This window comes from Humulus lupulus, chromosome 1 (genome assembly GCF_963169125.1).
Source record: "Humulus lupulus chromosome 1, drHumLupu1.1, whole genome shotgun sequence".
Taxonomy (NCBI): Eukaryota; Viridiplantae; Streptophyta; class Magnoliopsida; order Rosales; family Cannabaceae; genus Humulus; species Humulus lupulus.
This window is the reverse complement of record NC_084793.1, coordinates 88,123,930-88,268,108: the sequence shown is the minus strand read 5'-3', so window position 1 is coordinate 88,268,108 and position 144,179 is coordinate 88,123,930. Positions and strand designations below refer to the sequence as shown.

At 37.3% G+C, this 144,179-nt stretch overlaps 2 protein-coding genes, 4 long non-coding RNA genes and 1 pseudogene across 6 annotated transcripts; 1 reads left to right on the top strand and 6 right to left on the bottom strand.

The window, feature by feature from the left end:
• Positions 1-5,042: 5,042 nt before the first annotated feature.
• On the bottom strand, positions 5,043-6,325 carry LOC133814073 (uncharacterized). The gene is made up of 3 exons (XR_009884770.1): positions 6,173-6,325; positions 5,725-6,063; positions 5,043-5,119 (listed from the first exon to the last, which is right to left on the bottom strand). It is a non-coding gene; the product is annotated as an uncharacterized LOC133814073 (long non-coding RNA).
• A 182-nt stretch (positions 6,326-6,507) lies between these two features.
• On the bottom strand, positions 6,508-7,348 carry LOC133814070 (uncharacterized). The gene is made up of 3 exons (XR_009884769.1): positions 7,217-7,348; positions 7,030-7,113; positions 6,508-6,826 (listed from the first exon to the last, which is right to left on the bottom strand). It is a non-coding gene; the product is annotated as an uncharacterized LOC133814070 (long non-coding RNA).
• On the bottom strand, positions 7,343-8,149 carry LOC133814065 (uncharacterized). The gene is made up of 3 exons (XR_009884768.1): positions 8,116-8,149; positions 7,574-7,659; positions 7,343-7,498 (listed from the first exon to the last, which is right to left on the bottom strand). It is a non-coding gene; the product is annotated as an uncharacterized LOC133814065 (long non-coding RNA).
• Positions 8,150-72,409: 64,260 nt separating this feature from the next.
• LOC133817931 (uncharacterized) lies at positions 72,410-73,168 on the bottom strand. Its single transcript, XM_062250586.1, has one exon. It carries the CDS (start codon positions 73,166-73,168, stop codon positions 72,410-72,412), a length of 759 nt encoding a protein of 252 aa, XP_062106570.1.
• A 15,964-nt stretch (positions 73,169-89,132) lies between these two features.
• Positions 89,133-93,436, bottom strand: LOC133814046 (uncharacterized). The gene is made up of 4 exons (XR_009884767.1): positions 93,367-93,436; positions 92,674-92,789; positions 92,301-92,400; positions 89,133-89,360 (listed from the first exon to the last, which is right to left on the bottom strand). It is a non-coding gene; the product is annotated as an uncharacterized LOC133814046 (long non-coding RNA).
• A 955-nt stretch (positions 93,437-94,391) lies between these two features.
• On the top strand, positions 94,392-121,996 carry LOC133817923 (uncharacterized; annotated as a pseudogene).
• Positions 121,997-125,315: 3,319 nt separating this feature from the next.
• Positions 125,316-127,050, bottom strand: LOC133817916 (exopolygalacturonase-like). Its single transcript, XM_062250562.1, has 5 exons — positions 126,835-127,050; positions 126,387-126,701; positions 126,004-126,293; positions 125,677-125,893; positions 125,316-125,561 (listed from the first exon to the last, which is right to left on the bottom strand). The coding sequence occupies exons 1-5, from the start codon at positions 127,048-127,050 to the stop codon at positions 125,316-125,318; spliced, it is 1,284 nt and encodes a 427-aa protein (XP_062106546.1).
• Positions 127,051-144,179: the final 17,129 nt, after the last annotated feature.

Genomic DNA, 144,179 nt, shown 5'->3' with positions numbered 1-144,179 from the left:
GAGGCCAGCTAAGTTTTGTGTCCTAAATGATGTATTTTAGGCAAAAAGGCCAGAGTTAGTAGATCACTTGTTTCTGCATTATAATTTTTCTATATTGCTGTGGTTTAAGTTATAAAGAGAGTTTAAAATAGCAGTGAGCTAAGCCACAACATTGCTCCGATCTCTTGGGATATGTTGTTTCGGGTGACAAGAGGTTAAAGATTTATATTGTTGTAACAATGGCTATCTACTGAGCTATATGGCTGGAACACGGTAGAAGAATCTTTGCAGATGTTGAGGAAGGTTTATAGATATTTTGCATTGCCATTCAGTTATATGATGCATAAGAGTTCAATGATATTTCGTTTTAAGACTTGGTATGGTAGTGGAGTTTTATTTTACATTTGTAATGTTATTGTATGCACACTAATATCACACTCCCCTTGTATTATTTCATCAAAAATTCAAGTATAGTTTCTTTTCAAAAAATAAATAATATATAGTGAAATGGATAGACATTAAAGGTAGAAGCCATGCCTAGTGTGATTGCATAACCAATAGGAAACAATCGCAATTAAATAAATAAAAAATCACCTAATTTTTTATTAAACAAATCAGTATCATTATAACAAACCTTCAAGCCATTCCTTCCACACAGCACTCTTCAATTGGGAAATAGTATCTACTTGTACAAGAGAACCCAATTTGCTTTCAATCTCTTCAAGACCCATTTCAGATGGCTGCAAATATTCAGAAAAACAGTGAGACAAAAAGATGTAGAATTTGAAGTAAAAATTAGACAGCTCATATATCAATAAGTGTGTACCACTCTCTCAACATCTTCGGGTGTTTCAACAGATTTAGAGGATTTTGTCTGTGCAGGTGCATCACTCTTCTTACTCACACCCCCTTTAGCAGAAGCCCCTTTTTTGTTGGTAGGCTGATAGAAAATATCATCAATCACAAGATATCAAGATCAAAATAACTTCAACAACATATGAACAAAAATAATTAACAGTGTCAAGAACTCACAGCTACTTGAACAAGCCTCTTCCCACTAAGCATGCTTGCTGCTGACTTTTTAACAAATGAAGCATCTGATGCCTGCATACATTAAAGATGTAAATAATTATCCTTTCTCGTTGGAGGTCTCAAGGATCATTCTTAACAAACAAAAAAATACACGCTAGTAGGTGGCAAAATCATGTTAATTGACCAAATAACTTTGTAATCCAGAAGAATATTAACTAAAAGCGTGTAACATAGCAGCATTACATGCAACCTCTCAACATAGCATTGTTCTTTAACTTCCATAAATCCATTATATAAGAAATAACTCACCTCATGAGAGGATGCGGTTGCACAAGAAGCTTGGACTGCTGCTCACACAATAATAAGTATGCACACAAGGTTATAAAAACTCACAAGAATGTTGAACAAATTAGTGATATAAGAACTGATGCTATAAAGATATTACAAACCTGAGCTTGTATTGGTGGATGTGCCACCTTCAGAACTTGAAATCATTTCAGAAAGCTTCTTTCTTCTAACATCATCAGGTTTTTCAAGTGACCGCTCCAAGGGTCTCATACCAACCAACTAAATAAAATGGGCAAAGAAGAAATAAATCCATACCATCAATAATCAAAATTCAGAATTAAGTAGCAAAAGCACAAAATTGATAAATAAATAAAATGATACCTTAGCTATCGCTGCCAAAGCTGAAAAGGCTGCATCCCTCACATCTGGAGTCCCATCATTGAGGCACTGTGAAAAAGTAAGAAACCATGAATTAGTGCTCTAAACTCATCAAAACCAGTACTGAAGCTGTCTTCTAAAATAAATGGGAATAAGCAATGTTTAGCACATTTTACTCAACTGATTGTTCAAAAATATGAAATATATTACAACTACAAACATAAATGCACTTGCCTCCATAAGGATAGGCACATAGTCCTTGTGCACCTTTAAAATAACAGCCTTGTTACTTGTTTCAATACAGAATGTTACCCAGTTAAGAGTTGATGACTGTACAAGAGGAACTTTTTATTTTTTACAGCTGTCTTAATATCTGCAATAGACAACATCCATTACAGTTTGGGCAAAATCAAAATTACCACCTATCAAAGCAATTACAAACACTCAAATGCAAAGAATTTATGTCATCTAATCTCTAATAAAAAAAAAACTTAAACCAAAAACATAGTAAGGAATCCTATGACAATACTATATTCTGAATTAAAGAACTACAACGTAGGATAAAGATATACTTGCCTTCCACAATGTCAGCTAGACTTAAGTACTCAGCTGTATGCATTGCCTGAAGACTTTGATTTAGTGCCTCAGTAGAGGCAGGTTTTTTCTCTTTCAATTTTTCCTTTATAAAAAAAAAATAAGAGAGAGAGAGAGAGATAAATCAAAGGAGTTAGATAAATGCAATAAACCAATATCCCTTCTTCAATCTTTATTAAATTATTTCTAAGAAAAATCTGAGATAAACCAGATCAAAATATATATGAAAAGTAAAATTGAATAAAAAAATCACTTTATATACAAATCAAAGCTACGATCAACATCATTTGAACTTCTAAAAAAGAATCTACTCGTATGACTAAGTGCACTTTTATTAATAAGAAAAATGAATGTACAAGTCAAAATCCAAAAAAAAAAAATACCACCATGCTCAGTTGTAAGTAACTGGCAAAAAGTAAATGAACACTTGAACAGCTTGGTTACATTCAAACAGTCTGTTTGCATTTTAAGTTGATATAATATTATTTTTTTAGCTAGCAAAAAATGAACATACCAGCAAAACTGGCAATAGGAAGCGTGAACTTGCAGAGAAATTAGTTCTTAAACCCCGAACAAGATTGCCAATAGCTTGAATTGCCTCGACTGCTACAACGATATTAACATCTGTTATGAGCTGTACAGAAAAAGAATTAAATGATTTTTATTCATCAACTCAAAAAGCAAGTATAAACTTATAACAGAAGTAAGAATATAAAGCATGAAGTTAAAACTTAATGGAGCAGATTGAACACTAAACTATGCAATATTAAAAAGATCCTTGGCAATAGATAGAGGTATAAATGATGCAGACGAAATACCCAAACATAAAAAGACAATGTACCCTTTTTAGTGTCCGACAGATTTATGAGAAATCACCGGGTGCTATTCTTTTTGTTGAAGCAAGCTTGGTTAGCTCTGCAACAACCTCTTTCCGTTCTAATGCAATATGGATTAGCGCTAGACTTGAACGCTGAAAATGGAGACAGCTAACCTCATTTTGGCATGTTGAAGTTAATATGTTAGATACTGATACAAGGCAGTACTTATAAACTGGAGCAACTGGATCCAAGGCTTTTTTACTTGCCTGAGAAACAAAAACAGGGCAGTGCTCATATATTTCAGTTGAGGAAACAAAACTAAGTAGACTAGCAAAACCAGAGGACAAATACAATTTTAAATTAGCAGGGCTTATAGAAAAAGTTTTATTGTTATATTAGCACTGCCTTTAAGACTTCCATTGAATGAGATGTTACTTACACTGCCATTTATCATAACATGAAGTTTCTACCCTGTCCTAGAAGTTGTAAATTGTCCTAGTTCCAACCCAGTTCATATATCTATTCATACAACAGAAGAATCCTTTAGAAATTATCATGTCTAAATCAAACTATGACACAATTAGTAAAGCAAAATTCTAGTTATGTTGCTCACAATCAAGAGATGTGACGAAACTTTTAGGTAAAATTACCCATTCAATGATCTCACTACCCAATATTACAACCTTTCCAATAATAGTTTTACACAGATGGATAAGAGAGGAAGAAACATTGCTGCTTTTTATATTTTTATAAAGCAAACCTTTTTTTTTACTTGGCAAACTTGGAAATATCTTAAGAGTAATTAATTTAAAAGACAAAATGGACCTTGCAACACTGTCACAGATCAATGGGACACAGTTTTGGGCACAAAAGAAGCATAGCACTAAGGAATGCAACAGCTACATTACAGGGTTATTTTCTGTTCTTATAAGAAAGGAGAGGACCAAAATACTAGTTACAAAGACCCGTTACCAATTAGAAATAATATGAGCATCCTATGCAAACATAAGTGCTAAAGTCCAAAGATAAGAAAATCAAGAACCTCATTTCTGAAAGCCTGGCCAATTTGAGCAGCAGCAAAAGGAAGCTTGTTCCCATTGTAATAGTACAAGTCTTTGAAGTTAACAAATACGCCCTGTGCAGTTTCTGGCCGCATGAACCTACAGCAGAGGAGATTTAATTACATATCATTACTGACCAAACAGGAGTCTTAATAAAAAAGAATCGCTAAGAAAGAAACAGTACCTCACTTGCCGCTGCCTTGAAACGAACATATATAACAGATGCCTCTACATCCTCAGCAAGAGATGCCTTGCTGCTACTATTGCTCCGGATTGCTGAATGAACCTGATGAAGAAACAATAACCATATAGAACTAGAACATTTTCTTTTTTAGGTAACAAACAGAGCACTTGATTTAAGACCAAAAGGAGACAGAAACAAAGGTCTACCAACCCAACAAAACAGCACAAAACAATGGAGCGCATTAATTCAACCACTACATTATTTTACCTGAGAAGACACACTTTTGAGTACAGAAAGTACATGAGAGCGAATCATACCCAATGCTCGAGACTGTCATAACAAAAAAATTACTCAATTATTGGAAATGGAAACAAATTTTAGTGGAAGAATGTGCAAAAATGTAACGTTATCTAATCAGCTATCTGCATAAATTTGTTTCTACCTGCAGTTGTCGAAATTTGAGTAAGTAAACGCCGGGTTCAGCATATTGTGGATTGTTTTCTACATACCTAATATAAAGTAGATAATGTTTAAGGTCATCAAGTTGATTGAGAAAATAAATGTCTCAACAAAATATGCTAGTAATTCCCTAAATCAACATATAAATTAATGGTACGGCACAAGTAATATTTAATGAATGCAACTAAAGCAGCAAAAATAGATAGATAAATATATATGATGTAAATAGCATCCCCTTACGCTATGCAGTCATCAAGGCGTTTGAGCAGAGGGAGGAAGTTCTCATTGACAACATTCATATTTGGAGAATAAAAATTTGTAGAGATCTACACAAGGATAGACAACAGCAAATCATTTTGTAATGATAAGAACCGAATAGTTTAGTATAATACACTGTCCAAGTTTTGAATCCAACAAATTGCAGTTCAGTTTATATTTCAATAATCAGCTCTCCAATTAAACTTAAAAGACTGGACACTAAGACTAATCTGACAAATTCAACTTTTACACTAAAAAAATTCAAGCAAAGAAAATGTTAGATAGTTCAAATGCATTAGATAGTTGACGCACTGGCATGAGAAACTGAGGTTCAATTCAAGAAAAAAACAAAGATGGGGCACAATGATGTGGCCTACTCATCAAGATACCACATAGATGGGTCACTGATGTGATCTATACCAAGCTTAACACTTTCAAGGTCCTATTTTAATCGTACCAGGTAAGCCTATACCATTTGAAATATAGAATCATTGTGTCTAAAAGAGTGATTGCTTAATCTAACAATGATAAGATACGGTTCAGTATACACAACTATCAACAACACTTAAAACATTTGTCCAAATACCAAATAGCCCAAAAAGAATATAGTGAGATATAAATTGTCCATTCATATAGTAATTACTGACTAAGATGGCCATAAACGACAAGATACCTCTGAATGGACTGCCAAACAATAAGGAATATTAGTCCTCTGAGTAAATCTTCATATTCTAAGATGATCCAACTTTGTACTTGATAAGAAAGGAGAGATTATCTTGTGTCAATAAATTAATTGTAGTTAAGAAGCTTTGGATGTCACCTTATATTGTCAAAGTATATAACAAGAAATCGACCATTTATAGATTTTCCAAGAATGGCTGCTTCTTCATGAATAACATGGCTGCGATCAACTTCTCCAGTTTGTTTATACCTTTCTAGAAGAACAACAGTTTCGAAAGATCTAACGACAACAGCAAGCATTTGATCTGCACCCAAGTATTCTGACAGTATCCTAAATGTAGACAAACCTACAAGTTAGAACCGAATAAAGAAAAAATAAAATAAAAGGACGACAAGATAGTGTTTTGGTTGGGAAAATGCAAACACATGAGATGTTTGACCTGCTCAGCTGGCTGCAATGAGGTCGAACTCTTCCAAGTAGAGCAACCACTCCTATTGTGTCTTTCATTAAATGATTTTCTGGCTCTTGGAATGGAATTCCCCTAGAAATAATGCAAAGAACCACAGCAGCAGAGTTACCCATCTTTTCTATATTCTCCATCACTTCCTCTTTTGAGGACAACTGATTTTCGAGACTAAATGGATATAGTTCTGTAGAATCTAGAAATTTTACAACAAATATAAGATCCCGTTAAGTACTTCAATCAACAAAGTTCTAATATAGCAAATATGTCCTAAAACTAGAAAAACAAGGCCCGGGACACACAATAGAAAAAAGGGTGTCGTCTCATCACTACAATAATTTTTAAAAGCCGAGTGAGTGCGCCCAGGTATACTATCTAGCATGGAAGGACATGTCAGTGTCACAAAATTAAATGGTCGATTTGGTCAAGTAGATTCTTTAGATATGTCAAAACATTTTTACAATGATTCCAGCAGATAAAAAAGAATAGCTATAGATGTGCTAGCCAGTCAAAACCATGCAATTTTTTCATAGTTTGCTCAATTTTTTCCTTCTCTTCATTTAGCTTGACATATTTTTCTTCCAATATTCGGACTACAGAGCCAATTTTTAACAGGTCCTCTTCAAAGACCTGCAGTGAAATAAAGAAACTCAAGAAATCATAAATCTAGCATGAAATGTGTACAAGAAAGGAAGATCTATCTTCCTAAAGCCTGTGAAACTCTATAAATGAATAAAAATAATTATTACAATGGTTAGTCCATGCCAAGATAAAAACTGCATATTCTTTGAAAAGTAATGTAAAAGTGACAATTAGTAGTTGTATGCTTGTACCTTTTTATTATTTTCAATGACCGTGGAGAAGTTTTTTCCATCATGCTCCACTTTTGGATTTGGTATAGTAGGTTTGACATGAACCTGCATATGGAGTATATCAATGGTCCAATAAGTAATGGTTTGTAAACTACTTCAACCAACAAAACAAAAACATCACATATAGCTTTTACATAGTTGTTCCCACCTCAACATTCAGACTAAGGTTTGAATGGCGAGAATGGATAGCTAAGAAGCTATAGTTTCCTGCAATTTGAGATAAAGGAATAGCAGGAACAATGCAGTGCCCATGCTTGAAAGTATATCGGACAGACTCTCCCAAATTAAGCTAATCAGCCTTTATTGTTAGCATATGTGACAGACCAGTTTTCTCTTCATCGTGGATAGTATCATCCACAATACCCTCACAGTTGACAATTTCAAAAATGATATTTTCTAGTTTGGAACCAGCAGTAAGAATCTCGGGTACCTAGTCACAATATTTTTAGATAAGAAAAGGTGGGAAAAAGAAAATTAGCAACATATGAAGCAGAGAATCACTGACCTTCGATGCGATTCTCAGTTCTCTTTTCTCAATATGAAATTCTTGTTTAAAAAAGACTTTATTGCCTGATGATACAGAGAGCGATGCTGCACAGGGTCGGGCACAGATATGGAATTTACGGGGCGAATGAAGTATAAAAGATTGCAAGTCAATAATACATATTTATTTTGACTACATAATTAATTGATCACATAAGGAATACTCAAGCTTTTGCTTAACAGATTCAAAATCTGAGATTTTACTTCCATATCAAGACAGTAAAATAAATATACACACCAAGAGTTGTATAAGTAGTATTGTAATTTTTTACACACAAAGACACAAAAAGTTTGTGGTAATGAAATTATTGAACTGAAGCATATAACATTCAATTCAACACATGTTTGTATTACAAAATTAGCACAAGGCCTTATATTATTCTAAGTTATACTGGTACAAAAACAAGAATGAAACTATATTACCAATTTTTTTAGCGTGTCTCATAACTAGATTTCTACAAGTTCAACACATCAGAGATAAAGCTCTCCAGTAAATACACTTACCATTCTCTCCATAACCAGCTGTTACTTTCAAGATTGAGCCACCCACTCCCTCCATGAGACCGAGCCACTCACCCCCTCCGTAAGACCGAGCCACCCACCCCCTCCGCGAGACCGAGCCACCCACCCCCTCCATGAGACCAAGCCACCCACGACCCTGAGCCAGTCATTTTCACAAGACCCACGAGCCCCTGTCATTTGCGTCGTTTGCCGATGCTAGGGAAGGTTGGGCTCCATAAAGACAGGTGAGAGAGAAAGAGGGAAGGAGAGAGGTCTGGTGGGAGAAAGAGATCCGAGAGAGAGGAGATGTGCCTCTTCTAAGGATTTGTCTTTCGTGAAGGGGAGTGAGAGACCGAGAGAGATAGGTCTACGGGAAATGGGTCAAAGGGAAATTGGCGCTTTTTATTTTATTTTCCGCCTGAAATTTTGATAATATACCATAACTCTTTTTTAATAGTATTATAATAATGTGTTATGGTAATGGGTGTTTGGTGTAGTGCTTTGAGGTAAACAATAGTCTCTGGTCCTTGAATAACCTCGGCGCGTCTGCCCATGGAGTTACGTCTTCATATCCTTAGTAACTCGGGTTACGTCTTCTTATCCTTAGCAACCCATTTTGATGTGTCGCGTTCATCACGCTAACATCCATTCATATCATACAACACTCATACAAGCCATCATATCATCACATTATGGCATTCATAATTCATATCATTTAATTCACAGAACAACCTTACCATTCATAATATAACAATCATAAATTCTATCTAACTTCCTTACCTCAGGTCCAAGCTAAGTAAAACCACAACTTCTCAACGAGCCTATACCATAATCAAAACGACATTTCTTAGCTTCATACAATTACTACTTTGCCCTCTCATATAACTCATGTGTGCATGGGCCATGGACACATGGTAGGAGTTACACACAACATACACATATGCTTAAATACACATAAGATCATACAAAGAATAATGCTCATTCTACCTATATTGCATGCATGATCTTTCTATAAAAACTACATGGTTGCATAATAGACATTATATTGGATGTAAAAGTGAATTTGCATGTAACATGCATACGTGGGAATGTTGCGTAAATGTGGCGTTAAAAATGATAATTCCATGCGTCTACTTCTATCGTTTTAAAATAATAGACTTGTAGCATGTTTTGTTTACCATTGTTTATCCTCTTAAAATTACTAGGTTGATTAAATCTCCCAAGACATTCTTTTTATTTCATAAAAACAATTTTATTTAGCAATTAAGAATATATAAAAGACCCATTTATTATTTTTAATTACAAAGAAAAGCAAAGGCATTGGAAATTATTTGAAAAAGAAAATACCTATGACTATCATGTCTCCTTAGAAAATAACAATTTAATTTAAGTTAATAGAATTTCATATTTTGATGTGAGAAAAATAATAATTTTAAGTGTGGGAAAAAATATATTTTGTTTGAATTATTTTAAGTACTTAATTTTATGTGACACAAATTCATATGTGAAAATTAAATAACTATCTAAAACTTTTTAAACTAAACTTTCCGCCATTATTTAGAAAATCACAAGTGAATTAAATCCAACTTTTTTCTTAATCTAATTAAAGAAAATCATAACTTGTAAAATAACCACTCATATTATATTAAAAATATCACTTTTCAGTTTTACCATTGTTTAGGTTATTTATTTATTTCAAAATACCAATCAAATTCCTTTTATTGAAACACATTTTACATTTTTTAAACAAAAATTCCAGCAATCAAATTTTTTCATTAAAATCACCATCTTTATTTTTAAAAACTCATATTTTCTCAAAAAAAAAAAAAAAAAATCTCTATGTATTTATTTACACAAAATATCATTTCAAGGCATAATTAAATTTCCCATTAAATTTATTAAAACATCAAAACACTTGCAAAGTTTATTTAAGCACTCAAAACATTATTCTCATCATTAACAACATTATTTTTGGCACAAAAATCAGCAAGCACATTAAATCATAAAATTTATTCTTTTCATTATATTCACAAAATTCATGCTTATTTATGTACAATATTCCAACACAAACCCTAGCATGCTTCTAACCTCTTTAACCATTTTAATCACATCATGAGCATACAATAATTCATTAATCACCTTGAAACTTATTCACAAGTCATGAACAAATAACCACCCTTGATCTTGTGTTAAGTATACTCTCAATATATTATTACCATGCAATTATTCCAAAGAACAAAACCATCATAAATTCATACAAGATCACAACCTATCATGATTTCTATGATTAAATTGACATTAAACACAAAAAAAATAACCATCATACTTGAGCATTACCCTAGGCCGAAACACATTTAATCAAAAATTAACCCATTCTTTTCATGTATTTTAAATATTCATCAGCACTTTTCATAGATCACAAATTTAAACCCTTGTACAATTTCACATAATTTCTTTAAGCCAAAACATACCTATCATTTAACCATATAGAAGCTTTCAACAACATATCACAATCACCATATTTCAACAATCATCTCACTACACATATTTTAATACACAACCATAAAAATCAAACCCAAACAACATCAACCCATGCCCACGCCTAGGTCTATCTTCCCTTGCATCAAAATATAAGAAAAATATACATCAATCCATGAACATCATAACATTAGGGTCAGAGATTTGATACCTCTCTTGATTGTAAAATCAAGAACACAAATTGATCAACACCCAAACTTTACCACCCCTTGTAGTCTACGGTTTTTCTATGAAATCCACCATGAGAAGAAGAAGAGATCCAACAACACACATTAAAGAAACCATAGTCAATATTACTAGAAAGAGAAGAGAAAATAACAAGCATAACACAAAGAAGGCATACCCTAGACTAGGTCTTCCCTTCTCCATCTTCTTCCTTTCTTCCTTCTTCTCCTTCTCTCTCTAACTCATGTCCCACTCTCTCTTTCTCTCTTTAATTTCGGCAGCCACAAGAGTAAATGGCTCTTCTCCTCTTTCCTTTCCCCTTTATCCTTATTCTCTCATAATGGCTTAATAAAAAGAAAAGGTAAGTTTCCTATTCTCTCCATATTTTCTCTTAATTTTTGTATAATTGTTTTTATCTTTAAATGGCATGGAATAAAAAGATGATCACATCCTTGCTTAAAATAACCATGGTCTTCTAATTTTTAATTTATTTGAATTAAGAAAATAAATGGAATAAACCATTCCTTTCCCACTACACTTACATGTCCACCACATGGTTTCCCATTCCCCTTTTTTTTTTTAAATAAATCAATTAAATCTAATATATGGCAACTATATAATGTGTAGGAAATTCTACCCATGTCCATCATGCTACCATGCACTAGCACACACTATATCACTAGGGTACATCACTATCTACCATGCACCTTCGTGCATTTAACCAAATCTCACATAATCACATTTTTAAAAATAAAAAAGAAATAAATATCATTTAACAAATAATTTCCCAAAAAAAATCTACAAAAAATTCTAACAATTAAATAAAATAACAAACAATTGAATAAAACAAACAACAACTAAATAAAATAAACAACATTTAAATAAAACAATTCACCACACTTAACACTTAAATAAAATAAAACACCAAAATATTTAATAACTAAAAAAAAAATTTGGTGCACCATAATATACCCTCCTCCAACTCCCATGTTGCTTCTCGTTCCGTACTTTTCTTCCACAGGACCTTAACTAGTGGAATCCTTTTGGATCTTAATTCCTTGATTCCCTTTTCTATAATGCACTCATGCTGCTCATCATAACTCAGGTCCTGCTTCAGCTGTAACGGCTCGTATCTCAAAACTTGAGAGGGGTCTGACACATACTTACGCAACATCGAGATATGAAAGATGTTATGCGTTTCAGCTAATACTGGGGGAAGTGCCAAACGGTACGCAACTTGCCCTACTCTATCCAAAATCTCAAATGGACCAATATATCTAGGGCTTTACTTCCCTTTCTTTCCAAAATGCATCACACCTTTCATCGGCGAGACTTTCAAGAAAACAAACTCACCCACTAAAAACTTGATGTCCCTTCTCTTGAGGTCAGCGTAGCTCTTTTGCCTACTCTGCGCAGTAAGCATCCTTTGGTGAATCTTCTCAATCGCCTCACTAGCTTCCCTAACTGCTTCAGGGCCTAAAATCTGTTTCTCCCCAACTTCATCCTAGTGTACAGGAGATCTACACTTACGCCCATATAACATCTCATAGGGAGCCATCTCGATAGTAGATTGGTAATTGTTATTATACGAGAAATCCATTAGGGGTAGATATCGGTTACAATACTCTCAAAAAGTCCAAAGCACAGCACCTCAACATGTCTTCTAAAATCTGAATGGTCCTCTTAGACTGGCCATCGGTTTGAGGATGAAATGCAGTGCTAAATTTTAGTCCTTTCCAAAATTTCGATGTGAAAACTGACCCACGATCAGAAATTATCTACTTTGGCGCCCCATGAAGTCTCACTATCTCACTAATATACAAGTCAACATATTGATCCGTCGAGTATGTGGTCTTAACTGGCAGAAAATGGGCAGACTTAGTGGGTCTATCTACTATCACTCACACTGAGTCATGCTCCTTGGTGGTTCTAGGAAACCCTACCACAAAATCCATTGTGATATCCTCCCATTTCCATTCAGGAATGTAGAGCGGTTGTAGCAACCCTGCTGGCCTCTAGTGTTCCGCTTTGACTTGCTGGCATGTCAAACATGTAGCAACAAACTCAGCAATGTCCCTCTTCATTCCATGCCACCAATACAGTGCCTTAAGGTCTTGGTACATTTTCATGGACCCTGGGTGCAAGGAATAAGACATTGTGTGCGCTTCTTTCATAATACTTTCCTTAATTTCAGCATTGTCAGGCACGCAAATCCTATCTTTGTATCTCAGCAATCCACCATTAGACATTGTGAAATCGCTGCTGCCACCTTCTTGTACCAAAGCCTCTTGTTTCACTAAGGCTTCATCCAATTTTTGTCCTTCTCGAATTTGTTCCAATAGGAAGGATTGCAATGTGAGGTTCGCCAAACTTCCCATCACAATTTTGATGCCGGCATTTATGATCTCTTTCTGTAGAGGCATCTCTATTGTATGTAGTGCTGAGACACTCCCATGTCCCCACCTGCTCAAAGCATCTGCAACCATGTTGGCCTTGCCTGGGTGATATAGAATCTCACAGTCATAATCCTTTACTAGTTCTAACCACCTTCGCTTCCTCATGTTCAGTTCCTTTTGTGTGAAAAAGTATTTCAGACTTTTGTGGTCGGTGTATATCTCACACTTATCTCCGTACAGGTGATGTCTCCATATCTTTAGTGCGAACACTACTGCTACCAATTCAAGGTCATGAATGGGATACCGTTGCTCATATTCCTTGAGTTGTCTGGAAGCATAAGCTACCACCTCCCCTTCTTGCATCAACACGCATCCCAAGCCGTTCTTTGATGCATCACAGTACACCACAAATTTCCCGCCCTCAATGGGAACACAAAAGATAGGCGCGGAAATCTGCTTTTCCTTCATGGTCTGAAAACTCTCTTCACATTTTTCTGTCCATGAAAACTTTTGATGTTTCCAGGTTAAGTTGGTCGACGGGGTGGCGATCTTCGAGAAACCCTCGACAAACTTCCTATAATAACCCGCCAACCCTAAGAAACTCCAAACTTCTGAGGCATTCTTTGGCTGAGGCCAGTCTCTAATGTCCTTGATCTTCAATGGGTCTACTGCTATCCCATTCTTAGAAACTATGTGCCCTAAGAAAGTTACTTGTTCCAGCCAAAACTCGTATTTAGAGAACTTGGCGTACAACTGATGTTCTCGTAATCTATTTAGAGTCAATCTCAAATGCTCCTCCTTGGTCTTCGAGTAAATGAGGATATCATCAATGAACACTACTACAAACTTGTCCAAGAAATCCTTAAATACCCTATTCATCATGTCCATAAAGGTTGTTGGGGCGTTGGTGAGTCCAAAAGACATCACTAAGAATTCATAGTGCCCATAGCGAGTTCTGAAGGCCGTTTTTGGAATGTCTCCCTCTTTCACTTTCAACTTATGGTACACGGATCGAAGATCATTCTTCGAGAATACTGAAGCCCCTTGCAGTTGATCAAAAAGGTCGTCTATCCTAGGCAAAGGATATTTATTCTTAATGGTGAACTTATTGAGTTCTCGGTAATCAATGCACATTCTCATACTCCCGTCCTTCTTCTTCACAAATAGGACTGGTGCTCCCCATGGCGAATGGCTAGGTCTTATGAACCCTTTATCCAACAACTCATGTAGCTGGTTCTTAAGTTCGTTTAACTCTGCCGGCGCCATTTGATAGGGTGCTTTAGATATCGGTGCAGTTTCAGGCGCAAGTTTGATTACAAACTCGATTTCTCTGTCCGGGGGTAGTCCTGGTAATTCCTCGGGAAACACCTCCAAGAACCCACAAACAATATGTACATTTTCTGGCCTTAGTTCTGACTCCTTGGACTTATCCACCACACTGGCAAAGAACGTAGAACATCCATGTTGCATCATATTCCGTGCTTCCAGTGCAGATATTATGGGTGTTCGAAAGCCTGCTACTTCGCCTTTAAAGGAAAAGACCTCTCCTTCCTTTGGCCTGAACTCTACGGTCTTCTTTCGACAGTCTATCGTAGCCCCATGTTTGGATAACCAATCCATGCTAAGTATGACATCATAATCCGGTATGATCAGTTCTATGAGATCTGCTGGGCACTCCCTGCCCTCTACCGTTATAGGTATTGATGGTAACCACTTATTTGACAACATCATATCTCCCGATGGCAACAATGTACTAAAGTTATGTTCAAACATCTTATAAGGCATCTTCAGTCTATCAATCACATTCGTGGAAACATAAGAATGAGTCGCTCCAGAATCAATTAAGACTCTACACATTGTACCAGATATAAGGAGTTGACTTGTAACCACGGTGTTGCTATTGGCCGCTTCATTCTGGGTTAAGGCGAAAACTCTTGCTGGCACCAGATTGTTATTGTTATTCTATCCTGCCTTCCATTGTGGGCAATTCTTTCTCAAGTGTCCTGCCTGGCCGCACTTGAAGCATTTGATGGTACCCGCTTGGCACTCTCCTGGGTGTCTCTTCGAGCACTTAGGACAGATAGGATGCTCGACTCGGTTTCCTTGTTGGTTCCCACAGTTCCGGTCATTGAAGCGGTTGCTATGGTTCTGAGAGTTATGGATGTTGCTATTCGTAGCCGGAGGTCTAGGTCTTTTATCAACCCCACTATTCTGCCCTTCATTAGCCTTTCTCTTGTTGCTTTCATGGAAGCTCTTATTGCGGTTGTTCTCTCTTCTAGCGGTATTATCCTTCCATATCCGTTCTTCCAAATATTCAGCTTCAAGAGCTCTATCCAGTTCCTGTGCATAACTGACCACTCCCGCACTGGTCATTCTAATGTCCCTTGCGATCATTGGTTTGAGTCCCCTTACAAACCTCTGGACTCGTAATGCATCAGTTGGCACCACTTCAGGGGCAAATTTGGCCAATCGATCGAACTTCTGTGCATAGTCAGTGACCAAAAGATTCCCTTGTACCAGAGTTTTAAATTCGTCAACCTTAGTTGCTAGCACAGTTGGACTATAATACTTCTTACTGAATGCCTGGAAAAACTCTGCCCAAGTCATGGTATTTGGATCACGGGTCTGTTTGGTCACATCCCACCAAATCCGTGCATCCATCTTAAGTAGATAAACTGCGCAAGAAACCCTTTGGCGGTCATCTAACTCCATATGATCGAAAATAGCCTTAACCGACCTTAACCAATCTTCTGCCACCATTGGATCAGCTTTCCCTTCAAAAGTTGGTGGGGCTTGTTTCCTAAAGCATTCATATACTGGTTCGAACCCATAGGTTACTGGTAGTGGTGCAGGTGGTGGTACTAGCGGCTGAGGTTGCACCACTGGTACTTGAGGTATCTGGTGTGTTTGGGATGTTTGTGGTGCTTGTCTAGCTTATGCTAGTTCCTCATCTCTTAGTCTCAACTATTCTCTTAACTTTGCTACCTCTGCGGCCAGGTCCACAGATGGTGTTGCTGGAGCTGTAGGTTGAACAGATGGCATTTCAACGTCAGGGGTGGCCGTAGTTTCAGACCTTGTGGAGGCACCCTTTCCTCTGTCTCTTCCTCTTCCCTTTCCTCCTCTTCCTTTGGTCGACATGATGATGTTCTAAGGCAATCAAAGGAAAATTATAAGGGAGGAACATTGCATATTGGTTTGATAGATATTTGCAAAATCATACATTCAAACTACATCATTCAGAGTTTGCAACAAAATATCCATAGCATTCAAAATGTTTAAATTATTCCAAAATTAAACAATCCCAAAAGTGTTTACTTAATCAAAACATAAATCCCTTAAGGTCTTAGAAAATTATTATTATTCCATCTTACTACCAGCACCCCATGCGACGATTTCGAACTGGACCCTAGTCCTCAATGGTGGACTCGTCCCCTGAACTATAATAAAAAATGTTCTCCGGAATGTGGAAATAGCCGGGAGCACTTGCCATAATCTCCATCCTCGCGGTCAGATGCAGTATAGCTCATAATACTTCCTCAACTGCCAATTCTACTTCCACGTCATGCACCGTCTCCACACGCTCTTCTATTCCGCCATCATCTGTCTTTACTAACACCAGCTCTCGCGAATCACAAACTCCATGGTGCTAACCTCCAGGTCTTCTGGCACAACATCATTCCATGATCGATTCAACTGTTGAAGAGCCTCTGATTACATCGACAATGCTTCACTCATCACCTAGAATTGCTCTATGGGCCAAAGCAAGGCTCCCCTTTTATTCATCATCCCTTGGATGCGATCACAGACCTCCTTTGTCGTTTTCAAGAATGCTATACGCCAATCGCAAGGGTCCTCATCAAGCTGGACTTTAGGAATCGCGCGGATCTCCTTAAGAAATTGTTTCTTAGTTGTTTTCAATACAGGAGGCATCTTACTACTGTAGTAACGAACTACAAAAAATTAAATAAAACGAAAACAAGTAATAGCACATAAACAAATACTTACGACGCGGTGAGGTGAGATTTTCATGTCTTTAGCTTGTATGGGGGGGTCCTTGGAAACATGGACGACCGTCTCTGATACCATTTGTAAAACGCCCTAGACTAGTACTTAATAAAACATTCACATTTTCATTGGTCTATAAAAGAAAGCCACTTATTATAAAGGTTTTAGTGAGGTCTTGCTTAAAAACATGCAAGTTGGGCCCAAGAAAATATCAGTTTTTATGCAAAGTACTAAAACAACCAACAATTCAAGTCCCACTGATAAATTTTTAAAGAAAATCTCATAAAACAAAACATTATTAAAAATGGCGTTTTTCATTGATCATTTTTCGTCCATAGGATGCCCCCACGCCATACACACCAGGACGACAGAACTTCCCACATCACTACGCGTGCCACAGAGAAAACCTATTTGCTACCTGGAAGGGAAAGTAAGGGGTGAGCTAAAAGCCCAGTACAAACAACAAGCAAGTAAGATACAGGAAATTACAAACACTATCATTCATCTTTGTACATCATAACATCATCATAAAATTTTGCATCAATATCATTAACATAAACATATCCATGTCAACATAATGCCACCATCATATCATAAACATCATAACAAAATCATAAGCATCACCAAACATCATAACATAATCATAAACAATTCCTTGTGAACATGGCCCGCTAACTTGTCCATGCCACCCTTTGAGGTAAACAAGAGTCTCTGGTCCTTGAATAACCTCGGCGCGTCCGCCCATGGAGTTACGTCTTCATATCCTTAGTAACTCGGGTTACGTCTTCTTATCCTTAGCAACCCATTTTGATGTGTCGCGTTCACCACGCTAACATCCATTCATATCATACAACATTCATACAAGCCATCATATCATCACATTATGACATTCATAAATCATAACATTTCATTCACAGAACAGTCTTACCATTCATAATATAATAATCATAAATTCTATCTAACTTCCTTACCTCAGGTCCAAGCGAAGTAAAACCACAACTTCTCAACGAGCCTATACCATAATCAAAACGACATTTCTTAGCTTCATACAATTACTATTTTGGCCTCTCATATAACTCATGTGTGCATGGGCCATGCACACATGGTAGGAGTTACACACAACATACACATATGCTTAATTACACATAAGGTCATAAAAAGAATAATGCTCATTCTACCTATATTGCATGCATGATCTTTCTATAAAAACTACATGGTTGCATAATAGACATTATATTGGACGTAAAAGTGAATTTGCATGTAACATGCATACGTGAGAATGTTGCGTAAATGTGGCGTTTAAAACGATAATTACATGTGTCTACTTCTATCGTTTTCAAATAATAGACTTGTAGCATGTTTTGATTACCATTGTTTATCCTCTTAAAATTACTAGGTTGATTAAATCTCCCAAGACATTCTTTTTATTTCATAAAAACAATTTTATTTAGCAATTAAGAATATATAAAAGACCAATTTATTATTTTTAATTACAAAGAAAAGCAAAGGCATTGGAAATTATTTTAAAAAGAAAATACCTATGATTATCATGTCTCCTTAGAAAATAACAATTTAATTTAAGTTAATAGAATTTCATATTTTGATGTGAGAAAAATAATAATTTTAAGTGTGGGAAAAAATATATTTTGTTTGAATTATTTTAAATACTTAATTTTATGTAATACAAATTCATATGTGAAAATTAAATAACTATCTAAATCCAACATTTTTCTTAATCCAATTAAAGAAAATCATAACTCGTAAAATAACCACTCATATTATATTAAAAATATCACTTTTAAGTTTTACCATTGTTTAGGTTATTTATTTATTTCAAAATACCAATCAAATTCCTTTTATTAAAACACATTTTACATTTTTAAACAAAAATTCCAGCAATCAAATTTTATCATTAAAATCACAATCCCTATTTTTAAAAACTCATATTTTCTCAACAAAAAAAAAAAATCTGTAGGTATTTATTTACACAAAATATCATTTCAATGCATAATTAAATTTCCCATTAAATTTCTTAAAACGTCAAAACACTTGCAAAGTTTATTTAAGCACTCAAAACATTATTCTCATCATAAACAACATTAGTTTTGCACAAAAATCAGCAAACACATTAAATCATAAAATTCATTCTTTTCATTATATTCACAAAATTCATGCTTATTTATGTACAATATTCCAACACAAACCCTAGCATGCTTCTAACCTTTTTAACCATTTTAATCACATCATGAGCATACAATAATTCATCAATCACATTGAAACTTATTCACAAGTCATGAACAAATAACCACCCTTGATCTTGTGTTAAATATACTCTCAATATAATATTACCCTGCAATTATTCCAAAGAACAAAACCATCATAACTTCATACAAGATCACAACCTATCATGATTTCTATGATTAAATTGACATTAAACACAAAAAAAATAATCATCATACTTGAGCATTACCCTAGGCCGAAACACATTTAATCAAAAATTAACCCATTTTTTTCATGTATTTTAAATATTCATCATCACTTTTCATAGATCACAAATTTAAACCCTTGTACAATTTCACATAATTTCTTTAAGCTAAAACATACCTATCATTTAACCATATAGAAGCTTTGAACAACATATCACAATCACCATATTTCAACAATCATCTCACTACACATATTTTAATACACAACCATAAAAATCAAACCCAAACAACATCAACCCATGCCCACGCCTAGGTCTATCTTCCCTTGCATGAAAATATAAGAAAAATATACATCAATCCATGAACATCATAACATTAGGGTCAAAGATTTGATACCTCTCTTGATTGTAAAATCAAGAACACAAATTGAGCAACACCCAAACTTTACCACCCCTTGTTCAAGCCTACGGTTTTTTTATGAAATCCACCATGAGAAGAAGAAGAGATCCAACAACACACAATAAAGAAACCATAGTCAATATTACTAGAAAAAGAAGAGAAAATAACAAGCATAACACAAAGAAGGCATACCCTAGACTAGGTCTTCCCTTCTCCTTCTTCTTCCTTTCTTCCTTCTTCTCCTTCTCTCTCTAACTCACGTCCCACTCTCTCTTTCTCTCTTTAATTTCGGCAGCCACAAGAGTAAATGTCTCTTCTCCTCTTTCCTTTCCCCTTTATCCTTATTCTCTCATAATGGCTTAATAAAAAGAAAAGGTAAGTTTCCTATTCTCTCCATATTTTCTCTTAATTTTTGTATAATTGTTTTTATCTTTAAATGGCATGGAATAAAAAGATGATCACATCCTTACTTAAAATAACCATGGTCTTCTAATTTTTAATTTATTTGAATCAATAAAATAAATGGAATAAACCATTCCTTTCCCACTACACATACACGTCCACCACATGGTTTCCCATTCCCTTTTTATTAATTTATTTTTTAAATAAATCAATGAAATCTAATGTATGGCAACTATATAATGTGTAGGAAATTCTACCCATGTGCATCATGTTGCCATGCACTAGCACACACTAAATCACTAGGGTACATCACTATCTACCATGCACCTTAGTGCATTCAACCAAATCTCACATAATCACATTTTTAAAAATAAAAAAAGAATTAAATATCATTTAACAAATAATTTCGCAAAAAATATTCTACAAACAATTCTAACAATTAAATAAAATAACAAACAATTAAATAAAACAAACAACAACTAAATAAAATAAATAACATTTAAATAAAACAATTCACCACACTTAACAATTAAATAAAATAAAACTCCAGAAATTTTAATAACTAAAAAAATATTTTGGAGCACTACAATCCCTGGTGCCAGTTCTATCACAAATTCAATCTCTCTGTGTGGTGGCAACCCTGGTAAATCTTCTGGAAACACTTTCAGAATTTCACAGACTAGTCTGGTCTCTTATGGTCTCACTGGCATGACCTGAGTGGTGTCAATTACACTGGCTAAGAATCCTATGCAACCTCCTTGCAATAGATCTCTAGCCCTCAAAACAGAAATCATGGATATGTGAGGTCCATGCACAGTGCCAAAAAACACAAAAGGATCCTCACCTTCAAGCTCAAAGGTTACCATTTTCCTTCTGCAATCTATGGTTGCCCCATACTTCACTAACCAATCCATACCCAAAATCACGTCAAAGTCATTCATAACTAACTCTATCAAATCCACTGACAACTCTCTACCCTCCACTGTCACTGGCAAAGATTTGACCCATCTCCTGGATACTACTAACCCCCCAGTGGGTAATAAGGTCCTGAACCCCACAACATAGCAATAACATGGTCTACACAACCTATCACTAATTCTACTAGCAACAAAAGAATGTGTAGCACCAGAATCAATCAAAACAGTATAAGGGGTTTTAACACAAAAAAGCTGACCTGTAACTACTGAGGGTGAAGCCTCATCTTCTGCTTGGGTCAATGCGAACACTCGAGCTGGGGCCGAGCTGTCCACCTTTCTAGGTTCTTCCCTTTCTTGAAATGTCCCACTGCCCTACATAAAAAGCAGGCCTTTGCCCTACACTCCCCCAAATGGTGTCTCTTGCACCTAGGACACTTAGGATAAGTTCTTCAGGCCTCACTGCTACCCTAACGATCCATTGCAATACCACGTGGTCGCCTATTAGGACCTGGAGCTGGGAAGGAATCAGGAACCTTCCTCTTCTGATCACTGGGGCCTGTACCCCTACCAGAACCCACAAATGGAGGACCTGTCCTCCTCAACTCTCTTCTGGCTGCATTGTCTCGCCAGATCTTGTTTTCTGCGCTCTCAGCTGGGAGCGCCTTCTCCACCACCTATGCATAAGTAGTAACTCTAGCCACAGTCGTGATATGAACATCCCGGGCTAATCTAGGTTGTAGCCCCCAGAAGAAACCGCTCCCTTTGGGCCCATCAGTGGGCACCAGCTCCATGGATTTTTTTTCCAATCTATCAAACTTCAAAGCATATTCACTCACTGATAGACTTCCCTAAAGTAATCTAATAAACTCTTCAGCCTTTGCAGCCCTAATGGCATCATTGTGGGCCTAAATTCAAAACCTTTTATTTATTTTTTTAATTAATTAATTAAATCCTTATTCAAATTAACTAAATATAATTTGAAACTTGATTTAATATTATTTATTTATATTGACACCAATTTATCAATATCAATAAATTTACCCAAAGATTCTCTTTTATTCTCTAAATCTCATATCTGTATAAATTTTCCAAAATTGACTTAGTCAACTTTAAAACTCCTAATTGATAATGAGATCAATTAATTTAGACATTCTAGACCATGGATCCATGAAATCAAGCTCCAATAAGTTATTGTGAATTTATTTACGAATAATTTCACTACCTTATTAATTCCTCGTGACTCCATTATAGACTCGGAATTGAACTCTTGAATTCATAGAACATATTTTCCAAACAATAAATACGTTATCCAATGTTATAACCATTACAGTTAATCAATAGTCAGTCATCCTCTATCAATGACTTACTAAGGAGCTAGGTGCAAATTATCATTTTACCCCTCATCGGTATTTTATCCTTAACTCCCACTAAGTTCCTTATAAATGATATTTCCATGACCTTAATCACATAAATGAGTTCTCAATGGTTTAACCTTTTGAACAAAGAAATTAAGGAAATCATATTTTCACTTCTCATGAAGAAGTTATTGGTTTCTTATCTATGAATAATACTCTTACTCAATTACACTACTAAATCTCCAAGATATAAGTATGGGCTAGACCGTAGGGTAAGCTGGTAACGAATAAGTCAAAAGATTTAAATAATATAATTAGAAAAATCTTGTCACTCATAATTAAGATCGACTTAACCTATGGTAAACGTTGTGACATTGATTAGATTCGATAACGATGATACTTATTTATGAATAAATAATCAATAATGGTCCTAGTCTGATGTAACCAAATACATCCGATCTTATCTACCATGTCAATGTCTTGGACAAGAAATCACACCCCGAATGTGTAACAAGAACATATCGTAGATTGCCTAATTAGTGAAAATCCAATACACTGGTATAATCTTAGGACTCATTCTTTAGAACATATAATTACAACTATAATCCACTACGACCTAGTCACTGTAATTGTAACTATCCATATGTTCGGGATTTATAAATGTTTGTATTATTTCAATAATCATGTAACAAAACAAGCAAGCAACACGGTTGTCAAACTATATGATTTCTACTACTTTTATTGACAATATGAAATCGTGTACATGTCCGACATGGTTTTATAAGGGAATAAAACCAAACAAACTCCTACTTGCCCTTTTAAAACAAATGGGATATCTTTCTCAAAACCATGCACTCTACATGCTTCACAATTACACCCTCTACTTATATCTTGGTAAAGGGATATGAAAGATTGCCTTCCAATGCTATCTTCATCACCTTCACATCACATCTTTGCAACACATCCTCGATAATGTGTTTCTTTCTCTCTATATGCTTATCTCTTTGTCGCCTTGAGTTTCTTTCAAATTTTCTATTGCCTCATTACTGTCACTAGACAAAATGAGTGGTTTATCCATTTCTGGAATAACACCGAGATCCGTATACAACTTCCTCAGCTAGACTATTTCCTTAGCCGCCATATTCGCAACTATGTACTCAGCCTCAAAGGTGGATTCTGAAATGGGAGATAGCCTAACATTTCTCCAAATCACAGCTACTAAGATGGCATACAACCTATCACTTCTCCAAATCAAAGCTCCATCCCCAAGAGTAAACACCTTTTTCAGAAGTACCCTTTATGTTATCAACATTAGTCAAAAATTTGAATCTGTGTAGCCTAACATGTTCAAAAGATCCACCTAAAAAGAGTAACATATAGTCTCTAGTCCATCAAAGATACCGACCTCCATCTATTGTTCATTTCTAAAGTCTTACTGGAATTTGCTCACTACTCCCACTACATCGCAGATCTCCAGTCACAACACACAACATAGCATGCATTCGACTTCCAATTGCAAATGCATAAGGAATTCGTTACATCTTTTCTTTCTCTTAAGGAGTCTATGGAGACTGCTGCTTCGAAAAATAAATTCCATGTCAATACACTAAACATCCTTTCTCAAAATTTGTATAGAGTAACGACCAAGCACCTCACCTAAGCAGGTTGCTTGAGATAGATCCAAAATTCAGTTATTTCTATCCTTGATGATCTGGATATCTAGAACTCGAATTGCTACAACAAAATATGGAATTTCGTTTATAATCAGTTCTTTATGTATGATAATTTCTTGACATTGTTTCCAATGAGTAAGATATCATCTACATAAATGATTAAGAACACCACAATTTCTTTTTCCCTAAGTTGTTAAATACAAGGGTCAACTACACTTTGTTCAAAACCATAGGTCTTAATGTTTCAATTTAACCTTAAGTTCCAGGAGCACGAAGCTTTTTTATGTCAATAGATTGGCCTACTCAGCTTGCCGACTTTCTTGTCCAACTACTTGAAATCCTTCTAATTGATCCATGTTAATGGTCTCATCAAGATAGCCATTAAAAAAGATTCTCTGATGTCCATTTTCCTTATCTCTTAATCAAGAGTTGTGACTATGGATAAGAGTATAGTAAATAAATTTTAACATGGCTACCGGAGAAATTGTTTTCTCTAAGTCAACTTTCTCTCTCTGCCACAAGTCGAGCCTTAAATGTCTCGACCTTTCCATCATCTCCCCTCTTCTTCTTACAGATCAACTTGCACCCCATAGGCCTAAAGTCCAATGGCACATCTACAAGATCTCAGAAAATTGAAAGTACTTAGACTCTATTTCCTGGTACTTGGATTCAATCAAGGATCCTTTTCACACTTATCCATTGCCTGTTTAAAGGCTAATGGATCATTGTTACTTGTGTTCCCAACTAGCTTGTGGGTTTCACTATCCATTTGATTGGTATCAGCATCCGAGAAACCCTCCCACTATGACGAGGCATCGTAACTTTCTAACTTAAATTAGTGGTTTCTAAATCTACCTTGTTTTCATTGACTTGCGTCGGTGAGGATGAAACAATAGTTTATCGTTTTTCCATCTAATACTATTTTGCTACGAGACTTGAAATTCATTATGTAGTTGTTATCCAAAAAAGTAGCATTTGTAGAGCCAAACACTTTCTTGTCTACTAGACTATAAAACAAACCACCATGGGTACCTTTAGAATAGCCAACAAACAAGCAAACCTCGGTTCATTGTTCTAGCTTTCCTACCTTTTTCCTCAGGACATAAAAAGGACACCCTCAAATTCCATAATGACGTAAACCAGGTTAAAACCATTCCATAATTCTATTGGTATATCTTGGAGACAGCTTTGAGATGACACAACATTTAAAAAATTCCACATGCAGTCTAGGTAGTATGTCTCCAAAAAAGAGCTGGGTAAGAAGTCGGTAGAGTTGAATAGCTTATCATAGAACACATATTTTCAAAAATGCTTGATTCATGCCGCTGAGCAACACTGTCCTGATGCGGAGTCCTTGGGGCAATTACTTTACAAAATTCTCCAAGTTCAATTTAATGATCTTGGTTCTGATTATCCAAATATCCTCCACCCCTACCAGATCGCAAGATCTTTAACGTTTTACCTAATTTTGTTTTAAAGCCATAGCAATGAATTCTTTGAACTTCTTAAAAAATTCTCATAATTCCTATGCTTTATGTACTTACATAAGTCTCTAGAGCAATCGTCGATGAAGGTGATGAAATACTCATAACCACCCCTCGCTTGAACATTCATTTTTCCCCAGACGCGAAGATGCCAAAGGTACGTCAATTCTAACGTTATTGACATTTTTCTCGTTTAACGGTCCTAGATTTAGCTATCTTAAACAACTCATTAAAACACATGGTTCATTTATGTTAACGTTAACATTATTTAGAGCATAGGGTTTGTTTAGTTGCAATAGGTATAGCTCGTTTTTCACACATCTACCCCACAATTCACATCCATTGAAAGAAATAGGATTTTATTACTTGTGAAAGTAACTACAAAATGCTGTTGATGTAATAAGAAAAAGTGAAATTAAAATTTCCATTGAAAATTAGAATAAAATAATCATTTTCTTAAAACAATATATTTATTTCCAAAAGTTATTCAAGCTAATCCTTTTGCCTTGTTTGATACGAACAACCCTTGATGGATTCCAAGCTTTGGATTTATATCCTTCATGGCTTTCCCAATGCTAAAAATGTGTAAAAAAAAAATACATGCATGTTTAGTAGATCTTGATTCACCGATCCAAAACTGAAGTATCATCCTCTAAAATCACATGCATCCAAAATAAATTTCATTATCTTGGGTTCCATATGCATTGAGTACCGAACAATCTTGTGCCAATTCCTAGTCTCCTTGCAGTTGGAAACACTCCCCTTTAGTGTACTTATAAGCAGGCCTTGCTCCAAGATGCTTTGCAGCATTTGGTGCCTTGCCGGTGGAGTTCTTGTTCTTTTTGTTTGAATTTCTTCCTCATTTTCTCTTCGAAGAAGAAGATTTAAGCAGCTTCTCCTTGAGCTTGTTTAGTATTATTAACATTCTTTCCTTTGCTCGAACCACCATCAACAATCCTCTTTGAAGGATTTGGTAATCATTGCATAGGAAAAATAGGAATATCTTTTATTATCATGAACTCGATGTTGTCCATGATCAACACCATGTTGATGTTGGACAAACATTTCGTGATGTTCTCACCATAGAGAAACCTTTTAGAGATTAGGTAGAGTATGGGGTGGGAAGCCTAGAGCTATGATTATCAACTAAGTAGAAATCAATGCATTTCTTGACAGACATTTATTCATTAAATTTTTAGAGATAGCATAACATACAAAATGTTTTGAGACATGCAAAATACTAAAACACGTATCTTCTATTTCTTAGGAACTTTAGCTAGCCATAAACCCATGTGTCCCGATAGGCGAGAGTCACAAATATTCACTTAGTTAAATAGAGAAACATCTCAATTAATAAAACTTCATAGACTTTTATTAACTACCTATCCATCCGATCAAAGTAATGAAAACTCATGTGTCCCGGTAGGCAAGAGTCACAAATCTTTCTTACTTTATGAGTTTGACCCACTGTTTCGATTATTATAGACTTAATTCCTATAATCATCATAGGGATGAGTCTATAGAAGGTGCATCTATAACCATCTTTCCTAAGAAATTTAACCATGTTAAAAATTCTAGTGAACACCTTATGTAGGGAGACGAAATCAAAGCGCCAAAAGGCCCCACTAAACCCTAACCTAGTTAAATCAACGGTGGAGATCGAATTAAATTTTTTTAAAACTCATTATTAAATATTTTATTCTTTTATTCTTTTTGAAAAATATCAACTTAGGTTTGACAAATTATTAAAATAATGAATAAACCAACTTAGGTTCGCCAAATTATTGAAATAATCAATGTTGACGGTAGGAACTCGTCAACGAATTAAGATTAGAAAACTCAGATTATTCTACTAAAGATAGCTATGTATAAGATGGAAAGAACTTGAATCAACACAGAAATCAGAACTCCAATGGAACAATGATCATATATTTCTTAAACGTCTCCTCATACAATCAGTTTTCCAACCCCTTAAACTGAGGGGTCGAAACCTATTTATAGGTGGGCTCTATTGGCCCCTGATACAAGTAGGTCCCAGGGGACATGGACGTATGCAGGTATAGGGTCAGGGTAGTGGCTCAGGACATAGTGGTGTCTACCCTGACAATGCCCAAGTAGTGGTGCGGGACATTGTACTGTGGACTCTGGGATATTGTCGGGGGTGCTCAGGTAATGCCTCCACTCTCCATACAAGTTCGTTCCGCCACTACTCGTCAGATGCAGATGACTGGGCCACGCCTCTGACCCCTTCACGATCGTACATCCTATTTTAGTGTACGTACCTTGTACCCAGTCGTCCTCATCAATTAATGTTTGGCGCCTAATGATTATTTGACATACCCGTTTGGTGTTTCCAAGTGATCCTCGTGCATATATCGAGGAGGCTCCAAACTATACATGTCATGAGAAACCATAGAGGCTAGCCTACTGTGGTCACATGGAGGCGAGGCGAGGGACACGGGTGATGTAGCGAGGCTGCACCCTCACATAGTGAGGGTGCCTCGCATGGGGAGGCTAGCTTGCTTCGATTGCATGGAGGCGAGGTGAAGGGACACGAGATACACAGCGAGGCTGCACCTTCGCATAGCAAGGGTACCTCACATGGCGAGGCTTGCCTGTTGCAGTCGCATGGAGGTGAGGCACGGGACACGCGAGATGCAACAAGGCAGCACCCTCGCATAGCGAGGCTGGCTTGTTGCGGTCACATGGAGGCAAGGTGCGATTCTTGCGTAGATGCGGCGCTCACGGGAGGCCAGCCGAGGACTCGTGCACAGCGAAGGCCACACGGCGCGCACGAGAGGCCAGCCAAAGACCCTCGCATAGAAAGGATGGCGTTCGTGTGGGTAACTGGCTGAGGACCCTCGCATAGCGAGGGTGGCTCTCTTAGACCAACTCCTCCGATGCCATGTGATGCCCTTGCCCCTTTATGCATGTGGTAAGTAGCCAAGTGAGGCTCTCGCCCCTTCCATTTCATTTATTCATCCTCCCTTTTTTTATTATTTTATTTTTTTTGCTAGCATTGCGGTGAGGCTAGGCATTCTTTTGCTCCTACGGTCTCGCCCTTGCTTATCGCTCAACCAACCCTACGCCTCCATAAGTCTATCCCTGCACATCTACGGCTTCATACATATACCTCCAGGTATGCCTCCTTCCTCTTTTTTCTTTTTTTTTTATATTGATTACGCGGGGGTAGAATTAATGGTTGTACAGCGCTCATTCTTCAGAGTTTGTCATTCTTTTTGTATGTCCTTTTAAGTGCATATGCATAGGCTCTTTTCTTATACCCCTCACACTCATATTTTAGATATAGGGTTACCCTTACCCATATAGGCCCTCGAGTCTTAGCTGGTCCATGGCATCTAGGCGATGTCCTGAAGGTCCGCCAATGTTGAATTCATTGAGTTGTCATCCTCCGACTCAGAGGCCAACATACATAGACCCTCTAACTGTGGGGGTGTGCGAATGCTCTACCACCGGAGACTGTCCTACCTCAGACAGAAAGCGTGCGACCTGGAGAAGGAGCTAGAATCTAATAACAGGGACGTGGGTTTAGGTTTCTCCCCCCAGCATGTGACATACATTTCCCAGCTACAATCAATCCTTTAGGATTGCCTTTCTGAAATTTCTTTCCTAGAAGAAAACATTCCCCCTGAGCCTTTTTCCTTTTTTCGTGACGATTCTCCAAGTCATAGGGGTCCCTTCTTCGAAGGCGGTAAATGCGAATCGGTTAAACCTGAGTTCCTTTCTATGATCCCACCCACGCTTCCTCCCCTGCCCCAGTCTTACGCTCTAGGGTCAAGCAAGGTGCTCGTAGATATAGGACACATGGGGGGTCTTCCAGGATCCTTAGAAAGTTTATGGCTCATAAACTGCCTATCTCTGCCCAGGTACCTAAGATGCTGAAGAGAACCTCTGACACTTCCTAAGAAACGGGCAAGTCCAGCCTTACCATGAATAAACTGACCAACATGCTAAAGGCTCATCAGTTAGCATCAAATCTCAAGTTCGTCATCCCAAAGCGTAATGAACGCGCATCTGAACCGCCAGAAGGGTTCGTGGCCTTCAGCGATTCCATAATCCAATCTGGTGGGGCTCTGCCGCTTCACCCTTTTTTCGTCAAAGTGCTTAACTACTTTGAACTGGCGCCTCTCCAATTGTCCCCCAACTCCTGGGTGATGCTTAGCAGCCTATATGTGTTGTATCACTAGGTGCATTCCAGAGGGCCTTCTATGAGCGAGGTTCATTACTTCTATACCCTTAGGGCGAATACATCTGGCCCCGGGTTCTACCAGCTCCAGAAAGCCATGGCCCATAAAGGGAATTCCCTCGTGGAGGGCTCCATTTCAAATAGGGGCTCATGGAAGACAAACTGCTTCTTCACTTATAGCGGGCATACCCGACACACTAGCTTTAACACCCCAAGTAAGACTATTCTCACTTTGATCTCATAGATGAGAGGTTTCTCTTTTTACTCGGCTTTTCTTCTATGGTTTTTCTAACTGTAGTTATTTCTTTTCTTTTGATGGAAAGTCTCTTAGGGGTTGTTGGCTCCACCTTGAAACCATCAGCTCGCGACCGAGTGATGAAAATCCTGGCCTTGCCGGGTGAATGCAAATAAGCCAGCGCCCTTTTTACAGAGAGCAACCTTCACTTGTATAGGTTGCTGACCCCGAACCAGACTGTCACTCTATACTCTGCTTCCTTTGAATCCGCAGGCCCGCGCCCCGCCTCATCTGAATCTGCGGATTTGCGCCCTGCGTCACCCGAACCTGCGGGTCCATGCCCCTCCCCATCTGAACCTGCGGATCTGTGGCTATATGGCCACAATGAAGGTAATTATGACGAGGTAGCCGATAGGGACTATGTCTACCCTTTGCGCGATCATATGGACGTTGAGGAGACAGTGGTGTTTGAGAACTACTCGTGCTTGCACTCTGTTGCCGGCAGGGCTAGGGGCATGGTCGATGATGGTCATACTGGTTGTATGACCTCTCAGATGTCACCGTCGATGCTTAGCGGTGAGTTTTCCTTTGCTGCCTCTGTCCCCCTCCCCTCCGTGCCTAAAAGGAATTTCGTTATTCCTTCTTTTGATGGGGCTCCTCTACCTTCGGGGAGGCATCGTAGGCAGGCGTCTTCAGGTGCCTCTTTACCTAAGGTGATGACTCCGCGCTCTTCTACTCCCCGCACAAATGCGGATGGATCAGGACCTTCTCGGTCCCTATCCCTGACAAAGCATGCCTCGGCAAGAACACGCATCTCCCCCTGTCAAGCTTATGTTTCTGCTTCCGAAGATCATCCTCTGGCGAGCCAGTATGGGGAAGCCATGACCCATCATCTAGGAAACTTTCCCAAAGGTGAGTGGGGAACATTGCACAATGTCCTCGACGCTGAGCTAGAAGACACCTATATGCGAGCCTCCTTGCAGGTATTTGTCGAGATACTCGGTTAATTCATTTATGACAGATATATATTTTTTGTTTTCATTTTGTTTTGATATTGCCTGACCCTTGAGGCTTTATTCTATGTCCTCGCCCTTACTTAGGCTTCTATCTTGAGTCATCAGCTAATCACCTCAAACTCCTCATCGACTCAACAGTTACAACGCGAGCTCGAGGAGGCATTGGGGAACTTATCGGTGGCCGAGGCGGCCAAGGACGTCTTGTCAAGCCAACTGAGCGAGGCGATTTGCCAGAGGGATGTCGCTTTAGCCCAGGCTGCATCAACCTATCACACCAACACTCAGCTGGAGGCTACCATCCATACTTTAAATGAGAGGATTATTGCGCTTGAGGCTGAGCTTGTGAATGCTGAGAATCGCATAGTCGAGCGCACGCTGCACGCTGTATGGAGGACCAACCCCTCCGTTGACCTATCTCCCATTGGAGATTATGCCATCGAGAAGATTTCTGAGTGGAAGGGTTAGGATGGAGATTTGTAGGTTCCTTTGTATTCGGCCTATGTATATTGTTGCTATGTAATCCCTCACATTATTTCCCCTTTCTCTCCTTTTTTTTTTTTGTGGTCATCAAAGTTAAGGGACTTTGGTAAGTCCCTCCTCTTATTATTATTTGTGGATTACATATCTCTTCCTTGATCTGATGATGATAATCTTTCTGGTGCACCTTGATTATACTTGTAAGGACACGTTAACCCATTGGGCTCCTGGGGTCCTTTTATATTCTTTGCGCGCGCTTGTTACTTTTTGTGAGAAGCGTCCTTCTCGTCATTATAAATAGTACTATTTCTTCAAGGGTCTCTTGAAGGACCCTTTTTGGCTAGCCAGCTTAATGGCCATTCTAGACTTATTGGGAGATTCCCTCCTTACGACCTCACCCCCTGGGGTGTCGGCCTTTGGTTGGAGGTCATCCTTTTAAACTATTCCCTTGATATTCATAAGGGTAGCTAATCCTTTTGAATATAAGAGATTTTTTTATTTTATACTCGTGCCTCTTGTCCTACCCCCCAAGTGCTTGGTGAGATTTATTTCAGCAGGTACTTTGGTTGATGCTCACGTAGAGAAGAAAAATAACATGCGAAGTTGTGAACAGTTTCATTCATAATAGGCAGGTTACAACGATATATATAAAAATTTTACATCTACTTGGGAGGTTATCTAGGCAACCTCTTTGATTCTTGTCTACTAAGCTAACATAGCATGCAACAAACTAAACACAGATACTCCTTGCATCGGATGTGGAAGTCCTACTGGTAGTACTTCTTGAGGTGTTCCGCATTCCATGCTCGAGGTATGAGGGTGTCGTCCATGCATGCCAGCTTATAGGTGTTTGGTGGTATGTATTGAGCGACTTGGTAGGGCCCTTCCCAGTTCGTCCCAAGCACCCTTGCCCCCGGGTCTCGCGTGTTTGGGAGTACTTTTCTTAATATCAGGTCACCTACTCTGAATGTTCTCTCTCACACCCTCGAGTTGTAATACCTTGCTGCCCGCTGCTAGTATACCGCCACACTTATTCGCGACTTTTCCCTTCTTTCTTCTTGCATGTCTAAGCTTTCGGCCATTGCCGCATGGTTGACTTGGTCCTTGTATGCCTGTATCCTGTAAAAGTTAACCTTCATCTCAATCGGGAGGACAGCCTCACATCCATATGCTAAGGAGAAAGGGGTCTCTCCATTGGTTATGCACGGAGTGGTTCTGTATGCCCAAAGCACATTAGGTAACTCCTCGACCCAAGCCCCTTTCATCTTCTCTAGCTTTGTTTTTAAGTTCTTCTTAAGGACTTTGTTAATGGCCTCCACCTGCCCATTGGCCTGTGGATTCACAACAGTCAAAAAGCTTCTCCTTATCCCTATTTCCCTACAGTACTCCTCGAACGTTTCCCCTTCAAACTGGGTGTCGTTGTCTGAAATAATCTTGTAGGGCACTCCATATTTGCAGACAATGAATATATTTACAAAGGTGGTGATATGCTTTGATGTTATCTTTACTAGAGGTTTCGCTTTGACCCACTTGGTGAAGTAATCTACGGCTACTACTGCGTACTTTGCTCCACCTCTACCTTGGGGAAGGGTGCTAATCAGGTTTATCCCCCAGATAGCAAAGGGCCAAGGGCTGGTCATGCTAGTAAATTCATTTGGGGGTTTTCGGGAGTAGTTTGCATGCCTCTGGAATTTGTCACATTTCCTTGCGAAATCATTTGCATCTCTCTGCAAGGAGGGCCAGTAGTACCCTTGCCTCATGGCTTTTCGAGCCGTGGATGGTCCACTCGCATGGTTGCCGCATTCACCCTCATGTATTTCATACAGTACCTTCATAGCTTCTTCCTCATCAACATATCGCAAGAGTTGCACATAAAACCCCCTCTTGTATAAAATCCCATCTACCAAGGTGTATCGAGCTGCCTTATAAACTAGCCTTCGAGCCTCCCTCTTGTCTGTTGGCACAACTCCATCCTTCAGGTAGCTTATAATTGGGTTGGCCCATGACTCCTTTGGGATGCTGGCCATGTGAACGTCTGAATTAACAATGCTTGGCCTTTGTAAGTATTCCACAGGCACTGATTCAAGGGTATCCCTATCTTTAGTAGAAGCCAGCTTCGCGAGGGCATCAGCATGGGTATTCCTCTCTCTCGGGATTTGCTCTATGCTATACTCCACCAACTACTCCAAATTGCCTCTTACCCTTTCCAAGTATGCAGCCATCTTGGGACCCCTCACTTGATACTCCTCCTTCACTTGGAATACCACCAACTGTGAGTCACTAAAGATGTGTAGATGCGTTACCTTTAGCCCCTGGGCCAACCGCAGCCCTGCTAGAAGCGCTTCATATTCTGCCTCATTGTTTGAGGCTTCAAACCCAAACCGTATCGCACAGTACATCCTGTGTCCTTTGGGTCCAGTCATCATGATACCTGCTCCAGATCCTCCTTCGTTGGATGCTCCATCCACGTGCAAGCTCCATTCCTCAGAACTCCTTGGCTCTCCTTCTATGACTGATTGTCCCTCTTCTTCATCTCCTCCTCCATTTGGTCGATAGGTGAATTCCACTTTGAAGTCTGCGAGCACTTTCCCATTGATGGAGGTCCTTGGGGTATAAGAGATGTTGAATTGACTCAACTCGATCGACCTCTTCATCTGTCTCCCCGAGGTTTCAGGTTTATGCAAGACCTGCCTTAAAGGGCTATTGGTGAGTACTTCGATCGCATGGGCATGGAAATAGGGCCTCAACTTCCTTGAAGCCACAACTAACGCGTATGCCAACTTCTCTATCTCTGGGTATCAGTTCTCCACATCTACTAACCATATACTGACGTAGTACACAGGTTGCTGGTGTTTCTTCTCTCCTTTAACCAGGGCAGCACTTATGGCATGCTAAAATACTGCCAAGTATAAGTATAGCCTTTCGCCCCTTTCAGGTTTTGCCAAAAAGGGTGGCTTCCCTAAGTGCTCCTTCAGGTTGACAAAAGCATCCTCACATTCTTCATCCCAAGTGAACTTTTTTCACCCTTTTAGGATATTGAAGAAGGGGAGGCACTTGTCCGTAGACCTCGAGATGAACCTGTTAAGGGATGCCACCCGTCCCGTTAGACATTGCACCTCCTTCCTGTTCTTGGGTGGGCTCATTTCTATTAGGGCCATTATCTTATCAGGATTAGCTTCGATACCTCTGGAGTTGACCACGAAACCTAAGAACTTTCCCGAGGATACACCGAAAGTGCACTTGAGTGGATTCAACTTCATTCGGTACTTCCTAAGTGTGTCAAACATCTCTCCTAGGTCTTTGTTGAGTTATACGGCATTTTTGGTCTTCACCAGCATATCGTCAACGTATACCTCCATGTTCCTCCCTATCTAGTTAGCGAACATTTTGTTCACCAATCTTTGATAGGTGGCAGCTGCATTCATTAATCTGAAAGGCATCACCTTATAACAGTAGAGTCCTTTATCCGTTATAAATGACATATGCTCTTCGTCGACTGGGTTCGTAGGTATCTGGTTGTATCCAAAGTAGGCATCCATAAAGCTAAGTAACTCGTGCCCAGTCGTTGCATCCACCAGCTGATCTATCCTTGGAAGCGGAAAACTGTCCTTAGGACAAGCCTTATTGAGGTTTGAGAAGTCAATGCAAGTCCTCCATTTTCCATTTGGTTTCAGGACTATCACTGGGTTTGACACCCATAAAGGATAGAAGGATTCACGAATGAACCCATTGGCCTTCAACTTGTCCACCTCCTCCTTTAAGGTTGCATACCTCTCTGGATCAAGCGCTCATCTTTTCTGCCTGACGAGCCTTGCCTCAGAGGCAATATTCAAATGGTGGCACATGATGGCTGGATCTATTCCTACCATGTCTTCCTGACTCCAAGCAAATACATCCAGATTGTCCTTCAAAAACCTTACCAACTTCTCCTTCGCGTCGCTTTGAAGGCTTTTTCCCACCTTCAACTTTCGCAACGGCTCTTCCATCACCATGATCTCCTCTACCTACTCCACCGGCTTAGCCCCTAGCTCCTCCATGATTCTGGGGTCTAGTTCTTGCGGATTTGCGCCACCATGCACCACCATCACCATCGGTTCTCGCGGTTTCATAGACGTGCGAAGGGAGGTGTTATAACACTCCCTTGCCTCTCTTTGTTCTCCCTTCATACTCGCTACTCCACCAGGAGTTGGGAACTTGACGGCGAGGTGATATATTGAAGTGATCGCTTTCAATTTTCTTAGGGGTGGTCTCCCCAATATTGCATTGAAAGCTGAAGCACAATCTACTACGATGAAGTTTGCCATGACTGTGGTCTGTTGGGGTTGTTCTCCCATGGTGAGTGTCAATTTGATCACCCCTAAGGGTTGAATTGAGTCCCTCGTGAACCCGTATAAGGAGGATTGACAGGGTTTCAAGTGTCTGATGCCCAAACCCATCTTCTCTAAGATAAGGCGATATAAGATATCTACGGAACTTCAGTTGTCTACGAGGACCTGATGCACCCACATGTTCGCCAACTAAACTGTCAACACCAAAGGATTATTATGGGGAAAGTGCACCCCTCGTGCATCCTCCTTTGTGAAAATGATTGAGGCATTTTCTCCCTTAAAGCTTTTCAGGGGTCGCTGCTCCAAACTCATGACACACGATGGTGGACTCCATCTGGCTTCTCTAGCGTATCTGTCTCGACCCTTCCTGGACTCTCCCCCAAACCCCGGACCTCCTAAGATTGTTCCCACCTCTCCTTGTATCTCTGGGGCTCCTCCTTGTGTCCAAGGTATCACTGGCACGTCCTCTAATTTCTGCTTCTCCCTTCTAACATATCGGCCCAGGTGTCCCCTTCGGATGAGCTCTTCAATTTCTTCCTTCAAATGGGTACATTTTGCTATGGTATGGCTGATATCCTTGTGGTATTGACAGTATTTTCTAGGGTCCCTCTTCGACCGATCTTTTCTCATCGGTGGGGGCCTTTTGAAGGAAACTCGGTCCTCATTTATGAGGTAGATATGCTCTCTGGTGTCCGTCAGGCTTGTATAGAAGGTGTAAGCCGTTTGCCTATGGTCGCTTCCGCATTTGGTCCTTCTATGTTGATCAATCTCTCGACCCTTCATACGCCCTCTTCTTCTTCGCTCCATTCAACCCTTCATTGGCTGGAGGCTTTGCATGGGACTCATTTTTTCCTGCCTTTAAGTTTGCATGGCCATCCTCCACACGAATGTACTTTTGTGCCCTCTCGTAGAAGTCATCTAGGTCAATGACTTCCCTTTTGAGAATATTATCCCACAATTTGCTTCCCGGACGCACTCTGGCTGTGATGGCCATTTTCAACTCCCTGCGAATCAGGTTCCCTACTTTGGCTGTCTCCATGTTAAACCTGTGAATGTAGCCCTTTAGACTCTCATTTTCTCCTTGCTTCACGTTGGCAAGGCTGGTGCCTGGCATTGTGTAATCACGTACGGCATGATGCTGTTGGAGAAATTCATCACAAAACTGCTGCTAAGACCTAATGGACCCTGGTCGAAGTCTCTTGAACCATTTGTACGCAGGTCCTTTCAATGTGATAGCAAAGCAATGGCACCTGGCCCCGCTACTAATCCCCCTTAACCTCATCAGGTCGTTAAATGTGTCCAGATGGTACTTAGGATCTGTGTTTCCTTCATAGGTGGTCATATGAGGCTCCTTGAAGTTAGCTGGGAGCCGGATGGCTTGGATCTCCTTAACGAAGAGCGATTCATGGTCGAACTCGTCCTCGATGGCTTTTCCCCCAGATGCAGTGACGATCTTGCTCCGTAGGCTTCTCATCTCTGTGTCTAGGTCTTGTCTCCTCTTTTTCAAGGAGTCTCTCACCGTGGATGGGCTTGCATCTCCCTTTCCTTTGCCTTCCCGGGGCACTATAGGAGGTGTAGTCCTTTTATCCGTGCTTTTCTTATCGAGTCCCTCTCGTAGATCTGAGGGTGTCCTCCTTGAGGTGACTTCGATGTCGTTATGAGGGCCAGCGTTGTTCTTCTCCTCTGGCCTCGGAGGCTGCATCGGTGGTCTGGGGCGTTCGTGCTGCCTCGGTGGTCCGGGACGTTTGTCCTGCTTCACCTGGGGGGTATTACTGGTGGAGAGTCGAGTCCTCCCATCATCTACTAGGATGGTGGTCTCTTCCCCCCCCCCCCCCCCCCCCCGCCTTGTCCTCTCTCTTTTCGCTTAGGGAGAGATATGTTTGACTTCCCTTGCAACAGGCCATTAAACACATCTTGCATGTTCTCTAAGGTGGTTTCAAGCCTTTGGTTCTTGCGGTGCAGTTCACGTATCTCCTCTTCGTAGAATCAAGACCTTGAACTCGAGCTCACAGAATGGACCTGAGGATGCTTGTTAGGTCTGCGCATCGATGGGCTCGGATCTTGCCGGCCAGAGTTCGGCACCTGTGGCGGCCTTGGGAGTGGGAACTTGCCGGCATCTTCTGGAGGGACAGCCGGGGATGAAGCCTCCCTCTCTACTTCTTGAACCTCGGGTTCCTATGGGGCCAACATATCTCTAGGCTGAGGAGGGTTCTTCATGGAGGCCTTCAGCTGATCTCCATCAAGGTGGACCTCCACCTCTCGTGGCTCTCTCAGTCGTTTAGAATGTCTTGGCATCTCTTCCTACCGGAACTAATGGAAGAATAGTGGCTTGACACTTATCCTTCCCACAGACGACACCAAACTGTTGACGGTAGGAATTCGTCAACGATTTAAGGTTAGAAAACTCAGATTATTCTACTAAAGATAGCTATGTATAAGATGGAAAGAACTTGAATCAACACAGAAATCAGAACTCCAATGGAACAATGATCATATATTTCTTAAACGTCTCCTCATACAATCAGTTTTCCAACCCCTTAAACTGAGGGGTCGAAACCTATTTATAGGTGGGCTCTATTGGCCCCCTGATACAAGTAGGTCCCAGGGGACATGGACGAATGCAGGTACAGGGTCAGGGTAGTGGCTCAAGACATAGTGGTGCCTACACTGACAATGCCCAAGTAGTGGTGCGGAACATCGTACTATGGACTCTGGGATATTGTCGGCGGTGCTCAGGTAGTGCCTCCACTCTCCGTACAAGTTCGTACCGCCACTACTCGTCAGATGCAGATGACAGGGCCATGCTTCTGACCCCTTCACGATCGTACATCCTATATTAGTGTACGTACCTTGTACCCAGTCGTCCTCATCAATTCATGTTTGGCGCCTAATGATTATTTGACATACCCGTTTGGTGTTTCCAAGTGATCCTCGTGCATATATTGAGGAGGCTCCAAATTATACATGTCATGAGAAACCAAGGCACTGGGGATGTTGGTGGCGGAACAAGGTGCACACATGAAAAGTAGCGAGGCTGGACCCTCGCATAGCGAGGGTGCCTTGCATAGCGAGGCTAGCCTACTGTGGTCACATGGAGGCGAGGCTCGGGACACGGGTGATGTAGTGAGGCTGCACCCTCGCATAGCGAGGGTGCCTCGCATGGGGAGGCTAGCTTGCTTTGATTGCATGGAGGCGAGGCAAAGGGACACGAGATACACAGCGAGGCTGCACCTTCGCATAGCAAGGGTACCTCACATGGCGAGGCTTGCCTATTGCAGTCGCATGGAGGTGAGGCACGGGACACGCGAGATGCAACAAGGCAACACCCTCGCATAGCGAGGCTGTCCTGTTGCGATCACATGGAGGCAAGGCGCGATGCTTGTGTAGATGCGGCGCCCGCGGGAGGCCAACCGAGGACCCGCACACAGCGAAGGCCACGCGGCGCGCACGAGAGGCCAGCCGAAGACCCTCTCATAGCGAGGATGACGTTCGTGTGGGTAACCGACCGAGGACCCTTGCATAGCGAGGGTGGCTCTCTTAGCCCAACTCCTCCGATGCCATGTGACGCCCTTGCCCCTTTGTGCATGTGGTAAGTAGCCAAGTGAGGCTCTCGCCCCTTCGTCCCACTAACATGCGTCTCATAGTCTCTAAGGTGCCTCGTAACGTAGAGGTTCTCCTGAACGGAATTCACAAGGGAAGAATTCCCACATTCACAATCAATAAACCAACTTAGGTTTGCCAAATTATTAAAATAATCAATAAACCAACTTAGGTTTGCCAAATTATTAAAATAATTAATAAACCATAGTTTATAATTTTTCCACGAATTCTAAAATTACCATTGGAAATTAATTGAAAATTAGAATTAATCTGTTTCTAACCAATTATTAGGTCGAACTAAAAAGTATAATTTAATACAACTAAGTCCAACTTAGATAAGTATGCCTTAAAAATTCGAGTTTGCATGGAGGAGAGTTGGGTTCAGAATGTCGGACCCACTACTATGACTCCCTAGCATTCATACAAAGCCCAAAAAAAACAGGAATTTGAACCTTCGTTTTATTAATTGTTATTCGATTGATTAAACCCAGTCTAGTAATGCAAAGCAAATGGGCCTTCACAAGTTGAACCACCAACAAGAGAGGAATTTAAAGTTTATATGTTCAATTGGACCCAAATAAAACCTAACATTTAATGAAAGTTTTATTTTACTTTGCCACATTTTCCAAACAAAAATTGGGCTATCATTATACTAATATTTATAGCCCAAATGCAAAAAATAACTTAATAATGATAATCGATATGTTAATAATTGGATGGGCCTAATATGTTACTTTATAAGCAAATATTATTAAATTATGCAAATATACCACAACAATATACTATTTTGCAAAAATACCATAATTAATTCACATAGAATTCATTAGAGAATATTCAATATAATTAATTAAACATGTTGCAAAATATTAAATTAACTAAAATGGAATTTATCAAACAAAATTCAATTGAAATAATTAATTTAAATTAGGTTGTTAAGTTGTTATGAATGACAAGATATTTTATTTATAAATATTTTAACCAATTTTAAAATATCAAAATTTCTTTTAATCAAATTTCAAATATCTAAAATATCTATAATTGTCTGATAACCAATTTCAAATATTTTAAAAAATAAAAATATCTTGAATAATCAGATAACTAATGTAACATCCCAAAAATGCTAATAAGGTTTAATGCCTTGATTAGCTTATCGGGAGGGCATAATTGGATATATGTGTGATTAATTGATTAAATGTCTGACTATGTGGCATGCATGATTTATATGATAATATGAGTATATTTATATGCATGGTTATGAGTATTAAATATGCATGTGGGCCCGTTTTTGTTTATAAGGGCATATTTGTAATTTTGACTCGTTGTGAGCATAATGTGATTATATGTGTTAAATGATTGAGACCACATTATTATGTTGATACATTAGCAATGTTCAGATCATGGTGATCCTAGTGAACGGATTAGCGGAATAGTCACAGCAAGATTTAAATACACAACTTGGGGTGAGCCTAGGGTATTTTGGGAAATTTAACATATATTTGGGATTTATCGAGTAACGGGAAAGTATTTGGTGATTAGTTGGGCATGTCAAGATTAATTGGGAATTTGTAGGTGACTCGAGGAATTAGCAAGAAACAGGGCAAATGATTGTTTTGCCCTTATGGGCAATAAAAGGTTGAGTTTTCACTAAGGGAATTTTGGTCATTATGTTAGAGGATATAGATAGGAAAGGGTTTAGAGGTAAGCCAGAAGCATCAGGAAAACACTCTCTCTCTCTCTCTCTCTCTCTCTCTCTCTCTCTCTCTCTCTCTCTCTCTCTCTCTCTCTCTTACACATTCTCTGTCTCTCCCTTTGGAGTGCTTGGAAGCTTAGGGAAATTCTTGAAGAAAAGCTTGGAATTGAGCTGGGAATTTGGGAAGTTAAGCTAGGAGCAATCAAAGGAATAGCTTAGGATTAAAGCCATTAACTGAGGTCAGAATTTTGTCTTGATTCTTCATGAAATTCAGACTATTAGGATGAGTTTTGACTAGGTTGTTGGATGTTGATTGATTTCTGAATTGGGGTGGTAATTGCAATAGGTTTTTGGGTGATTTTAATGCCTAGGTTGTGTGGTTAAGAGTCCTAGATTCAATTCTGGGTTTGGTTCAGGGTTTCAATGGACTTTTGATGAATTAGGGTTACAGAAAATGCTGGAAAAGCCCCAAGATTTCTGGGTTCACAAGGGCATGCCACGATCCAGTTCTTAGGCACCACAGATTACGTGACCCCATAAGCCCTGGGGTCTTGCTATTTCGCAGTCGCGTCGCGGCCCTAAGGGGGCCAGTTGCAACCCGCCTACCTCTGGGACTAGGGGCTGGCGCCTCTAATTTGGGGGGCCAGGTTGCGGCCCACCTAGGCAGCCTTAGCCAAAATAGGTTTTTGGGCTCGGGGATTTAAACCTAAGCGCTTAGGACGACTTTTACTACCCGTTTTAGTAGAATTTGAAGTCCCAAAAGCTAGTATTTTATTTCAAAGCATTTAATTGGATTATATTTCTATAGTTATCTATTGCCAGGGTCACCGTTAAAGCTCGGGATTAAGGATTGTGCTCGAGACCGCTCTAGATCTTTCGATCAGGACTCGAGGTTAGAAAACTGCACCCAAGTTGTGATTGGGGCTGAGATCCTCTGTATATGATCATATGTGAGATTATAAATGTAATTATTATTGGAAATATCTACATAGGCAGGTCAGCTCATGCTGCGTTCGATTGCGTGCTTTGCAACGTGAATGTATACTATGTTTGATGTGAAAGTTCGGCCTAAGGGAGTCGGAGATGATGTTATGCGTACTAAACTTAGCTCGACCTAAGCAAGCCGCGATCAGCTAAATAACTAGAGGGCTCGACCTAAGCGCGCTAACACCTAATTAATTGTATTAAGATTGAATTATATGTTTGGATTAAACTGTTATTGTTGCTTAGCTTAGTGCTTGTATTATGTTGTTGATTTAGCTGGTTAATCTAAAGTTTACTATGCACACTCTGTTGTTATCTATGCTTGTTGAATTTAGCTTTCTTGCTGAGCCTTGGCTCATGGGTGCTACGTGGTGCAGGTAAAGGCAAGGGAAAGCTAGACCAGCCATGAGTTGGAGAACTTTGGGGGCGGTGTGTACATTGGCAGCTGCTCGACCGCCACGACCGAAGGATTTACAGGGACTAGAGAACAAATTAGTATTTTGCCATTTAGGCTGGCTGCAATTGCATTTACGTTTGAGGGTTGTAACCGCTATGTAAACATTATTTTTGGGATCCCATTTATCAAACTCTTATTTTAATGAAACTCAACCATTTTATGAACAAAATATTTTAACTCTAACCTGTCACTTAACCTTAGAAACACATTTATGTTCAAACGACTTGATTAGCAAGTCTTGCACTATTTTAAACACATAGTGTAACGGTCTTGGTTACCCAGTCTGTTACAACTAATTTTAATATTTCATTTATAACAAAATAAAATAAAATATCTTAAAATATCTTGATTATGAGATAATCAACTCAAAATATTTTGAAAAGCTAAAATATCTAAAATAATTAGATAAACAATTTTATATATTTTAAACTTAACTGCACAAAATATCCAATTTAAAAAAAATAAAAATTATAAAATTATTTATTTTTTCTTATTGAAAAAGCACGTTAGAGGCCCACACGGGCCCGTCGTACGGCCTTGGCGGCTTTTTCATGCGTGCCTGGCACGCATACTATCCAATCAGTCCAAAAAAATAATAAAAAATTTGTGCAGTTTTTCAATCCCAAAACAAGCAAAAAACGACCAAATTATTCCTAAATTTACATAACAAAACATAAACATGCACCAATAACATGTACCATTCAATTGACACCCTAATATATCAATGACTTTCATACATGTTCATTCATGAAAATAAACTAGCAACCTGTGGCTCTGAGGCCAATTGAAGGAAATACATATTGCATGATCTTTATTTATTTTCATGTAATCTACATATTATCAAACAACACATGCAAATTCCTAGAACATGGTCCTATGAAATGGGTACAAATACAGAGTAAAGTAAAAACTTACAGTACGCAGCGGAACTGGAACAACTCCTTCCTTCAATCTCTCTAATCCTTGACTCTTTTCTATAGCTAAGTGTAACGACCCAACTTATTCTAGACTTTGGACCATTAATAACTACTATACATAGACACTAATCTTAAGAAAACATACATATGAAATAACCATAACTTTATTATAAACTGTAAAGCAAAGGTTAAATACATGAAAATTCATTTAGGATATGGGATCTCATTGTTTTGAAAATAATCATAACTTTAAATCTTAAAATTCGTTACAAAACAAAGTGCGGAAAATACATGTAAAGCATAATTTCAAATGACTAGAAACAACTTCATTCTCGAATCGTTCACGCAGTCCACCAATTCCATTCTCCCTCAATACACATTCCCAAGCTGCCAAGAACCTTCCCGCCGCCATAACTATTTTCTTGCACATATAAAACATAAAGTAATGAGCCTAATGCCTAGCAAGGAAAATCTACTACAAGCATGAAACAAAATCATACACATAAACTATGAACATATATCATATATCATAATTCTAACCCATGTACATGGTAACTATTGGGGTTTTCTAACTAAGCAACTATAAGCCTCAAACTACAATGAGGTTTACTAGTTAAGCAACTATAAGCCCCAAAAACATAAAAGTGTCGGGGTTTTCTATATAGCAACTATAAGCCCCAAAACATAAAAGTGATAGGGTTTGCTAAATAATAACTATAAGCCCCAAACAAACATATATCATAACACATAAAATCATACTATAGCATAATCATAACACTTTTATATAAACATGGCACATATCACATAAGAACTATCCTATTTTCCTTACCAAAATACCGGGATGATGAGAACAAGGTCGGGATTTTGGAACACTCCTAAAAACCATTAATAGAGAGGTGAGTATTCTAAAAGAAAAGAGATGAAAAGAATGAACTAAACCATCGAGAAGATACTTACCAACGCGAACCTCAAGTTCAAAGAACTTAGATGCCTAATCAAGAATAAAGAATACCGAGTTAGGATTTGAGTAGAGAAAAACTATAAAATCTAATGAAACAATACTAAAAGGAACTAAGAATAGGAATACCTTTGAATACCTCTATGACCGAACTACACCTCGAAACTGAAATACACTATAAACCTTACTTCCCAAGTGTTTGATAAGCTTATAACCCCAACCTAAGTATTTAACACACTAAAGTAAACCTAGCAGCTTGTAGGCTCTGAACTCAGCTTGATGAATGAAGAAATGGCCGGGTACTAGGTCCTATTTATAGAGTTCAAGAATGAACAGATCTTCATTTAGTTTGAATAAAATAATGGCTTTTTAATTGAACAACATTTGAATAATCATTCAGCAAAGGCTAAAGACTCGGTCAAAAAGATTCTGGACTTATCAAGAGGTTAAGGATTAAAATGAGCTCGATTTCCAAATTATTCAAAAATCATGCACTGCAGATGATATATCGCCCATGCTAGGCGATATATCGCCTGGGCTGATATTCCCGAGGCTCGTCGAAGTTTTCGTTCGAAGTTCGTGTTTTTCGTATCCCCGTGTGGCGATATATCGCCCTCTAGAACTACGATATATCGGCATACACTGAAATATTATACACGTAATTACACTTTTTCATCCTAATTTGAATTACATAAACAACCTTGACTAAGTCTTTTAACGATTTCAAAGCTGCTGGCAGACTCTAGGATTTTCAATTATTATTCTGAATAAACTATTCCTAAAAAATACTTAATATCTCATTAAACATACACATGACAAGTGTCATTATCTTATTGGGTCTATCTAAACCTTATAGTATAATAAATATCATCTCCATAATTATTAGTCATATTAATCAAATCTTAGGTTATAATTAATATTCTTAAACTATAGGTTAAACTTGTAAAATCTACAAGTGTTACTACGAGTGTTCAGCTAAGTCCCGGCTTGAACCAAAATCCATAGTAATAAACATACTACAACTACTACTAACTATTACTATTACTACTACTATCTAACTAGCTAAGTAAAGTTCTTGGACTCTACACATAGTATTATCAAGAGATTGAACTAGATCAGCAACATAGTCTTCCTAACCAAGCCTTTGATCAACCTAGAACTAGTGTGGGCTAATTCTTAACACATGAAATAGAAATCTAGAAGAGAATAAGAGATTGTGGCTAAGAAAGGATTAGATTGTCTAGGTTTTCACTTACCCAATGAATCAACTGAGACTAACTTATGAAAACCGTAGATATCATATTCCTTATATAGGCAACTTAATGGGCTTTATTTAAATTAATTAAAAATAATAAATGAAAAATAAAAGCTTTGGGCACCCACAAAAGGACTTCGGCCCAATCTTTTTGTTTTGAATTTAAATCCCAATTGGGCCTAAATCAAAATCTTTTGTTAATTTATTTTTTAGTTAATTAAATAAATAATTATTCAAATTAACTAATTATATTTTGAAAATTGATCTAATATTATTTATTTATATTGACACTAATTTATCAATATTAATAAATTTACCCAAATATTCTATTCTATTCTCTAAATCTCATATCTCTATAAATTTTCCAAAATTGACTTAGTCAACTTTAAAAATCCTAATTGATAATTAAATCAATTAATTGAGACATTCTAGATGATTTACTCAAAGGTGATGCGGGCACCATGGATCCATGAAATCAAGTTCCAATAAGTTACCGTGAATTATTTTACGAATAATTTCACTACCCTATTAATTTCTCGTGACTTCACTATATACTCGGAATTGAACTTTTGAATTCATAGAATGTATTTTCCAAACCATAAATACATTATCCATTGTTATAACCATTACAGTCAGTCAATCATCTATCGATGACTTACTAACGAGCTGGGTGCAAATTACCGTTTTACCCCTCATCAGTATTTTATCCTTAACTCCCACTAAGTTCCATATAAATGATATTTCTGTGAACTTAATCACAGAAATGAGTTATCAATCATTTAACCTTTTGAACAAAACAATAAAGGAAATCATATTTTCACTTCTCATGCAGAAGTTATAGATTTCATATCTATGAATAATACTCCCACTCAATTACACTACTAAATCTCTAAGATGTAAGTATGGGCTAGACCGTAGGGTAAGCTGGTAACGAATAAGTCAAAAGATTTAAATAATATAATTAGCAAAATCTTATCACTCATAATTAAGATTGACTTAACCTATGGTAAACGTTGTGACATTGATTAGATTCGAAAACAACAATACTTATTTATGAATCAATAATCAATAATGGTCCTAGTCCGATGTAACCAAATACATACGAAGATATAGGTACGTTATTAATTATCCATTGTTACAACCATAATTGTCACTCAATCCTCTATAGACGGTCTACTATGAGATGGGACTAAAATATCGTCTTACCCCTCTTTGTATTTTATCCTTAAAACACTTAATTCCTTGTAAATGATATTTTAGTAAACTAATATTAATTACTGAAATGAGATCTCTATCATTTAGCACCTTGAACCAAACTAAAAGGAAACCATCATTTCACTTCTTCATCAAAAGCTATAGATGTTCATATCTATGATTAACACTCCCACACAATTATACTACCGAGTTCCCAAGATGTATGTAAGTATGGGCTAGTCCGTAGGGTAAGCTAGTAACGAACAAGTCAAAGAACTCAAATAATACAATTAGTTAGAATACTAACCACTCAAAATTGAGATTGAATTGACCTATGGTCAACTATATGATATGACTATAATAGAAAATAATGGTATGCTTAATTATCCTATCAACTGTCAATATCGATCCATTCTGATGTAACAAATACATTTGATCTTATCTACTTTGCTAATGTTCTGGAAAGAACATAACACTACAAAGTGTAAGTAGATCATATCGTAGATTGGAGAGTCAGTATAAATTTTGTGCACTGGCTAATCTTAGGACTAACTTATTTTGAATATATAATCATATTAATATTCCACTATGATTACGTCGTAATAAATACAATTAGCTATGTGCTCGGGATTTAATCGAAGTTTATATTAAACAAGTAATCATGAAAATAAAACATGTGAACAAAGTGATTGACCAAGTCAAAAAATGATTTCTATTCTTTTATTGATAATAAATCAGATTACAAATAAATTGGTTTTTAATTAGGTCATAAAACCCCAACAAACTCCCACTTGCACTAATTGAAACTAATGCCTTAATTCTACTAATCCCATTTCTTTGATATGCTTATCAAATGTAGCTTCTGGTAGTGTCTTTGTAAACGGATCTGCAAGATTGTCTTTAGATGCAATATTCATAACCTTCACATCTCCCCTGCCCACATATTCTCGAATAATGTGATACTTCCTTTCTATATGCTTACTCCTCTTATGACTACGAGGTTCTTTCGAGTTGGCTATCTCTCATGTATTGTCACAAAATAACACAAGCGGTTTATCCATGTTTGGAATAACACCAAGATCCAAATAAAACTTCTTTAGCCAGACTATTTCCTTAGCTACTTCTGATGAGGCTATGTACTCAGCCTCCATGGTGGAATGTAAGATTGCAGACTGCTATACGCTTCTCCATATCAAAGCTCCACCCCCAAGAGTAAACACCATTCTAGAAGTCGACTTCCTGTCATCGACATAAGTCTGAAAATTTGAATTAGTGTAGCCTACAGGGTTCAGAACACCACCCTTGTAGACTAACATATAATTCGTAGTCCGCCTTAAATACTTCAGGATATGCTTAATTACTATCCAATGTTCCAGTCCTGGGTTTGACTGGTACCTGCTCACTTTTCTCACTGCATAGCAGATATCTGGTCTAGTACATAACATGGCATACATCAGACTTCCAACTGTAGATGCATAAGGAACTTTTCTTATTGCATCTTCCTCTTCAGGAGTCTGGGGAGACTGCTTCTTTGAAAGATGAATTCCATGGCGGGATGGTAAATGTCCTTTCTTGGAATTTCTCATTGAGAATCGTTCAAGCACTTTGTCAATGTAAGCTACTTGAGATAGAGCTAAGAGTCTGTTCTTTCTATCCCTAATGATTTGGATACCTAGAACATAACTTGCTTCACCCAAATCCTTCATCTGGAATTGAGTGCTCAGCCAATTATTCACATCTGACAATTTCTTAACATTGTTTTCAATGAGTAAGATATCATCTACATAAAGAACCAGGAATACCACTATTTGATTTGCCTTCAATTGGTAAACACAAGGCTCATCAATATTTTGTTCAAAGCCATAGGTTTTGATTATTTCATCAAACCTAAGGTTCCAGGAACGAGAAGCTTGCTTAAGTCCATAGATGGACCTGTTGAACTTGCAAAATTTTCCTTCTTGTCCAGCTACTTTATATCCTTCTGGCTGATCAATATAAATGACTTCGTCAAGCTTCCCATTAAGAAAAGTTGTCTTGACGTCCATTTTCCATATCTCATATTCGAGAGCGACTGCTATGGATAAGATGATGCGTATGGACTTGACATGGCTACTGGACTAAAAGTTTCCTCATAGTCCATGCTGTCTCTTTGGGTATAACCCTTTGCCACTAATCCAGCTATATTAGTCTCAATATTTCCATCAACACCTCGCTTCTTCTTGTTGATCCACTTGCACCCAATGGCCCTAAAGTCACTAGGTGCTTCCACAAGATCCCAGATGGAATTTGAGTACATGGACTCCATTTCCTATTTCATGGCTTCGAGCCCTAGTTCCTTTTCAGGGCATGCCATTGCCTGTTTGAAAGACAATTGATCATCATCACTAGTGTCACCAACAACCATAATTGTTTCACAATCCAAACCATGGCGAATTGGGTTCCTAGAAACCCTCCCACTACGATGAGGCTTCATTTAAATTGACTTGCATCGGTTGGACATGAAGAGTGGGAATTTCATCATCAACATGCATTGATGATGATGGAACATTGGTTGGAGTCAATTCTTTAACCATCTCCTCTAAAACTACTTTGCTGCGTGGTTTGAAGTTTTGGACATAGTCATTTTCCAGAAAAGTAGTATTCGCAGAATTAAACACTTTATTTTTTGAAAAACTATAGAAAAGTCCACTCTGAGTACCTTTAGGATAGCCAACAAACATGCAAACTTCAGTTTGCAGTTCTAGTTTTCCTTCCTTTTTCCTCAGGACGTGGGCGGGGCACCCCAAGATTCTATAATGGCATAAACTAGGTTCACGTCCATTCCAGCATTCTAGAGGTGTTTTGGGGATTGATTTAGATGGCAGGACATTGAGAATGTCTTTCGCGGTTTCAATTGCATGTCTCTAGAACAAAGTTGGTAGAGTTCAGTAACTAAGCATGCATCTAACCATTTCCAATAAAGTTTTGTTTCGGCGTTCCGCTACACCATTTTGTGGCAAAGTATCTGGGGCAGTAAGTTGTGATAAAATCCCATCAGTTAAATGATCTTGGAACTCCATATCCAAATATTCACCAACCCTAACAGATCGAAAGATCTTTAACATTTTACCTAATTTGTTCTGAGCCATCGCTAGGAATTCCTGAAATTTTGAAAATGTTTATGATTTCCTATGCATTAGGTAAAGACATGAGTATCTTGAGTAATCGTCAATGAAAGTGACAAAATACTCAAAACCACCCTTGGCTTGTACATTCAAACGTCCACAAACATCTGAATGCACAAGTCCAAGTGGTTCTTTGGCCCTATCACCCTTTGTAAAGAATGGACGCTAGGTTAGTTTGCCTTCTAGAGAAGATTCACGGACAGGTAATTCACCTAAGGTGAGTTCCCTCAAAGGCCCGTGACCTAGTCATAGCCAATGTGACCTAGTCTCAAGTGCCATAAATACCTCATATTATCGTTATCGGTCTTTTTACGTTTATTGGTCCTAGGTTTAGCTACTTTGAAGAAACCATTATTCAGAGTGAGGGGTTCGTTAGGTTGCAAAATATAAAGCTCATTTTCCAAACATGCAATACACAATTGTGATCCATTGAAAGAAATAGATATATTAGAACTTGTGAAAGTTATAACAAATTGGTAATTGCAACATGGAAACTGAAATTAAATTTCTACTAAAATCTGAAATAAAAAATACATCATTTAAAATTAAGTATTTATTTTTGAAGTTCAGACGAGCTCTTCCTCTAACTTGGACTGCAACAAACGATCCATTCCCAACTCTAAGGTTTAAGCCGCCTTCGTTCACTTCCTCCCATGATTCAAGAAGTTGTAAAAAGTTACAAACATGGTTAGTATATCCAGAATCAATAATCCAAAAGGATTTACCATTCTGTAAACACACATGTTTCTAAGATAAATGAACTATAATCATTGCCTTTGTTTTTCGATGATTGGGGCAATCCTATTTCGAATCCCCCTTCTCTTTGCAGTGAAAACACTTACCTTTACCTTTCTTGTTTTTCTTGTTCTTCGCCTTAGGCGTCTATGCATTTGGTTGTGCACTCGTCTTTGCAGCCTTTGCAGGCTTGGGGTTGTTTTTTTGTCCATATTTCCTCTTGTTTCCAGCTTTCGAAAATGAAGCTGGGTTAGCTTCAGCCATAGCTAGATCAGCAGCAATAACAGTAGTCTTATTTTCTCCTCCTTTACTAGGTCTACCCATGATAAACTCAAAAGTCTGAAGCTCATTCATGAGCTGCGTCAAACCATATTTGAGTTGATCACAAACGTGCGGACACGGTATCATGTGAGCAGTTACAGTGCCATCACAAAGTTGCGGAGACGGTGTTATCCAAGCATTTACGGTGTTATCATGAGCATTGACGGTGCCATCACGAACGTGCAGATACAGTGCTCGTTCTCAATCATGACGAACTCGGAGTTGTCACCAATCAACTCTATGTTGATATTCTGCTTCCAATTAATTAACGAAGTTTTCTCTAGTGAGTTTCGCCATAGAATGTTGAGAAAGGATGGGAGTAGACACAGATACTGCTTAACTTAAAACTACAAATTATCAATAAAATATAAATCAATCACATTTTCTCAATAAAATTGCTATTCACACAAATTTCAAGAAATAGCACAACATATACCAAAAACATGTAAGATATGAGAAAAAAATACCAAAATAATCATATCTCTATTTCTTTAGGTTTTTAACTAATCTATGATATCCTTGTCCGAGTTGGTGAGAGTAAAAAATACCACTAGTTAAATAAAGTTGTAAACTTATTTAATAATAGACACCATTATTAACAACCTACTATTCGATCAAAATAAGAAAACAAAATCTCTTATTTTATGAGCTAGACCCACGGTTTCGATAATCACCGATTTAGTCTTAGTAGTCACCATGGGGTGAGTCTAGTAGAATTTTACCTATAATTATCTATCTTTCGAAATCTAACATTGTCAAAATAACTAATGAACACCTTCCGTAGGGGGACGAATCAAAGCGTCTCGAGGCCCCATTAAGTTATTAACGTTGTTAAACCAACGGTAGAGATCGAATATAATTCTTAAAATAAGCTCATTATAAAATTAAAATTAGTATTTTTATTATTTATTTTTTAGAAAATTAATGACTATGGTTTACCAGAAAATTAAAAAAATTAGAGTTTTTAAAACCAAAGTCCTATAATTTCCTATTAATTCTAAAGTGTCATATTGAAACAAATTCAATTAATTTAGAATTAATTTGTTGCTAATCAGTATTTGGGTTTAACTAATATAATGAACTTATATAATTAAGTCCAACTCAGGTAAATGGGCTTTAACAATTGAGCTTGTATGAAGGAAGGTTGGGTCCAGTATGTCGTTCCCACTACAAAGGCCCTCATACTTCCATACAAGGTCCAAAAGACAGGAATTTAAACCTTCGTTTTATTAATTATTATTAATTGATTAGGCCCACTATAGTCATGCAAAGTAAATGGACCTTCACAAGTGGAATCACCCACAAGAGAAGAATTTAAACTTTACATTTTCTAATGGGCCCAAATAAAACCTATCATTTTATGATTATTTTATTTGGCAAAAACCCATATATCTAGCAAACATATGGGCCACTATATGCATCTAAACCCAATTGAAAAAATACCACATATAGTGCAAACATACATGTTATAATTGGATGGACCTAATCATGTTACTATATGGACAAGTCTATGAATTTATGCAAAAATACCACAATTTATTTCATTTCTAAAATATCACAATCAATTATCTAGAATTTATCAAAAATTCGAATTAATTAAATTTTTACAAAAATAAGTCAATTTAAATGAAATTTATCAACAATTAACAATAGTTAATTTAAATTTCATTTATCAACAATCAACTTGGTTTAGGTTAAATTGAAAAAAAAATATTAATTTGATTTAAATAGGATTTATCAACAATTAACCAAAGTTAATTTAAATTCCATTTATTAAAAAAATATTTTATTAATTGGTTAAAAAAAATGATATTTTTCAAAATTTAACCAATTTTAAATTTTAAAATCAATATCTTAATTGTTTTTGAAAAATATCTTATGTTGTTACAACAATATACTAATTTTTAACCATTTAAAAAAATAAATTATTAATAGTTATAACAACCCTAAAACATCTCAAAATAGATAAAGAAATTTAAATATCCATGAAAAGATCAAACTAAGAAATTTCAAATTTCAAATAACTTAAATATTAAAAACTATAGAATAAACAAATATTTATATTTTCAAATAAATATTTAGTAAAATTAATAAGTATTTAAAAGAAAATATCTTAAATATCTGATATCTTAATTATAATATTTTAATATATTAAAATATTTAAAATTAAGTTGTTAGTCTATTTTTAAATTTGAATTTGAATCTTTGTAAAAATATCTAATTATTTAAATCTCAACCAACAAAAATATCTTATTTTAAAAAGCATTTTTAAAAGATAAAACAAATTTGATATTTTTGGCTTTGATTATAAATAATAAATTTTCACATTTTTATTTCTTTAATTTATAAAATAAAAATTAAAAAAATTCGGATGAGGTGCATGGTTGCTGGCTGTAGAGGAGACACACACAAGCGTGCGGGTGTGCGCGCGTAGGAATTTTTTTTTGGTGCAATTTTTTCAAACCAAAACCATTTTCTAATTAATTTTTAACATGTTTTACACAAAAATAAAGCATATATAAAAATTAATGGCATAGAAAACACAATAAAATAACCTAAAAATTGCTAATAATCACATAAAATCAACATGCTTGATAAAAAACATGAAAAACCATCCAATTATTCAAACATATCAAATTATCCAATTTTAACATGTTCATGCATGAAAATAAAGATTACCAAAGGCTCTGAGGCCAGTTGTTAGGAAAACTTATACATGATCTTTATTTATTTTCATGTAGAATTAATATTAAACAAGTTAATATGAGACAACCTAGAACATGTTTCTAAAATTATGTTCAAAGAGAAATAATGATAAGAATACTTACATTATACGCAGTGGAATGAATGAGTCCTTCCTTCAGTTTCTCTAATCCTTGTATCCTTTCTGTCGCAGAGTATTACCAAGAAACTGAACCGATCTTCAATTTTCTTCACAGTCTTCCAAAGTATCTTTAGAATCACCTAGACTAGAGTGGGCAATTCTCAACACATTAGATAGATACAAAGAGAAGAAAAGAAAAGAACAATATGGCTTAGAAAAGGACTTATGTTTAGAGAGAATCTAAAACCTACCAGAAACTTGTGTTTCCACTTGTGACTTGACTTGTGTTTTCAACTCTCTCTTAACATTCCTTTTATAGACTCAATTAGGTCATTTATTTAATTAAAAAAATAAATAAAATAATAGCCAATTAACAGCCCTAGGTCGAAATTATCATGGGCTTTAGGCCCGTAAAATTTCCCATTTTATTATAACCCCATTGGACTTAAAAGGAAGGCTTGTATTATGTTCTATTAATTTAATTAATTACATAATTATTTAAAACCTTTTATCAAATTAATTATTTACTATTTGAACCTTGATCTAACTTATTTATTAATTTAGATACAAATTTATCTTAATTAATAAATCTGCCCTAATTTCTCTTTTCTTCTCTAATTACATAACTCTATGAAACTATCCAAAATTGACCTGGTCAACTTTGATAATTCTAATTGATAATTAAATCAATTAATTGAGACTATCTAGATGATTTTATCCAAGGTACAATGGGGACCATGGGCCTATGAAATCAAGCTCCAATAAATTATCATAAATTTAACAAATAAATCTACTAACTTATTAATTCCTTGTGACTCCACTAAAGACTAGGAATTGCACTCTTGAATTCATAGAACACTCTAAAACAAATATAGATATGCTATTAATTATCCATTGTTACAACCATAATTGTCACTCAATCCTCTATAGACGGTCTACAATGAGATGGGACTAAAATATCGTTTTACCCCTCATTGTATTTTATCCTTAAGACACTTAGTTCCTTGTAAATGATATTTCAGTAAACTAATATTAATTACTGAAATGAGATCTCTGTCATTTAGCACATTGAACCAAAGTCAAAGGAAACCATCATTTCACTTCTTCATCAGACTCTATAGATGTTCATATCTATGATTAACACTCCCACTCAATTATACTACTGAGTTCCCAAGATGTAAGTATGGGCTAGTCCGTAGGGTAAGCTGGTAATGAACAAGTCAAAGAACTCAAATGATACAATCAGTTAGAATACAAACCACTCAGAATTGAGATTGAATTGACCTATGATCAACTATATGATATGACTAGAATAGATAATAACGGTATGTTTACTAATCTTATCAACTGTCAATATCAGTCAAGTCCGATGTAACAAATACATCTGATCTTATCTACTTTGCTAATGTTCTGGAAAGAACATAACACTGCAATGTGTAAGTTGATCATATCGTAGATTGGCAAGTCAGTGTAAATCATATGCACTGACTAATCTTAGGACTAACTTATTTTGAACATATAATCATATTTATATTCCACTGTGATTACGTCACGATAAATATGATTAGCTATATGCTCAGGATTTAATAGAATTTTATATTAAACAAATAATCATAAAAATAAAACATGTGAGCAAAGTGATTGACCAAGACAAAAAATGATTTCTATTCTTTTATTGATAATAAATGAGATTACAAAGAAATTTGGTTTTAATTATTGCATAAAACCCCAACACTTATCACTAAGAATTGAGATTGAATTGACCTGTGTTCAACTATATGATATGACTAGAATAGATAATAATGGTATGTTTACTTATCCTATCTACTGTCAATATCAATCCAGTTTGACGTAACAAATACATTCGATTTTATCTACTTTGCTGATGTTCTAGAAAGAACATAACACTACAATGTGGAAGTAGATCATATCGTAGATTGGCAAGTCAGTGTAAATCTTGTGCACTGTCTAATCTTATGACTAACTTATTTTGAACATATGATCATATTTATATTCCACTATGATTACGTCACTATATCTACGATTAGTTATGTTCTCAGGATTTAATAGAAGTTTATATTGAACAAATAATCATGAAAGTAAAACATTCGAACAAAGTGATTGACCAAGTCAAAAAATGATTTCTATTCTTTTATTGATAAAAAAAAATGAGATTGCAAGAAATTGGGTTTTAACTAGGGCATAAAACCCCAACAATGCAAGAATCCAGAAAAAAAAGTCATTGTCCAACTATGTGTCGACCTATTAGCTCCCCGTTATCACCAGGATCTTCGTGTGAAGACAATAATTATTGATAATACATTACACATCAGGAACACCACTTTTGGCACATTTATTCGTCTTGGAATAATTTTAGCCCCTAGGGCACTCTGTCATTTCTCCATGTACTTAGAGTATGATCTGATCTCAAACGATGAGCTTGAGATCCTACCCGACGTCGTGCCTGAGATTATTTGTTAGATTCTCTACTAGATTTGGTCATCCAAGAACTAGCTAACCCTCCCTTACTTAGCCTTGTCCTCTTTCCAGATTTGGTTATTATAATCTCCTCCTCTACCTCGGAGGGAATGATTTTCTTATTTACTTGTGATTTATCATGTTTTACCAAAGTTTATCTAACCCACTCTTTGGTATTTTGCAAAGGAAAACATGAGCGACCTAACAACCGCCATCATAAACTCTAGATTGACCATAAAGAGGCAGAGACTAATAAAAAAACAACATAACTAGGACCAGAGGTTCTTCTTCAGGGTTCAAGACTAAATGGAAAGAGTTGCCTTCTTCCCAACCGTGACCTCTAAAAGAAATCGTGTTCATGGTTCAAGACGATCCTCCTCCAGCTCCGCGAGTTGATCCTCCAGCTTCCTAAGTTGGCCCTCCAACTCTTCCTCCAAGCCTCCTCCTAGCTCATCATTGGATGTGGGAAAACTCCCAGCCCATCTCCAATGCTCAAGCCATTTCTTGGCTAGTGACATGATGACCCACGTCAACCAGCTCACCGTGTGTGAGGTGCAGGGGATAGAGGTTTCAGCTCCTGAGGACGTGATGGACTCAACCCTGGGGATGCAACTGGCGGTAAGTTTTTTCCTTAGACGATTTCTCTTTTGATTATTTCATACTTGTTATAACCTTTGATTATTTAAATTGGCAAGCATTCCTTACCCAAATCCGAGCAGGGGCCAAGAACAATGACAAATGCAAGCAGCTCGAGGACACTAACTCCTAACTGTTGGAGGCCAAGGAGAAGTACAAGAAACTAGAGGATGTTAACACCCAACTGGTGGAGACCAAGGACAATTGCAAACAACTTGAGGACTCTAACTCCCAACTTGGAGAGGCGTGCACCAAACTTCAGGTGGAGCTTGAAACAACTCGAACCAATGAGAAGAGCGCAAAGGAGCAAGCTCTCAAAGTGATCAAAGCTCAGGACCAGCTCTAGGCCAGAGTTGACGATCTCCTGACTAAAGTTGATGTCCACGAGTCCAAGAAGAACTCAACTGTAGAAGATTTATTCTACAAAGTTTGGTGCTTCAACCTGGAAGGTGACTACTTGTTCTTAGGGGGCAGAGCTGTGGGATCTCTAGCACGCCAAATTCCAAGATTACTTAGCCAAAGAACCTTTAGAGACGGTGGACACTACCTTTGGAGATGGTGGGGAGGATGAAGTTTTGTCTCATGGGCAATCAGGCGAAGCTCAAGGTTGAGGAGTTTTTTGGTCGTTATTTTTATTGTTGTCTATTTTTTTTTTTTTTGGAGATTTTAAAATCCCTTGTAGTTATGCTCTATAGGCCAAGACAATTAACCTTTTTGGTTATTTTTGAGGTTAATATACTTGTTCTAATTTTACTTCTTCTGCATCTTTATATAATTCTTTTCTATCATATTGTGCTTTTTGAATTTTACACATGTAATTATAGGAATTATTTTAGATTGAAGTATGCTTATAACTTTATGCTTAATAGCTGACTTGAATAGTTCTCAGGTCACGTACCTGGTGAGATCCAAGATTTTAATAGCTTAATAGCATACCTGTTAGTATTTAGGCATCATACCTAGTCAATCCAAGGTTATACTGCTTTGATTTTTCTTGGATAATTTAGTTAAATTCAGAATTTTTACGAAAAAAACTCAGGCTTTTTCAAGCTACCAAAATTTTCCTTTCCAAATTCTAAGTTAAACAAAATTTTTGAAAAAATTAATATTTAACACAATTACAGCCATGGGTAACTGCCCCCAAAGCAATCAAAATTTATGCATATTCTAGGTTGCTTTTGGATGTTTACAATATACAGATTTAGAGAAATGTGGTATTGTGTTCAAACTACACAATAACCAATGTATTTTTTTCTTAATAAAAATAAACAAAAGGAAATAGCTTTTATAAATAAGCCTCACAAATAAACATAAAAGCTAAATTCAAACCAAACACTCATTGATAATACTTCTTCAAATGCAGTGCATTCCATGTTCGCAAAACTCCTTCTCCATTCAAGCGAGCTAATTTTAATGTCCCTTCTCGTAGAACTTCTGGGAAGGTCATTCCCAGTTTGACCCTAATACACCATCTTTATGATCTTTGATCACGAAGAAGACCTTCCTAAATACCAAATCTCCTAACTATAACTTCCTTTCATTGACCTTTGAATTAAAATATCTAGTTACTTTTTGTTGATATTGTGTAAGTTGAATGTGTGATTCTTCACGGTGTTCTATCAAATCCATATATGCTTGTAGTAGGTTGTGGTTTTGTTCCTAATGAAAAGTCTTTTGCCTATGCATCGTGACCAAGGCTTCGACTAAAGCATTGCTTCACTTCCAAAGGTTAATGAAAATGGAGTATGACTAGTGGTGTGCGATGAAAGGTTCTGTACGCCAAAAATACTTGTGGTAGCTACTGAGACCACACACCTTTAGCTTTCTCCAACCATTTCTTTAAGCTCCCATTTAGAGTTTTATTTACTGCTTCCACCTATCAGTTCGCCTGCAGATACGCAACTAACGAAAACTCTTGACCACCCGTACTTTTCACATAATTTAGTGAAGAGATCGTTGTCGAACTAAGTCCTGTTATCTAACACGATTTTCTTGGGAAGCCTGAATCACCAGATTATGTTCTTGATTACAAAATCAAGTACACTCTATGAGGTTATTGTTGCTAATGGCTCAGCCTCAACCCACTTTGTAAACTATTCTACAATGACCACAACATAGCAAACTCCTCCATTTCCAGTTGGCAGTGATCCAATCAAGTCTATTCCCCAAACAGTGCATGGCCAAGGTAAAGAGATCATTGTTAGCTCGACACCTGCAACTCGTGTGATTGTTGAGAAACGCCGGTACTTGTCACACTTCTGGACATACAAGGTCGAGTCTTTTGTGATGGTGGGCCAAAAATATCCCTTCCTAAGGACCCTCATGGCTAGACTCTGCCCCTAGCTTGATCTCCACAAAATCCTTCATGGACTTCTTTTATAATGGCTTGTGCTTCTGCTAGCGAAAAAAACTTGAGCAAAGGCATAGAATGACCTCGCCGGTACAAGACTCCTTCAATCAAGACATATCTTGGGATTTGGTACAACAATCTTCGTGCATCCTTTCAATCCTCAGGCGGCCTTTTGAAAGTAAGATAATCTGCAAATGGAATCATCTAGGTTGTCCCGACATGAATGAGCTCGATATTTTCTAATATTTCAATAATGGTCGACTTTTCAAGAAAATCGATGGGGACAACGTTTAATGTGTCTACTTCCTTGGTTGTGGCAAGTCGAGCCAATGCATCTGCATTGGTGTTCTATTCGCGAGGCACCTTCTCAATAGAGTAAAACTCGAATCTAATAGTTCATGCTTTACCTTAGCTAAATATGCAGCCATCCTAATTTTGTAGGCCGAGTATTCTCCCAGTACTTGGTTTACCATGAGCTGGGAATCACTAAAGCATTTTATAGCTATTGTTCTTCACTCCTTCGCGACTCAAACTCCAAAAAGCAAAGTTCCATACTCATCTTCGATATTTGATGCTTTTAATCTGAACCTTAGACCTATATGGAAGTGATGTCATTCTAGAGTGATCAAAATGACTATAGCTCCTGACCCGTGCTTATTGGACGACCTATCCATGAACATTTCCATAGCATTTGCACCAACTTCCTTATATGTTAATCCTAAAAACCAGTGCATTCTGCCACAAAATCAGCTAGGGACTGCCCCTAGACAGATGATTGTGGTTTATACAAAATCTCAAACGGACTGAGTTCGATGCCCCATTTAAATAACCATACCGATATCTCAGGCTTTTGAAATACATGCCTTAAAGTTTGATCGACCAGGACGTGTATTGTGGGGGACTGGAAGTAAGGCTACAACTTTGTAATATTTACTTTCTTAGAGAAAGATTATTTTGGGAAATTGGGTTGACCAAGTGTATATTGTTCATTTTGTGACTTATGTGATTTCATATGTGAATGTTATATGAATTATATATATGTTAAGACTCGTGAGTTGTGAGTACGGGAATTTTTATGATTTATGCATTTATTGATTTTTTACAACAGTGGATTCTTTCAGCCGATAATAGCGGAATGTCCCAATGGGAAATATTCGACTTGGGTAGGGTATTATTATTTGAGGTAATGAGTAATAGTGGCATGATTACCAAATTACCCTTGATGATGACTAAGTGGGTAAATAGATGGGAGGGGCATTTTAGTCATTTGGTGAATGGATAGAAAAGATGACCATTAGCTTTCCCCTTTAATTTTCAACATATGTTCTTCTTCTCCTCATATTCTCTCTAGCAAGCTCTTGATTTCCTCTAAGATACCAAGGGATATTCAAGATTCTTAAAGGGTTAGATTGCTACCAATCACTTCACCATCATCTAGGATTCAAATCTCAGAGAAAGGTAAGGGAATTTATACTTTTGTTCTTCATGTGTTCTTGATGAAAATTTGGGGGTTTTGCTTTATTTACGTAAATTGATGATCCTAGGTTGTTTAGATGAGTGTATTGATGATAGAAACATGTTTAGGAATGTATTTGAGGGTTAGATTTAAACTAAAATCTATTAAATTGGTTGGATTTTAGAATTGGAGAAAAATGGGTTTTAGAACCCTAGAACTTCAATTCTTGATTCAAGACTTGGATTTGATGTTTAGATGCTACCTAGATGATGTATGTAGTGCTATATAAACTGATTTGGTGCAATGTTTTGAGTCCCCTATTGTCTTGGGATGTTTGAGGTTGAAATGGTTGAGAAATCGTATAAATATATGGATTTTTTCTCAGTGGCGCCATGGCTCAATTGAATCTCATTTGGGCTATGAAATGCTCTCTGACTTTGGTAGCGTCGTGAGCCTTTTGGGAGGGCGTCGCGGCGCAAATACATTTTTTGGTTGTGATTTATGTGGTTTCATATTTTGATCATAACTTTTGACTTTGATATCAGTTTTGGACGTTCTTTATGTGGTTGGAAAGCTTATGAAAATCTCTACAATCCTAGAACCCAAGACAAGTTTAGATGTGACTAGTTTAGAGTCTTAATTGGGTTCTAAGTTTGGTAGTAAGCGATTTCAATGGACTTTGATGGGTAACCTTAGGGGACCTTGAGATAAGGTTCTTAGGACTTAATTGGACATGTTTAAGGTTTAATTGGAGCCTATATTAGTTTATGAAATTAATGGTAGGATTTGGTTTAAGGAGAAACTAAACCTACGCTTTATCGTTTGTGACACAGGTTTGTTTAAGGACGCTTGAAGGAGATCGCACTTGGGTTGTTTTATCAACTAAATTTTTTGGAATTCAGCAAAGAAGAGTGGACACCTGCATGTAGAGAGTATGTTTGGTATTCATTCTTTCTTATAAATTTATGCTTGACCTTATTCATACTATGATAGTATGGTTAACGATATGCTTTGGTTTTGGTCATGATACATGTTTAGATATATGCATGTATGGACTATAATGAGCATGAGTGCTATTATCTCTTTGTATTATGATGATTTATTAATGTACGAATTATATAGACATGTGTGTATATGCATGTTGATTGAACCTGAGTGTACGGACTGAAGGGGTTGTCGCAAAGGCAGTGGGTCATTGCAAGAGCAGTATTTTTGGATTATAATGAGATGCATATGTTGTATTGTATTACATTGAAATATGCATTATGATTATTGTTGACCATGATTTTGGCCAACATTGAGTAGACGTCAAAACTACAATGAACCTTCAAGAGAAAAATACGACACAGATAATTTTATAGTGGTTCAGCCCCAATTTTTTGGTAATAGCCTAATCCACTTGGAGTTGTGATATATTTAGCCTACACTTAAGATCAGATGAACTTGAGACAACTGAGTTTCTTAAGTGCAAGTAAAAAAAATATAGAGTTTCTCTCTCTAGAGAATACAAGCTTTATCTCTCTAACCTCTCAGAAAATGCCCTAAGAATGCCCCAAGTAACAGTCCCCAAAATCTCAAAACGAGAGAGTTTTCTCAGTCTAAAAAGATCTGATCCCCCAAATGATACCATGATCCATTTATTTATAGGCTCATGGATCATACATCAGATATTTCCTTTGACCGGGTCCTTTATGTTATTCTCACAATATTTAATTAATAATAATATTTAAAATACAACAATATGGATTCTTTGGGATAATATGAGAGATTCCCGCGCAGGTATGACCGATTCTAGCTGAAGCCGTTACTGGGATCTCTTGCGTAGCAATGATCTGTTTAGTCGGTCCACATCACACCCAAGGAAAACTAGAGGGCCAAAACACTTCACTGGTCAGCCAAGACGAGGGACTGGTCGGCCAAACACCTGTCTGGTCGGACAAGCACCTGACTGATCAGACAAGCACCTGACTGGTCGGACAAGCACCTGACTGGTCGGTCATGACACTTAACTGGTCTAACATGACACATCTCTAGTCTAACATGACATATCTCTAGTCTAACATGGCACATCTCTAGTCTAGCATGACACTTGACTGGTCAGTCAAAAATCTTCACCGGTTGGACAGAAATTCTATCAGATCGGTCAGATCACTTTATCACAACTCCGAAGAGCTAACACATTTATTGACTATTAATGTGTCATTTACTGACCATGCATTGCCACTTGTCACTTCTGATTGCCACATCATCGAACTGAAATTTTGGGGATAACAATTATGATGTTATGATTATGTTGACTATCATGTGTTTTGGGCTTGAGGGTTGTGTCCTATATAGCTCTTCTTGATGGGCCTTGGACTTTGTATGTAGGTAAAGAGAATGGAAAGTGCTAACTTCATTTTTATCTAATTGACGCGGAGTCAAATAATTAATTAGAAAGATTTCAATTAGGCAATCAATGAACTATAAATGAGCCAAGAACCTAGTAATAATGAGCAATAAATGATAGAGAACACCCAGAATTATAGAGGTTCGGCCCCTGAGACTAGTAATGACCTACATCCTCTTAGATTTGTATTAATCTCAAAGGTTTACACTAGATCACAAGGTTTTACAAGTGGATTTCTATGTGTAAAAGAAAATACAAGATGGCAGAGTCGCTGCTAAGTACCGAGCCAAACTTCTTGGTATTTTCCTAACATTGGTCAGTAGGCTCTTTTTCTGAACCCCACCACTGTGGTGGAGAGTTTGTATTTATATTTTCCCCTTTGCCCCTGGTCTGCCCCTGTGCCTAACTAATAGGGAATATCCCTCTCTTCTTGCAGGTAGTTGATGTCCTCTTCTTCAGAAGCTATGACTGAGTCTTCAAGGTGTCAGGCGCTTTTTGCGGGTGGTTGCTCGATCCTCGTCGAACGCTAACGGAGAGTGTAACTACTCCCATCCAAGCAGGTATGTCTGCTCGTCATATTGACCAGTTGTTCACCTGGAAATCGTGCCGAGCAAGGACAATTATTCATTCGTTAACTATACTCCGACTAGCCTACCTGTCACACTGGCCAACAAGTTTTCTAGTGGTCCTTCCGAACAGCTGAGCCTCTACAGATAGTATGTCGAGCAGTAACTTGTCGTATACCCTGTAGGTATACACCGACAAACATACCGCATCAAGTAAGTTTTCCATGCTTTTCTTTTTATAATTTATGTAACTCATGCAAGATGCTCTCTTTTTTCTTTGCGTTTTTACATTGTGAATGTGAGTAATTTTCTTGATGAATCCCTAGATTTCATGAATGTATGCTGCCTGAATCCATAACTAGATGACCATTTTGAGTGGCTCTTGGCCTGGATAGCCTTTTTTGAACTTCTTATTTTCTACAAACTAGGTTTTAACTTCCTCTTTTTGTTGATTTACGTTCGGGGATCTTGAAAAAACACGGAGAACACCACTCAAAAACTTTGTTGGAACAAATCTTCCACTTTCATGAGTTCCTTTGTTTATAACCTGATCTACCCCTTGTTCATCATGTCACTCTGTGTTTGTTCTAGGATGGTCGGTATAATCTATGAACCCCTACCGACCAACACTGTTCGGTGTTCTCGCCTCTCCTTTCCCTTTTTCTTGTATGTGCAGAAGGGAGGTGACCGTCGAACTGTGTTGTAAGACATCATTTGAAACAACCAATTGCTCGCATGAAACATATTAATCGCGGGACAGAAGAAGAAGAAGACCCCCATGTGGCACGCCGTACCACCACTAGGGTCGCGTAGGGGGTCCAATCCATTGAGGAAGAGTTGGACTCTTCAGGGCAGGAGGGGGAAGCCAAACTTGACTATGCCACGGAGATCCATACCGAGGTTTTCCTTAACCCTGCCTCAGAGATAGAAGACGCCCCCTGTACGTAGCTCCTAAGGGCTCGATTTCTGACAAGCATCTACAAAATATCAGGGAGCATTTCCATCTCGAAGATGTTTCCATCTTCAAACTTGCAGCTGTAAAAACTGCTGAAACACCCTGGGCCTCAATTCTGCACCTGGAGCAGATACAATATGAATGCGGCCGCCACCCTTCCTCTTCTGCTATACTTTCGCAGTGTGACAGATTACTTTGGGCTTTGCCCTATCCAGATTTGCCCTAAATACATCATATTCCTCTCAGCTCTTTATGTTTTGTATCAGTCTTTAGACAAGCCAGTACCTACTGCACATGAGATTAATTATCTCTTTGATCTTAAATTCGACCCTCGCCAAGGCAGGTTATGGTATTTCTACTTTAGCCACCGGGACTCCAATATTTACCTATCGAATACTGAAGGTATCTCCAAAGTTGGGGAGTACGCCATTCAATACTTTGTCACATACAATATTGCTACCAATCACTTGTCATTACGTTGCAATGGTCCCTTTAGTTGGCCAGCCCCAACTAGGGGAATGGAGGCAGGGACTAGAAAACTAGCTGTTATGGACCCTTGTGACAAAGATCTGGTTGCCCTAACCACTGCATAAAGAATTATATTTGCTGGGCTCTACCCTGACCCCAAGACAAGGGCCAAGGATGCCACCACTGACAAGCAATCGTCCAAGAAACCTTCATCCATTTCTAAACTTCCTAACCCAAAATTAAATTAGAGGGCCAATCCCCCCGTCCAGACCCTGCGTGGCTCACCGAACCAAGAGTTCGATCGGAGTTGTCATCAAGGAGCCTGCCGAGCATGGCACTTCCAAAGCTACCACCACCCCCAGCCTGGCAAGGGTAAGGAGGTTGTAGTAGAGCATATAGACTTGGACTCATCAAATAGTGATGGGGGTCTTCCGTTCGAGGTAGCCGACTACTCGGGGGCAGCTGAAGTGGGTGATCTGACTCTCTTTCCAGAACTTACTTTTACTCTTTGCCTAATTATGATGAGTTTTTGCTTGTTTGTTTCGACCCTGCTCGACACTTTTTCTAATCCTTTGCTTTCATTTTGCAGATATGTCATCCATATTTTTCAAGAAATTTGCCCAAAATCACACAAGTGGTCCTAGCGGTGAGGTTCCCCCGGCCAAGCGTCAAAAAGCTGACCCTCATGTCGAAAATATGGAGCAGGCCGAGAAAATCCCTAATAAGGCCTCTTCTCAGAAAAAGGTGCCCACACCCTCGCGTAAATCAGGCAAAGGCAAAGGATTATCTATTGAGGACAGTACCTATATGTCCACTGCACCGAAGTTGACCAGCCCGAGCAAAGCTCCTGATGGAACTGTTGAAGATCCTGCCAAGTAGGTCCATGGGCCCTTGAAGAAAACCTTGGCTATCCAGCAAGGACACATAAAAAGGGTGTCTACCTCCCAAATCTAATTCATGGATACTCTTAGTAGCCAATCTTTGGACTTCATTACTAGCACTGGTCTCCAAAATGTTACCAGAGTAAGTAATAAATTTGTTTGATCTCTAAGTGGTCTTTATTCTCTTGTTATTTGTTATGGATTTTTATATTTCATATTATAGGGTATGCTGGCTCCAAGCTATGCTCATCACCGAGCCAAGGGGGTAAGAAACACATGTAGTTGGTCTATTGAAAGAGTATGAGGAAAAAGCCTTTCAGGTTGCCCAGTTGACCGAGCAGGTCCGAAATCTTCAGCAGACCACCGAGCAGATTTCCAAAGAAAACAAGGAGCTCATGACTGCAACCAAATAGAGGAACCTTGACATCAATCGACTGGAGAGAAGGGTGGAGGAGCTGAAGGATATTGCTATGCAGAATGTTGTCGAGGGGAGAGTTGTTTAGGAAGAAAAGGATGAACTAGTGAAGACCCTTGATGAAGAGAGGGCTGCCAGGGCTACTGATGTCGTGGCCTATGAGACTTCTGGCTTGAGTACTTTCTATGACTTCTTGGTGCGTAACAATGGGGTGGATTACAACTATCTGGGGGAGGCTTTCGATGAGCTTATGCAATACTGTACTAAGTGAGAGCAAGTTAAGGCCCAAATTGTATCTGCCAAACAAGTTCAAGTTGTCTAGAATCCTTCTTTCCCTGTTGCCGAAGAAGACAACCCTTCTGCCCCCGAGGATTCTATGCTGCCTTCCAGTTTGAGTGCTTCAGCTGACACTTATGCTCTTGCCGACCAGCTTCAAGACCAACCAACCGATCAGCTTCAACACCAACTAACTCCCCAACCTCAAGACCCTTGAAGCACATAGCTTTTCTTTTTATTTTTTTTAAAGACAAAAATGGTTGAGCTGAGCAGCTTTTAATCTCGAGCAATCTTTTACTTTGGACAAAATAGCATGGTTAAGCCGAGCAGCCTTTAATCTCGAGCCATATTTTACCTTTTTATAAATGCTTTTCGTTCTAGCTATAAATCTGACCGTGCTTTTATATATATATATATATTTAGCTACTTGACATATACTATTTTTGGAGTTGTGTGGCTCTGTGAATCAGAGCTGTTCAATTTTTTTGAATGAGTTGTAAACAAAAATTGTTCAACCCTATCTACATAAATTTTTTTATGGCTCTTTTTGTTGTCCAATACATACCGAGCAACACGCAAGCACTTTAACATTAATAAAAATTAGTGTTTCTATGTCCTTTTGATTACGCAATTTTCTCTCTGCTTGTCCATGTATGACTATGGTGCCCCCCAAGTGACCGAGCAGGATTCATAACTCTTGGGTTATCCTCTCGGTCACTTGCTAACTAACTAGACATGTTCGTAATAACCTGTTCGGGGGTACTTGGGTTTGCCAAAACCTACAAAGGTTTCATACACTGCCGACAATCCATGAAATAAATCACTAATTAGCAAGATAGTCATTATAAAAATAAGGCTTGTAACAATGGACAATAATCGTGTCTTATTGATTAAAAGTTAACCATACAAGTTGCGTCGCTACTGTTTAGCTTACATTCATAAATATTAATTATTACAATAAATGGGAAAATTGTACCTGTGCATAATTAATATAGCTAAATTGAGCTGGTCGGTGGTATGGGCAGTTCGTGCCTGTACCGGCCAGTCAATAATTACTTAAAGATGATCTATAATTATATTATTTGCTCAGGCATTCCCCATTCCAGTAATGAGGGAAAAATATTAACTAAAGATCTTGGTCATACCATGCTAGCTTGTACGTGTCGGGTGGTACTATTTCTGTGACCTGGTAGGGGCCTTCCAAGCTTGGTCCTAGCATTCCTGCTGAGTTTCATGAGTTTCTGAGAATATTCTTCATAGGACTAGATCTCCCATGTCAAACTTTCATTCCTTAACTCTAGAATTGAAGTATCGGGCAACTTTTTGCTGGTGGGCAGCCAGGCATATGTTGGACTTTTCACGTCTTTCTTCAATCTATTGTAAAGAGTCAGCCAACAGTTGGTGATTACAATCTTGGTCGTATGTTGTACGCCGGTGAGATGGTGGAGTCATCTTAATTGGAAGCATTGCATCATACCCATATGTGGTGCAAACGGGGTATCACTAATAGTTGTTCACTTGGTAGTCTTGTATGACCAAAGTACCTCAGGCAATTTCTCAGGCCAGTTTCATTTAGCTAGTTCTAAACGCTTCTTTAGGGTGTCTTTGAGTCTTGTTAACTGCTTCAACTGGCCCGTTTTCTTGAGGGTGCGAGACTACAGAGAAACTTTTTGTCATGCCATGCTTGGCACAGAAATCCGTAAAAAGTTGACTGTCAAACTGGGTGCCGTTGTCGGAGACTGTCTTCTGAGGTAAACCAAATCTACAGACTATATTTTTCACCACAAAATCCAGTAATTTTTTGGAAGTGATGGTTGCCAGAGGCTCGGCTTCCGTTCATTTGGTGAAGTAGTCAACCACCACGACTGCATTATACTCCTCCCTTTCCTTTCGGTAATCGACCAATGAGATCAATCCCCCAAATAACGAAGGTATTTGGGCTCTGCATTTGAGTAAGTTCATTTGGTGCTACTCAAGGTATCTTGCAAATCTTTGACACTTGTCACATCTTCAAACATATGCAAAGGCATCCTCATTCATAGTTGGCCAAAAGTAGCCTTGCCTTAAAATCTTCTTCGATAGACTTTGCCCCCCTGCATGGTTCCCACAGAAACCCTCATGTACTTCCTCCAGCAGCAGTCCTAATTCATTTTGGTTGACACACCTGAGTAATGGCAAGGAGAATCCCCTTCTGTACATAACTCCGTCCAGGATTATATACCGAGCAGCTTTCCTCATTAATTTTCTGGATTCATTACAACTATTGGGCAAGATGTCATGTTCCAGATAAGCTGCAATTGTGGTCATCCGGGATGGAGTTTTGTCTATAAGAAATATTGGTTCTGGCAGGTTGATACTTGGTTCGGCCAGGTATTCAATAGGGACTAGGTTGGCCTTGTCCATTACAACACTGATGGCTAGTCTAGCCAGTGCATCTGCTGTGGCATTCTGCTCTCTTGGTATTTGTTGGATATTGTACCTCTTAAGTTATGCAAGCATGTCTTTGATCTTATTAAGATAGGCAATCATTTTTCCTCTCGAGCAGTGTACTCTCCGAGGACTTGATTGACAACCAATTGTGAATCACTATATATATCTAAGATTTACACCTTTACTTCCCTGGCTAGCCTCAGCTCTACGATTAATGCTTCGTATTCCACTTCATTATTGAATGCTTTAAATCCAAAACAAAGTGCATAATGGAGGTGCTACCCTTCAGGAGTGATTAATGTTAGACCTGCCCCAGACAGTTGATCGGTAGCTGAGCCATCGATGTGCAACTTCCATACTTAGGGTTCTTCCTCTAAATGAACAGTACTGGTCACTGGGTGCTTAGTGCTCTACCCAGTGTCCATATTGGGCAGTGATTCAGACTCTGACGACTGCTCAACCATTTCTTCATCTGTTCCTGGTAGCCCTATACATTCAACTACAAAATCTGCAAGAGCCTATCCTCTAATGGTTGTTTGGGGCTGGTAAGTGAATTCATACTGCCCGAGCTCTACAGACCATTTTAGTAACCGACCGGAGGTGTCTGGTTTTAGTAGGACTTCGCACAATGGTTGGTCGGAAAAAACCTTTATGGGATGAGCTTGGAAGTATGGGCGAAGTTTTCTAGACGATAGGAGTAGGCAATAAGTTAATTTTTTCAATTAGAGGATACCTGCTCTCGGCTTCAACAAGCCTTTTGCTGACATAGTAGACTGGATGTTGGGTCTTGTTTTCTTCTCTGACCAGGACTGCACTGACAGCGTGTTGAGTTACTACCAGGTATATGCATAGTTCTTCACCCTCCAGAGGTTTTGAAAGGATCGGGGGTTGTGCCAACTGCTGCTTTAGAGCTTGGAAGGCTTGTTCACACTCTTCAGCCCATTCAAATTTCTTTATGCCTCTAAGGATATTAAAAAACGTAATACACTTATGAATGGATTTGGACACAAATCTGCTAAGTGTTGTTATGCGTCCTGTTAGACTATGCACGTCCTTAGTCCTGGTTGGAGAGGACATGTCCCGCAGTGCCTTTATCTTTTCGAGGTTTGCTTTAATTCTCTCAGAGTTCACTACAAACCCTAAAAAATTTCCCAATCCCACACCAAAAGAGCAATTTAGGGGGTTCAATTTCATTCTATACTGCATCAAGATGTTGAAGGATTCCTCCAAGTCTTCAATGTGCCCCCAACCTTTTTGGATTTTACCAACATATCGTCCACGTAAACCTCCATGTTATTTCCTATTTGGTCTTTGAACATAAATTTTACCAACCGTTGATACGTGGCTCCAACATTTTTCTATCCGAATGGCATGACTTTATAACAGTACAGCCACACATCCGTGCGAAAGCTGGTGCGCTCCTGGTCGGGTGGATGCATACTTATCTGGTTGTACCCCAAATAGGCATCCATAAAGGTTAAGATCTCATGGTCGGTTGTAGCGTCCACCAATTGCTCAATTCTCGGAAAGGGGAAGCAGTCCTTCGTGCAAGCCTTATTTAAATCAGTGAAATCTATGCACACTCTCTACTTGTTAAGTCGTTATTTCGGAGCTTCTCCACTTCTTCCTTCAATGCCTTTGCCCTCATTGGATCCAGTAGCCTCCTTTTTTTTTGTACGGGCTTTAAGTGTTCAGTATCGATGTTGAGGGTGTGGCTTATAATGGTTGGGCAGATCCCCACCATATCATCATAAGACCAGGCGAATACATCTTCGTTGTTCCATAGGCACTCGATCAAAGCGGATATTATGTCCCCGGACAATCCTTTTCCTACTTTGACTACCCTGGTCAGGTACCTCTTCTAATTCTTCGACTGGGCCCACCCCCGTATCAATATCCCCAAAATAAGGGTCTATGTCCTCCCCCCCCCCCCCCCCCAATTTTGGCATGCATCCTATTTTTGGTGACTGGACCCTGCAGGATGCCTTCCCTGCCTTTTTTACTGAAGAAATATAACATTCTCTGGCCACCAGTTGGTTCCATTTAAGACATCCTATACCTACCCAGGTTAGCAATTTGATGAGCATTTGGAAGACTAAAGTGACTGCTCGGAGGTCTTACAGGGCAGGTTTGCCTATCATGGCATTGTATGGAGAAGGGATGTCTATTACCACGAACAAAGCCATTACTACTTTGTTGTTAGGTGTCGTCCCCACTGTCAAAGGAAAGCTTATGCTTCCAGCCGGGGCCATGCCAATCCTTGTAAACCCATACAGTAGCTGCTCACATGGTTCCAGATCTCTAATTCTTAAATTCATCCTTTCCAAGGTACTCTTGAACAGGATATTGGCAGATGATCCATGGTCAATCATTGTTCGGGCTATGATCATATTAGCTATCTGTACTTCTACTACCAAAGGATCATTGTGTGGATGATGTACATGACTTGTGTCTTCCTCGATGAACATGATAGGCTCACATTCGCAGTGAGGTTGTTTGGGAGTACGCTCCTGGACAGTCAGCACATCATCCTCCTGCTAGTACCTAAGGGAATGAGCATACCTTTCTTGAGCTTTACTGGAGTTTCCGGCCAAATGCGGCCCACCACAGATCAGATCTAGTTGACCAGCAACTGGTGGTGGTAAGATAGGCTGACTGCTCTAAGACTGCTGAGACTGATGTTGAGGAGATTATTCAGGATGTTGTTAAGGATGTTGATCGACAGTCGGCCATACATACCTCTTCAAATGAGCATTTTTTTGTCTAATGAGGAATTCTATTTCCTCATTCAGGTGGTTACATTCATTGGTTTCGTGACCATAGTCAATGTGAAACCGATAGAAATTAGTCATATCCCGTTGATTAACATCCTTCCTCATCGGTGGAGGTCTTCTGTATGGTACGATAGTCTGTGTAGCATTAAAAACGTCCGCCGGGTTTCTAGCAGGATGGAGCAAGTAGTAAAATTGGGAACATATTCCCATGGTTTGGATTGCTCAGCGGTCTTAGGCTTCTTGTTGTCGTTCAGGTTACCGCTATTTCCATTCTCATTATTGTGTTTTCCATTCTTAGCTCCATTCTTTGCTCCTTCTGCAGGAATGGAGGTATTTCCAACATCTATTTTCCACTGCTCGGTAACCGACTGAGTTGGTTTATCCACCTTCCGCTTAGCCTCCTTTAGCTTGATGAATTCCTTTGTCTGATCAAGGAACTCCTGGGTGGTACGTGCAACCTTCCTTTTCAAGCTGCTCCAGAACAGACTCTTTGCCTTAATTCCTGAATTGATGGCTATTAATTTATCGTCATCACTAAGGGTTTTCACCTTGGTGGCTTCCCGCATAAAACGTTGAATGTACTCCTTCAAAGGATAATTATCTTTCTGTTTTATGTCCACCAGGTCATTCGGCTCAGCGGGAAGGGGCATTGCTGAGGAGAATTGGGAATAGAACGTGCGTACAAATCCATCCCATGATGTAATCGATCTTGGTGGTAACTTAAAAAACCATTGTTGGGAAATTTTTGACAGGGTGGCTGGGAAGATCCTGCACCTGGCATCATCCCTAACTCCCTGTAAATCAATCTGTAGTTCAAAGTGATGAACATGAGTTACTGGGTCCTCCAGCCCAGTATACATTTTCCATGTTGGAATTTTGAATTTGAAAGGTATGGGCAGCTGATTAATACAATCTAAAAATGGGGAACCTCTCTGCCTTTCCATTTCAATATCTATTAACTTGGGGGTTGTCAAGTCCCTTACCGGTCAGGTTAACAGATCCAACTGGGCTTGGATGTTAGGGTCTGTAGCAACCTGGGGCTGTGCTACATTGTGGACCTCATCCATTCTTAGGTCCTGAACAGGCTCAGGTAGAGCTATGTTTTTCGAATCCCAATTTTCCCTGCTGTGATTAAGAGCATCTCAAAGGTCTTCACCTCCCATGGGGCCCATTCGGTTGAAAACAGAATTCCGTCGAGGTCTGCCCCTGGCATTCTAGATGTCTGCTCGACTTCGCACTAAAGGTACTCCCTGGAACCCTCCACCTCGAGGCGGTTGGTTGTTTAGGACATCCTGCCCTTGTGGGAAAAATGGTCCTTCGGGCTGATTGCCTCTCTAACCTTGATTATCCTATTGGTAAACTTGGCTTGTTGCCTCATCATGGTCATACTCATCAGCGTAATGGGCCCTATATGTGCTACTAACCTCTGATTCATCTCTTCAACACCTTGGTCGGTACTCTTGATGTTCTTTGTATCGACCAGGTTATTGTAGGTAGTTATGGGGTTGACCAAACCTATTTGGCACTGGAGCTCAAGGATTCTTGTCGCGACCACTGCCTTGAGATACTGGCCGAAAATTTGCAGTTTCGTCCCGTACCATGCCACGCCTTGGAAAAATCTGCTCATCTACCGGTAAAGGTCGCCTATTATTGATGGCTTGAGCGTCCCAACCAGATCTGTGACTCCTAATCAAACCCTGGTTCCCATTCTGAGGTTGAGCCTCTGGCCCATGCATGACATATTCATTGAAGCCAAAAACGAGAGGGTGTTTTTGGTTTTGGGCAGTAGTTCAAGCTACAACTCCCATACCTGGGGTTTGCTGCTGTTGCATATAATTGCGGATGGACTCAGCTGCTTCTCAAGTACGGCGTTCCATTTCTTCCTAACGGGCCTGCACTTCCCAGGCAATTCGATCCATCCATTCTTGCGCAGTGGCTCACCCCTGGTTCATGGAGGCTAGCTGATCTTCTATCTGCCCAGCGACTTCCCTTATCTGATCAATTTTAGGGTTAACTCCTTCAATATCTAAGTGGGGCTCATACCATCCAAGACCTCCATCTCTGGGTCCCTGTGGGTCATTATCCCACGCAGCAGTTCCACTGGACGTTCCTACTTGAGTGATTCCAGCGGAAGCAGCAGCTCTGCATCCTGTTGCAGTGGGCCCAGCGGTTTGCCCCCCAATACCAGATGGATTCCTAGGCGGAAAATCACTTCGCTGCCCACAAAAATTGCTTATTGACGAGACTTGGTGAGAGAGTTCAGCCTCGGGCTTTGGAGGCTCTTGGCTGAACCTTCTAGTTGAGATTACCATCCTTGCAACAATAGAATCTGAATGTGATTATCTTAGGCTCTCATTGAAAGCACCAAAGTGTTTACTTGATTTTTATCCAACTGATGCAGAGTCAAATAATTAATTAGAAAGCATTCTATTAGATAATCAATGAACTATAAATGAGCCAAGAACCTAGTAATAATGAGCAATAAATAATAGAGAACATCGGCATTTATAGAGGTTCGGCCCCAAAGACTAGTAATGACCTAAGACCTCTTAGATTTGTACTAATCTCAAAGGCTTACACCAGATCACAAGGGTTTACAAGTGGATTTCTATGTGTAAAAGATGATACAACATGGCAGAGTCACTGCTAAGTACCAAACTAAACTACTCGGTATGTTCCTAACGTTGGTCGATAGGCTCTTTTTCTGAACCCCACCACTGTGGTGGAGATTTTGTATTTATACTATCCCCTTCGCCCCTAGTCTGCCCTATTCCTAACTTATAGGGAATATCCCTCTCTTCTCGCATGTAGTTGTTGTCCTCTTCTTCAGGAGCTTTGACCGAGTCTTCAGGGTTGTTAGGCGCTCTTTACGAGTGGTTGCACGATCCTTGCGGAGCGCTAACGGAGAGTGTAACTACTTCCATCTGAGCAGGTATGTCTGTTTGTCATACTGACCAATTTTTCTCCTAGAAATCGTGTCAAGCAAGGACAGTTATTCATTCGTTAAGTGTACTCCGACCAACCTGCCTGTCACACTAACTAGCAAGTTTTCTGATGGTCCTGCCAAGCAGCTGAGCCTCTAGAGATAGTATGTCGAGCAGTAACTTGTCGTATACCCTACAAGTATACACCAACAAACCTGTTGGAAGGCCTGCCTACTCTGCTCCATGTGTCCAAGTTTAGTGCCATGTCAGATTATGCAAATTTTTGGGATAACATCTGCCCCCAAGTTTGTAATGGTCCCAAGCAACATGGAAACTTTCTGAAGATCACCCCATCCAGCCTGGTCGGGGGTACATGCTCCTCGCTAGAAAAACATGTCCTCCTATATTGACTGAATTGACAAAGAAAAACATGAAGTTCTCCTGTGCGGACAAGTGTAAAACTAGTTTCAAAGAGTTGAAAGAGAAACTTATCTCAGCCCTAATGTTAAGCCTTCCTTCTAATAAGGAAAGGTTTATGGTATATTGTGATGCATTGAAAATGGGATTAGGATGCGTCCCAATGCAAGCTGGGCAAGTAATAGCGTATGCGTCTCGACAGTTAAAGGATTATGAAAAATGTTATCCCACTCATGACTTTGAGTTGGCTGCAGTGGTGTTTGCCTTGAAGATTTGGAGGCACTAACTTTTTCGCGAGAAATGTGAGATTTATATGAATCATTAGTGTCTCAAGTGCTTCTTTACACAAAAATATTTGAATATGAGACAATGACGCTGGTTAGAGTTAGTAAAATACTTTGACTACGATTATCTTGTATCATCCGGGAAAGGTGAATGTAGTGGCAGATGCCTTAAGTGACTGAGGTCCTGGAAAAGTGTCTGAACTGTGACAAGTTACATCCATGCTGATGGAGGAAATAAAGCGAGCTGGGATAGAATTGCTATCTAGCGAATTGGCCAATATAACTTTACAGTCCACACTTTTGGAAAGGATTAAAGAACAACAAGATGATGATCCACAGTTGTTGAAAGACAAACAAGCGGATTAGAATAGGAACAATGCTCAATTTTTTATTTCTGAGAACGGTATGCTGAGTTACCAAAATAGAATATTTGTTCCTGCTATTGAAGAGCTGAAGAAAGAAATTCTTGAGGAACCTCACTCCATACCTTACTCGATGAACCCAGGTATAACAAAAATGTATCAAGATTTAAAGATATTGTATTGGTGGCCTGTATAAGGGATGTGGTGGATTATGTGGCTAGATGTCTTACTTGTCAGTGAGTGAAGATAGAACATTAGCAACTAGATGGGTTGTTTCAACCGTTTTCTATTCTAAAATGTAAATGGAATGATATAGCAATGGATTTCGTGGTGGGACTGCTGACGACCATGAAGCAACATGATTCGATTTGGATGATTGTGTATAGATACACAAAGTCAGTGCACTTTCTACCATTAGAATAGTGTATACAACTAACCAGTATGCCCAATTGTATGTACAAGAGATAATTAGACTTCATGGGGCACCGAAGTCTATAGTGTCGGATAGAGACTCAACCTTTACGTCGACATTTTCGGGAAGTATACAAAGAGATATGTGTACCAAATTGAAATTTATTATTGTTTTTCATCCGCAAACGGACGGACAGAGTGAAAGAATGATTCATGTTCTAGAAGATATGCTGAGAGCATGTGTTTTCTTAAAGAAAGTTTATTTTGGGAAATTAGGCGGACCAAGGGTATATTGGTCATTTTGTGAATTATGTGATTTCATATGTGAATGTTATATGAATTATATATATGTTAAGACCTGTCAGTTGTGAGTACGGGGATTTTTGTAATTTATATGTTTTATGCATTTTATTGATTTTCGACAATAGTGGATTCTTTCAAGCGATAAAAGCGGAATGTCACAAAAGGAAATATTCAACTTGGGTCAGGTATGAATTATTATTTGAGGTAATGAGTAATAGTGGCATGATTTCAAAATTACCATTGATGATGACTAGGTGCATATATTGATTGGATGGGCATTTTAGTCATTTGGTGAATGGATAGAAAAGATGACCATTAGCTTTCCCCTTTCATTTTCAGCATATGTTCTACTTCTCCTCATATTCTCTCTAGAAAACTTTTGATTTACTCTAAGATACCAACAGAAATTTGAGATTTTTAAAGGGTTAGAATGATGCCAATCAATTCACCATTATCTAGGATTCAAATCTCAGAGAAAGGTAAGGGAATTTATACTTTTGCTCTTCATGTGTTCTTGATGAAAATATGGGGGTTTTGCCTAATTTTTTAAATTGATAGTCCTAGGTTGTTTAGATGAGTGTATATATGATATAAACATGTTTATGAATGTATTTGAGGCTTAAATTTAAACTGAAAGCTATTTAATTGGTTGGATTTTATAATTGGGGAAAAATGGGTTTTAGAACTCTAGAATTTCAACTCTTGATTTGAGACTTGGATTTGATGTTTAGATGCTACCTAGATGGTGTATGTAGTTCGATACTGATTTGGTGCAAATTTTAGAGTCCCATAGTGTTTTGGGATGTTTGGGGTCGAAATGGTTGAGAAATCGCAGAAATTTCTAGGTTTTTTTGTAGTGGCCCCGCAGCTCAAGTGGATGAGTGCCGCAGCTTAATTGCATGTCATTTGGGCTACGAAATGCTCTCTGACTTTGGCAGCATCACGACCCTTTTGGGAGGCCATCGTGGCACAAATACATTTTCTGGTTACGGTTTTTGTTGTTTTATATTTTGATCATAACTTTTCACTCCGATGTCGGTTTTGGACGTTCTTTATATGGTTCGAAAGCTTGTGAAAATCTATACAATCCTAAAACATAAGACAAGTTTATATGTGACTATTTTATAGTCTTAATTGGTATCTAAGCTTGGTAGTAAGCGATTTCAATGGCTTTTGATGGGTAACCTTAGGGGATCTTAGGACTTAATTAGACATGATTAAGGTTTAATTGGAGCCTAGATTGGTTTATGAAAGTAATGGTAGGTTTTTGTTTAAGGAGAAACTAAACCTACGCTTTATTGTTTGTGACATAGGGTTGTTTAAGGATACTTGAAGGAGATTGCACTTGGGTTGTTTTATCAACTAAATTGCTGGAATGCATGTAAGAAGAGTGGACACCTACATGCATAGAGTATGTTTGGTATTCGTTCATGATTATCAATTTATGCTTGACATTATTCATACTTTGATAGTATGGTTAACGATATGCTTTGGTTTTGGTCATGATACATGTTTGAATATATGCATGTATGGACTATAATGAGCATGAGTGTTATTTTGTCTTTATATTATGATGATTCATGAATGTACGAATTATACAGATACGTGTTTATATGCATGTTGATTTAACTTGAGTGTACAAACTCAAGGGGTTGTCGCTAAGGCAGTGGGTCGTTGCAAGAGCGGTATTTTTGGATTATAATGAGATGCACATGCTGTATTATATTACATTGAAATATGCACTATGATTATGATGTTATGTTTTATGATTATGTTGACTATCATGTGTTTATGAATTGGTTATGTTTTGGGCGTGAGGGTTGTGTCTTATATAGCTCTTTTTTTTGGGCCTTGGCTCACGGATACACATGTTAAGGACAATGTGACTATGGGTCCATTGGATGTATTATGTTATGTTTTAATCAAGTACTTTTGTTGTAAAATAAATATGAATTCTGGAGTCTCCATTTTCTTTTGAATAATACTATTTTGATGGATATTTTACTTTCGTTTAAATCAAATAAAGCAAACTTATGGTCTTTTAGATCAAAGTAAGTATTTCTATGTCACATAAGTTATCATCGGTAAGTTGGGGAGTTACAAACTTCCTCGAGGCTATGACTAGGCAAAACACAAATTTCTCCATCATCGGGTATCAAGTTACAGCTCTTAGAAGCCTCTTGCTAGTGTAATAGACCGACTTCTGAGTTTGATCTTCTTCTCAAAATTTAACCACGCTAACCGCATTTTCTGGCACAACCATATAAAGATAAAGGGCCTCTCCATTGAAAAGCTTCAATAGAACAGGGGGCTCAGCTAGATGTTTCTTCAGATCCTGGAATGCCAACTCGCACTCGTTGGTCCACTCAAATTTGTTGTTCACCCTTAACAAATTATAGAAAGAAAGACACTTATCAGTGGATTTCGACACGAAATGATTCAGAGCAGCAATTCTCCCTGTCAAAATTTGGACATCCTTCTGCGGCCTAGGAGAAGGCATCTCTAACAAAGAACTGATATTTTCTAGGTTGGCCTCAATCCCCCTAGAATTTACGATGAAGCCTAAGAACTTCCCCGGTGAAACACCAAAGGTACATTTCTAGGGGTTCAACTTCATATTTTATTTTCTCAGCATGATGAAACATTCTTCCAGATCGGCCACATTGTTATTGGAAGTCTTTGACTTAACTAGCATGTCATCGACAGACACCTCCATGTTTCAGCTGATCTGGCATTCTTCAGCCCGAATGATATTACATTGTAGCAGTACATGTTGTGCTCACTCATGAAGCTTGTATGATCTTGGCCTGCATGTTCATTGTAATTTGGTTACATCCAGAATATTCATCCATGAAAGACATGAGCTCGTTACTGGCTGTGGCATCTACAAGCTGATCGATTCTTGGCAAAGTAAAACAATCATTTGGGCAAACCTTGTTAAGATTGGAGAATTCAATGCAGGTTCTACATTTTTTGTTTGGCTTTAGGACCAGAATTCAGTTAGCTATCCAGGTCGGATACTTTTCTTTCCTGATGAATCTGCATTTTAAGAGGCAAGATACTTCTTCCTCTAGAGCCCATCCTCTTTCTTTTCCCAACTGCCTTCTTTTTGTTGCTTGGCTAGCACGTTTCTGTCTAGATTCAACATGTGCATAATCATGTTAGAACTTATGCCAACCATGTTAACATGTGAACATGCGAAGACGATGAAGTTATTTCTCAAAAACTCAATCAGGTTCTTATTATACTCAACGCCAACATTTCTTCCAATGTTCATAACTTTAGAAGTTGCTTCCAGATCTAGGATTACCTCCTCTAGTTCCTCAAGAGCCTAGTGTTTTGACTTATCCTCACCCACTTGCAGGTCAATTTCTACTAATTCAGCGACTTGAATCTCCATTAATTAAAGCTCTTTCTCTTCCTCAATAATTCCCATTGTTTTTTTGTCCATGTTGTGTTCTTCCCTTCATCGAGATGCTATAACACTCTCTAGTAGCGAGAAGTTCTCCTTTAATTGTGGATATTCTCATTGGTGATGGGAATTTCATGGCCAGATGGTGAACAAAGGTTATGGCGTCAAAGATTATTAAGGAAAGTTGACTTAGGATGGTGTTATAGGCAAACACACAATCAATAACAATAAACTCGAGCATCTTTGTAGTAGCTCGAGCTTCATCATTGATTGTTACAACAAGCTTAATTTTTCGTATTGTTTCCAATCCTTCACCTAAGAACCCATATAGAATTTTTGAGGAGGCTTCTAAGTGTGTTACCGAAATTCCAATCTTTTCCAATGTGAGCCTGAATAACACATTTACTGAGCTCCCATTGTCGATCAGAATTCTCCGGACTCTTATGTTGGCGAGTTGAACAGTTATCACGATCAAATCATTGTGTGGGAATTTAACATGGCTGGTTCCCTCTTCCGTACAAATGATGGCTTGTTTATCCATTCTCTGCTACTTTGGCAAGTGATGCTCAGGAGTATATATCGCACTGTCATGGGTATTTAGCTCCTGAATGTACCATTTTTGGGACCCATTACTAGTTCTAGTTAAATGTGGCCTACCTATGATAGTGGCTATGTCCCTCCTTTCTGTCGTAGGTGGGATGAGAGGGTTTTCTGGAACTAGAAGAGCTGCAGGTGGGTTTGCTTGATTATATAGAGCTGGTCGCAAATTCTGTGTGACTTGCGGGTTAAGAGCTACCCAATTTCAAGCATATTGCGCTAACAGTCTAGTTCAAATAAATGTCTCCATCTCGTCTTTCATTTGGCAACATTCGTTTGTAGTATGGTCAATGTCATTATGGTAACGATAAAATTTTGACGGATATCTCTTAGCGCGTTGATTTCTCAAGGGCTCGCACTTTCTTCGGGGAAGGCGAGTAGAGTTAGCTAGGTATATGCTTTCTCATGTATCTGTTAAATCAGTATACATGGTGAAAATTGAGGTGTACTTATCCCCAACTTTATTCTTCTTAGACCTTGCTTGGTTGCCTTCATTATTCCCTTTCCTTTTATTATAATTACATGTCTGGTTGTTATGGGTAATTGGCTGAGTTAACACTACAACATTTGTCACCACTCCAGCAGGTTGAACTGGAACACTACTAGCTCCTGCTATGGTGGACTCTGCCTCCTTGAGGTTAATAAACTCTTGAGCCTGAGCTAAAAGATTCTGGTATGTGTTTTTAACTCGTTTCCTTTGGAGTTCTTTCCATAATTCACCTCGTACGGTGATTCCAGACTGCATTTCCATGAGCTTGGCACTGTCATTGGCATATCGTGCTCGAGCTACAATATTGGTTAACTGGTTTATGTAGGCCTTGAGAGACTCACCCAGTTGGTACTTTTGGGTTGCCAATGAATTGGCCTCCAGCCGTATTTCCCTTGCAGCTCGAAACTACTTCTTCAAATCTGATGACAACTGATTCTAGGAAGTGATTGTGTGCCTCTTGAACCTATCAAACCATAATTTGGCAGCTCCAGTCAAGGTTGTTGGGAATAAAAAACACCGTAGGTCAACTCCTACATTATGGGCCCTCTTCTTGATGTGGTTAGAAGGATTGGTACTTCCGTCGTAGGTTGCCAAATGTGGCATCTTAAAGCCATGTGGATATGGAGTTGCAGAAATGTGAGTAGCAAAGGGTTGAGCTCCTCATCGAAGTCACATTCATCTTTGTTTCTTTCTGATAGAAGGATCCTTATTTGTTCCTCCATCATAGAAAGTCGATCTAGGGTTGGATCCCTCATTGTCGGATTATTTGGCAGTTGATGATTAGCTTCCAATCCGAGTTGCGCGTTATCTGGATTATCATCCCTCCAAGCTTAAGCTCGGTTATTTGGGATGTTCCTATTATCACACCTCACAGGACGGATTTCCCTTGGCTAATTATAACTCAGTTCGTTGTCCTAACTTGGTTGTCTCTACTGTGAGTTTAAGTGCACATGCAAGTTGGGCTGAAGATTTTCATAGAAACTATGAGAAGAATTGAGATGTTCTCTCAGGTCAGGTTCTTTCCTCTGATAATTAGTAGTATGACACTCTCTGACATATCTTCTTGACAATTCTCCATCCAGTAGCATTCTTCAGCAAAACTCACCATTCATTGATGAGTCCCTTGAGCTTGATTATAAACACAGACCCAAATCCCAGTATCTCAAGAACGAGTGACATGGGTGACCTCTTTATGAGTAGAGTTTCTTCGGTCATTCCTTTGAAGGGATACACTCCCTCGAGGTTGCTGGGGTGCAAAAGCTCGTTGGGGTAATGGATGGCATATCGGTGATGGTGGATACCTTATCGAGGAAGCCACATTTTGTCCATCTAGGTGCACAACTCTAGGTCACCCATCATCCGCCCCAATCTCTCTTACAGGGGTTAGCCTTCTTCTTGACCTCAGTTATTAGCAGGGACTTGAGTTGATGGATTTGAGGGAATCCCACCTCACCTTGAATTTGTACCAACCTATCCAAATTGATCAGTCTGTCTTCTAGACACGTGAGCAATTTTCTCATTTCTCTGAGTATGTGCAGATTGATCGTTTCTAGGAATCGGTCTTGATGGCACAGGGCTCGAAGTAGCATTTTGAACTGAATAGCTCACATTGGGGTGAGCATGACTTCGCGATCTACTCCCTTGAGAACCACTTGCCTTCCGGAATTCTAATCGGTTATAGGAGGTGGCAATCAGGATAGGATATCATTAATGTGCCTGTTGGCGTGGGCGAGTTGGCTCCTGAGGTCAGCATTCTCTTGCTTAACCAATCATATATAGAATGGGTTTTCATGATGGGGGTATGACGATGAACTTCATGTTTCCTAGCTGTTTCCAGTATGAACCTGAGGTCGTTTTCCAGGATGCCTGAGCATCAAAGTGTCTTCTCCAACTAGGTCGACCGCTCGACATCCCTCTGATCTCTAGGCCTTTTTTACTCTCTGTCGCGTGCTTCGAGTTACCATGATGATTGTAGAGAAAGTTCTCAGATGAAAAAGTTGTAAGCCTAATTTTTCCTCTCAATGAAAGCACTAATATGTTAACGCGATTTTTCGGCAACAGTAAATTAAGAAATTCGAGAAATGAAAATTAGGCTTTATCTAAACCGTATAATAATAATAATAATAATATGAAGAATTTTATGTGGTTCAATGGTTAAAATCCACCTAGTCCACGAGTCTTTGTTATATAAATAAAATTGTATAATTTTCGGATTAAATAATAATATATATAATTGAATCATCCTACATTATACAATGTGGTATCTAAAATCTAAATTAAAAATATTTTCCATAATTTAAAACAAATTTTCTCATGAACACACTAAATATCAACTATAATCTTCAAAAGTAAACCCAAAAATTTCTCTAAATATCATCCAAACTACAACCCATTCTTTTAATCTTAGAGAATTACCTCTTAAATCCAATTTTGAGCCACAAATCGCCCAAATTCAAGCTTGAAATCACCAAAAAGTGCACCTATTAAACCCTAACAACTCATTTTTAAATACATTAATAATAAAAAAAAATGAACAAAGAACTCATCCAAACTATAGTATATTGTTTTAATCTTAAAAACCTACCTAAAAAATGCTTGAAATTGAATTTTTGGAGCCCAAAATCACCCAAACTCAAAGCTTTTTTTCACCTAAAAATTGCCTCTGCTCTCCTAGTTCGTCTCTGGTCTGCGCACGTTGAAGAAAATGGGGGATATATGCTAGGGTTAATTGGGAGAACACTTCTCATGTCTGTCGTGGGAATACATGATAAGCTTTTAATGGCTCCCCCTGGGAGACGATAAAAGCTTGTGACAAGCCGGCCCCACACGCTTAATTTTTTTTAACGTCTCCCAACCCTTTTAATGTCTAACTAACTTAGACATAAATAACAATTTTCAATGACTTACAATATGAGATATATTAAAAATCTCTTCGAACTTTACTAACTTAGACATAAATAACAATCTTCAATGACTTACAATATGAGATATATTAAAAACCTCTTTGAACTTTTAATGTCTTGCACCTATTGTGTAAGATATTGTAGGGAGTCATTAATATTTTGTTGTAGTGAACTTAGGAGAAATGATTATAGTTGCCTTTTTATAATCTTGATTTTTGGCAGCTGCACTTCAAATTATTCAAAGGGTCTTGGTAACTTAGGGAAGCTAAGAAAGTTTGGAATTCATGTAGGGTGAATACGAATATTTTTACTTTGATACTACATATATATGGGAGCTCATGTACTGCATCGTTCTGTCCTGCAAAGTGTCTAATCATTCTTGAGCTTTTATAAATTTTATTTTACTATAGTCACTCTTCTATTATTTATCTTTGTGTTATACTACTTCATTTTAATTTAGTTTTGTTGTAGAGTAAAGTTGTAATACTTTTCATTTTTCTTCATTTGGCAGGTGCACAAGTTAATAAATTACAATATTTTGGATGGGCTAGGAGACATGATTAAACAATGTGGCTGGTTTATTTTATTTGGAATCTATAACTTTGATACATTGTTGTATTAACATATAGTTTGATCTAGTTTATGTAGCTAAATATTACTCATGGTACTTGTGTTGAAATATTAAACTTGATTTATTATGGTTAGTTTCTAGAATTTTCATGAATTTATAGTTTCTAAAGTTTCCATGTATTTACTAGAGTTTCTAGTGTCTTCTTGTATTTACTAGAGTTTCTAGAATGTTCATGTATTTACCAGAGGTTGTTGAGTCTTTAGTATTCTAGAACTCTCCTTTCTTAGTTAGTAGATGAGAATTATCTAGAATAATCTACTAGCTAATAATTTAATTGTGTTTCTAAAATGGTCCATAGAGTCCTATAAATAGAGATGTAGTCCTACTATTTTGTATCAAGCAAAAAGCACAAGTTGAGTTCTATGAAAAAACTTCTTCCATCATAATATTATCACTCATATTAACCTTAGTTTTCAATAAAGTCTTCAAGTTCTCTCCCAAATTCATCTTAATTTTGAACAAAGTGGTACTAGAGCAAGGTTCTTGAAGAAAAATGGCAAGTGGAGGAATGGTCCCCTTCCAAGTTCCATTGCTCACCAAGAGCAACTATGAAAATTGGAGTATCAAGTGAAGGCGCTGCAAGGAGTTCAAGATGTTTGGGAGATTGTTGAGAAAGGCCATAAGGACCAAGAAGATGTTTCTCTTTCTCAAGCTCAACGAGAAGCCTTGAGGGATTTCAAGAAAGAGTGACAACAAAGCTCTCAACCTCATCTATCAAGTGGTGTATGAAGATGCATTCGAGAAGATCTCAAATGCAACTACGACCAAAGAAGCGTTGGAGAAAACAAAGGACTGGAGCAAGTTAAAAAGATCCTTCATCAAACTCTTAGAGGTGAGTTTGAAATTTTTTTCATGGAAGATTCTGAATCAATTTCTGATTATTTTGCTAGAGTATTGGCAATTTTCAATTAATTAAGAAGAAATGGTGAAGACGTTAGTGAAGTGAAGGTTATAGAGAAATTTTTTCGCACTATGACTTCAACCTTTGAATACAATGCTACAAACTTTGAAGAAAATAAATATTTAGAAACTATGACTATTGAGCAACTCATGGGTTCTTTCCAAGCCTGTGAAGAGAAACAAAATAGGAAAAAGAAGCAAAAGGATACTGTAGAGCAATTACTGCAACTCAACTTGAAGGAAGAAAATTTCGGCAAAAATAGAGATCAAAGAGGAATAAGGCGTGACCAGGAAGTGGACGTGGATGTGGATGTGGACGTGGACATGGCCATGGACAAGGAAGAGAAGGAAGGGGTGGCTTCAACAACAACAATTCTAACAGCTTCAATAATGGAGAAAGAAGTCGAAATCCACAAGCAACAAGAGGTCACGGAAAAGGCAACTCATGGTCAAGGAATGATAAATCCCACATCAAATGCTGCAATTACAATAACTTCGGCCACTATGCCTTTAAGTGTAGATCAAGGAAGGTTGAAGAAAAGTTCAATTTTGTCAAAGAAAAAGGTAGAGAAGAAGGAACATTGTTATTAGCTTGCAAAGACAAAGATGAAGGCCAAGAAAATAGATGGTATCTTGACACCGGCGCTAGCAATCACATGTGTGGACAAAGAAGAATGTTCGTGGAGCTCAATGAAGTGGTAAAAGAAAATGCCTCTTTTGGATATGAGTTAAAAAATACTAGTGGAAGGCCAAGGTAAAATTCTCATAAGCTTGAAAAATGGAGGCCATAATTCATCTCAAACGCTTACTTTGTGCCCAACATGAAGAACAATATTTTGAGTTTGGGTCAATTACTAGAGAAAGGTTATGATATTCACTTAAGAGAAAATAACATTTTCTTAAGAGATGATAAAAGTAATTTTATTGCCAAGGTTCCCATGTCAAAGAATAGAATGTTCCTCTTGAATATTCAATATGATGTTCCAAAATGCCTAAAGGCGTGTTATAATGACTCATAATGGCTTTGGCATCTATGCTTTGGACACCTTAATTTTGGCGGGCTCAAACTTTTGGAGAAGAAGGAGATGGTGAAAGGCCTTCCATGCATCGACCAACCAGATCAACTTTGCGAAGGATGTTCGCTTGGAAAGCAATCTCAGAGAAGCTTCCCAAAGGAGTCATCCTCAAGAGCCACCAAGCTGCTCTAGCTCGTATATACTGATGTTTGTGGACCAATAAAACAAAACTATTTTAGTAAGAGTAAATACTTTCTCCTTTTCATTGATGACTTTTCAAGGAAAACATTGGCTTATTTTTTAAAGGAGAAGTCGAAAGTGTTCGAGAATTTCAAGAAGTTCAAAGCTCTTGTTGAGAAACAAAGTGGTCTTCCTATTAATACCATGAGATCTAATCGAGGAGGAGAATTCACATCAAACGAGTTCCAAAAGTATGGTGAAGAGCATGAAATCTATCACCCCTTAACGGTGTCGAGATCCCCTCAAAAAAATCGAGTGGCTGAGAGGAATAATCAAACCATACTCAACATGGCTCGTAGCATGCTCAAAAGCAAAAGAATGCCCAAGGAGTTTTGGGCTGAAGTAGTGCTTGTGCACTGTACTTGGCAAATCGCTCTCCAATAAGAAGTGTGTATGAGAAGACACCTCTAGAAGCAGGGAGTGGAAGAAAGCCTGGAATTTCTCACCTCAAAGTCTTTGGATGTATTGCTTATGTTCATATGCCCCATGAGAAGAGAACCAAGCTTGATGACAAAAGTGAGAAGTATGTATTCATCGTCTATGACTTAAGATCCAAAGGCTGCAAGTTGTACAACCAAATTACTAGTAAGATTCTCATTAGTCGTGATGTAGAGTTCAATGAAGAAGATTCTTGGGACTAGAACACATAAGAAAACGATTATGATTTTCTTCCTTACTTTGAGGAAGAAGAAGAAGTGAAGCAACTAAGGATGGAAGAAGAACCTCAAGAGCCTATTACTCCACTGATCTCACCAATCGAAAACTTAAATGAAGATTCGACAGGTGAAAGTTCGAATGAGAAGGCGCCATGCTTCAGAAGCCTACAAGAGCTTTATGAGGAAAATGAAAACCAAAATAACATCTCTCTTCTGTGTCTATTTGGTGATTGTGAACCTCTAAGCTACCAAGAAGCAATAGAAAGCAAAAAGTGGAGAGACGCCATGGAGGAAGAAATCAATTCAATCATGAAGAACAACACATGGGAGCTAGCTACGCTTCCACAAGGACACAAGGCGATTGGATTAAAATGGTTGTACAAGACAAAAAGGAACGCCAATGGAGACGTGGAAAAGTACAAATCAAGATTTGTTTCAAAAGGATATTGTCAAAGAGAAGGTATTGACTATGACGAGGTATTTTCTCCTGTTGCTCATCTTGAAACCGTTATATTAATAATTTTCTTGGCAGCCCAAAATAGATGGAAGATCTACCAAATGGATGTAAAGTCTGCCTTCTTGAATAGTTTCCCCGAAAAAGAAGTCTACATCGAGCAACCATTGGGCTATGAAGTAAACAGACATGAAGATAAAGTATTGAAGTTAAAGAAGGCTTTCTATGGCCTAAAGTAAGCGTTGAGAGCCTGGAATACAAGAATTGACAAGTACTTTCAAGACAAGAATTTTACAAAGTGTCTATATGCACATGCACTCTATATCAAAGTTGCAAATGAAGATATTTTGATTGTATGCTTGTATGTAGATGACTTGATCTTTATAGGTAGCAACCCTAGTATGTTTGAGGAGTTCAAGAAAGACATGGCGAAGGAGCACTACTACAAAAAATGATTTTTAGGACTTGCGGGGCGCGAGTCCTCTATTTGAGAGCCTTAAAAACTAAGGTTTTTTAGGACTCTCATTGCGAGTCCTAAAAAGTGGTTTTTAGGACTCGCTTTGCGAGTCTTAAAAAATCTGATTGAGTGTCTTTAATTAAGTTTTTAGGACTCGCATTGCGAGTCCTAAAAGAATGTTTGCGAGTCCTAAAAAATCTAGCTGAGTGCTTTAAGTAATTTTTTAGGACTCGCTTTGCATGCCCTTAAAAGTAATGTTTTTAAAAAAAATGCAGCTCCAATTTTCATTTTGATTTAGAAAAAATATATCCCTTTGAGTGTCCAAAATGTATTATATATGTTAGATTTCTAAAATTTCAAGAGAAAATACAACAAAATAATTTTTTATTAATTACTCAAAAATATCATTTCAGTATTTAGTCCACTCGGCTTACAAAATCATATTACATGATAGTTTATACTACAATCAAATTTTATCATCACCAAATATTAAACAAGAAATGTATACAATGTTAGTGAAATATATTTTTTATTCTAAAAACTTCAACTGTCAATGTTGTCTAGTATTGCGCCAAAGAAATGCATCTCAATAGACCTGCACATTATAAAAAAGTTCTTTAATTATAAATATATTATAATTCAAACTTATACATATGTAGACACACACAACAATTATAAATATATATATAATAAATGCGAGAATTAAACTATCATTATCATTATAGGTATTCATATAGTCAAGGAGCAAACAATATCTTGTTAGATAGTACTATTTCATAAAATGTTATTCATCCAGTACATAAAGGTATTTCAAAACAGTAACAAACTACACCAAAATCAGCAACAAAATAGACCATAAATCTACCATATTAATCCATTCAACTTAGTTAACAAAATACACCAAAAATCTGTCACAAAATACACCAAAATAACTAGTTGCACAATACAGAAAATATACCATCAAAACAATAGCAAAATATACCATTAAAACTTTGGATCACAAGATCATGCTCCAATCTTTGACAGACCTTAGTTAGTCTCCATTGCACAATAGCAAACTAAATTCGTAACAAAATTTTAGTAATTATACTATTTAATTTTGTTATAACTTTGTAATATAATTCGGCACTTACTAAGTTTGGGGCTCAACATCCCCTAATTCTCTCTTTGTATTTTAAATTTGTAAAAAAAATAGATCTTAACATAAAATTTTATGAAAATTTGTTAAAAAAAAGTCTCATTTTTTTAATGCAATTAGTCCCTTAAGAAAAACTTTTAGCTCCATAAGAAAAAAAATTCAGAATCTAAACCCAGAAACACCAAATACAAGCACAGTTGAAAGAGATTGAAAAATATCATCAGGAGTTAGAGACAACTCAAGCCTTTAATGAAACCCCATCTATGCAACTAAAACAATCAAATATTTTAAGAAAAAAATACTCACTTCAGGTGCCTGTGAAGTAACCCCAAGCATTGATTCTAGATAATAAATTTCCTCATGCTATATAAATATATATTCCTAAAAACCAAATATCATATATCCTAAATCTATTTCAAATCATATAAACCCTAGAAATTAGGTTAAAAAGGTAAGAAAATAGGCCACAATCACCAATGTAAGCTTAGTTAAAGGTTCACAATAGGTGGCAAAACAAACACCATTGAAGGATCTTTCTAAGATTAATTTTCAGAATGTTATATTATATGTATGATTCTAAAATCTCACGAACGGGGTTTATTCAGCAACCTGTTTTACTCATTTGGGAGAGAAAAGACGAGGATTTGATTCAAATTCTAGAAAGACCTATCCTGCACTTATAATCTCGAAAGCACAAATCTGTGATAACATAGATCACATAGTTACTCTAAATCGGCTCTTTTGAGGCTCTAATTAAGAAAATTTTGTGATTAGTAGCAAAATTTAAATTCAACTTAATTATTAATTAGGCGATCAAATGTTAAATATCCGGATCACAAATTTATCATTGTGGCGGCCATCTTTTTAATATTTCCACACAAAACTAAGTACAAAAAAATCTATAGAAAATCGGACAGCACATCCCCTAATTTACTAGCCTAGCCATATGTCACAATCAACACCAACATGTCAAACAAATCAAACAACACATAGGCTTTCATCCATATATCACCGCAGCACACAAAATTCTCAGAACCTACTTCACTAAGACATGCAAGTTTTCAACCTTCCGTTATCACTGCAGCACACAGAATTCCCAAAACCTACTTCACTACGGATGAATATCTAAGATATTCAAACTCCACTAAGTACAAAAATATTTGACAGATAGCCATAAATAAGAAGTCTTAACTCAACTAGGAAACTATTTTTTTATAATTCAAACTCAAATAAGCTCTAATAAAAATCTTTTAAATATATGAAAGTAAAAATGCAATCAATTTCTAATTACATGAAACATGTTTGGCATTAATTACCTGTTCTACACCTTGAACTGAGGACCTTTCCTTTCTAGAAGCATCACCATGTTCAGCTTCAGCAGCTAAACTGTCATGGACGTCCACAGCATCCTATTAACAGTGGAAAACGTGAGAAGTAAAGGCAGTGAGAATATTTAAAAAGCAATTCATAGTGCTTATAATAACAGACCAATTTCAAGCAAAAAAAAATTCTAAATGTCATTGCTGCAGTGCAGGAATAAAATCCACAATAGCAAGAACTACTAAAAAAGACTCCAGCAATCAAAACCATCACACAAGAAAAAGAAACTGACAATTTATTCTTCCTTATGATACTACAACAAGTAGATGTAGCTGTTTCGCATATGTATATGTAGAAAGAAAAAATTCTAACACTATACAACTTCTAGTTCTCGTGCTGCTCAAAATAATGAGTTAATGAAAGCATCAAAATATAAATTAGTAAAATATAACCATGGCATGGTCCAAGATATTCCTATATTAATTATTTATAATTACACTTATTAATTTAGAGATGAGTAGTCTGTAGACCACAACAATAATTAAGGTAAATCAAATCATAAAGATTAGTTAAATATTAATTGAGTTTTGAGTATAGCTAAGCTAAGGAGGACTGAGTCCACTTAAGAAGCTATATGTGATTGTTTTACAGTAGTACTACTAGTTGTACATTTCAAGAAAAATTACATAATCCTCAGCTCTACAAATTCATGTTATACAGTTACAAAGGAAGCCAAGATATGAATAACAACTAACATTTTGTGCACACAAGTTTCAAATTTTGACTAATATACAGTTTAAAGAGATCACTAATATGGCATGAAAAAGATCACTCATAAAGCCTCCATAGGACATTCCTATCCTTGCTGACATAACTCACTTAAAAATAATAAAATTGTTAATAGAGATTGAGTGTACCAAACTTCAATGGTGTGAAGTTTGCATTCTTAGGCTTCACTTTATTTTACCAATCCTTATTTATATTCTACATTTAGGATTGACTAATTTCTAAAATTACATTCACATGAAGATAGATATTTCAGTACCAGATGTGTAGTAGAGTTGTGCTTAATTATACCTGTTCCATTTCCATACGAAAGATCTAATACTTTGAGCTTTGCTTTCAGAATTTGCATGATCACCGCGAGTAATCCAAAATGCCCTTTCAGGTCTCCAATCTGAAAGTTTGCATTAAAATCAAATGAAGTTTGAAACTAATAAACATTAATTTGAAATCTAAGCTCAATTAATTAAACCAGATTTTGTAATCTTACAACTCAGAAATTACTTTGGACACTTTAATTAATCTTTCATAAGCATTATTATTACAAGGGAGAGCCAATAATTTTGAAGAAAACTTTGATTTCATGAATATTCAATCACCTAACAAATTGAGCCTAAATGATGATTGAAAATTAATCAAATTCTTAAGTAATTCTTGTTATTATTACCTTCATGAATTTGGGAGCTCCAAAGTATTCTTCTTGTTGAAGACGTCAATATATATACTCATTTAAATAAGTTTTTAGAATAATTAAGTCAATATATATACCCATCTCCATCAAACCTGCACACAGAGCAAAGGAAACAAAATCAGTGTCCAAATCTGACACCTAATATACAAGTTAGTTTCAAATGATCAAGATGAAAACACTCAATTCAAGAAGAATTTATTTTTATATAAAATACAAGGTTGTTTATTCAGTTATTAGTCCTAGGTTTACTAATTTTAGTATGTTTGGTTAAGTCCTATGTATAATAACCAGATCAGTTTCTTATTTGTAGACTAGCATTTTACATTATTCAAAGTAAGAAAATCATTGAGAGAGTTTTGAAAGCTCAAGACTTGTTGTTACTCTTTTCTCCTTTTTATTGCTTTCAGTTAAGTTAAATCTTTTGTTTCCAACTATCAGATAACCACCTAATAATAGTTTTACATCTGAACTAGTTTATTTATTTATTTATTCTGAAAAATTATTACTCTATGATTTTTCCAATAAGGAGGTTAAATAATAAAAAGAGAAATGCGACCCTTCGAAACAAAATAAACTAAGCTCAAAATCTATCAAAAAAATTGGTTTTCACTACCTATAATTTGATTAATACAACTTATAAAATGATCAACGAAAAAGATGTGTAGATACCAGTGATATCCAGCTAGTGGAGCAAACTTGAGACCAACTCGAAGAAGCTCTCCATTTAAGCACTCCTGCATATGTATAGTATAGCATATATATATATATAGTATATACACACAAGTAGCTACCATGTTATATACTAAGAAAAAGCTCAATATAATAAAGAGAGGCCACGAAAGAGTTATATAATTATAAATATATATTATATTTAATCATCTAACAATATTAATAACAAAAGGCAGTAGTAATTTGAGCACACAAAAACTAGAATCACTCATAGTTTCATTAAATCATATTCTATAGTTTCTTTGCATCAATTTCTCAAACACTTGAAGAGCATCAACCATTAGTTTAAGAGATCCATATCCCCTGGTTTCCTTACACTACTTTCCAGCTCAAGACAAAAAACACCCAAAAGATAATATCAGAAACTAACCCGAAAATATCCTAGAGTTACAAGAAAATTTTAAGATAAACAAGCAAAAATTTAAATCCCAAATCACAAGCAAAAATTTAAATCCCAAATCACACAGCCACCAAGCCAACGAATCCCAAATCTCAAAATACACCAAGCCAAATAATTGGAATACATTAAAGCCTCCAAACAACTTCATATGAAACCTTACAAAATAGAATATATAGGCATTATAAATCTATTCATATATATAATATTTATACATATATTTCTCAAATCTATATACATATGGAAAAAAAATTTGTTAAAGAAAGCATACTTAGAGCAGAGACCACCGTCGCGACCCCTGCGAGGCCACCACTCCACCAACTGCGACAGATTGAGGGGCATACCTCAGATTGTTCAATGCCCCAACAGTCCTTTACTTGTCCAAAAGTAGAGCCTGGAGGCTTCTGCTCGTGGCGGAGAACGGCAACAAAGGGCTCGCGAGGCTGGAGTTTCAGCGGCGTCTGGTACTCCTGATCGGGTGACTGCACACCGGCGACCATCGGAGGGCAGCCGTTCGGGCCTAGCAAAGAAGAGAGCATGTGAGAGAGAGAGATGGAGAAGGGCAAGTATGGATCGGGTAGGGTGGGAGAGAGAAAGGGATTTTTGGCACTTATATTTTATTTATTTATTTTATAAATAAAAATAAGAGTATATTTTTCAGATAAAAAAATGTGATTATAAAACTCTCAATTCTATATTCCTAATATTATAAAAAATAATTTTAAAAATCAAAACTATACAAATTCTCTTAAAACTTATAATAACTGTTACATAAAATAATTTTATGCTTTTTTACTTAACAATTTTAAGGACTTGCTTTGAGAGTCATTAATACTCTTTTAGGACTCGTAAAGCGAGTCTTTAAAAGTCACCATTCCTAATTTTTCAGCCCAGATGTTTTTAGGACTCGCAAAGCGAGTCCTTAAAGAGTATTAAAGACTCCCAAAACAAGTCCTTAAAATTGTTAAGTAAAACACTCATTTTTTAGCCCAGATTTTTTTAGGACTCGCATATTTTTTTAGGACACTCATTGCGAGTCCTAAATTGTGTTTTTTCAGGACTCTCAGACTCTCATTGAGAGTCCTAAAAACTCCATAAATATTTTTAAGGACTTGCATTTATGTGCGTGTCCTAAAAAAGTGTCCCGTAAAGGGTATTTTGTAGTAGTGGAGTTAGAGATGACAAACATTGGGCTAATGTCTTATTACCTCGGCATTGAAGTTAAGCAAGAAGACAAATGCATTTTCATCACTTAAGAAGGCTATGCGAGAGAAGTGCTTCAGAAGTTCAAGATGGATGATTCTAATCCGTTTGGCACATCAATGGAATGTGGAATCAAGTTGTCAAAGCATGGCGAAGGAGAAAAGGTGGATCCAACTCTCTACAAAAGCCTTGTTGGAAGTTTGTGGTACCTAACTTGTATCAGGTAAGATATTCTCTATGTTGTTGGAATCATTAGTCACTATATGGAAGCTTTAACAACAACTCATTTCAAGACTGGAAAGAGAATAATTCGATACATCAAAGTTACAACCAACTATGGCTTCTTTTATTCATCTTCTAAAAATTATGAGATAGTTGGATATAGTGCTAGCGATTGGAGTGGAGACTTGGATGATAGAAAGAGCACCACCAGATTTGTGTTTTTCATGGGAAAATTGCTTTTACTTGGATGTCAAAGAAGCAACCAATCGTCACACTATCAACTTGTGAAGCTAAATATGTTACTGCAACTTCATGTGTTCGCCATGCTATTTGGCTAACTTGTTGAAAGATTTGAATAATGTGGCACAAGAGGAGCCTATCAAGATTCATGCTGACAACAAATCAACACTTGCACTAGCAAAGAATCATGTGTTTCATGAAAGAAGCAAGAAAATCAACACACGTGATCATTACATACGAGAATGCATTGGAACAAAAGAAGTGAGGTTGGAGTATGTAGCACTACAAGAAAATGCGCCTAATGGTATACACTAGGGATGACTAATGAGCCATCCTTGATATTGCAATATCACAATCGCCCCTAAAAGTTAAAATGTCGCCCCCAATTGTTTCACATGTGGCATAACTTTTGGTCGATGTGTCACCCCTGAAAAGTCATAAGTCGTCCCTGATACTTTTTTATTGTCGCCCCTAATACTTTTTTATTTATAAAAATATTTTAATAATTAAAAAATAATTAATTAAAATATATAATATAAATTTAAATTTAAATTTAAATAATTGAAAACAAATATATTAAAAATGAAAATATTATATTAAATATTCAAATTAGTTAATTAAGCTAAAAAATATCCATATTGTTCATATAATGTGACAATAACTAACAATAATATAAATCTAGTCTCCTAAATTAGCTACCTCGTCCTTCATATTGTCTTCTTGTTGCAGTTGTGGTGGCTGTGGTGGTGGCTGCGGCGGCGACATCATCAAGGGATATTTGTGAGGTAATGTGGATGATCTTGCTCCATACATGTAGGGATACGGAGACTGCGACGATAGTGGAATCGGACACGAATAAGTTGATGGTGTGGCTCTGTACATGTAAGGTGCCATAGGATGAGACGGCGATGCCCCGTACATGGAAGGATGGATTGGAGCTAGAGGTTGAGAAGACGAAGCTATAGAAATGTTGTCACTATCAGGCATAGGCCGCATTTGAACGTTTGGTGGGTGAAATGAAGGTGGAAAACATTGAGACAAGAAATTAAATTGGTCAGTCAATTTCTGTAGATTATTCTCCAATTTCTCTATATGTTCTGATGAACATTGAGGAGGAGCTTGAGACTCGCTGAAGTGAGAGTGTTGGGTAGATGATGACCCCGAGCCCTCCAATTTACGGCCCACTCCTCATTCGTGTCAACGCCTTTGACCCAATACTTTTTGTAGTACCTCCACCTGATCAACTGTTGTCGAACCATCATTATTGGAAGCGACAACAGATGTTTGCTGAGTTTGAAACTCAAAATCACCCTTCAGTTTTTTCTATTTTCAGAAAACGTTAGACATTAACTATAAATATAACTCTATGAATATTAAAAAAACATAATTAAAACTTTCATAATCTTGGCGAGCATCTTCGTTCACGAAATCATTTGTTGTTTTCTTCCAGTGGTATTCCTTCCAAGACTCAATAAGGTCCGAGTTCGCCTAAAAAATATAACCCAAATGTTAGAGAACATATAATTTTAAAAGAACATAATTTTGATAACATTTTAACTTTGACTTACTCTTTCGTGACGGATGGCCGCCAACGATTTTGTACCCTGCATTGCAGAATACTTCTGTTTCTTTCTATTTTCCTTGTTCTTTACGGAGCGCGCAATAACTTTCGAACTTGTAAATTACTGACAGATCTGCTTCCAGTCCTCCCCTATAACATCCTTGTCGGGTTGTTTAGAACCTTGTCCCAATCCTCTGGTCTTATTGTTTAGAACCAAGTCCTTTGTAGTGTTTCTCAAAGTGTTCGTGTCTTATTGTTTTCCTATGACGGTATCGGTGTTTCATCTCTCAATCGATACCATCTATACACTTTAAGAAATTCTCGCAACCCTCTATTTGATAATACCACTAAATTGAAAAATAAACATATTAAGAATATAAATACTATATTAAAGACAAATTTAAAAAATCATTTAATTTTTTTTTTTGCCTGGATAATGCCAAGGACTTGGTCCTTGTGTTGTTTAGGCACTGATTCCCAAGAATCTAAATATCTGGGAACTTTTGTTTTAATTTGGGTGCCCACGAAGCGAACAAAAGCAGCTTGCTCGCCCCCAACAACATTGTACATTCACGGGAAAAACTTTACTTCCAGTGGTTTTCCATTTTTCCGCCACCTCTCATCTAGATATTTTCCAATAGTTGCGCCACGATCATTTCTCTTAGTTGGAATTCCTATTATTTTTTTTATTAACAATACAGAGAATATTAGTATATACAGGATAAACATATTTGAGTGAATAAAAAAAAATTACCTAACTCGCATGATGTCGGGATCCTAGTAGGATCCGGTGGAGGATATCTACCAGCGTCTCCACCGTGGGCTCTAGACACATCTGCTAACATCTACTGACACGACAGTAATTTGACATATCTATTTAAATATTTAATTATTATTTATAATTAATTTTAGTGGGTATTATTTGAATTGATTAGGTACTTTGAAGCATGTTATTTGGAAACAAACTTTTTATTTCTCAATATGTATAATACTTTTATAGAGATGCAAAACTAAGTAGAATAGTCACTATCATCACTAATTACATCAACATCTATCGGGCACACATTATCAGTATTATAATCAGTAAGGTCAACAAGCAATTCATCCTCATCTTCTTCTTCTACACTGTCTTCCATATCATCTTGATCGTCATTAATAAATCCATCATCATCCTGACCAACTGAAGAAGGTCGATGTGGCGTGTTGACTTGGGTCGCTGGTGCATCAGATTGTTGAACAACCAACTCTCTGAGATCCACAGTCAAAACAAAATTCGATGAGTTGGTCTCATATACAACATCAACATCAGTAATCATATTTGAATCGTCTGGAAAGTCCCAAACTTGTCGATGATTCACTTCTTGGACAACTTTCCAATCTCGTCCTCTAACGGGATCATTGATGTAGAATACTTGTTTCGCTTGGCTAGCTAGTATGAACGGGTCATCTTTATACCATTCACCGCTGACGTTGATACTAGTGATATTATTTTATGTGATTTTTTTCTTCTTATTCGGATTTGTATTGAACCATTTACATTGAAATAGTACCACCGAATAAGCACCACTAAAAGACAATTGGAGTATTTCTTCAAGTTGTACATAATAGTTAAAATCTTCTGTTCCAGCAACACACACTCCACTATTTTGTATAGTTCGATTTCGTTCTCGATTTTATGAAACAAATCAAACTCCGTTCATTATACGTGATTGATAGGAGTAGGCCAATAGATCCAACCCAGATGCTAAAGCTAGCAATTCATCAGCATGCTCTAATGACCCAAGCTGGTGCAAGTCATATATCTAATAATATAGAAACATATTAGAATGAGAATGTAATTTTTAGTATACAATTTGCTAATTACAAGTTACCTTCTTATGAAACCATGAACGAAACTCTTTCATTTGTATCAATTTATGATTAGCCGCCAGATCTTTGTATTGCAGATCAGTTAGGTGTTCCCTGTTAATTAATTAACAACGTCAAGATTGTGGGAGGAGTATATTGATGCCATGAAAAATATGAAAATTAATGTTGTGCTTAATCTAAACAAACTTCAGCTTCAGGTGAATTATCCAATATGAAACATTCAGCTTTATTTCGATTATTTTCATCGAGGGGTACAGGAATTCCCTTACTAAGTGGATGACATTGAGATTCAAACACTGTGAGGCGTCGATTCACATACAGTGCATCTTCATTATGATCAGATTGATTAAATTTTGTGTCCACATCTTTGAAATACAATGAACAAAATGTCAAAGCCTCATCTGCAATATATCCTTCTGCTATAGATCCTTCAGGACGAGCTTTATTCCTCACATAGTTTTTAATTTTTTCATGTATCTTTCAAAAGGATACATCCACCTCATAAATATGGGTCCTCCCAATATAGCTTCATCAGGCAAGTGCAAAACCAGATGGATCATTATATCAAAGAATGTTGGAGGGAAAATCAACTCCATCTTGCATAAAATTATAATCAAGTCATCCTTAGCTTTCTCCATATCAAAAACATTCAGCGTTCTAGAGCATAATTGTTTGAAGAAATTACACAATTCAATAATGGTAGTGGATTTAGATTCTGGTAAAAAATTCTGAACACTTACTGCAAGTAATCGTTGCATTATCACATGACAATCATGGGACTTCAACCCAACAATGTTTGAGTCATTGTTTGCAACTTTTTTCTTCAAAATAGAACAAAAACCATCAAGCAACTTTACTCCTTTCAAAAATTGACAAAAAGCTCGCCTCTGTTCAGGATTGAACACGTATGGAGCATGCGGTTTCATTAACCTTTTATTGGCATCCTCGTAAATCTACAACAATTTCCTAACCCCCATATTCTTTAAATCATGTCTTGCATTAGTGGTATCCTTAGATTTATCATTATCCAACAAAGTCCCAAGGAGATTGTCGCACATATTCTTCTCGACATGCATCATATCTAGGTTGCGTTTTAACGGGTTTGAACTCCAGTATTCAAGTTCATAGAAAATACTTTTTTTCCTCCAATTAATTTCTTCTGCACCTCGCTTGCGCTTCACCCCCAAATCTGTCATGTTTACTAGGAACTTGAAGCGGTAAAGCATTGACTTGATCTAAGATTTGTTGACAAGTAAACTGTTGTGGAGGATTTATTTTCTCAACTTTGCCATCAAATTCTTTGTCCCTTCTATACTTATGATTACTCGACAAGAATTTCCTATGACCGACATAAGATGTCTTACTAATCACTCAGATGGAAGTGGTGTCTTCATTGCAGGTTGGACATACTTTGTATTCCTGCCCACTCCAACCAGAAAAGCTACTACGAGTAGGGAAATCGTTAACTGTCCACAAAAGGGCTGAACACTTCTTGAAAATTTTTATTCCTTGTGCCATCTCTTGTGTAGACCCCGTTAATCTACAATTATTTTAACTAATCCACCAAGGGTCTTTGAAATACATCCATGTCTTTACCCAATGATTTTGGCCCAGAAATAAAGAGAGTTAGCATAAAATACTCCTCGTTCATGCACAGCCAGGGGGAGATTGTAGGTCGTCAAAATCATAGGCCACATGCTGTATGAAAAGCTCATGTTGCCAAAAGGATTAAACCCGTCAGTAGCCAAGCCTAGACGGATATTTCTGGGATCTTTTGCAAAATCAGGATGTGTGGCGTCAAAGTCTTTCCATGCATACCCATCGACCGGATGACACATCACCCCATCTTCTTTTGACCTCCCAGTATGATGCCATAAAATGTCATCAGATATATGTCTTGAACTGTACATTCGCTTTAATCTGGGAGTCAACGGAAAGTAACACATCACTTTATGTGGAACCTTTTTCCCCTTCTTCTTTTCATTGACCCATCGGCTACTCCCACACATAGGACATGAATTTTTGCTTGTATGCTCATTATAAAATAAGCAACAATCATATTTATAGACATGTATTGATTGATATCCCAACCCTAACTTACTCAACTTCTTTTTGGCCTCGTAGTGTGTTGGAAGAATTTTATTATCCTTCGAAAATGCAAACTTTAGTAACTTCAACAATTCATCAAAAGATTTATTTGGCCACTTCCCCTAACTTTCAAACGCATCAACTTTGCCAAAAAGTTTAAGGATGATATCCAATCACAACCCGGATACAACTCAGCCTCGATCTCGTCGAACAACTCGTCATAATACTGTCCCATTCGACTGCCAGACACAACATCTGCTTTGTCTGCATTTTTCGGTAAAATGAAATCGTCAACGACGTCAACCATCTCATCTACATCTTCATTCTCCTCAACCACCTCATTGGAAACACTAGCTTCCACCTCACCGTGGTAAACCCACTGTTGATAATTTTGTTGAAAACCCTTGTCAAAGACATGAGCCTCCACCATATCTATAGTTTGTAGTTTAACATTAAGGCACCTCATGCACGGACACAAAATTCTCCCATCGTAATCTACATGTTCTTTTGCAATTTTAAAGTAGGCTTGGAGATCGTTCCAATAAGCATCACAGTTATGATTCCTTATTGTCGTCGAACTATCGATCGACTTCTATGATAAAAGAATAAACAACAATTAAACATGATTGACTATGTGTGTGTGTCCTAATCCACCTTTTCACTTCACTTCTAAAAGGGTAAAGAACCTATCCGATTCAGATTTGTAGTATACATATAATTTAATCTACACTCTTAACATTATTTTGTTTATGTAAAAATTTCGGCAGCCCCTCCCTATGGTTCTCATAAGTACGTAGACTAAAATTAAGTCTGCACACTAAAGAGAACAAATAAGGAGACACATATTGAAATATCTACTAACGAAACAATAAAATGAGCAATAGATCAAATTATAGGTACACAGCAAATCCAAACAATCCATGTGGACACATACCGTCCTGGATAATTCGGAGAAGCATATTTAAGAGTCATTACAGACTCAGCCTCTCCGAACGGGTCTAAGGCTTTTCGTAATTAAAAATAATTAATAAAAAATTATCACTAGGTGATAATATATAAAACTTATATCCTATCTTTGGTGATCAAATTTTATCATCAAAGAAAAGCAACAAAAAATGAAATATTTTTAAACACTAGTTGTTTTATGATGTCTTATAAAAGCTTATGATACCATAAAAAATTATGATGTTTTAAAGCTCTTATTTTATATTGTTTAAAATTATTAATAATTCCAATTTTAATTATTATTTAATTAATTTAACCAATAGTAATTTGTTTTATTGTTTGTTTTTTATTTTCTTAATTAGATTTTTTTAACCATCAAACTTACTTTTTCATCTTAATTGTATAATGAATTATTTTAAAATTATTCCTCTAATTTATTTTTAAATTATTAAATTTGTTAATATTAGATTAAATTATTTATTATTTAATTATTTATTTAGTCCCCTAACTCTACCCAAATTTCAGCAGCATAACGTCTACATTCTAAGCTATCCCAAAAATTTAAAAGTCTGCAAATGACATTCAGAAAATTCCCAGAAACATTGACAATATATTATACAATTTTCTACACATATTTCGTCATAAAATTTTATTCCGAACTCCAACCTACCATATTTCGACCTAGTGGATCCCTTGGAGATAGTAAGAAGACATATAGTACTACGCACTTTTTCAAGATATTTGAATATATATCTTGAAAAAATGGGTAGTACTAGATGAATACAATGACTCAGATTACTATCCCCAAGGCATCCACTAAATGTATGTCTATGGCTTTTTGTTATTATTATTTAATTAATTAATGATATAATTATTAAATTAATTGATAATTATTCAATTATCTTATTAATTACTAAATTAATATTTAATTATTTAATTATCTTATTAATTATTACATTAATATTTTGTTATTTAATTATCTTAATTATTTCAAACTCCAACCTACCATATTCTGAACTAGTGGATCCCTACAAGATAGTAAATAAACATATAGTACTACTCACTTTTTCAAGATATTTGAATAAATATCTTGAAAAATGGGTAATACTAGATGAATACAATGACTCAGATTACTATCCCCCAAGGCATCTACTAGATATATGTCTATGGCTTTTCGTTATTATTATTTAATTAATTAATAATATATTTATTAAATTAATTGATAATTATTTAATTATCTTATTAATTACTAAATCAATATTTTATTATTTAATTATCTTATTAATTGTTAAATTAATATTTTATTATTTAATTATCTTATTAACTATTACATTAATATTTTATTATTTAATTATCTTAATTATTCCGAACTCCAACCTACCCTATTCCAAACTAGTGGATCCCTTGGAGATAGTCAGCAAACATCTAGTACTACCTAGTTTTTCAAGATATCTGAATAAATATCTTGAAAAACATAGGGTAATACTAGATGAATACAATGACTCGGATTACTATCCCCAAGGCATCCACTAAATTTATGTCTATGACTTTTTGTTATTAGAAATAATAACAATTATCACTATGTGATAATAACCATCCTATCCTATATATGATTGTTTATAAGGTCTTATTTTATAATGTTTAAGGTTAAATGTTCTTTAAAATTAAAAATGCATTTATTTATTTATTTAATTTTTTTTTTGGTAAATCAGAAGCTTCATTAAAACCAATCAACATTACATCTTAACAGCACCTATGTATGGCCTGAATATACTATTTTTATCTATACAAGCTTTGAGTAAATCTATTACAAAGATTCAAACCATTCCAAGTCAATGTTACTGACTTTTTTCGGCATGACACTCTTTACTTTAGCTATAAAAATGCATTTATTAAGAATGTTATTATAGTTATTATTGTTATTAATCTTTATTTTAATTATTGTTTTATTAAATATAATTGAAATTAAATATAGGTCATTATTTCCATTCTTAGTTCTCAAATTTGTCAACATTTTTCATAATTAGTTATTTTTTTAATTGTCAAACTTATTTTTTCTTCTTTCAAATTAATGCTAAATTTATGAATAATAGTTTTTTTATTATTTAAAAAAATAATTTATTATTTGTTAAGTTTATATTAATTTTTGTTATATTACTAATTAAATATAAATATGAGTATCAGATTAATTATTTTAATATCACCAAATTTAATTTAATTTTAATTACATATTACATTTATTCATAATTTTATATTTTTTAAATCTTAATTTAATTCTAAATATATTTCTTAATTTAAATAATTAATAATGATAAACTCAAAATTAAATATTTATTTATTATGAATTAATTTTATAATGATTTATCATAACACTACTGAAAATTCTCATAACTACTCTACTAAAATTTCAGCAACATAACAGCTATATTCTTACCTATCCCAAAATATTAAAACCTTGCAAATATCACTTAGAAAATTCTTAGAACATTCACAATATACATATTATTAATCAAATTCAAATATTAATACTTCATACTTCATACAATTTTATACACACATTCACAATATGTTTTTCTATACACACACATATAAATATCAATAAACACATCTTACTTTCTACACACATTCACATATTAATTAAAACAACATAATCAAAAAACAAATGCCTTGATGCCACAAAATTAGAAATACCTAGTCACCAAATTTCCAAGAGATATTATACATTGTTATAAATAAAAATTTAAATAAATAAAAAACTAAAAATGTATATAAATTTGTATATATACACTCGGCACACACATGATATATATTTATATAAATAAAATTATATATACATATAAATATATATATTCTCGGCACACACACATATATACATATATTTATAAACAAAAATTTAATCATAAACATATAACATACATAGCACACACAATAATACATATATATATTTATAAACAAATAAATATATATACAGAGGCACATATATATATATAAATATAAACTACACATATAATCAGATACATATACATATAAATATAAATATATACATATTCATATAAATTGAAAAAAAAAAAACTAAATATATATAAATAAATATAAACTATACATAATATATATATATAAACTATACATTATATATATAATCGTTTAAGAAAATAAAAACTTACACAAGCGGGGCAATGGTGCTCTCATTGTGGTGGCGGCACGGTGTCATTGGCATGTACAGAGCTGCAACGTTGTCAGCTGGTGGAGCTCTTCTCGTCGTGGTGTGGTAAGGGAGATATATATATATATATATAGAGAGAGAGAGAGAGGGGGGGGGGGGGTGTTGGTTTTTATTGATCAAATCAGAGATTATGCGCAGCGGAACTGTTGACGCCGTTTTTCGTCAACAGATAAAAGAAGAGCACGTAAGCAATTAATGACAATGGCCAAAAGAAATAAAACAAATCAAACACACGATTTTTACGTGGTTCAGCAATTAAATCTGCCTAGTCCACGAGTCTCTGTTATTAATCTTAAGATTATCTCTGAAAAATTCTTTAGCATGAATTCTCCAGAGTTTTCTCTCAAGGATCAGAATTTCGGTCCATTACAATGGTGCATGGCTTCTCTATTTATAGAGAAGGATGCAGAATACTATCCCACATATTTTGGATAGTTACTCTTTTGTGAATAAAATAAATGGCTTTAAATGCCTATAATCAGATAAAAAAGGAAACGTCCCTGAAGACCAGGAAACGCATAACTGACTAAATAATATCCCACGATTCTTGGAGATTTACATTAATAAATGAGGATTACATCTCATGTTTATAATACTTGTAGATATTCAAGGTGGTCATAGCGTATCTCCAAGGCTTTAGCATCTCAGGTTTCACGTCATTGTGCGAGCCACTGACATCTCCCGAGCTAACATTGCTTTCGAGATAGTACATCGAGCTCAAGACCCCTGCTCCGAAGTTGTTCCTGAAGATGAGGGTGTTCTCAGAGCTACCTTTCGAGATCGAGATCATTTCGAGGTCACGATACTCGAGGTCATGTATCGTACTTTGCCGGCTCGATATACAATCCTGGAGCATACCCCAATCCTTGCGAGACCATTTGTTGTGAACTCAGATTTCGAAGTCATATTTACTATGGCTCGAAATCTGGGTATAACATCTTGCCCCCTCAAAAGTATTTGTTCGAATCCTAAGAGAAGGAAACTTTTGAACTACTTTTTCTGGGAACCGTACCGTCATACACTCTTGAAAATGGTCACGTGTCAGCTGGGTATTGCTTACTTTAGGTACTTGAGTACCTTGGGAACACGCCCACGATCGTCCGTCTGACAACTTTTCGGCGCCTTCTTGTCATTGATCCCCATCTGTTCGATCTAGTGAGGATTTCACTCGACGCTCCTGATTAATTCCATTTTCCCACCTATATATACAAGACCCCCCTCTTCGTCTTCTTCTTCACGTTTGTTCATCGTAAGCAAGAAAAGAAAAACAACCAGAGAACCAAAGACTCTCCTAAAAAGCTTCTGTCACGCGCATGTTTTCTCGACCCAAGAAACAAAGAAATCCTGGTCTGTTCGAGTCAGTGAGTTCTTTCTTGCAACCTCTTCTCCAATCGACGATTTCGCTGCAATCACCATCACTGTGTAAGTATGCCATTTTTGTTTTTTTTTTTTATACTGTTTTTGCTGTGTATGCTAGTTTACGTTCTTAGCATAATAAGATAGGGGGTTTCGTTTCGATAGGCTTTTAAGTTTCCTAGACTTCCCCTGCTGGATTTTGCATCACTGGTTTATATCCAGTTTTATCGTTTGAGCGAAGTTTCAACTTTCTGGGTTTTGAAAATTTTAGGCCATGTTTCTTGTACACTAAGTTTTCGGGTAAAAACCCTTGTCCTTGACAAACGCACGAAACCCAAGAATGCCCTTCCTGGCTAACCGCCACCTTTCTTTCCCTTGAATTTCGGGATTTTCAAAAGATCATCCACGCTCTTTTTCTTTCCTGTGGAACGCACGCTCTGACTCTTTAGTAAGGGTCTCAATATTTATTTTTTTGTTCCTAAATCCCCGAGCTCATACCATCGAGCTCGTGATTCTTGTATGCATGGCCCTCACCATTTTTTCTTTCTTGTTAGATGTCACAGAATCTGGAAAGACGGTGGGGGTCATTGCGAGCCATCCCTTACGAGCCTAAATCTCCGAGCCCAGAATCGCTGTTCGCCCGGAATCAGCGTCGGATAAAATAATACGAGCTTGCATGCGAGCAAGAGGACATTCGAGCCCACTATCGCCGTCAGATAGACGAGGTCATTGAAAAGAAGAGAAGAGTTCTTCGGGAGGCCATCTATCCGGAGCCCAACCCAGGACCTAGGTCAATCCCCCTCGACCCTGCGTTAAAAGTCACGGTTGCATATCATCCGGGGGAACTCCAATTTTCTTTAATGGTGGAGCCTTCGTCTTCGCAGCCTAGGAGGGAGATGTTCGAAGCCGAGTTCTACCAGAGCTCAGTTACTACCACCGACCAAATAACTGACATCTTGGCCCTCCATGGCCTTAGTTCGTTGGACACCCTGAAGTGTCGAGCTCCGGCTAGTCATGAACGGAGTTGTTTCGCCCCTGGGGGCCGCGATGCCAGTGTGAAATACGCGGCCTGGAGCCAGGAACATATAAGGGCGGGAGCTCTGCTGCCCTTAAAGTCCTTTTTCAGAGACTTCATTGATTTCGTTGGGTTGGCTCCATTCCAACTCAACACCAATTCGTACAGGGTGCTGTCTGCCCTGAGGTCCTTGTATCACGAGCTGCAGTGGAAAGGACCCTCACCTCAAGAGATTTTATATCTCTTTTGTTTGAAAAGTAACCCCTCCCGAGCTCGGGGAGGGGATGGTTTTTACTACCTCTCGAGCTATCCCAAAGAGACGAAGATTTTTGAAGATCTTCCAAACCACCCTCCTGACTCCAAAAAGGCTTTTTTCTGGACAGACGGTCTGTCCCCGTCTCGACATCGTTCGTTCAGGCGAATTCGTAAGTACTCTTGTTACTTTTATTTATTTTTATTTTTTTTTAGCTCAGAATTTTAGCCCTTAAGACCATACTTAGCTGAAATGTGTTTCGCCTTTCAGCTAATTTTCAGCGTCCCTCCCCCTCCAAGACAATGAGGGAACACAGAGAGGCCTTGCTCCGACTTCCTTATGGCAGGAGCTCTCTCTCGTATCTTCTTCAAGAGGACCAGCTCCGAGCCTGTGGGTTGTTAGGAGAAGGCCAGTCAACCTCTGACTGGTCTAACAAAAAATACGAACGTTGGGAGGAGGTGCCACAGCCCACAAGCACCCTTCTTCCGAGGAGAGAAAGGAAGGCATCTCTCCCAGTTCGCTTGAGGAGTCCGCGATCTGGGAATGAAGCCAACGACGAGGCCTCGAGCTCGGACTCAGATGAAGGTAAAACCCTTCCTACTTCGAGAATGTGGTCCCCCACTTTGCTAAAACACAAGCCCAATAGGTTAGTCTCGTGCCCACAGGATAGATACCACTTCTACATATGGAGTTGGGTAGACAACTGTGTCCATAGGTTTGATAGTGGGCTCGGGAAATACAACACTATGTACACCACGGACGAGGTGTGGAATGGGATAGCTGTGCAGTATGGGACCAATGATTATAGGGACCTCTCGAGGTTATCACCAACTTATAGGGAAGGCACTCCCCCCGCCTCTTCTGAAGACGGGGGAATTTCATGGTCCCCAAGCTCGAGCTCGGGGGAAAGTTCCAGTTAGGTTTTTTCTACCATCACTCTATACGTCTGTGATACTGAAGTAACTTGTACACCTCTTTTACTGACTCACTGTGTTGACTTGTGCAGACGAGATGGACTCCGACCTTGACACCCTTATTGACAATGCGGGTGCCAAGAGGAGCAAACGCCCCAGGGCAGGGTCACTGAAAACCAGCCAGCCGGGGAAAGGCTCCAAGAGATCTAAGAAAACGCCTCCTCCTGCCCCGCCGGCTTCGAGCTCTGCTGCTGCGTCGACTGGCCAGACTAGCGCCCCCACGACGATGCCATCCTCGCAGGCCGTCGTCTCTGAGGTGGCACCGGCCTCGCTGGCTGGTACCCCTGTCGTGGTTGAGTCCCAAACTCTTGTGGTGGGTCAAACGTCTTCTGCTCAGCTCGCCAAGAGACCTTCTGCTTCTCGAGCTCAGAAGCTAACCATCTCCACCCATATGGACTCATATGTGGTGGATAACGCTGCCGGACCTCATGGATCTACGCTGATTTCGGATGTCATGTCCTGGATCGGCCAGAGCTACGGCAGTTTCGAAGCTCCCCAGTGGCAGTGCCTAACTGGCACCCGAGACCGCACTGTTCTCTACGAGAAGAGTATCGAGCACACCGCTGCAGTAAGTATTTTTCCATATTTCTTGTGCTTATATCCATGCTGTCTTGAAGCTAATGGTGGTTTCTTCCTTTTTTCAGGCTCTTGCCTTCACGGCCCAGCTCAACTACGAGCTTAATAACGAGATCCATTCGAGCAGGACTCATGCCCAAGAGGCGAAGGACCTCCACCTTAGAGAGAACGATGATCTGAAGGCGGCGAATGCTAAGCTCGAGGCAATGGTTAAGGAGCGTGAGGATATGGCCAAGGAGCTCGGAAAGCTGAAAACTGAACTCGAGGAGCAAAAGAAAGATAACACCCAGCTTCGGGAGACCAATAAGAAGCTCGAGGAGGACAAGACCGCCACCTTCGACCTTATAGAGGATGTCAAAGCTCGCCTTACTGCCGAGTACAAAGAAAAGAAGGAAAAGGCGGTCAACTCAGCCATGTACCGGATGTGGGCTTATAACGAAGAGCTGGACACCAGCTTCTTGGGTCCCCACGAGGCGCCGCTTCTTGAACGATGGAATGCTCGACTCGAGAAGGAAGAGGCTGAACGGCTTGAGAAGGAGAAGATTGAGCAGCTCGAGAAGGAAAAGGCTGCTCCGGGCACCGTTTCGGAGGAAGCTCAGGAGGATAGTCATGCTATTCGTCCTGAAGGGTCCGGTGCCACTGATGCTGAGAAGGCCAAGGAGACTCCTCTTCCTTGAATCTGGCCTCGGGGAGATCAGTTATCGGGGCTGCGTCCCCTCATTTCTGTAATTATTTTAATTTATGCCCACGGGGCTGATACAATTTCCTTTACTATTCTTTTATATGCTTTACATTTCTTGGCTCGAAATATTTTGCACATTTTTATATTGATGAACCGGTTATGTTTATTTATTCATACAAACATAGTTTGGATTTAGGCTCGAAATTCGATGCATTCATGCATAGTTTATTCGAATTATCCGCTTCCGACCTCGTTACTTATCAAGGTCGGATATTACTTTAACCATGAACTCAAGAGTACTTATATGGTGTGTAATATGAATGATCTGGTTATATCTTTTTAGTCACTTTTCCTCATCCTCAGTATCTTGGCTCCGAGGTTATGAGTTCGAAACTATTTTTCTTTAAGATGTTCCAGCCTCGATCTCGACATATTTCGCAATAGGTTTAGGCTCCCATTTATCATCGATCGATATTTTGGCTGGTTTGTTCCAGACTTGTTAAGCTTGCACATCTGGTTAACTCCAAACGTTTTAGGTTTTTGGTAGTTCGGTTATGTCCGAACTATCTAAGCTCGCGTACTTGGTTATCTCCAAATACTTTTATCTTTTTGATAAGTCGGTTATGTCCGAACTATCTAAGCTCGCGTACTTGGTTACATCCAAATACTTTATGTTTTTGATAACTCGGTTAAGTCCGAACTACCTAAGATTGCGTACTTGGTCATATCCAAATACTTTATGTTTTTTATTTTTTAAGCTGGTGGTATGTATACCAATGATGCCCCCTTAATATCCTATGAGTGTGACCATAGGTTATTAAATTAAGAGAGATTGCAAAAATAAAAAGAAATTACATATGGAACAAAATAGACCTTTTATTTGATGAAATTCAAAAACAAACAAACAAACTAGTACAGATAGAAGGTCATGGTTACAGGCAACACTTTTCCTACACTATTGATAGTAAGGTCTAAGGTGTTCGCCATTCCATGCTCGTGGTATCAGGCTCCCATCTAATCTCGCAAGTTTGTATACGCCAGGTCGGATGACTGACTCTATCTGGTATGGTCCTTCCCAGTTCGGCCCGAGCACCCCAGCTGCTGGATCTCGGGTTGCTAAGAATACGCGTCTCAAAATCAGGTCTCCCACTCCGAACTTTCGATCTCGAACCCTCTTATTGAAATATCTTGTAGTTCGTTGCTGGTAAGCAGCATTTCTCAGCTGAGCCTCTTCTCTTTTTTCTTCGATCAAGTCTAGGGTTTCTTCGAGCTGAGTATGATTGGAACTTTGATCGTAAATCTGAGTTCGGATCGTCGGAATCTCGACCTCGATGGGCAACATCGCCTCGCAGCCATACCCTAGAGAGAACAGAGTATGTCCTATTGATGTCCGAGCTGTAGTCCTATATCCCCAAAGGACTTGGGGAAATTCTTCGGGCCATCGTCCCTTGGCCTCCTCTAACTTTTTCTTTAGAGAACTCTTGAGGGTTTTGTTAACGGCTTCGACCTGACCATTCGCTTGAGGGTGAGCCACTGATGAAAAACTCTTTATTATACCGTTCTTGTCACAAAAGTTGGTGAATAAGTCGCAATCAAACTGGATTCTGTTATCAGATACAATCTTTCTTGGTACTCCATATCGGCATACGATGTTCTTTACCACGAAATCAAGGATCTTTTTCGAAGTTATAGTTGCCAATGGTTCGGCCTCCGTCCATTTCATGAAGTAATCAACGGCGACCACAGCATATTTAACTCTGCCTTTGCCAGTTGGGAGTGAGCCTATGAGGTCGATGCCCCATACCGCGAAAGGCCATGGGGATGTCAACATGGTCAGTTCGGAAGGTGGAGCTCGGGGTATTGTGGCGAATCTCTGGCATTTGTCGCACTTTTTCACGTACTCGAAAGAGTCCATTTTAATGGTTGGCCAGAAATATCCTTGGCGTATAATCTTCTTGGACAGGCTATGCCCCCCGGTATGGTCTCCGCAGAACCCTTCATGAATTTCTTCAATGATCTTCTTAGCCTCGGGAGGAGTTACACATCTAAGTAGCGGCATGGAGTACCCTCTTCTGTATAACTTTCCATCCAGAATGGTGTAACGAGGAAGTTGATACATCAACCTTCGAGCTTGATTTCGATCTCTTGGAAGAATTCCATTTTCTAGATAATCAACTATCGGACTCATCCAGGTTGGTTCTGTTTCAATCATACACACATCTTCCTCGTCTGGCTCAGTAATGCTGGGTGCTGATAGGTGTTCTACGGGTATAACATTCAGCTCTTCATTTTCGGCGGAAGTGGCGAGCCGAGCTAAGGCATCTGCATTTGAGTTTTGTTCTTAGGGAACCTGTTCGATTGCATAAAACTCGAAATACTCCAATACGGATTTTGCCTTCTCCAGATAAGCTGCCATTCTTGTGCCACGAGCCTGGTATTCTCCCAAGATTTGATTAACCACGAGCTGGGAGTCGCTGTAGCAATGTATAGCTTTGGCCTTGAGCTCTTTTGCTATTCGTAGTCCCGCGAGTAGAGCCTCGTACTCAGCTTCATTATTAGATGCTTTAAAGCCAAATCTTAAAGCAGAGTGAAATTTTCTCCCTGCAGGAGTGATCAGAATAACTCCTGCCCCCGCTCCATTTTCATTTGACGAGCCGTCGACGTAAAGTTTCCACAGCTCGTGGGCCGTGGTTATTACCTCGTCGTCGGCTATACCAGTGCACTCCACTATGAAGTCTGCCAAGGCTTATGCCTTAATGGTTGTTCTTGGATGGTAAGTGATCTCGAACTGTCCGAGCTCAACAGCCCATTTAAGGAGCCGACCTGACGCCTCTGGTTTAGACAGGACTTGCCTAAGTGGTTGATCTGTCAGTACATGGATGGGATGTGCCTGAAAGTAGGGGCGGAGCTTGCGAGATGAGTGGATTAGGCTGAGGGCAAGCTTCTACATCAATGGATATCTTGACTCTGCCCCCAGTAATCTTTTACTGATGTAATAGACGGGTTTCTGCACCCTCTCTTCCTCCCGAACGAGCACCGCGCTTATCGCGTGTTCGGTGGTTGAGAGGTATAGGAACAATACTTCTCCCGTCTCAAGCTTCGAGAGGATGGGCAGTTCGGCTAAGTGCTTTTTGAGCTCCTGAAAGGCCAGCTCGCACTCCTCTGTCCATTCAAACTTCTTACTTCCTTTCAATAAGTTGAAGAATGGAAGGCCACGATCCGTTGACTTCGAGATGAATCTGCTCAGGGCGGCCATCCTGCCAGTCAAGCTTTGGACATATTTATGCTTCCGAGGTGAAGGCATATCAATCAGGGCCTTTATTTTTTCGGGATTAGCCTCGATCCTTCGAGAGTTAACAATAAAGCCTAGAAATTTTCCCGAAGATACCCCAAAAGTGCACTTCATAGGATTTAGCTTCATGTTGTATTTCCTGAGTACGCCAAAGCACTCTTCGAGATCGTCAACATGGTTCTTGTTAAGTTGAGACTTTACAAGCATGTCATCAACATAAACTTCCATGTTGTTCCCTATTTTCTCTGAGAACATCATGTTTACAAGCCGCTGGTACGTGGCTCCAGCATTCTTGAGTCCGAATGGCATGACATTGTAGCAGTAGAGCCCTTTATCTGTGATGAAACTCGTATGCTCTTGGTCAGGGGCATGCATGGGAATCTGGTTATATCCAGAATAGGCATCCATGAACGACATCAGGCCATGCCCCACCGTGGCATCCACGAGCTGGTCAATTCTTGGCAGCGGAAAACAGTCTTTCGGGCAGGCCTTGTTGAGGTCCGAGTAATCAATGCAGGTTCTCCACGTCCCATTGGGCTTCGGGACCAACACTGGATTGGCTACCCAGTCAGGGTAAAAAGCGTCCCTAATGAAGTTGTTTGCTTTCAGCCTGTCAACTTCCTCCTTTAGTGCTTTCTTTCTATCCTCGTCCATCTGTCTTCGCTTTTGTTGCTTCGGGGGAAAGCTTTTGTCTATATTCAATGCGTGGCTTGTTACATTTGGGCTTATCCCCACCATGTCTAAGTGTGACCATGCGAAGACATCCTGGTTTTTCTTCAGAAAGCAAATTAATTGCTATTTTGCCTCGTCTTGGAGGTGTTTTCCGACCTTCACCTTCTTCGAGGGATCAGCTTCCTCGAGCTGAACTTCTTCGAGCTCCTCCAAAGGTTGGAGGTCAACTTTTTCCTCAATCCTTGGATCGATCTCCTCATCAATTTCTAAAACCGTCCCATCTTTATTTTGTATGATAACGAGTGCTTGGGCGCTCGTTTGTTTCTTTCCCCTCAAAGAGATGTTGTAGCACTCTCTCCCTGCCAACTGATCTCCTCTTAATGTTCCGACCCCGCTTGGAGTAGGGAACTTAAGGGCTAGATGCCTTACAGATGAAACTGCCCCCAACCCGACTAGGGCGGGTCTCCCGAGCAGTACATTGTAGGCAGATGGTAACTCTACTACCACGAACTCCATTATCTTGGTCACCGAGACTGGATAGTCTCCCAAGGTCACAGGGAGTTCGATGGACCCCATACAGGTAGTTCCTTCTCCAGAAAAGCCATACAAAGTGGTTGCACAAGCCTTCAGGTCGCGAAGGGAGAGTCCCATTTTCTCTAGTGTTGCCTTATAAAGAATGTTAACTGAGCTCCCATTATCTATGAGAACTCGGCGCACTCTTTTTTTGGCAAGCTGCAGGGTGATGACTAGTGGATCATGATGAGGGAACTGGACATGGGAGGCATCTTCCTCGGTGAAGGTTATAGGTTGAGTTTCAACTCTTTGGCTTTTTGGTGCCCTTGGTTCGGGTTCATAAGGAGACCCGTCCCCTGTCTTCAGCTCATTCACGTATCGCTTTTGAGCATTTCTGCCCCCTCCTGCGAGATGAGGACCTCCCAAGATGGTTATTACGTCCTCTCCATCTATCGGCGGGGGCCTGTCTTCTTCGCGAGATCGGGAGTTATTATTCTATGCCGCCGAAGGCACGGCTACTCTCTGGCTTGCAGTAGTCTGTCCAGTACTCTGGTTTTTGACATACTGCCGGAAATAACCTCTCGAGATCAACCCTTCGATCTCGTCCTTCAGCTGTCGGCACTCATCAGTTGTGTGTCTGGTGTCTCTATGGAACCGGCAATACTTGCTGGAATCCCTCTTGGATTTTTGATTCCTCATTGGGTCCGGACGCCTGAAGGGGACCTGGTTTTCATTAGCCAGGTATATGTTTTCTCGAGACTCGTTGAGCTCAGTGTGTACTTTATATACGGAGAAATACCTTTCTCCTTTCTTTTTCTTTCCTCCTTCAGCCTCGGGGTTATTTCCCTCGCTCTTTTTCCTCTTGGAGGGATTCTCCGAGGTAGGCTGTGGAGCTGCTGGGTCAGCCGAGGTTGAGGCGGAGTTAATGTTTATCGTTGTAGTTCCGGTCTGCAAGGTCACCTTGAACTTCGACCTCGCCTCCTCTACATTGACAAATCTCTGGGCCCGTCTGTTAAACTCGGTTATTGACCTCACCGGTTTCCCTTGCATGTCATCCCAAAGGGCGCTTCCGGGTAACACACCAGCTCGGATAGCCATCAGGTGCCCACTGTCATCCACATCTCGAGCTCGGGCGACCTCTAGATTAAATCTTGTCAGGTAGCTTTTCAGTGTTTCGCCCGGCTGTTGTCGGACGTTAGTCAAAGTGGATGCCTCTGGTCTGACTCCCATCATAGCTCGGAACTGCTTCTTGAAGTCTCTAGACAACTGATCCCATGAAGTTATCGAGTGTCTCTTGTACTTTTCGAACCAACTCTTGGCAGGTCCGGCCAATGATGTTGGAAACAACATGCACCTGAGCTCGTAACCTACATTACTAGCTCTCATAATAGTGTTGAATGTACTCAGGTGACTGCATGGATCGGTTTTTCCTTCAAACGCTGGGACGTGAGGAATCTGGAACCCTTGAGGAAATTGAGTGTTAGAAATATGTGGAACGAACGGCTCGAGCTCCTCGTCAAAGTCCTCGTATCGACCATTCCCTCGTTCATTCTTTAAAAGCCTAAAGGCTTTTTCGAGCTGATCAATGCTTTCTTGGACTGGGTCCTTAGGTGGTGTCTGGAATTGACAGTCATTGATCATGATCCCAGGCTCGCGTCTCCGTGAGGGATCTCTACGCCCATTTAGGTGATTCCTTAGGTCCGGATTTGTCTGATCTCCCTTCCCCCTGCTCTGATTCAGATGATTCCGCAGGTCAGGACGATTCTTGCGACTTCCAGTATTTTTGCGACCTCGGTCGCGTTTACTGACGGACCTGGTCTCTCCGGACTCGTCACTGGTGAAACTCATTGATCGGTCTTTTCGCGATGGGTTCTTCCCATGTCGCCTTGTCTCCGCAGTGCGAGACCGGGACGTCTGACTTTTCTCAGATTGTGCGCCTCTCCGCTCCTGGAAAGTCTCCTTGTGTCCTTGTCTATCCCCCGTACACCCTTGATCCTGATCTCGAACAGGTTGAGCGTTTCTGCGGGGAGGTGAAGGATATCTTACGGGAGACGGAGGGAACCGTATAGGAGACGGTGGTGGACGCCCTTGCCTCGGCCTAGAGGGTCCAGAATTTTCCCGAGATGGGTCAGTCGCGTTCGGTGCACTACCAGGAACCTGAGTCCGAGCCTCGGTAGGAGCTCGTTTATTCTCAGTTCCTGCAGGCACTTCCACAAGTGGATTAGGCGGGACCTGAGCTCGAGTACTCCTCTAGGGCCTAGGAGGAGCAGATGGCTCTGCTGGTGCCAGAGGTTGAGTCGGCCTCCTCATGGCAGCATCTTTCCGTGGACGTCCACGGGGCCTCCAGGGAGGAACATGCACGTCCCTTGGAGGAGGGACTTGGTTTTCGCACGGAGGCGGGGGCTGAGCCACCTGCGCCTCTGCGGCCATCCTAGTCAACTCCTCATTCCGTTTGTTGGCTTCTGCCAGCAGCTGTTTCAATTGTCGATTTTCTAGTTCTACAATAGGAACATAACGCTCAGGATTGTAGTACATGTCCTCATCCCTTGGTTGTGGAGGTGGTCCCCGGGAATCAGAGGACCCACTTCTTTCATCAGCATCCGGGTTCTCCATTGGTTGTTTTCCAGGACGCCTTGGGTAATTTTCTTCAGGAGTGTTCTGATTGTTTGCGGCCATGAATCTCTCAGGGATGGATGCTTAAGGCTCTCAATGAAAGCACCAAACTGTTGACGCCGTTTTTCAACAACAGATAAAAGAAGAGCATGTAAGCAATTAATGACAATGGCCAAAAGAAATAAAACAAATCAAACACACGATTTTTACATGGTTCAGCAGTTAAATCTGCCTAGTCCACGAGTCTCTGTTATTAATCTTAAGATTATCTCTGAAAAATTCTTTAGCATGAATTCTCCAGAGTTTTCTCTCGAGGATCAGAATTTCGGTCCATTACAATGGTGCATGGCTTCTCTATTTATAGAGAAGGATGCAGAATACTATCCCACATATTTTGGGTAGTTACTCTTTTGTGAATAAAATAAATGGCTTTAAATGCCTATAATCAGATAAAAAAGGAAACGTCCCTGAAGACCAGGAAACGCATAACTGACTAAATAATATCCCACGATTCTTGGGGATTTACATTAATAAATGAGGATTACATCTCATGTTTATAATACTTGTAGATATTCAAGGTGGTCATAGCGTATCTCCAAGGCTTTAGCATCTCAGGTTTCACGTCATTGTGCGAGCCACTGACATCTCCCGAGCTAACATTGCTTTCGAGATAGTACATCGAGCTCAAGACCCCTGCTCCGAAGTTGTTCCTGAAGATGAGGGTGTTCTCAGAGCTACCTTTCGAGATCGAGATCATTTCGAGGTCACGATACTCGAGGTCATGTATCATACTTTGCCGGCTCGATATACAATCCTGGAGCATACCCCAATCCTTGCGAGACCATTTGTTGTGAACTCAGATTTCGAAGTCATATTTACTATGGCTCGAAATCTGGGTATAACAGGAACAACAATCAAATTGTCAAATTAATCCCATAAGATTTCTAGATCTACTTCTTCACACTCATATATATATTGAATCAAGGACAAGAATAGAAAAATTACCTCAGGTCCTTCCTAGCTGCTATCTTTTCATATGGCTGAATCCTTGAGATCTCACACCAAGATTTTCCAAAATGTTCTCAGTCACACAAAGAACGAGTGTGGGCTCGCTATACAAATAATAGGCAATAACTATTTATCAGATGTTCTCAACACATGAGATCTGATAAAGTTTGGACCTAGGTTTTGTGAAGAACAATGACCTTTGTTTTTGTCACTGTTCTCTTTTCTCTGAGAGAATCCTAGATATTTTTCTATCCCTGAAAAATTACGTTCTATGAAAACTGATATCCAATATTTAATAATATCCAATATATTAAAATATTTGTTATTTTAAACAAATTCAAAATAACTGATCAGTTATCAGATTTTTGTTTAAATAATAATATTTTAATCATATTAAAATATCTCATTATTTATTTAATATTTAAATAACTAAAATTGTGGAATCAAGAGACTAAGTCCATCTCTTATGCGTGTAGCACAGTGCATGTGCACTGTGTCACACGTGTACCACATGCTTGTGCAGGCATGTGATTTTTTCCCAATTTTTATTATTATTTAAATACCAAAAATCCCAAAAATAAATTAATTCAAAATTAATTATATTATTGATAAATCAAATAATTAATTAATTCTTAATTAATTAATTACACATAATTAAACAATAATTATGTTTGATACATAGAAAAATATTTCACTTATCACATAAGTCCTTTTTGGCCATTTTTTGTATTTTCCTTTGACAGTGATTGTTTGAGCCATTTCGGGGACCATGGACCTATAACATTAAGCTCCAATAAATTGAAACAAAATAATTAAACTCTTTAATTATAATAGTTAATTTATTAATTATGATATTACTCCACTATAAATTCAGAATTGCACTCTTTATGTTATAGATATACTTTTACAGAAATCTTTTTCTTAAGTCGTCCATTGATATAACCATCTTACAATAGTTCAACCCTCTAATTAATTAGTTCATAAATTAGAATGGGAGAATTACCATTTAACCTTTCTAATTTACTTCTTATTCCTTAAGTACCATTAATTCACTAGTGAATAATTAATCTATAATCTAATTATAGATTTGAGCTCAAAATCATTCAGTTCCAGAATTAACCCTTAAGGGAACTAATATACGATCCGTTAGGAAAGATTAGATTTCGTATTGTTGATACATGTTCCCAGCCATCCATGATATTAAATCTCCAAAACAAAAGTCATTAGCCTCATTCTTTGAAGAGACCTTAACGAATGAATCAAAAGATTTAATAAACATGAACAGGAATTCATGAACACTCAGGATTTAGGTTGATCTATAAATGATCATCTGTTATGATATGAATTACAAGTCTTTATTATTAAATAGTTTTTGGATAAAGACTCTAATTCATATCGGTCCATGTCATATATAATCATATTATATAAAACACCTTTACCGAGATGTCTTTCCACATCAATAATCCGAATCTAGATTATTTGTATCATTATGATACTCAGTAAACCGTACTTACAACTCCAATTAAAGAATTCCATAACTTTAATTTGTCGTTGTTGACTATTTTTATTTATTCACGTGATCTTAATTCTCTCGTACTAATACAAGATCACATCCTCAATAATAAATATGGAATTTTTTCTGATATTTACAAAATTATTCAAACAATAATTTAACAATCTAAATATGACAATAATAATAAACCATTGTATTTATTTATTCACAGAAAAAACAAATGTCTTTACATGCTTTTAGGACACACTCCTAACAGGGGGGAGGGAGGGGAAGAGTAAGGAGAGTGAGAGAGACTTTTGGTAAGGAGAATGAGAGAGAGCATGAGTGTTGGCGCAGAGAGAAGAAAATGAGGTACTTGGTAGGGTTTTATTATGTTCTATTTTCAGGGGCGACGAATCGTCCCTAATAATAAAACGCACAACTTTGTCAATTTTTTTCCCAAAATAAAACCGCGTATATTTTCCCTCTGAATTTTCACTACAAGAAAGTCTAAAATTAGAGGCGGAACAATTAGAGGCGGACTTAGTCCGCCGGTAATATACGGGTTATTAGCGGCGGACTACTGGGTCCGCCGTTAATAATGTGGAAATTAATAATAAAAAAAAAATTATTAGCAGCGGACTTACCAATTATTAGCGGCGGATAGTCCGCTGCTAGTACAATGCCCGGGAAACGAAAGGGTATTAAGTTTCAAAATTATTAGCGGCGGGTATTATCCCTTATTAGAGGCGGACTATCCGCCGCTAATACTATTAGCGACGGGTAAATATCCGTCGGTAATAAGACTATTGCCGGCGGAATATTTTAATAGCGGCGGGTCCCGCCGCTAATAGTTTATTTCCGGCGGGATTATATTAATAGCGGCGGGTAAATATCCGCTGATAATAAGACTATTACCAGCGGGTTATATTAATATAGCGGCGGGTCCCGCCGCTAATAGTTTATTACCGGCGGGATAATATTAATAACGGCAGGTCCCCACCTCTAATAATCTTACATATTGAAAAATTTGCACATCGTTTCGTCCGTCTCTCTCATTTCTCTTCTCTCCCTTTCTCAGACGCACTCTTCTCTCAGTCCTCCCCTTTGTCCGAGCACCACCACCACCCCTCTGTCCGAGCACCACCACTGCCCCTATGTCTGAGACCTCCCTCTCTCTCTCTCTGACTCTCACTTGTACTGTTGGGCTACGGGGAAGGAAGAGGTTAGAGGCTCCAACACAGGTACTCTCTTTGTCACTCTTTGTGTCTTGCTGGTGGCGGCACCCTCTGCAGCCAATGTGGTGGCCTTTGGTGTCGACGAAGCTAAGGGCCTTTGGGTGTGCATTGGCCCATGGTTGGGGTCGAGGCGTGTGACGGCGACACACATGGTAAGTCTCTCTTTATATCTCTCTTTCACACACACTCTACCTATCTCTCTCTAACTGGTTTTTCTAATATTTAGGTGGTGGTGGTTCATAGTGGGGCTGTGAGGTTCGTGGGTCTGACCATGGGAGAGAGTTTGGCCACTGATGGGGTTTGAACACGGCATGGGTTTCATGACAGTTTTCAGATTTTTGATGTTCTTAAGTTTGTTATGTTGTTTTATGATTTTTTTTTATGCTATATGTTTCAGATTTCACATATTTAAGATTTATGATGTTCTTAAGTTTATTGTGTTGTTTAATAAATTATTTTAATGAGATTTGTTTCTGGATTTCATATTTTTAAAATTTTGTTTGTGTTTTTATAAGTTGTTTCCTACTTTAATGGTGTTATTATTTTATTTTTTTGTTCCTTAAATTATGTTTATTTATTAGCAGGAGATTACTAGGGGGGGACTGCTGGTATTAAATAAGTCAAACGAGGTTGACTATTCTTTTATACCGGCGGAGTCCCGCCCCTATTAATCCGCCGGTATTAATAGAATACTGGCGGGGTGTCAATCCGCCGGTAATACCCCTAATCACCGACCAAGTATTACCAGCAGATTATTACCGGCGGAATGTCCTATTATTACCGGCGGAAGCCTCCGCCTCTAATACTCCTTTCTGCTGTAGTGTTTTCCCAAAATTCTTCAACTATCAGGGGCGATGGTGTCAAATATGACGGGCGACATGTTGCCCCTAGTATTATTTTTCATTATTAGGGGCGACTAACGATATGTCGCCTCTAATAATCCCAATATTATGGGTGACTCATATTGTTGCCTCTACACATTGTTTTTCTTGTAGTGTGTGAAGTCTCAAGATCAAGCGGCAAACATCACTAAGCCACACAAGGGAGAAGCGTTCGCCAAGTTTCGAAGCATTCTTGGAGTCACAAATTAAGTTTAAGGGAGGGTGTTGAAATATTAAACTTGAATTATTATGGCTAGTTTCTAGAATTTTCATGAATTTAGAGTTTCTATAGTTTCCATGTATTTACTAGAGTTTCAAGTGTCTTCATGTATTTACTAGAGTTTCTAGAATGTTCATGTTGTTGAGTCTTTAATATTCTAGAACTCTCATTTCTTAGCTTGTAGATTAGAATTATCTAGAATAATCTACTAGCTAATAATTTAATTGTATTTCTAGAAAAATCCATATAGTCTTATAAAAAGAGATGTAGCCCCAGCATTTTGTATCAAGTCAAAATCACAAGTTCGGTTATATAAAAAAGCCTATTTCATCATAATATTATCTCTCATATTAACTATAGTTTTCAACAAAGTCTTCAAGTTCTCTCCCAAATTAATATTAATTTTCAACAACTTGAACATAAGAATTTAGAAGTTTAATTTGAATTAATGTTTTAATGATTCTCATTGTCATAATATTATTTCTTTAATATATATTTATATTACTATGTCAAGTCTTAATATTGTAAGAGTGTTCTAAATAATATTATTGACGAACATTTGATAAATACTTCTACCAATAACAATGTTATCGGTAAAAGCTTTACTGATGATTAATGGGTCACTAAATGGTTTTTTTGAGGCCAAAAGAGGACTAAGGCATGGTGATCCGCTGTCCCCCCTATTATTTGTGCTTGGTATGGAGTATCTATCTAGGATTATGCTTAAAGTTAGCTCTTATCCAGGTTATAAATTCCATGATAGATGTGCAAGTTTGAAATTGAATCACCTTTGTTTTGCTGATGATATTCTATTATTCAGTCATGAAGACTTTGTATCTATTCTATGGATGTTTAGGGAACTCAAACTCTTCTCTAAGACTTCGGGACTCTTTCCAAATGAAGCTAAATCTGCAATATATTGCAGTGGTATGTCTGGTTTAGAGATTGACAGAGTGGTGCAAGCTTCAGGTTTCAGAAAAGCTTCTTTACCATTCAGATATTTGGGCATCCCTATCTGTTCTAAGCGCATAACAATTGCTGAATGTGGGATTATACTGGAGTTCTAGGAACTTATCTTATAGTGCTAGAGCTATTCTAATAAATTCAGTCTTGCTGTCCATACACTCTTACTGGGCCCAAATTATGGTGTTGCCAAAAAAGTTATTGAAGGATATTGAAGCTATTTGCAGGGCCTTTCTTTGGAAGGGAGTGGCTGATTCTCATAGTCCAGGAGCAGTCGCCTGGTCTGCTGTATGCACACCAAAATCAGCAGGAGGCCTAGGATTCAGGAGAGTGTTGGAATGGAATATAGCTGCTTTGGGAAAGTATGTATGGGCAATAGCAACTAAGAAGGATAATCTATGGGTAAGGTGGATTCATAGTATATATTTGAAAACCATGGACTGGTGGACTTACCCAGTGCAATACAATTGCAGCTGGTATTGGAGGAAAATTGTAGAAATCAAGGAGTTGTTCAGAGCAAAAATGGACAGAGCATCATTTATAGCACTGAAGTATAGTGTTCAAATTGGACACTCAATGTTATATGATAAACAACCCAAGGTTCAATGGAGTAAGTATGTCTGGGAGAGGTGTAGTATTTCGAAGCACAGATACATACTATGGTTAGCTATGCAACAGAAACTGAGAACCAGAGAGTATCTCAGTCGGTTTTGGCCTGCAATGGACAAGTTATGTTTGTTGTGTGGGGATCATAATGAAGAGATATCTCATCTTTTCTTTCAATGTAATTATAGCTAACAATGCTTAGCGAAGATGAAGGACTGGCTAGGATGCCGAACACAAACAGAGAATTTTGACAAGTTACTGCACTGGTTTTCCAAAGCGAAATATCTCAGCAAGCTCAGGAGAAGTTTTTGCATTGCAGCTGTCTCTGCATTAATATATCATCTTTGGAGAGTCCGAAATGATGCATTGTGGTCTTGCAAGATTTGGCATGTAAATCATACCTTAGAGAGCATCAAAATAGAGCTGAAATTGAAACTTACTGTATTAATGTACAAGAGGAAACAAGATAGAGATAATGAGTGGATTCAAAAATTGTAAAGTTAGATACATGGATATAAGTTAGGCATATGGAGTGGAAGTCATATAGAGGTAGATAATCCATCAGAAATCCAATAGTGTAAATGATTGATTTTGAGCAATATAATGATTCTTATTCACCAAAAAAAAAAAAAAGCTTTACTGGCAACTTCCTTTATGTTGTCGGTAGAATAACATAAATTCTACTAATAAGGTTCTACTACAACGTGTCGTCGATATAAGCTATAGTAAAAACAAACTTGATTCTACCGATGACAAATGTTTTCGGTATATAGGCCCATTTTCTTGTAGTCTAAAGTATGGTATTTTACAAATGTCTAGAAAATTCTAGAGTAAAGTATTTTAAAAATGTCAAGGAAGTAATTTTAGAGTGAACCATACTAGAAATGTGTAGCATCTTCTAATAAAAGATCTGATGAAATCATTATAAAAGCTCTTGAAGTTTCAATAGCAGGAGCATATGAAACAAGAAACGTACTGGCCATGGTACCTATATATTTTATTTAAATTTTTAAGCTGAAATACTCATTTATGTGTTTATATACTTACTGATATGGGACACAAATTTTGGAGAAATATTCACATAAAGAACTTAAGAAATGGAACTTCGATCTATTATTCTGGACACTAAGCCATTATATACTATTCTTATATATCATTATACAAAATTAGTTGTTCACTGCAGATCAAGTGTCTGAACTAAATTCATCCTAAGAGTTCTTCTAGTATTTGGAGATCAATCTATTTTAGGTGGATTAAATTATTAGTAACATTGATAAGAACAGTTTTGTCTAAAATAAGAATTTCTGTTGATTCAAAATATTGCAAAATGAAGATTAAATCAATTAGGAATACTTTTGGAAGACTGGATCATGATTTTGGGTTATTGATAATTTGTGCAAGAAAATTAATTATGTTATATAGAGTAAGTAGTAGCTAAGTAATTTGACTTTCAATCCTTGGCCTTAAGAAGAGTAGTGACACGCATCAGAAGAGTGCATCTATGAATGAATTGATGGTATTCAACAATATATTAGTAGTACAAATGAGGTGGTTTCATAGAGAAAAAAGTGGAAACCCAATGTTCCTACAATACTGTTAGGGTAAGACATTGTGATACATGAATTTCACCAAAACATCATGATTGATTGATGATTTTAGGCCTTCATGAGAATACACATACCCGGCTATTAGAAAAAAATAAAGAACCAATAAATTAATATATGAATATATAATTTGAAAAAGACAATGTATATATGTCTACGCCAGGTGTGTCTCTCTGAAATGTGCTATTCACCAGAGTCTATCTTCCCGGAACCGCTGCATGGTACCGGTTTGACGACGCCACCTTGTTTAACTTTTGCGTTAGCACATACAGACTCAGACTCAGCGCCACCAAAGGTCAAATTAATGTCGGCCATCTCAATATTCTCGCATGGGTTCAGTGAACTGCAACCTAGGGACACAGAAACCTTCGATGCTGAAGTTCCCTTTATTTTCCTAAAATGGATGTCACTCAGCTTCCACTTCGATGGCTGCTCATCCCATGATAATGAATAACATTAATACATGAAAATTTAATTAACATTGAAGAACAAATTTATTATAAGTGTAAGGTACGTATAATAGGTCATATATAGTAGTACGTACTTGGTCTTTGTATTTTCCGTAGTTCTGGTCAATGATTATGGGGTTTTTCACATCTTTCATTTCGATATTTTCAAAGACGATGTTACTCGCTGCACCAGAGGTAGGACCAGCCCAAGTCTTGATTCTTGCCCCATTCGTTGCGCCTGTTATAACGCAGTTTTGCACTACAACTCCCGTAGAACCTTTGTCATCTGGCCATTTTCCAAGGCTCCCAACACTGGCATGGTGCAAAATTAAATCACCCAATTATATAAAAACAAGTCGATCAAGATGTATAGTAAAAAATTAGTACCAACATATATATTAGCAATTATATAAGATACGTACCTAATTCCATGTCCAGGACCACATGTGACATTGTCCACAAGAATGTCATGGGTGTCTTGCACTATGGCAACGCAGTCATCGCCGGTTTTGATGTTGGTGTGGAGAATTTTGACCCCAGTTGCGGAACTTAAATGAATGCCATCTGTGTTTGGGCTATCGTCTGGAGCAGTTACTGTCACATCTTTGAAAGTGAAGTTGCTGCTCCTATATACAAAAAAATGGAACCATTTGCTGTCCAAAGATGTGATTCCCTCAACGATTGCGTTTTTCACTTTGCTAAATTTGAATGACTACACATCACATGATGAAGAAATTGTTTATATTAACGAGCTAATTAAATTTACTAATTAATGATGGTTGTGTCGAATATTATATATGCTTACAGCTGCGAGATGCTGGCAATCAGGGTTAGTCTTACAATCGTTGAGCTTCCAAACCTTGGGCCCTTGGCCATCGAAAGTGCCGGAACCAGTGATAACCAAGCCTTCTATTTCTTCAAAAGAGAACCATTCAGGAGAAGAGTACTCACTAACGTCGGTCGTGGCTTTGACAGTTCCATGGACCTCAACAACAATTGGCGAAGCTTTGCATGGCCCTTGGAACACCACCGGCCCTACCAAAAATGACCCTGCTGGTATCACAATCCTCGCTGCCCCTGCCGACTCTTTGCATGCTGCTACCCATGTCTTCATAAATGCCTGCATATACATGTGTAGATATAAACACAATTTAACATCACTACTGTTCCAATAATTATATTTTTATTTATGTTTACAAACTACCTAGCTTGTTTGTTTCATTTTGGTCAATATATATATATATAAATTTTACCTGTACATTATTTTTTTCGCCAGGTACAGCACCAAATTTCGTGACATCAAAAACTTCACCACCGGCTGCACTATCTGCGAGGCCGCGACGAAGACTGCCAATAAGAGTCGGATCATGGAAATTTTCACAGGCCGCACAAGAAATTAGCAAACCAAAACTGAGCAAGGAAAGAATACCCTCCACCTCAATTCTTATAATTCTTGTTGTTTTGTCCATTTTTTAACTCATCAAAAAGCCTCAATCAACAATTACTATTACTAAGTACTCTATTCTCCTCTTATGTCATCAAAGCCCCCACTCTTTTTCTTTTTTTTTTCTAAATATATTAGTTATTGACTTCTGTGATGATCCATCTTTCTGTCTTTATATAATACTGATCATTTTTTTCGTATTGCCATTCTAGGATCATACCCAAAATTAGAAAACTATATATATTTCATTTTGTTGTTATGGAATCTATGTTTAGCTTTTAGTCTGTGCTATACGGGCCATATTTACCGAATTGTGACCATGTTTAAAAATAGTGAATGCACTAAAACTTCAGGTCTATTGTTTGTTTTTATAACTTTTATAATAGTTGCCATTGAATCTCCAACCATTTCGCGGCCTTGAACTTCTTGTGAAACGGCGTATAATCTGTGCCAGCCAAGTTTATTCATTTCTTACCATTGAAATGAGTAGTCAATATATGACATAGCATGAAGTTTTTATTTATTCAATTAATCTCTTTTTTTAACTCTATTTTGTAGCTCAAATAAAAAGCAAAGTACCTCATTAACGCTTTACTATAAATATTTTAGCTAGTGGTCTTATAACTGACGCTCTCTAATTTTCAACTGGGGATATATGATTAACATTGTGATTTGTGAAATCAATTGAAAAGTCACTACACACTACTACAAAAAATGTTTTTCTCTGCGGTTTTTTTACTTAATACACTGCGGTTTTCGAGAGTATTAAAAAGCGCAGTGTATTCGACTGCAGAGAAAAGTAGTACACAAACCGCGGAGAAAAGCCACACTTTTCCCTGCGGTTGTGATAAGCCAATTGCGGAGAAAAGCCACTTTTCTCTGCGGTTGTGATAAGCCAACCGCAGAGAAAATTGGCTTATCACAACCGTAGAGAAAAGCCACGTTTCTCCGCGGTTGGCTTATCACAATCGCAGAGAAAAGTGGGTTTTCATTAAAGAAATATATTCAATTTCGATTTTATATAATTATTTTGAATTCTAATTATATATATTTTTATAATTATAACCTAGCATTTTTAATAAAAAAATTAATTTTCAATTTTAATTATATATAATTATTTTCAATAGTATAACGTAATTTGTTAAATTATTATATATACATTTCATAACTAATATAAAATAACTGGATAGTAATGAATCAATGACTTTAATCTTTCTAACCAATATAAGTTAGCACTTTAATCTTACATACATATGAAAATTTAAATTTCATAAATAATTGGCATTAATCTTGCTAACCAATCACTTTGTAGTGGTAGTAGATCCTTTGTGACATTATATTCTTTTTTGTCAAACCACTACAAAATTGAAAAGTTAATATAGATTAGATAATTAAATATTATATCTAGTTTTTCTTAAGCAAAAAAAAGAGTTTAAAATATAACATACTTTCTTCTTGATAACTTCTGCCGGATTCGGTGCATTTACAAGATCATAAATGTATCTTAGTACATAATAACCACATTCATGACTTTCAGGTTATTTTGGACAAGAACCACTCAGCAATTTTGTAAATGTGCCGATGTATTCATTTTCGAAACATTGTGCGTATGCTCTACAAAAATTAAAATTAATTAAATACATATTATACTCTCAACTTTTAAAAATTAACAATGCATACATTACAATTGAAGAACTTACTTTTCCATAACCTCCTTAATTATCGGTGGAGATTTATGATTTTTTAAAGGGTCCAAAATTATGGTCATCCCCCGCATCATCACGAGCACCAACATCCAATATTGACTAAAACAATAATAAATTATGATTACCATAAAATTAAAATTCAACCATAGTAGTGATAATATTTAAGTAGTTCGTTCTTACTCAACAATCCAAGGAATGAAATATATTTGGCCTCGTCTATCCATAGTCATCATCCATTTGGCTATAAAATCCACCGTATAATTTTTACTTTCATCATTGTCAATAGAAAGATGTTCGATGTCAAAAAATTTGTATAATTGTCGTGAATTTGGATGCATGTTTTCCCAAATGCATCTGTAGAATCAATCATTCATATTACATTTTCAATTAATAAATTAATATCGTCAAAAAAAATTGGGTAGACTTTCCTCTATTTCTATAGCATATCCAAAATTATTAGTACCTATAAATTCAATTCAAACAAAACATACAACAAACAACATGCATGTTCTCACCCATAAGCCACCGCAGCACACAAAATTTGCAGAACCTACTTCACTAAGACACACATGTTCTCAACCTTCTGTTATCTCCGCAGCACACAATTTCATCTTAGAACTTACTTCACTACGGATGAATATCTAATATATTCAAACTCCTCTAATAGTTTGTAATGACATAACAGATTGAGTTCAATTTGAATTGATACATACCTCATACCAATCAGCATAGCTGAGGATCCAATATTATCCATGGAGGTTGCTTGATAAACGTCTTCCGAAGTGATGAAGATAGCCTCGCGTTCTCCTATAAACTCCGGGTCAATGGGAACTTGTACAACCCCATCTATTCCTTTAATGGAATAATACTCATTCACTATAAATTTTAGACTCAAACCAATTTTGTCCCATTGGTTATCTATTAACCAATTTGAAGGTTCTGGTTGAGTTATTTCAACAGTGAATGACTACGTGAGATCCAACTGATGATAAATGTGGGCTTGGTGATAGGGATTTTTGTTTAGATAAAGATGGACCCTACATAATAGCATTTAACATATCAATATATTGTACCCATTTAAAAATAAAATTTAAATATCTAAGCAAATAATTTTATACCTGACAAGTCACAATTAAATTTTTTGGCCAAGGCAGGAATTTGTCTCGTGCGTCCCCAACATATCGTATGTTACCAAAGGGAATAGGGATCTCAGCTTCTTCTTGTAAGACATCTATAAGTCAAACCCTCCCAACTGAATCATCAAGTACATTTCCATGGATGGTAATTTGGCTACCCATGTTTGGTACAATGATTACACCCTTAGCCACTACAATGTCAATATTATCAGAACACAAATAAACTTCATAGCTCGGCAGTGGCGGAGACTCATAAATTTATAATCCATCATCTTCATCAAAATGATAGTCTTAGTGTAGAGTCCAAGAACTTTACTTAGCTAATTGTTAGTAGTATTATAGTATGTTTAGTGTTATCTTTGTTACTATGGATTTTTGGTTCAGACCGGGAATTATTTGGACACTCATAGTAGTACTTATAGATTTTCTAAGTTTAATCTATAGTTTAAGAATATTAAGTATAACCTAAGGTTTGATTAATGTGACTGATATTAAGGATTATATTATTATATTATAAGGTTTAGACATCAGCCAATAGGATTTTAAACACATGTTATGAATGGTAATTAAGGATTAAGTATTTTTTAGGATTAAATTAAATAAGGGTAAAGTTTGAATGTTATAGGGTCAGTCAGCAGCCTTGAGTACGTTGAGGGCTTAGTCAAGGCTATTTACTCCATTCAAACTTAGCTAAAAATGTGTAAATTCGTGTTTAAATATTCAGCGTATGCCGATATATCGCAGCTATAGGGGGCGATATATCGCAGCACGTAGATACGGAAAACACGAATCGATGCACGGTCGCCTCGGGAACAAAGGTCCAGGCGATATATCGCCTATAGGGGGCGATATATCGCCTCCACCAGCATATGTTCAAATTTTTTTGAATTCATTTCCTTTCAGCCATTCAAACTCCTTCAACAGTCCAGCATCTTTTGAACGAGTCTTCAGCCTCTGCTGAACGATTATTCAAATGATTTTCACCTAAAAAGCCATTATTTTTATTCAAGTAAAATCAAGATATTTTCATTCCCAAACTCTATAAATAGGACCTAGTACCCAGCCATTATTCACCATTTGCTCTAAAGTTCAGAAGCTGCTAGTGTTAAGTGAGTGTGAGAGTGTAAACACTTGGTTTGGGGAAAAACTATAAGCTTAAACATCATAAGCTTATCAAACACTTTGGGAAGTGAGTTCTATAGTATTTCGGTGAAGGTTAGATTGATCTTGCAATCTTTGAGGTAAACCCAAAACTCTAGTTCCTTTCTGTATTTTATGTTGTTTCCTTTCTCAAAACCTTCTACTCAGTCCCCTAACCTTATTCTTATTTTGGTTAGGGAATCCAAGCTTTTAAGCATATAAGTCGGTAAGTATGTTTTCTATGGTTTAGTCTTTCCATCTCTTTCATTTCATCTCCTTTCTTTAGACTTACTCTTTCTTATGGTTTTAGGAGTGTTCCAACAGTCCCAACTCAGTCCATAATCTCGGTAACTTTGGTAAGGAAAATAGGCTAGAATTAATATGTTATGTGCTTATGTTATCTATATGTTTTATGTTATTAATGTGTTATATTTTGTTATGAATATGTTATTGATGTGTATGTTGTAGGCTTGGGCTTATGCCCTATTTGACTAACAAGACCCCAAAAAGATTGTGGGCATAAGCCTATTTAGCTGGTAGGACCCCACTAATCTCATGGGCATAAGCTTGTTTAGTCTATGGGACCCCAAGTAATAATGGCCATTATAATAAGTGAATTATGTGTTATGATATGTCTTTATGTTTTCTTATGAAATTATGTATATGACTATGTGTTAGGTTTTCCTTGCTGGGCATTAGGCTCACTCCTTTCTGTTTATGTGCAGGAAAATAAGCTTAGAGGCAGTAAGATTCGTGACGCTTGGAGGATGTGTATCGATGATGAATGGAGTCAAGGGGCCGAGCGTTATTCGATTCGAGGATGTAGTCTCACTTCTTATGTTTTTAATGGTTTTACATGTATTTTCCGCATTATTATGTAATGTCTTTTATTTTAAATCATCTTTTGTTTTTAAAGACAATGGGATCCCATAATCCTCCTTAGTATTCTGTTTATTTGTAAATAACTCTTATTTTGCAAGTTACTCAATAAATTATGGCATTTTCGTAAAAATGTAAGTTTTATGTATAGTTTCGATAATGGTCCAATTAGTCTAGATTAGTGGGTCGTTACACTTAGGTTTGATGAAAATGATCATCTGCGTTGGGGGCAGGTTGATAGACTTCATCACTTGTATTCTCATAATATTGTCCTTCATCATTTGTATTCTCATAATATTGTCCCTCATCAAATTGTCCTTCATTATAGTATCCACACTCATCGTTTTCTTCATTATATTCTTCATTTTGAGCTAATTCCTCTTCTGTCCTAAATTTATGTCTTATTAGCTCTTCAATCTCAGCTTTTAGCTGAGCAATCTCCTCTTTTGCAGTCATTGTTTTATGTTTTTTTCCAAACATTTTGGAAACGGTCGCAGTAAACCTACAAAATAATCAATAAAGTTCATCAATAAACCAATCTAAATAATTCTTATAAGAAAACAACTATTATAAAGTATCATACCTGCCAGCTCGAATCACATTCTGGGCAAGTGTCCATGTCTGCATACTCTTTACGATATAACACACAATTGTTCGAACATGCATGGATCTTCTCATACTTCAAGCCTATGCAATTTAAAGTTTTCTTCACTTCATACGTAGACTCGGGGAAACAATTATCTTACGGCAAAATCTCTTTAAAAGCAGCTAAAAATTGACTAAAACATTTATTGCTAACTCCATTTTCTGCTTGTATATTATAAAATTTTACCATCGTTGGTAATCTTTGTTTTAAACAACCATTAAATAATGGTTTATCTGCATCTCTAACCAATTTATCAAATTTTGAAGGATCATCAACAAACTCTTCTTGTGCTTCATCGAGCAATTTCATAGGATGATCGTCCAAATCACTATAACCCAAATCATCAATCCCTCGCCTCCCGAATGGATATGGATTATTATTTTTCAATGATTCCCCATGCCAATACCATGTACGATAATTTGTATCAAATCCCTGACAAAATACATGATTTTTTATCATGGTAATATTTCATTTTGATCCATTACCACAATCTATACATGGAGAATGAATTCTTTCTGGATCACTACAATTTGTTTGGCAAAATTCTAAAAATTGGTTGAATCTGTCTTGAAATTGTTGTGTTTCTCTATTCTCAAGAATCGATGACTTATCTATAATGATAATATCTACCTAATTAATAAGTCGATAATGAAAAGAAAATTAATATTGTAATTGAAAAAATTATGTTCAATTAATAAATTATAAAATGAAATGGGTAGAGTTTCATTTATTTCTATAACATATCCAAAATTCATATGTATTTACAATTTCAACATAAACAAAAACATAATTATTACATATATTAACTTATAAAACATGTTCAATTAATATCATCAAAAAAATAAAATTGGGCAGAGTTTCATCTGTATTTATAGCATATCCCAATTTATCTACCTATAAATTCACATCAAACAAAACATATAACAAACAACATGCATGTTCTCAACCATAAGTCACCGCAGCACACACATAATTCGCAGAACCTACTTCACTAAGACACACATGTTATCAACCTTCTGTTATCTCCGCAGCACACAATTTTATCTCAGAACCTACTTCACTACGGATGAATATCTAATATATTCAAACTCCTCTAACAATAGTTTGTAGATATAAAAAATAAAAAAATAAAAAATTAAGTAGTAATTATTACTCACCTTCAAAATTAATCTTCAACAATTTCAACACACCTCACACTCCACACAAATATTTCCTACAATAAAAATTTAAACATTAGTAAATATATGGTAATTGAATTGATCCTAAAATAATATAATTAACAAAAATATACTTTAAAAAAACCATTACCTAAATAATATACAAAATTATGTAAGCAATAATATTTTAATATAAAAAATTATGTAAACAACTTTATTATAAATAAAATAATGCAAAAAATACCCTAAAACCAAAATATACATTGAAAAATCAAGTTTTAGTGATCAAAACATGTTTCAAACAATGAAAATATCTTCTAATCCTAAATAAACTTTCAAAAATGTAAGAAAAAACTTTGAAAATAACCATATAAACATACATTGAAACTCCCATTAAACCTACTCAATATTTCTTCATTTTTACACTAAAACTTCAAAATAAATCAAGATTAAGTATATTTACATGATTTCAAGCTTTAATATGCAAGAAAAAGAAAAAAAATGGACAAAATGGGGCTTACCCGTGGCTTGGGGACGGTGGTGGAGCGTCGTGCCTCTCTGTGAAAATATGGAAAATGCAATATGAGGGGGAAGAGTAGGGTCTCGGGTTTATGAAGGAGGAGGGAGAGCTTTTCTCCGCGGTTTTATACCCAAAACCGCAAAAAAAAGTGTCCCACTTCAAACTTTTCACTGCGTGTATTTTAAAACCGCAATAAAGTAGGGCGCGAACATTAAATATAATTTTTTTGACTCTTTCAAACATTTTCTCTACGTTTTTTGTTTATTGTTGAAGAAAAAAAAACCGCAGAAAAATCCTATATTTGTAGTAGTGACACCAAAAATTGCAATTAATGACATTTTCATTAGCAAAAAATGTCACAATAATAGTATTTTAATGACATTTGGCAAAAATGTCACTTTAGTAAGAATAAATAACATTTTAATTTAGAGGCATTTAAAAAAAAAATGTCACTATTTATATGTTTTAGTGACATTTGACAAATGTCACTAATTTGTGAGTATATAGTTTTAGTAGCATTCCAAAAATGTCACTAGAATACATTAGGAGTGGCATTGTAAAAATGTCACAAAATATTAGATTTAGTGACATTTTAGAATGTCACTAAAATAAATATTTTTAGTAACATTTCAAAAGTGTTACTAGTGAAATGTTTTAGTACTATTTTTAATTTGTTAATTTTTTTCTTTTAATTTGTCAATTTTTTTATTTTACAAATTTAGATTAAGAGTTTAAATGTAATTTATTATTTTAGGCCTAATTAATTTAATAAATGAAAAATAACCAAATAAATATTAACACATGATTATAATAATTTTTTTTTAATACATACAATTGAACTCCATATAACTTATTATGACAAATAAAATTAAGCAATTTATGCAAAATACGAATAAGATACTGGTGTATTGAAAATTACAATCCCTAAGTTTCTTCATCCACCTCATTTGTATTGAAAGATACTGGTGTATCAATGGTTATGTCTTGCATATCTTCCCTAACCAAATTACTCTCTCCATCCCCAACACCAATAGTTGCGCTACAAACCTCAGTTTGCAAATAAGACTTCACATTTTCATCGTGTGATTGCACACTCATATTATAATAATCTCTAGGATTGATTTTTAAAGTAACATGCCATCCATTATGTTTGAGGTCTTCCACATACATTACTTGTTCCGCTTGAGAAGTTAGTATAAATGGCTCATCTTCACGCATCAATTTTGAAAAGTTGACTATTGTGCAATCCTTCTCTTTTTTAATGCCACTTCTTGAAATCCAATCACACTTAAATAACACAACATGATTTCCTGAAGAATAATCTAGTTCTATAATATTAGTTAATATTCCATAAAATGTAACCTCTCCAAAAATTGGATTTGGATCCCTACTACTTGCGAAACTTTAAGCCATAGCAATAATAATAACACCACTATTATGTGTTCTTAACTGTTTTTCAATTTCTTTTGTGTGAAACCTGAAACTGTTTATTAGATACTTTTTTAAATCGAATGAAAACATTGTGTGGTCCTTTTTCCAAACAACGTAAGTCTTCAGATTCTCAATTGTCCCCACATATAATTCTTCTACCCGATTTGACATAAAGTAATAACTACACTCAACATGTGCATGACTCATTAAGTTAATGTAAAATGTATAAATGAAAAAGCTTACCTTTTCAGCAAACCATGAATGAAATGAATTACTATGAATTCGATTCATAGTCATTGCTGGTCGACGAGAGTTTTGTTGTGCAATAATATTACGATGTTCCCTAAAATATGAATTAGTATTAGTCATAATTATATGATGTTTCAGGTTTTTCTTTATTATTAGTGATATAATAAATAACACTTACTCAATAAATGAGTCTACGATATTGCAATTAAATAACACATATTGATGAGCCTTAACTTTAGTATCCTCGTCTAAAGTCTTAGGATATATCTTTCCCAAATGTCGACCTGTCGTTTGGAAAAAGGGCAATGTTTCTTCATTTGGATCCACATTAATGTAATTTCTAAGCTCGGATTAAATTTTGTATCCACACCTTCCATGTATCTTAAGCAAAACTTCAAGCACTCATGAGCTAAATATCCTTCAGCAATACAACCTTCTTGTTTGCTTTTGTTTTGAACGTATGACTTCAACTTAGATAAGTACCTATAATTATTCATAAAAACATTAGAAGAAATATTGAAACTTGTTACAATTAAATAAAATAAAAATCAATTAAGAATTTACCTTTCAATAGGGTACAAGCAACGATAAACTGATGGTCCAACAATTTGTGCCTCATATGCTAAGTGTATCACCAAATGAACCATTATATCAAAAAATGTCGGGGGAAAGAATTTTTCAAGATTACAAAGAATGATTGGTATTTTTTGTTCAAATTCCATAAAATCTTGTGGTCGAACAACTTTTGAATACATTATGCGAAAATAGTTTCTTAAAGTAGTTAGATGTAGATGAACATGAACACTTGATATTCCCCCCAGTGCTAGTTGTAGTAATTGAGTCATAATGATATAAAAATCGTGACTTTTGAGCCTATAAATTTTTCTTTTGCTTACATCAACACATCTAGAAATGTTGGAAACATATCCATCTCGAACCTTAATTGTCTTTAGAAATCGAAAGAAGATCATTTTTCTTTTTTGCTTAATGTAAAACATGCATGTGGAGTGACGATTTTCTTAGACTCACTCTCTTTTGGATGAAGTTCAGATCTAATACCCATATACTTTAAATCAAGACACACATTCATATTGTATTTATTTTTTGTATCTAAACTCAATAATGTCCCAATCAAACTTTCACATACATTCTTTTCAATATGCATCACATAAAGATTGTGTCGCAATAAATTATCCTTCCAATATGGCAATTCGAAAAATATACTCCCTTTCTTCCAACTGTATGGAAATGCAAGGTTAACAGCTGTCTTCCCAAATTTAATTTGGTAGCCTTCTAACATATCCAATATCATAGAACCACTTAATGTTGTTGGGGCCATTCTTTTCTCTTTGGTGCCATCAAAAGACTTTTCATCATTTCTAAATGGGTGGTTGTTTTCTAACTAGCGTCGATGATCCATATACCAATGCTTTTTGCCATACTTCAACCACAAAGAACATATGTCTTGATGAAAAGATGGGCATGCATATTTTCCTTTCGTTCTTCATCCTGATAAGTTTGCATATGCTGGAAAGTAACTGATAGTCCATAATAGTGATGCCCGCATATTAAAGTTTTTTTTTTTTTTTTTGGTAGAACCAACAAAAGTTTCAACTCCAACTTCCCATAACTCCTTTAACTCTTCAATCAGTGGCTTTAGATATACATCAATATTATTTCCAGGTGTTTCATACACATAGTGAAATTAGGTTGTTTCATACACATCCATAGAGGAAGATTATATGGTATCAAAATAACTGGCCATGTACTATGGCTTACACTTAATGTCTTGAAAGGATTCATTCCATCAGACGCTAGGCCAAGTCTAACATTTCGAGGATTTGCAGCAGAATCCTTATGGTTATGAACAAAAGTCATCCATGCTGGAGAATCACTTGGGTGTCTCATACAACCATCACATGTACGATCTTGTTTATGATGCCAAATCATAAAATTAGATGTTTTTTATGACATAAATAATCTTTTTAATCTTGGTATCAATGAAAATTGGTGCAAGACTTTAGTTTCACTCTTGTTTTGATAATTAAAATCCTATGTTATTATAATCTAGAAAGTATAAGTCAGGTAAAAGAAAAATAGAATCTTGTTATGATTTTTTTTTTTTTTTTTGGTAAATCAGATCTGTGTATAGCTTGAATTTTCAATTAACAACCAAGACAACACCAATTTTAGAGGCCTGCCAAAATTCTATTACAATTTCTCAAACCATTCTCTATCTATCAATTGTACCTTGTTAGGCATAATGCTTCTAATTCTATTCTTTACATTAAATTGAATTTTTTGAATAAGTATTGTTACTGTAAAAACTCTATGATTCCACAAAGCCTCATTTCTGGCCCACCAAATCTGGTATATCAATGCAACCAGAGTCACCATGAACACTTATTTCCTGAACCTACTGATTCGTGACTTAGCTATCCACCGCAGCAGATTATGTAAGGTGATAGCTCCTGATTTCCAATCCAACCAGCTCTTAATATGCCTCAAGCAAGTAGAACTCAAATAACAATCAAAGAATACATGATCTCTTGATTCCTTGCTACTATCACACAGAATACAATGATTATCAATAGTTATATTGAATCTGAAAAGTCTATCCTTCAATTGTAATCTGTCCAAAAGGGCAAGCCATAAAATGAATCTATGCTTTGGTATGATGGCTCTATTCCAGACTTCCCTATACCAGGATACCTTTTGGTGTGATATAACAAGTGCTTTGTATCCCTCAACAATCTTGTATACCCCAGAAGAGCAAATATGAGTCAGATTCAGCTCCTTGTATTTCTCCTTAACTTTGACAATCTACTTCCAATACCAGCTGTTGTTACTCAGGGCTTTATAGACCCACCATTCGGACTCTCTTATATACACAACATGTATCCATCGTACCCATAAAGAATTTTTTTTCGATGCCACTGCCCATACATACTTACCAATAGCTGCTTCATTCCACTCCTTGATCTTTCTAAAGCCTGAACCTCCTTCAACCTTGGTTTTACAGATATCCTCCCAAGAAACCTTCCTTGGAGTATTAGCCTCAGACAAGCCTTCCATAGAAAATTCCTGCAAATTGTATTTACTTGTTGCAAAACCTTTTTAGGGAAAAGCATTATCTGAGCCCAATATGTATGAATTTCCATCAGTACTGAATTAACCAATGTTACTTGTTATGATTATTAAAATGTCAAGTTAGTCTAATCTAGAGAAAGTATAAGTTAGCTAAAAGAAGAAAAAAAAATTGTTATGTGTAACATACCTTGGTGTAGAGCATACTTCACATTCTATGTCATTTGCGTGTTCTTTTCTATATAACATGCAATCTTTTGGACATGCATCAATTTTTTCATAATCAAGTCCTAGCACATTGATTAATTTTTTGGCCTCATAAAAAAAATTGGGTAATGTTTCACCTTTTGGCAATGCTCTTTTAAATAATTCATGTACCTTGCCAAACGATTTGTGGCTCCATCCACAGATGCACTTAATATGAAATAATTGAATAACAAATGAGAGCTTTGTAAAACTCGTACATCCTGGGTAAAGTTCTTTCTATGCATCTTTTATCAAATCGTAGAATTCTTTTGCTTTCGCATTTGGTTCATCGCCTTCTCCTTGAAGATTATCATTTTCAATTTCACATTCATCGTCTCCAATATTATGTCCAATTGCATCATATATAACTCCTAGCATATCAATGCTATAATATGGCTCATGAGTATCACTAGGAGTGTCAACATTCTGGGTAGCAACATGAGTTGAAGAACCGTTTGCTAAAGAGATTAATTCTTCATGTACTTCCAAAGATCCTGTTTGTCGAAGATGATAAATCCTATTATAAAACCAATTAGGAAATTCCTCTCTATGTAATTGGTCTATGTTTTCAACACCTCTAGTCTGTAGAATTTCCCTATGCTCTCTGCAACAAACAAAAACAACCAATTTAAGAGCTACTAATAAGTGTTATAATAAACATGCAATGAAATGATGAACTATTTTAATTACTTACCAAAGATATGGCAAGATCTCATTGCAGTTGTTTAGCATATACCAATCCGCTATTTTCTTCACTTCATCTTCCAAAATTGTCAAGGATTTCTTACCAATTGGACGACCCTTGGATCGAAAGACCGACATCTTTTTAAGTGATGGACCAACATCTACATTTCGGTCTGGACGATTGAGCTTTGTCTCAACACCTTTCACGTACATTGAGCAAAATGTTAATGCCTCATCAACCACATATCCTTCTACTATTGACCATTCTAGACGTGCTTTATTACGGACATAATTCTTCAATTTTTTCATATACCTTTCAAAAGGATACATCCACCTCATGTGAACTGGTCCTCCATGTATTGCTTCTTCCGGTAAATGTATTAGTAGATGGGCCATGATATCGAAAAAAGCAGGTGGGAAAATATTTTCTAACTTGCAAACAATCTCAACTATTGAAGTTTTGACTTTTTCTAAATATGAGACTTTTAGAGTTCTCGAACAAATGAGCTTGAAGAAAGTGCATAACTCAATAATAGTTGTACTCATCGATTTCTCTAGGAATGCATGCACACCAACTGGCAAAAGGCATTGCATAATGATGTGACAATCATGCGATTTCAAACCAGTGATCTTATTGTCATTATCAATCACATTTTTCCTTAGGTTAGATCCAAAACCATCTGGAAACTTCATTGATTTAAGAAATCGACAAAACTTTTGGCGATCTTCAACAGTGAAAGTGAATTTGGCCGCAGGCTTTTGTATCCGACCATTCAACTTCCTCGGCTGTAACTCTGGTCTCATCTTCATCTTCTCCAAGTCTACTCTGGCACTAACTGTGTCTTTGGTCTTATTCTCCAGCCCAACTATTGTGCCTACTAAACTGTCGCACACATTTTTCTCAACATGCATAACATCTAGATTGTGTCACAACATTATGTTGGCCCAATATGGGAGCTCAAAAAATATACTTTTTTTCCGCCAACCTACTTGCTCTTTTGTACGTTTTCTTTTTTGGCCGCCATAACTGACATGCTTACCAGGAAGAGAATCGGGTATAAAACTCATTTGTGTGAACATTTCTTGCATGGTTAATGGCTTTGGTGGTAATCTTTTTTCAACGACACCATATGTCTTCTTGTCCCTTCTAATGGCATGCTTGATTGGTAAAAAATGTCTATGACCATAAAAAGCAACTTTCTTTTGTAAACGAATAGATGGTGTTGCCACATTGCAAGTAGAGCAAGCATGATAACCTTGGCCAGTCCATCCAGAAAGGCTACTCCTTACTGGGTAATCGCTTATAGTCCACATCAAAGTTGCCCAAAGAGTGAAGAAACTGTCATCGACTGCATCTCGAGTCTGTACACCAGTCACCCATAATTCTTTTAACTCATCAATCAATGGTCTTAAGAAAACATCAAAATCTTTTCCTGGCGAATAAGGTCCCGGATTTAATAAGCTCAACATGAAATTAGTTTCTCTCATGCACAACCATGGTGGCAAGTTATATGTCGTCAACACTACCGGCCACATACTATAAGAAAGACTCATATTACCAAAGGGATTGAATCCATCTGCAGCCAATCCAAGCCGCACAATCCTGGGTTCCATTGCAAATGTTGGATTATTTTGGTCAAAGTCCTTCCAAGCTTTCCCATCAGTAGGATGACGCAATACACCATCTTCTTTTATACGTTGCTCGTGATGCCATCTCATATGTTGAGCAATGTGCCTCGATGCATATTTTCGCATTAACCTAGAGGTTAAAGGAAAATAACGCATCACTTTATGAGGCACTTTCTTTTCCTTGGTGTTCTTGTCCACCCATCGATCCTCCCCACAAACAGGACATTTGCTTTTTCCAGCATGTTCTTTCCAAAACAGTGCGCAATCATGCTTGCAGACATGGATTGACTCGTAGCCCAATCCAAGTTTCCGCAACAACCTTTTCGCTGCATAATGCGATTTTGGAAGCTTATGGGCTAGAAATGCATCATGTAACAACTCCAGCATTCCATCAAATATTTTGTTGGGAATTTTTCCCAACACTTTGAAATGCATTAACTTCACTAGGAAATTCAATGATGTGTAATTTTGACACCCGGGGAATAATGGAGCCTCGATCTCAGCAAACAAATCGTTATAATGTTGCCCACCCCTGTAGTCTGTTGTAGGTATCTCTTGATCGCGCTCATTCTCTTCATATTCGTCATTGTCATTTTGCATAAGATCATTGAGAACATCCATCATTTCACCTTCATCATTTTGATCTATCACTTTCCTCATTGGTATTATTTCATCCTCTCCATGCCAATGCCAATTGGTATATTTCCGTAGAAAACCATTTACAAAGAGATGATTTTCTAATACATCAATCGTCTGAAATTCAACGTTGACACGCCTCCTACACGGACATTTCACCAATCCCCTTGAGTCACCGCACTGCCGAGCTCTCTGGAGAAAATCTATCACGCCAGCCTCATACTCATCGGATAATCGATTTGTCAAATTAATCCAGCTCTTGTCGATCGACATTGTATGAATGTAGCACTGCACGGAACACTAATCATCAAACTTACAATCAATTTGTGTGTGTGTCCTAATTCAGAGAAAGGCAAATGTAAGAGTCTTCAATGACTCACCCTCTCTGAACGGGTCTAAGGCTTCTTGTGATGAACACTAAAAAATATAATATTATCACTAGGTGATAATAATACTATCATATCTTTGGTAATAATTTCTTATTACCAAAGAAAAAAGCAAATAAAATTAAATATGTTTTTTTTAATGTCTTATGCTCTTTGAAGTTAATTATGTTGTTTTATGATATCTAACTATAATATATTTCAGTGTAAATATTATTAAAATTATTTAAATTTGACTTATTTTTTTCTAACTTCAAATATTAATTTTAATTTTAATAATGATTAACATTGTGTTTAAAATTGGTTTCCTAATAATATAATTGTTAATTTATTTTTACATATTAATTCAGTATTTATTAAATAACATATTTTACTTATGCTTTATTGAATAGTTTTATAAATTTACACAAATTTTTTAAGATTTGTTTAAATCGTTAGAATTACTTTAAGATTTATTACTTATTTAAATAAAATTTCAAGATTAATGTTTATTTTTATTAAAGTTTGGTTGCATAATGTTATTGTTAATTTTATTTAATCATAATTAAAAATATATTATACAACTTATCAATTTACTATTTTTTAAATTAGAAATTTTATTGAGTACTTTTAATTCTATAAAAAATTGGACAGCATAACGACTGTATTTTCATATATCCCAAAATTTAAAAACCTGCAAATAACACATAAAAAAATATCTAGTCGTAGAACATACACAAAGCAATACAAATACATTGTAAATGACTATATAATTTATAATTATTACTCTAAATTTTATTAATTATTCAATTTTCTATTTAAAATATCATAATTCTACTAAAAATTAACAACAAAAACAAAGCATCAATATTCATCAACACTAAGAATAAAAAAATTAACAACAACAACAAAATTCAAATTAAATAAACAAAACTCACTCTAATAATCAAAATTTATTAACCAAATCTAATAATCTAACACTAAAATTATTTAACCCAATCTAAAAAACAAACACTCAAATATTATATTTTCATACAAACATATTTTTATAACTAAAAGTCAAATTATATACCTAAAAAATAAACTATTAAATTAATAAATTTTCATACTAATAAATTAATTATTTATCCATATGATTACACTAACTAAATCCTAAAACTATATATGTATTTTACTAAAATACTACACAACATTATTTCCTCTAAATTGGATATCACTAAACTTTTAACTAATTTACATTACTAATTATTATTCTTACCTATTTTAAATACATAATCAGAAATTATATATATAATATGACAAATAACAATATATTAACAATATTAAACAAATTATACATAAAACCCCAAATATATTTATGCAAAAAATATAAAAAAACCAAAAAATTACAAAGAAAATGCGAAATACCTGTAAAACCGCTTGTAAACAATGCAAAACCTGAAAATAAACAAACAAAAATCCCATTATTGAAGACCAAAACAGAAAGAAAAAAATTGATAAATTTATACACAAAAAAAATTAAATATATGTAAATGCTTACCTTAATAGAACTTATAGCTACCTAAATCTTCTTTGGAAGGGAAGATTTGACCAAAACCAAAGCTTTTGGGGGCCGAAATACCGAAAAAATGAAAAAGGGGCTAAGA

Coding starts and splice junctions, on each gene's coding strand:
- LOC133817931 (XM_062250586.1), bottom strand. CDS start 73,168: ATGTATACTGGGCTGGAGGACCCAGTAACTCATGTTCATCACTTTGAA.
- LOC133817916 (XM_062250562.1), bottom strand. CDS start 127,050: ATGGACAAAACAACAAGAATTATAAGAATTGAGGTGGAGGGTATTCTT. Junction 126,702..126,834: donor GCGAAAAAAATAATGTACAG/GTAAAATTTATA, acceptor ATGTATATGCAG/GCATTTATGAAGACATGGGT. Junction 125,562..125,676: donor ACGGAAAATACAAAGACCAA/GTACGTACTACT, acceptor TGGGATGAGCAG/CCATCGAAGTGGAAGCTGAG.